Genomic DNA, 144,179 nt, shown 5'->3' on the forward strand with positions numbered 1-144,179 from the left:
TTTGTGTTAAAATGTCATTTTTTGCAGAAGGAAGTTCTATTTCTAGACCACCGTTGCTTAATGACTCTAACTATCCTTATTGGAAAGTTAGAATGAGGGCCTTCATCAAATCTCAAGATGAGAAAGCTTGGAGAATGGTTCTATCAGGTTGGTCTCTTCCAGTTGAGACAGATTCTTCAGGTAATACTACTATAAAATCTAAACTGGAATGGTCTATTGAAGATGATAAACTTTCTGCCTACAATAGCAAAGCCTTGCATGCTATCTTTAATGGTGTAGGTGAGGGTTACATTAAACTTATATCATCTTGTGTTTCTGCTAAGGAAGCTTAGGAGATCCTTCAAACTCAGTTTGAAGGAACTTCTGATGTGAAAAGATCTAGATTTATCATGCTTCAAACTAAATTTGATGAGCTTAGAATGTCTGATAATGAAACTTTAACTGAATTTTATGAAAAATTATCTGACATTGCTAATGAATATTTTGTTCTTGGTGAAAAGCTTGATGATTCTGTTCTTGTGAGAAAAATTGTTAGAGTACTTCCAGAAAGGTTTGATACTAAACTTTTGGCAATGGAGGAAGCTAAAGATTTTAGCACTATGAAGGTGGAAGAATTGATGGGTTCCTTACGAACTTTTGAATTAAATCAACAGATTAAACAAAAGGACAAACCCAAATCCATTGCTGATAAAGGTAAAAGTATTGCTTTAAAAGTTGCTGATAATGAAAATTCTGATAGTGAATGTGATGATGAGATTGCTTTATTAACAAAGAATTTTCAGAACTATATGAAAAAGATGGGAAATAAAAAGAATATTTCGAAAGTTTCAAAAGGTAATACTTTTATTAAACCATCTGTCTCTAACAAAAAGGGAATTCAGTGCAGGGAATGTGAAGGTTTTGGGCATATTCAATCTGAGTGTGCAAACACTCTGAAAAAGAATAAGAAAAGTTTCAATGTCACTTGGAGTGATGATGAAACCGAAAGTGATGAAGATAATTCTGAAAATGTTGCCCTAACTTCTGTTATGACTAATGTGTTGTGTGATTCACAGGTAAAAGCTAGATTGGTATGTTTGAATAATACCACCAAACAAGAGGGATCAGATTCAGATGAGTCTGAAATCTGTGAAGAGTCTCTTGCTGAATCATACAAAGTCATGTATGAAAAATGGATTCAGGTTGCTTCTGAAAATAGAGAGTTGAATAAATTGAATAAAAAATTGTCTCATCAAATTGAAATGTGTGAACTGAAAATAAAAGAGTATGAGACAAATGTTTGTGATAAAGATGAAAAAATCACTCTCTTAAAGAAGGAACTTGAAAATTTTAAGAAAAATATTCAAATGCTTAACCCTGGATCTTCTATTTTTGAAAAAGCACAGAATGCAGGTCAAAGAGGTTTCGCAGGCATTGGATCAAATGGAATGGAAAATTCTGGAGTCACGAAGTTTGTAAAATCTAGTGTTCCAACGAATCATTCTGAGGCTACAAAGTCTGTTGCAACAGTTTCACAGCCTGTTGTAGCAAGAGCTGTTTCTGATGTCGCAAAATCTCCAGGATTTTCGAAAAGAGTAAGATCTCAGGTAAAAAGATTTGTTCCTACTTGTCATTTTTGTGGTAGAAAAGGACATATCAGACCTAAATGTTTCACGTTGAAAAATTTGTTTAAAACAAATTATTTTGGTAATTTGAAATTTTTTCAAAAGAAACATAGTGCTTTGAAACAAAAATGGATTGAAAAAGAAAAATGTCTAGTTGGTTTTTCTGATAAAAGTGTTGCTTCTCAAATGTGGTATTTTGACAGTGGTTGTTCTAGACATATGACAGGTGACAAGGATTTTTTAATGAATATCAAACCAATGCAATGTGGTGAGGTCACGTTTGGTAATGGCTTAGCTGGTAAAGTTGTTGGTATGGGAACTCTAAATTTTGAAGGGTTACTGGGCGAAAAATGTGATGTTAGTTGAAGGACTAAGGGCTAATTTACTTAGCATTAGTCAAATTTGTGACGAAGGGTATACTGTTTCATTTGATAGTGATCATTGCTATGTTCTTAATGATGATAATGAATGTATCTTGCAAGGATTTCGATCCAATGATAACTGTTACACTCTAACCCCTGTGTTTACTTGTCATTCAGCTATCAACAACACCACAGATTTGTGGCATGCCAAGCTTAGGCATATTAATTATAAAAACCTGAAAAAATTGTCAAATGCAGGTATTGTTCGAGGACTTCCCAAGCTTGGTAAAGAAAGTGTTGGTAAGTGTGAACCGTGTCAACTTGGGAAGCAATTAAAAATCACTCACAAGCCTGTGTCTGATATCAATACCTCAAAAGTATTGGAATTGCTTCACATGGATCTTATGGGTCCAATCCAAGTTGAAAGTTTGAATGGTAAACGATATATCTTTGTTTGTGTTGATGATTTCTCACGTTTTACTTGGGTAGATTTCATAAGAGAAAAGTCTGACACTTTTGATGCCTTTAAAACTCTTTGTTTGAGATTAAGAGTTGAGAAAGGTTGTAATATTAAGAAAATTGTTCGAATCCGAAGTGATCATGGTAAGGAGTTTGAAAATTCTGTGTATGATGATTTTTGCAAGTCTACAGGTATAACTCATGAATTTTCAGCTCCCAAAACTCCTCAACAAAATGGAGTTGTTGAGAGGAAGAATCGAACACTGCAGGAAATGGCAAGAGTGATGTTAAATAGCAAGAAATTGACAAAGCGCCTATGGGCTGAAGCTATTAACACAGCTTGCTACATAATAAACAGAGTGTTTATTCGTCCAGGTACCTCAAAAACATCTTATGAAATCTGGAAAGGTAAGCGCCCCAATGTAAGTCATTTTCATGTTTTTGGATGTGTGTGTTATGTCTATAGAGATCGTGAGCATATTGGTAAATTTGATGCTAAAAGTGATGTTGGTGTGTTTATTGGATATTCCTTAAACAGTAGAGCTTATCATGTTTATAACATGAGAACTCAAACTGTTTTGGAATCAGCTAATGTGGTTGTTGATGATTTTAAAGATTTTTCAGAGTTTTCCACAGAAGCCAAGATAGATAGTCTCATGGATGCTCCTCAGGAAAGCGGCAAAAGCGGTCTACGATGCGGCGGAACCCATTTCTGATGCTGCAAATGACGAATCTGCTACTGCAACTGAGACTGGAGAACCAGAACCGTCTATCTTGACTCATCCAAACATCATCACTGATTCTATTCAGAAAGAACCAAGCACCAGAGTCAAATTGAATCATCCAAAAGATCTCATTCTTGGAAATCCTGAAGAAAGCATGGTAACTCGGAGAAGGTATGTTAATTTAATCAGCTTTCTTTGTTTTGTTTCTCAATATGAACCGAAAAATGTGAAGGAAGCCTTGACCTTTGAGGAATGGCTCAATGCAATGCAAGAGGAACTCAACCAATTTGTTCGCAACAAGGTATGGATTTTGGTCCGAAGACCAAAAGGTATAAATGTAATTGGAACAAAGTGGTTATTTAAAAATAAAAGTGATGAGTTCAGTACAATTGTGAGAAACAAGGCTCGTTTGGTGGCACAAGGATACACACAGGTAGAAGGTATTGATTTTGATGAAACTTTTGCTCCTGTTGTAAGATTAGAATCAATTCGTTTACTTTTGTGTATTGCTTGTATTTTTAATATTAAATTGTTTCAAATGGATGTAAAATCTTCCTTCCTAAATGGAATTTTGAATGAGGAAGTTTATGTTGAGCAACCAAAAGGATTCGAAGATCCTCAATTTCCAGACCATGTGTACAAGCTTGAAAAAGCTTTGTATGGTCTGAAACAAGCTCCTCGAGCTTGGTATGAAAGGTTAACTCAATTTTTACTTTCACATGATTATCAAAGAGGTAGTGTGAATAAAACTCTTTTCATCAAGCATATAAAATCCGATTTTATCATTGCTCAAATTTATGTTGATGATATAGTTTTTGGTTCTACATCTAACCATGAAGTGCAGGTTTTTGTTGATCAAATGAAAAGTGAATTTGAAATGAGCATGGTTGGTGAGCTTACTTTCTTTTTGGGTCTTCAAGTGAGACAAATGGAAGGAGGTACATTTGTATCTCAAAACCTTGTCAAGAAATTTGGTCTTGAATCGGCTAAGCAGGTAAGTACTCCAATGAGCACCACATTGAAATTGACAAAAGATGAGAATGGAGTAAAGGTAGACACTACACTTTATCGTAGCATGATTGGAAGTCTTTTATATTTAACTGCTAGTCGTCCTGATATTTGTTACAGTGTGGGAGTTTGTGCTAGATATCAAAGTAATCCTATGGAATCTCATGTATCAACTGTAAAAAGGATTATTCGATATGTTAATAGTACTCTTGATTATGGAATTTTGTACTCGAAAGATACTAATTCTAATCTTGCTTGTTTTAGTGATGCAGATTGGGCAGGCAATGCTGATGATCGAAAGAGTGTTGGAAATTATTTTACCAGGATCTTAGATCTACTCACAAGTATGTTTATTAACATCCTAAATAAGAACTTTCTAAAACGATAAATTAAACACATATAAAGTTCAAGAAACCTTACATTGGGTGCAGCGGAATTAAATGACTCCTTCCGTTCAGATCTCTAACCCTTGAATCCTTTCTGTAGCAGAGTATTATCAAGATCTGAACCTGGATCTCTTTCTCTGAATCCTTGATGCTGAATCTCCTTTGCTGATGATCTTTCTTCACGATCTTCCTCACTATGATTGAGGTATTGCTTGATGTGTGTGGGCACTACTCTAATCACTAAGGTAATTTCGAAATTCCAAGGAAGAAGAAAGAGAGAGAGTGGCGGCTAGAGAAGAGAGAGAGAGAAGGCTCAGGTTTTTCTAATTCAGAAAGTGTAATTTTCCTAAAGCCTTCACTATCTATTTATAGCATTCCACTAGGGTTAGATTTGAATTATATGACATTAAAATAATGAAAATATCAACTTAAAAAGCCTACAAAGGTGGTCGGCCATGGCTTAGTGGATTAGGCCTTGCTTTTTGCAATTTTGCAATTTTAACACCTTTTGTATCTGATTTTCTCAAAAATGTCAATTTCCTAATTCAATCATTTAAATGCCAATTCTAACTATTTAATAATTATAAATAATTATTAAATAATATTGTCATTTATCATATTTATTAATTGAACCATACAAAGTATCATAATTGACAAATATGCCCCTATTAACTCTTTCTTTACAATTTCGCCCTTACTTAGTGAAAATTTCACAAATAGACATAGTCTAATTTGTGAATTATAATTGATTAATAAAAACCAATTACATGAGTCTTACAAACAATATTATCTCAACTAGTGGGGGGACCATGGGTCTATATAACCGAGCTTCTAATAAGTAGATCAAGAATTTAACACTAAAATTCACTAACTTATTAATTCTTCGTTGAATCCACGCATAGAACTTAGAATTGCACTCTCAGTATATAGAATGCTCTATATGTTCCACCATATAGACACATCATTAGTTATCCATTGTTATAATCCTAATGTGATCAATGATCCTCTATATGAATGATCTACACAGTAAAGGGATTAGATTACCGTAACACCCTACTATGTATTTTATCCTTAAAACACTTGACCCCGTATAAATGATATTTCAGCTTATGTGAAATGAGATCTCCACCATTTATTTTCGTTTGGTCAAGCTCGAAGGAGATCATCCTTTGCTTACTATTCGCCAGATAGAAGCTATAGATTCCATGTTTATGCTAGCGCTCCCACTCAATCGCACTACCGTGTTCCCAAAATCTACGTATCACCCTGACCTAAAAGTAGGCTTAACTAACAAATCAAAGAACACGAATAGCCTTTCAAGATTGAGCCTAATCATAACAGGATTAAGATCATTTGATCTAGGATCAACTTGGCGATATTGACTTGAATAGATTCTACGGTAAGTTTAATTAAATCTAAGTCAAAGTTCAATATCGGTCCCTTCCGATGCATACTCCATGCATCCAACCTGAGCTTTACTTTAACCAATGTTCTGGAAAGAACATAGTATTTCTCCAAATACAAGTAAACTCTTGTTGTAGATTATCATATCAGTAAAACCCTGTGTCTGATAAATCTAGGAAACTTTATTCACATAGTCATGTTTACTTTCCAATGTGATGACAACACAATAAACATGATCAAGTATGTGAAAAGGGTTTAAGATGAATTTATAAATCAAATTGACAAGCAATTGATAAAGTGAACCAAAACATACACAAATGAATGAAAAATACTTCTGTTTCTTTATTGATGTTGAATAAAATAGATTACATTGAAATTGAGTTTTATTTAGGGCATAAAACCTAACAAAGAGCACAAGTGGAGGTTGTTTCTTTCTTGGGAATAATCTTGTATCTTGGCATAGCAAGAAACAAAATTCCATTTCTTTGTCCACTGCCGAAGCTGAGTACATAGCTGCTGGCAGTTGTTGTACTCAACTGTTATGGTTGAAACAAATGTTGATTGATTATGGATTTGAATTGGGTGTTTTGACTATTTTTTGTGATAACACTAGTGCCATAAATATTTCCAAAAATCTTGTTCAACATTCTAGAACAAAGCACATTGATATAAGGCATCACTTTATCAGGGAACTTGTTAAAAATAAATCTTTGCAATTAGAATATGTTGATACTGAAAAACAATTAGCTGATATTTTCACAAAGGCCCTAGATGCAAGTCGCTTTGACTCTCTCAGAAAGTCTTTGGGAGTCTGCATTGTTTAAATCTCTCTTGTTCATATTTTTGTACAATATTGTTATGTGATTCTTCTCTAGCTTTTAATCTTCTTTCATTGTATTTTGACAAATCATGTTTATTCTTTTGGATTATAATTAGTTAGGATCTCATTCTTATCATACTTTGTGATATTGTGTTAAAAGATTCATATTACTCTTTATTTGTGTCTAGGATTAAATAATGTACTTATACAGAGTTGAGCAATTTTTGTTTTAGTCTTGTCAGGCCCCTTGCTGGAATAGAGCTACCCATACTGAGGTGTGAAAGCCATCTTTTGAGTAAGCTGGAACATTGTAATTAGCAACTATGATGAGGATGCACTACCATAGAAAAGGGCTACCTTCAGTATGGTGTGATAGCATCCAGTTGCGGGATCAAATTGAAAAAGGCGAAAATAAAAAATCTTGCCAAGGACAATAATCCTATTTTCACTGCACACACTTATGTCTGACAAGTGTGTTCAAATTTGTAAGTCTCCTCTACTAAATTAAACTGATAATCCTGGTTCACAATCTTTAGTAACATGCATATCTTTTTCCTCAACATCAATTAAGTATGATTTGCTCCCGAGATACTAATTAGTTATTTTCTTTAGAAGCATAACATGTATTTTATTTTGTCAATTTCCAATAATGTTTGATTACATTGCTTGCTTAGAATCACATATCTTTATTGTACATATTGTTTTTTATTTCTGGTCTCTTAAAAATAAAAAAAAATTAAAAAATTAAAAAATTAAAAAAAAAATAATAAAAAGGAGAGGGAGGCGTGTGACTTGTTTCATGGGCTAAGAAAATTTTGTGCTTAAATGGTAAGTATCAACATTTATTCTTCCTTGATTTATTTTTGATATGTTTTCATTTAAAGATTGAGCTTTTATATGGTAATGTGTCTTTAATCTTGAAAGATTGACTTATTTTTGGAAATATCGTTGGTAATTCTAGTTTCCTTTTATTTTTTTTTTAAAAAAAAGGGAAAGAAGTTGCAAGGAGTGGGTAGTTTCCTTTTGTAATCGTGGGCTGGTGGTTTCTCAAATATATTTTGAAATTGGTTTCCTTTTTGCTCAACTCTCCCATGTTTATTTCAACCAATTTTTGTCATTTACTCTCACCACCTACCCGATTCTATTTCTTTGTCTCTCTTGCTTGTTTGTTGTTCATTGTCTCTTTCAGATCAAAAATGGTGAGAACAAAGAACCTAGGGCATCCCAAAAAGGAAAATGGTGGAATCCAAACAAGCCCCCTCAAATGCTCTTCTTGCTGCTCCAATCGTCTTGCTGCCATGGAGGAGGTTCAGCAAGAGATGTCCAAGCAGTTGTCCTCATTGATCAAGCTTTATGGGGCATAAGTTTTCTTTCTTTTTGTTTTTGTTGGACATATTTCTATATTTTCATTTCCTTTTGTCTTTGGCCCTTATAGATAAACAAAAAGGGGGAGTAATTGTATACTCAACTGTCTAGGGGGAGTTGAGGTTTGTGTTTGTGTTTGTGTTCATCTTTGGTCAAAGTTAGCTTTTTATTTTGGTTTATTGTTGTGCTTCTCAGGGGTAGTTTTTATGTTTGTTTCGCTAACTTTGTTTTGTAGGTGTTTGTTGATTAATAATATTTTGATTATCTAAAGTGCCAAAGGGGGAGATTTTTAGGTCATTTTTTGGCAATTTAGTTGTCAAAATATTTTTTAATTAATGTGCATTTTATTGAGCATTCAATTTGTTTTTATCAACTCTAGACCCTTTTCCAGGGGGAGTTGTGGTTGGTTAGTACTTGTGAACATATCTTTTAAAGTTAGCTTGTTTTTGGTTTCTTTGGGATATTCGATTGTGTTACTCAGGGGGAGTAGTATCTTTTGCTCTTGCTAACTTTGCCTTGCAGGTACTTTTCGTTAAAAATTATTTTGTTCATCTAAAGTGCCAAAGGGGGAGATTGTAAAGTCCTTTTTTGGCAAGTTAGTTGACAAAATAATTTTTCCATTTATGGTAAGATTGTTGTGCATTCATATTTGATTTCTTGCCTTATAAATTCGGATTGTAGTTGCTCTTTTCCTTGTTTGGAAAGTTGCACTTTCAGCTGAACTTTCCTTTGTTGAAAACTTCTCAAAAGAGAAGGAATTCTCTTTTGGAAAGTTGTCTTTTTTAGGGAAACTTTGATTATTGCCTTTTCCTTATTAATTTCGATTGTATCTTGATACAATCAGAATATCTAATCTGTTTTTGGCAGGAATCAAGCATTGATAGAGGATCGGACCCGATTTTAGTAAGTTTCCCGTTTCTGATCAGATCTGCTGCGTCAGCATCCGAATCTGATGTAGCAGGTCGTGTTTTCTTAGGAAAGTTTTTGTACAGCTGCCAATTCGAACTTGTGGTTGCCTCTTTGGTTTCTATGTTCTATAAATAGAGCCTAGAGAGCAACCATTCGAATTACCTCTTCCATTATTCATTTTCTACATTTATCTTTTGAGAGAAGAGAGTGTTTCTTTGTTTTGTGAGAGCCTAGTTGTTCATCTAGGTTCTAGTTGTTCTATTTCTGTTCTTACTCTATCCTAGAGGTTGTGAAGAACTACTTGACTGAACAAGAGATTGGTCTTCGGGAGAAGACTTGATAAAGCCTTACTTCGGGAGGAAGTAAGCACTTGGTCTTCGGGAGAAGACTTGTTGAAGCCTTACTTCGGGAGGAAGTAAGCACTCACACTTCAAAGACGAAGGGAGTTCGGGCTTGAAGGTGTTTCAAGAAGTCAGATTCATAAAGTGGATTACAAAGGATTGCGGCAATTCTTTAGAGGGAGTCTAAACTTGTTTAAGTCAATTGTCTTTGTAATTTTGATACTTTATTAATTGATTTCATTCTCTGGGCGTGACCCCGTGGACTAGGAGTGTTCGTGAGAACACTGATACCACGTATAAATCTCTAGTGTCAAGTTATTTATTTTTCTGCAAATATTTTATATTCTGCCTGTTCAGTTTTGCTGTAGCAGAATTACTTTCTGCTGCTACAAACACTTACAGTTTTTATATTTTTTTATATACAACTGACATTTGCAAAAACACGATTTTTCAGTAATTATTATACGTTTGTCTTTTGCCCCGTATGATATGTCTTTTTAATAAACATATATAGTATGCTCAAATAATAAATTATAACATTATATATTTTTTTAGAAAAAAAAATTGCAAAAGTAATCTAACTCAATCATTCAATTAACAAATTTTCAAATTTAGTGGTCTTATTTAAATACTTTCCATTCACATTTCTCTGATTTACATTAAAATAATAATAATAGAAATGAAAAATGAATTTTATAGATTAGACTTTAGAAATATAGGTTACAGAATAGAATGTGTCACAATTTTCTCTTTTCCCGTCAATGTCATGAAAAGTAGTCAAAAGATGGAAAATAAGGCCTTAAAAGCAACGACCACGTTGTTGATCTTAAAATGAAGCCTCTCGTGTACGTGTAAGTACCTTTTCTTAATTGTTTTTTCTTCAAAGGAAATAGAACTTTATTAAGTCCACAAATTATCTAACATTATATAAATTTACCAAAAATATAACTTTCACTGATAACTCTGGATTAAAACTATGTCGCGTTTTATTAAGTTTATTATGTTAGTTAAGTTTATTAATAAATTAGTTAGGATTAGTTGGTTTATTCTCTCCTTTGTTCTGGTTTATATTGTGCTTGTATAAGATCACATTTCCTCACCTGTACTGTAACAAGTCTTTTACAAACAATAAAACCGAATGCAAAATCTAAGATACAATCATTTAGTTACATCGAATTTAAGAGCTAAAAAGAGAATTATTTGGAGGGGCTTAAGGAAGAGTACTTTCAAGAAATGGAGTTTTGTTTCGGGCTCCAACTGAAATCTTGAAGTCCTGTCGCTATGGTTGGAAGTTGCAAACTTACATGGCTACACTCCATCATCAAAGACTTCCACATACAAATACATCTTCTATCAACTCTGTTATGTGACAATTCAGCAGCAATACACATTAATTGCAAAAAATTCAATTTATCGTGAAAGAACAAAACACGTGGAAATTGACTGTCACATTGTTCGAGAAAAAATCACAAACAGTTGTAACAAAATGAACCATGTATCTTCAAAAACTAACCTAGCAGATATCTTAACAAAACCTTTGTTCCCAATGATAGAAAATTAATAATAAACCCAAGATCTATTTGTATATAACATAGAACACAATAGTAATATATAATAATTAGGTATGTGTACCTGATTGATCCATAGCAATTATCTCTGTTTGATCCATAGCAATTATCTCTGTTTGATCCACAGCAGTTACTCCAATTTGATAGTGCAATACTATCAACTAAGTCTTCCTCCCTAGATCTCTAAATCAGAAGCAGTTTATTTTATCTGATTATCAAAAGGTATACAATTGTGATGAGACAATATGTATTTATAGAGTTAGGGAGGGGACTTAGCTACAAAACCCTAGTTGGGCTGGGCCTGCTCATCAAAGGCTTCAGTCAACTAGAAAAGCCCACACTTCTGCTTCAGCTAGACTTTACACACAGATGCTAAGCCCATTAACAATTGATCACCAACAACATGGGCTAACACAGCAAAGAACTATCCAATCAACCCAAGTTTTAATAAAACCAATAAAATTTAATGTAAGCCCAAATAAAAGTCTAACATTCTCCCACTTGGGCTACATTGATTTTAATACATATATATTATATTAAAATAATTTTGTTTGAAAACGACTCATGGGTTGAACAACAGGAAAACATTTGTGGCCACTTTAAAAAATGATAATTCTCTGATAGCATCTCAACATACCGGTCCAATTTAACATTTGATAATGAACTATGACAATCATATTGTTTTTAACTCAACAAAAGACATTCATAATCACAAATACCAAAGTATTAAATCGACATGGTCAATAAGTCTAGCAGTGTGGTAAGGAATTATGTTCAACATGTGATCAATTTAAAATAACATAATATCCTTATCAGTCCTCAATTTCACTGATACCGTGATGCTTAATAAATAAGCCAGTGAAATTCATCATACACCACTTAAAATAAGTTAGTGTCACTAAATATGCTTAAAGAATTAAGCCAACAACATATCATTGTCATTAAGCAAATATACTTAAAATACAATGATCACAACAAGATATGAACTACATGCTTTCAATTCAATTATTCTCGAGAATATAACAAAGCCTAACTGAAAGCATAAACATCCAATAATAAAAATAATTGGCCCACAAAGTAGTTCATAACATCAACAAGTAAACTACATATAAATGTAATCTCAAAAGATAAAACAAGAAACTCCCACTAACCCAAAGGAGCAAAAGATTATAAAATGCCTATATCAAAAACATGTTTATCAAACAATATGGCACTTAATCCTTTGGTTAGAGGATCTGCAAACATCAACTTGGTCTTTCAATATTCTATCACAATGTCTCATTTCTTAACCAAGTCTTTAATAGTGAGATACTTTATTTCCTTAATTTTGGAAGCACTACTAATCTCATTATTCTTTGAAAAGAAAACAACAATATTATTATCACAATAGATTAGTATAGGAGAGGAAATAGGATCAACCACTCGTATCTCCGAAATAAAATTCTTCAGCCACAAGGCTTGCAAAGATGCCCCATAACATGCAACAAATTTAACATACATAGTAGATGATACGATTAAAGTCTATTTAACACTTTTTCAAGAAATAGCAGCACCTGCCAAAGTAAAAATATAGCCAGAAGTTGACTTTAAATCATCTACTCAACCACCAAAATCTGAATCTGAATAACCAACAACTCGAAGATTGTCAACATGCTTATACACAAGCATAAAACTCTTCGTTCTTTGCAAATATCTCAAAACTTTCTTGACTGCAACCCAATGATCATGGCCAGGATCAGATAAATATCTCCCAAGAACATTGACTACGAAAGCTATGTCAGGTCGAGTGCAAACCTGAGCATACATCAAACTCCCTACTACACTTGCATAAGGGATGTTCTTCATTGATCCTCTTTCCAAGTCGTTCTTAGGACATTGTTGCTTAGTAAATTTGTCCCTTTCAGAATAGGAACGAAACCAGCTTTACACAAATCCATGATGAACCTTTTGAGCACACGAGTAACGTAAGCTTCTTGAGGTAAGCCAAGAAATTTTCAATTCTTATCATGATAAATCTCAATCTCCAAAACTAAAGATGCCTCTCCAAGATCTTTCATATCAAAATTGGTAGATAGAAAACTTTTGGTCTCATTTAGTAATGACAAATCATTACTGGCAAGTAAAATATCGTCTACATAAAGAACAAGAAAAAATATGATGACTCCCACTGATCTTCATATAAATACACTAGTCAAACTTGTTCTCGATGAAACCCAATAGTGTCACAACCTTATCAAACTTCAAGTACCACTGGTGAGATGCTTGCTTGAGACAATAAATAGATCATTTCAATTTGCAAACTAAATTGTCATTTCTATTTTCTTCGAAGCCTTTAAGTTGAGACATATAAACTTGCTCACTCAATTCTCCATTCAGAACAATAGTTTTAACAATCATTTGATGCAACTCTGAATCAGAGTGCACAACTAAATCCATAATAATTATGAATGAATCTTTAGTGGAAACAGGTGAGAAAATTTTGAGTGTAATCAATACCTTCTCTTTGAGTAAAGCCTTTAGCCACTAAACACGCTTTAAACCTTTCAATTTGACCCTTTTTATCCCTTTTAGTTCTTAAAAAATCCATTTGCAACCTATTGGTTTGAAACCATCAAGTATTAGAACTAACTTCCACACATACATTATTTTTGTCCATGAACTTAATCTCATCATCCATAGCTTCTATCCATTTTGAAGAATGTGGACAATTAGGTGCTTCACTGTAAGTGACAGGATCCACAAAATGATCAATATCATATTCTCCTTCTCCAAGATAAACAAAATTATCATGACACTTTGTTGACTTCTTTTTTCTCTGAGATCTCCATATAGGAGGTACTTCTGGAATAACCTCTATTTATTGACCATCATTTTGAATGACATATTCCACAATTAGATTTCTCTGATAACATGACCCTCATCAACAATAAAACCTTCTTCAATAATAGGTTCCTCATCAATAATAGGACCCTCGTCATCTTAGATATTAGGAGCAATATATTCATCAGTAATGGGAGTGTTATCAACTAGAGTAAGAATAAGACTACTATTATTATCATCTCTTAAAAAAGACATAGGAATAAAAATTCCTTTAGATGACTCCCCCATTTCAGAGATGGTGAATGAATATTTTCAGAAACATCAAAATTTAGCAGTCTGAGATTCAACAATTCGCGTACCACGAGTAGGACAGTAAAAGCGATAGCCTTTTGAGTGCATTGTATAACCAATGAAATAACAAAGATTTGTTCTCGGATCTAACTTTTTCAAATTAGGATCATAAATCTTTACTTCAGCTGGACAACCCCATACACGAAGATGATTCAGACTAGGCTTCCGCCCAATCCACAACTCAAAAGGATTTTGGGAACAGATTTACTGGGAACACGATTTAAAATATAAGTTGCAGTCATGAGTGCTTCACCTCATAAAAACTCTGGAAGATTTGATCTACTCATCATGCTTCTAACCATATCCATGAGAGTGCGATTTCTCCTTTCAGCAACGCCATTTTGCTCAGGTGAACCAGGCATAGTGTATTGAGCAACTATACTATTTTCTTGTAAGTACTCTGCAAAAAGCCCCATGTGTTGTACAGATTCTGTATAACGACCATAATATTCTCCTCCACGATCAGAATGAACAACTTTGATGACTCTTCCTAATTGTTTCTCAACCTCATTTCGAAAAATTTTGAATTTATCAAGGGCGTCAGATTTTTCTTTAATTAAATAGGTGAATCCATAACGAGAAAAATCATTGATAAAAGTGATAAATACTTGTTTCTGCACAACGTGGTGGAATAAGGACCACTGATGTCAGTGTGGATAATCTCTTATAAAGAGTGACTATAGTTAGCAGTCTGCTTTCTTATTTTAGTCAATTTTTCACAAGTACAATCAGCACAAGTATTCCAACTAGAAACATCAACAGGAGGAAGAATTTTAGCTAGAAGGAATCGATCAATTCTTTCTTTAGAAATATGACCCGATATATCGTGCCATAATAATAAGGATGTTATCTTAATATAAGATTTCTTACCCACAATATTCACAGCATTGAAAAAGGAAGTTAAGGAAGTCAATGATAATTTGAAAAGAATATCAGAGTAAAAACAATTTCCAATTATTCGTAGTCAAACTTAATGTTAACACTATAATTGGGAAAACGAAAAGAAAATCATTGTTTAACTAAAAGCGGAAGCGAAACTGAATTACTTTAAAAGTAGGAATCAAGAAAGTACTATTCAAAACAATCTGAACACTAAACGGTAATTCAAGAATTAATGTGTCAACATAAATAACGTCAACTCCAATATAAGTGCCCACTGTAAGCATTGACTCCATCTCACTTGGCTTTCTGAGATCCCTTAGCCCATGGCTGTGGTTGCTTATTTTCATATTTTCTTTATCCTTTGTTGGGCTTGAGTTGAGAAACATAGTGAGAAGATGTATGAAAAGCTTGATGAATGATGCAAGAGTCAGGAAGAGAAATATTATGATCTTTCAACTTGTACTGAACTTTAATGATTTTTAAAATGAAATCTCTCACTCCTTTGATTTATCATACTGAATGGTTGTCATAGCATCCGTAAGATGTCCAACTGCAGCGATTTCACTAGTGTTAAATAGTTATTTTCACTTCTTTGAAATATTTCATTAGCATTTGTGGTGTTTGGCAAACCACCAAAAGATGTTCAGGAATTAAACGTTTCATAGCAATGAGACTAAGATGATTTGAATTTTTCCAATGTGCATGAAGAATTTTTGGGCAACAATTCTGATATTAGAATACGATCAGCAGATTTTTCTTCTCGAAGGCATAAGTCCAAATCTATTATGCCTAAAGTAATTTTCACATCTCGTTTCCATGTCTTAAAGTTGGAAGCATTCAGAATTCAGATGAAAATGTTATTGTTGTTCGCAGAAAGGAGACCGAAAAATCCAAAAAAATAAAACTTGAATAAGCAATATGAGCGATGCATTAGAAAATATTGTAGAGTCAACTGGTCATTATAAACTCCCCTTTGGGGTGAGAATATAACACACACATGATCTACCTTCATGAAGTTAACAACAAAGAAAAAATACATATCATTTAAGAATTTTATTACCTTTGGGCAAATAAATTTCTTAAAAATATGTATTAATTCAAGCAAAAAATAATAATAAATTTATATATTTAAATTATTACCTTTGGGCAAATAATTAAAATATATACATTTAATATTAACTCACTTCATGGAATGTGAACTAATATATGTAAATACTACCTTTGGGCAAGTAATTACACATATAGTCAACCAAAAGATATAATATTTTCTTCAACATGTGAAATTTGGTGATAAAACAATCATTGAAAATTAATAATTTTCAACCAAATTTCCAAAAAAAAAAAATATATTAATTGCTTTTATTATATTGATAATAAAAAAATAAAGTGTCCACCATAACACATTATTTTTGTATCAAACAATCAAGTTTTATAATTTTAGAACAACAAATAATGGAAAGATGTGAAAGAAAGAATATTGGTGGAGATTACATAGTCAAGATAAATCAAATAAGAGAGTGACTATATCTTATGGAACGAGAAGAAACCCAAAAAAAATTTCTATGATTTACGGATTTTGAAAAATCATCAAAATTATTTTTAATAATTTTTTAACTGCATAATTATCATTAAAATAATAATAATTATTAAAAGAAGTCAAAAAATTAATTAAAAATCATAGAAAAATCAGAAATTTAATTTTAAGCACGCTGGAAAAAAAAAACGTCGAAAAACGACACCCGACGGTGCCGCACGCGCCCCCACGCGCGGGCTGTCTGAGTGGGCATCGCTGGCTGGGAGTCATCTTCTTCCTCCAGCATGGGTGAAACGGGTCGAGCCCGACCCGGTTGCAGGCGGTCGGGTCTGGACGTGAAATTCCTGCGAAAACCGACGGAAAACTTTGGGATTTTGAGGGGTTTCGATCGGTATTGGATTTCTAGTCCATCTAGACTACTAATTTCGAGTTTTTAAGGCTCAATGTCTAGATCTCATGGCAAAAACAATCCGAAAAATTAAGAACAAACAACAATCCGATTTTACAATGTGTGTTATCCAATTCGAAAAATTAAACGGGTAGAAACATTGTAAATTAGTTGGTAATGAGATTTGCACCACCAATTTTAGTGTATAAACTATAGAATCAAAAATCCCAAATTGAATTTCATAAAGAAATGTTAGGCTAAAATTAGTCTAAGATTCGGGTCGTATTTCGGTTAGTTTTCACTCTTTGTTTCTAGTTTTAGGGCTATATTACGCTTGATTCTTTTGTTTCAGGTCCTCGGGCATTTCAAGAAAGTATGTACAAGAATTGAGGAAAAACGGTGAAAGAATCGAGAAGAAAAACCAAAATTGGTGTTGCTGCCTATTCCCGTCGCGACGGGGGCTTTGCCAGTCGCGACGGGGACCCTTTTGACGGGATTTTTGGGCAATTTCGTAATTTCACGAATTTTGAAGATGAGAATTGGTTTAAATAGCAAGGGTTCGTGAAAAATAGAGAGGATTCAGAATTAGAACCCTAGAAACAAAGGAGGAGGCTAGAAGAGCGGCTTGTGGCGACCCGAATCGATTGCTTCAACTAGTTCTTTCTCTTCTCTTTAATTTTTCTATGTTCTTTTCTATTTCAATGTTAATTATGGATTTGATTATGGATGTTTTGAACTAAACTCCTATTTAGGGAGAATGATGAATGTTGTTTAAGTTTTCCTAGTTAATGATTAATTGCCATTCCTCCATCTTGATTGTGAATACTATTCATATTTGTGTTTAATTTCCATGTGCAAGATTGATCACCTTTTACATGTTTTATGATCTCAATTCAAAATCTGAAAAGTGAGAATTGAGAATGCTAAAATTGGATAGTCTAGGTTTTGATGTGAAACGAAAGTATTTACATAGCCTTTGTGACATATAGATTATTGCTTAATGCTGATTTCATGTTAGTTTAATTAAGAGATTAATTAGAGAGCATGAGATTTAGAACCTAGAAGATCTGAAAAGAGCTAGGTTAATTCATAATCTGTCATTCACTTCAAGAGAAGGATAGCATTTAAACATTAACTTTGGTAACTTAACAACAGGATTCGTCTCCCTATTTTCTTATCTTGATTAATCTTCCTTTTGTTGGTTTTAATTTTCTGCATTGTTTTATTTAATTCATAAAAAGTATTCTTTTACCAGATAGAATTAATAGTATAATTTAGTAGTAATTAGTCCAATTCCCTGTGGTTCGACCTCACCTGTGTGAGTTTACTACTTGATTGCGTATACTTGCGTAGTAATCATAAATTTAGCAACAAGTTTTTGGCGCCGTTGCCGGGGAATTGTTTAAAGATTGATATTACATAAAATTATACTAACTTCTACTTTGGTTAATTCTTTTTGCTTATTTCTAATCTGTTTCTTTTAGATTAAATTTTGTAATATTATTAAAAATTAAATTTTGTTCTAATTTGGTTTTTCTTTTTAGTTTTAGTATTAATTTTGTTGTTTCGAATTTTTATCTTCTAATTACTAATTTAGTTTTATTTTTTTTATTTTTTGTTTATTTTACTAATGTTGTACTTATGAGTTTGACCTGCAAGATAAATCCAAATGCTATATCTTGAGGATTTTGCCCAACAACACAATGAATCATTCTATTCTGCTTGGAGGAGATTTAAAGAGTTTGGAGACAGATGTTATCCCACTTTCTCAAGTGGATGTTTTACGTGGCTCTTTTATAATGGACTTGATGATGAAACAAAAAGTTGGGTGGATTATGGAGCAGAGGTTACTGGAGAGCCTTTGTTAAGGAGAGGCCATGAAGCAATAAATCTGTTGAATGATATGGCAGATTTTGATTATGATTGGCATTGGAATCCATCACTTCAAGGTTGGAGTCATCAATACCCTCCTTATTGTCCAAACTCACCCCAACCAATTGAAGAAGAGGAGGATCTACTATCACTTCCAAAAGAGATTAATCGCTTGGCGGACATGGTAAAAGCTCTATGTGATAATTTAATGGTGCAGGATTCAGAGAGTTTTAAGGATAATAACTCAAATAACGAAAGTTATGAGAGTAGTTTGAATATAGTAGAAGCACCATCAGATGAATACATAGAAGAGACTGAGCCTAGAATTGAAGAGAAAGAATCCTTTGAAGTGGTTGAAAATTTAGATACATTGGAAGCTTGCTCAACAAATGCTGAACTCAATTTGGTGAATGAAGAAACATCCATCCTCAATGATGAAATTATTGAAGATCAAATCACAGTCAAGGATGTGGATGGTCATGAGGAAACTGAACAACCAATTGAGAGGTTATTGGAGAAAAGCAAGAAAGAGGTGTCATTGGTGGTAGAAGAATCACTTGTAGTTGTTGATTTGAGGTTGTCAACACCACTATATTATGAACCACCAATGGACCCTTATTTTCCACTAATGTCGCATTCTCCATATTGTATTCTCTTCGAGTTACCAAAGGCTTCTCCCCAAGCACATCATCCAAAGTCTTATGTTGTTGGTGCTGACTTTTGTTCAAACTCATCGCTTGCCAAGCTTGAAGGCAAGTATAACAATAATTTTCAAGTTTTCTTGCATGACGCTTATTACGGGCGTCAACCGCTTGTTGATGTGGCGCGCAGGTAAGTATCTCTCAACCACAATTTTATCTTAACACATTGGGGACAATGTCATATTTAGTTTGGGGGGAGAGATTTAAAAATTTTATTTTCTGCACTTTAATTTTCTGTGTTAGTTTTTTTTTCTGTTTTAGTTAAGGAATGGCAATAAGCTTGACGATAGTTGTATACTACTGATTAGTGTGATGTGTTCTGAAATTGTAAAATAACTGTGTGCTTAATTCTGTTAACTCTTTGGATTAGTTTGGATGCTTAGGAACATGTGTTTATCTGCTAATATTCAAGTTGTGAAAATTGTTATAATTGTTTTACGATGGTTTGTGGTAAGATTGACAGGATAGCGTAGAACTTGCATGTTTATTCTTTTGAGACGAAATCCTTGATAGTATTCAATTGGAATATGATTTAGGCATTTGTTGGATAGTTTGAGCCCTTCAAGCCTACCGTAATAAGATGTATCCATAGTTAACCTTTTGAGCCTAAACCTATTATGTTTTTCACCCATCGATTTAAAAAAAAAAAAAAAAATTGTAACCACACTATTAATTTTTTTCTTCACCCTGTTATCCATGATATCATAAGCTACATAATTAGTTTGGGGGAGGAGAAACATTTAGTGTGAGGAAATAGTGAGAGAGAAAAAAAAACTTGTAAGATTGAGAAGAGGAAAATTGTGTAATTCAATGTCACTGAAAAAAAAATGAAATATGATGAAAAGAAAAACACAATAAAAAAGTAAAAATATGTGTGAAAGGAAAAAAAAAGAAAAAAATTTCAGTGATGTTGAAAAATAATAAAGATGTCTTCTATCAATCTTGGTAAATTCGAGAATATTATGGGATCTTAGAAAAAAAGAAAAGTAAGAAGCTTGTGGGTTCTGTTTGTGTGCTTATGATATCTTGAGCCAAAATTGTCTTTTGCCTATCCCTGAATATCTGAGCCATATTACCCAAAGCCTTGAAAAGACCTAATGATTCCAAAGAATGTTGTCAACATTAGTGGAGAAAGGTAAGCATGCAAGCTTATGAGTTATCGGGCTGTGGAACTGTTGGAAAGAGTAAAGCTTTTATAACAATGTTTCACATTTGAATAAATTTTTGCAGTTGTACATAGTGTTATAAACTGAGCATCTAAATTAATTGTTAGAGTTGGTAGAATTGAAATTCTAGTTTGCGCAATAGAAGAGAACTACGCATGAGGCAGTAGTATTATGATTATCTGATAGCGTAGTTAGTAGTTAGTAGATTAGTAGTTAGTAGTATTTATCTTACTCGAGGGCGAGTAAGAATCTAGTTTGGGGGAATTTGTTAGGCTAAAATTAGTCTAAGATTCGGGTCGTATTTCGGTTAGTTTTCACTCTTTGTTTCTAGTTTTAGGGCTATATTACGCTTGATTCTTTTGTTTCAGGTCCTCGGGCATTTCAAGAAAGTATGTACAAGAATTGAGGAAAAACGGTGAAAGAATCGAGAAGAAAAACCAAAATTGGTGTTGCTGCCTATTCCCGTCGCGACGGGGGCTTTGCCAGTCGCGACGGGGACCCTTTTGACGGGATTTTTGGGCAATTTCGTAATTTCACGAATTTTGAAGATGAGAATTGGTTTAAATAGCAAGGGTTCGTGAAAAATAGAGAGGATTCAGAATTAGAACCCTAGAAACAAAGGAGGAGGCTAGAAGAGCGGCTTGTGGCGACCCGAATCGATTGCTTCAACTAGTTCTTTCTCTTCTCTTTAATTTTTCTATGTTCTTTTCTATTTCAATGTTAATTATGGATTTGATTATGGATGTTTTGAACTAAACTCCTATTTAGGGAGAATGATGAATGTTGTTTAAGTTTTCCTAGTTAATGATTAATTGCCATTCCTCCATCTTGATTGTGAATACTATTCATATTTGTGTTTAATTTCCATGTGCAAGATTGATCACCTTTTACATGTTTTATGATCTCAATTCAAAATCTGAAAAGTGAGAATTGAGAATGCTAAAATTGGATAGTCTAGGTTTTGATGTGAAACGAAAGTATTTACATAGCCTTTGTGACATATAGATTATTGCTTAATGCTGATTTCATGTTAGTTTAATTAAGAGATTAATTAGAGAGCATGAGATTTAGAACCTAGAAGATCTGAAAAGAGCTAGGTTAATTCATAATCTGTCATTCACTTCAAGAGAAGGATAGCATTTAAACATTAACTTTGGTAACTTAACAACAGGATTCGTCTCCCTATTTTCTTATCTTGATTAATCTTCCTTTTGTTGGTTTTAATTTTCTGCATTGTTTTATTTAATTCATAAAAAGTATTCTTTTACCAGATAGAATTAATAGTATAATTTAGTAGTAATTAGTCCAATTCCCTGTGGTTCGACCTCACCTGTGTGAGTTTACTACTTGATTGCGTATACTTGCGTAGTAATCATAAATTTAGCAACAAGAAAAAATACATGAACCTTAAAAAATTAATCTTAAAATTCTCCTAATTTACTCAATGATTTTATGCAAGTAATATATCAAAAGAAAGAGAATTTAATGAGGAATAAAACCCCTAAACTTTTAAGATCGAAAAATAAAAAATTCAACATAAAATAATAACGAAATTAATATGTAATTGGAAAAAAATAACATATACATATTAATTGTTATAAAATTATAGGTTCTAAATCATATACAATAGGCAATCTGATACCACATGATAGAAAATTAATAATAAACCCAAGATCTATTTGTATATAACATAGAACACAATAGTAATATATAATAATTAGGTATGTGTACCTGATTGATCCATAGCAATTATCTCTGTTTGATCCACAGCAGTTACTCCAATTTGATAGTGCAATACTATCAACTAAGTCTTCCTCCCTAGATCTCTAAATCAGAAGCAGTTTATTTTATCTGATTATCAAAAGGTATACAATTGTGATGAGACAATATGTATTTATAGAGTTAGGGAGGGGACTTAGCTACAAAACCCTAGTTGGCCGGGCTCGCTCATCAAAGGCTTCAGTCAACTAGAAAAGCCCACACTTCTGCTTCAGCTAGACTTTACACACAGATGCTAAGCCCATTAACAATTGATCACCAACAACATGGGCTAACACAGCAAAGAACTATCCAATCAACCCAAGTTTTAATAAAACCAATAAAATTTAATGTAAGCCCAAATAAAAGTCTAACACCCAAATTAATTCAAAGATATTGTATCCAAAATGGGTGTCAAAAATTTTTACACTCATCTTCAAGGGGCCTATTAAGTTTGTTATGTTAGTTAAGTTTGTTAAGATAAATTAGTTAGTTTATCCTCTCCTCTGTTCTTGTTTATATTGTGCCTATACAAGGCACCTTTCCTCACTTGAACAGTAACAAGTCTTTTGCAAATAATTAAATAATTAAATCTTTTCTCTCTTTTAATAGGTTTAATCTTTTCTTTTTTAGTTAGTCGGTTACTAACTAAAGTTAACTCAGCTAGTTTACGTGGTTTATTTATCATGTATATAAGAGATCTCTCCTCCCTCTCTTTCTCTAAATCAAGATCTCATGTTAAAAATTATTAGTGTTTCATACTAGGGCTGTACATAATTTTTCGTAAACTGCCCAACCCGAATAACCCGCCCAAACCAAACCGAAAAAACCGACAAAAAATTCAAACCGAAAAAACCGACGAAAATATAACCCGCCCAATCTGTATATTGGACGGGTTAAAAAAAAAAGCAACCCGCCCATCAAAATCGAAATAACCCGAACAAACCCGTATAAGAATTTTTTTCTTAAAAAAAAAGTGAGTGTTTTAATATTTATACTCGCAAGTGCACGAATCGTTTCGGAATATAGTGTTCATGTAAGTGCAAGGTCGAACCCATGGGAGTTGACTAACATCAAAAGAAACTATTTCAAACAAAATAAGAATATTCTAACCTAGCTCCAAATATTTGATAGGATTTTGGTTTTGCAAAATAAAATAAAAGACAAGTAACTAAAATACTTAAGATTAAAGATGAGTGAGTATGAAAATGATTTTCAAATAAGATGTGTAAAATAAGATTATTAAGATATTAGAATCCACAAAATGCAAGTTCAATAATATTTATAAGTATATTGATTCCCAAGTTTTAGATATAGTTGAAATAAATCTCACCATATTTTCCAAAATATATTTTTCATTTAAGTACAAGTTATTTTCAAAAAGGTAGGATTTTTCTTCACTTATAAAATGTATAATTTCTAAGCATTAAATGTGTTACAATTTAATGAAACTACACAAAATCAAAGAAACTATGTCTAGGCAAAATATAACACTTATATTCTAAGAATTAGATGTAAACAATTTAATGAAAGACATTTAATCAAAGAGTATTATATTTTTGCATAATGAAGAACTAAGTAGAAATATGCTTTAACAATCAAAAATACATGATATTGAAGATGAAAAAGACATATTTTTGATAGAAAAATCCATGAACTTTATAGCACAAATGGGAAATCAACATACAAACATAAACACTATCTAGTTACATTTTGCTTCATCATTATCTTAATAATCTTGAAAAAAGATTAGAAGCTCATAACTAGATAAAAATTACAAAAGATAAACATACTTGACATGCTCTTCAAAGTGTAAAAATGGTAGAAAGTAAATGGTAAAAATGAAGAGTGTGGAATGGAGAAGTGTTTTTGGGTTGAAGAGGTGTTTAGGGGGTGAAGAGATGTCCTTTGAAATGGTCTTCCAACACCATATTTATAGGCAAAATTTGAGGATTAAATTAATCAAAATAAAATAAATAAAATGATTAATTTAATTAGTGTTGGGAAGAGAATGGATAAATAGAGTATGTGTAAGAGTATTGGAAAAAATAAATGTTTGTTTGGATGGAGAAGTAGTGAAAAGATAGGGTAAAAATAAATTAGGAATATTTATTTAGGTGAAATAAATTGGGAAGAGTAAAATTGATATTTAGGTGTAAGTTGTGGGAGAAAATGAGAATTTTGGCTTTTTGTATGGTAATGTATTTGGCTGAGATGTAACAAATTTAAACAACCATTTTTTTCCTTTTTGTTTTTCTTCTGCAGGTACACTTGGCGCGAGCTGGTTCGTTGGTTGGAGCTGACGTGCGTGAGGTGGCGTGCGCTGGTTGGCTGGGAAAGCTGACGGGGCGGACCAGCTGGGAAGGGAGACTACTGGCGGGCCCCACGCGTGCAGAAGGCTGGCAGGCGGTCTGGCGCACCACTTGCGCCTGTCTGGAGGTGAGGTGCACTCGCCCATCTAGGCCGTTAGATCTTCACACGGACGGCTTCGATTGGAGCTTGCAGTTGACCGAGAGTGGGTCTCTTCTTGGTCAAATCTGATATTCTTTTACAATTTGTATTTTTGACCCCACTTCTTCAAACTTTCTTCAATTTAATCCTAATTTTCACCACCAATTACACCTAAAAATACATAAAAAAAATTAGAAACTAAAATAAAATAAAAAATAATTACCACATAACATATTATCACAAATTAATTATAAAAACACACAAAAACATATAAAATTACAATAAAGCTAATAAATTCAAAAATAGTTCAAAACTTAATAAATTAATTAAAAACTTAAGAACTAAACCAATTTTTAGTAAAAAAATGTGAAAAATAACTCTAATTTCTAGAGTTATCACAACCCCAAACTTAAAATTTTGCTAGTCCTCAAGCAAAAGAAAAATTAACAACACACATTTTTTTTTTATTTTGGTGATATCAAAAATGTCCTCAAAAATTGCACATTGAAAATAGCTTATATAAAATATGAATAAAAATGAAGCTCATGTAATTAATTCAATAGTCAATCTTGCTTTGAAAATATATTTTAAATTCTAAATCTAAAATCTATTCATCAAATTATTATGTGAATTTTGGAAAAATTATTGTAACAAAATATTTATTTCACATAACAAGATAAATAATTTTTTTTCAAAATTTGATTTTTTTAGCAAAATTGACCCAAGAATTAAAAATAAAGCTTAAAAGAGATTCATATTTGTATAAACTAAAATCAAACTCAATCAAGGGTATTATCATAGGAAAAGGGGATATCACCAAATGATTTTTTTTTTAAGGTATAAGGATATATAGAAAATAAATATATATTTTTGGTTTTTTTTTTTACTAGAAAAATTATAATAAACATTTTGTTTTTTTTTTTTAAATTATATAATATAACTACTTTAGCATCCAAACAACAATTTTTAAAAGTGAAAAATAATACTCTACCATTTTTAAGCACATGAAAGAAATAACCATAAGAACTCACCACGCCAAACTTAATTTATGCATTGTCCTCAATGTACCAAAATACAAATATAAATTGAAAGTAAAAGAGTTGAGAGTTTAGAATGGTCATACCTCATCTTGGAGCAATGTCAAGAGTGCAACAAAAGGGAAACAAAATCAAAAGAAAAAGTTAATCTAAAACATAAAAAAAAAAAAACACATATTACCAAGAATTGATGAGAGCAATTAAGGATCATGGTAAATTGGATCCTCAAGGAGGATTTCATCCACTTCCACATTTTTCAATTCTAAAAATGGTTTCAATTTTTGTCCATTAACTTTGAATACATTACCATTATTAGGATTTTCAATTTCAATGGCTCCATGTGGAAAAACAGTGCGGATAATGTATGGACCTACCCACCTAGAGCGTAACTTTCCCGGAAAGAGATGCAAACGAGAATTGTATAAAAGGACTTTTTGACCGGGAGAAAAATCTTTTCTCAAAATATTTTTGTCATGGTAAAATTTCATTCGGTCCTTATACTTTTTCGAATAGTCATATGCATCATGCCTAAGCTCTTCTAACTCATTCAGTTGAAGCTTTCTTTTCTCACCCGCTTTGTCTAAGGAAAAATTAAGTTGCTTGATAGCCCAATAGGCTCTATGTTCTAACTCAACGGGTAAGTGGCATGCCTTCCCATAAACAAGTCTATAGGGAGACATTCCAATGGGCGTTTTGTATGCAGTACGATATGCCCATAATGCATCAATGAGTCTTAGGGACCAATCTTTCCTAGTGGGGTTGACAGTTTTCTCTAAGATGTGCTTAATCTCCCTATTTGATATTTCAACTTGACCACTAGTTTGTGGGTGATAAGGTGTAGTGACTTTATGTGTAATGCCATATTGTTTCATTAATTGTTCAAAAGGCCTATTACAAAAGTGTGTACCATTATCACTAATGATAGCACGTGGTGAACCAAATCGTGAGAAAATATTTTCTTTCAAAAACTTAAGCACAACTTTGTGGTCATTAGTGTGACATGCAATAGCTTCTACCCATTTAGACACATAATCAACACCAACAAGAATGTATAAATTACCAAAAGAATTAGGAAATGGACCCATGAAATCAATGCCCCAAACATCAAATATTTCAACAATAAGAATAGGATTCAAAGGCATCATGTTTCTCCTAGTTACACTTCCTAATTTTTGGCAACGCTCACAAGATTTACAATGCATATAAGTGTCATGAAAAATAGTAGGCCAATAAAATCCACATTGTAAAATTTTCAAAGCAGTTTTCTTACCACTAAAATGTCCACCACATGCATGATCATGACAAAAAGATATGATTTTAGATTGATCACAATTTGGAATGCATCTTCTTATTATTTGATCGGGGCAATATTTAAACAAATAAGGATCATCCCACATGAAATTTTTCACTTCAGCATAAAATTTAGATTTATCTTGTTTAGACCAATGAGAAGGAATTTCACCAGTGACCAAATAATTGACAATATCAAGAGATACCAAGGAAAAGAAGATACATGCATGAGTTGTTCATCAGGAAAAGTTTCAATGATAGTGGTGGAATCATGATTAGTTTCAACAACAATTCTAGACAAATGATCAGCTACAACATTTTCAGAACCTTTTTTATCACGTATCTCTAAATCAAATTCTTGTAAAAGCAAGATCCAACGAATTAAACGAGATTTAGCATCTTTTTTCGACAAGAGATATTTCAATGCAGCATGATCAGAATAGACAATTATTTTAGATCCTAACAAATAAGACCTAAACTTCTCTAATGCAAACACAACATCAAGCAATTCTTTTTCAGTTGTAGTGTAATTCAATTGAGCTTCATTTAAAGTTTTGCTAGCATAGTATATTACATGAGGTAACTTGTTAATTCTTTGTCCTAAAACAGCACCAATTGCATAATCAGAAGCATCACACATTATTTCAAAAGGAACATTCCAATCGGGACGGCGAATAATAGGTGGTCAAAAGGAATTTCAATTTTTCAAAGGCAGCATGGCATTCATTATCAAAGACAAAAGCATTTTCTTTTCCAAGTAAATGACATAAAGGGCGTGAAATTTTGCTAAAGTCTTTTATGAATCTTCTATAAAAACCGGCATGGCCTAAGAATGATCTAATTTCTTTTACTGTCTTAGGTGGAGGAAGTTTTGAAATAAGATCTACTTTTGCTTTATCAACTTCTATTCCTTGAGATGAAATCACATGACCTAAGACAATTCCCTTTTTAACCATGAAATGACATTTTTCCCAATTAAGAACTAAATTCATTTCTTTGCAACGAATTAAAACAAGAGAAAGATGGTGCAAACAATCATCAAAAGAATTTCCAAACACAGAAAAATCATCCATAAACACTTCAAGATTTCTTTCAACCATATCAGAAAATATTGCAATCATACATCTTTGAAATGTTGCAGGAGCATTACAAAGACCAAAAGGCATGCGACGATATGCAAAGGTTCCAAAAGGGCAAGTAAAGGTAGTCTTTTCTTGATCTTCGGGGGCAATGGGGATTTGGTTATATCCCGAGTACCCATCAAGAAAGCAATAATAAGCATGGCCAGCTAATCGTTCAAACATTTGGTCAATGAAGGGTAATGGGAAGTGGTCTTTCCTAGTGACACTATTCAACTTTCTATAGTCTATACACACTCTCCACCCAGTTTGGACTCTAGTAGGGATTAACTCATTTTGTTCATTTTTAACAACAGTGATCCCGTACTTTTTGGAACAACTTGAACAGACTAACCCATGGACTCGTCGTAAATAGGGTAAATGATCCCTACATCTAACATTTTAATTACATCATCTCTTACTACCTCTTTCATGTTTGGATTTAATCTTCTTTGACTTTCTCGGGAGGGCTTAGCATTTTCTTCTAAATGAATTCTATGCATGCACACAGCTGGGCTAATTCCCTTAATGTCTCCCATGGTCCAACCTATGGCCTTTTTATGTTTTCTAAGGATATCTAACAATTTTGTTTCTTGTTTTTCATCTAAATCAGATGCAATGATAACAGGATAGGTGTTAGACTCTCCTAGAAATGCATATTTCAAAGTGTCGGGCAAAGGTTTGAGATCTAACTTTGGTGGTTCAGGAGTTGACTCAACATGCTCTAATGGAATACATGGTTCAATTTTGGCTTTCCATTTTTCAGTATCCATTAGTGGGGTAGACTCAAGCAAAGAATTGACATCATGAATAAAATCATCAACATTTAAGCACATTCCAAATATTTTTGCATAAGTTTCAAAAGATTCATTCATGTCCATTTCAAACATATTTTCCGTGTTAATCATGTTTACTTCATGTATTTCATCACACTCAACAGATTTAGCAACATTAAAAACATTCAATTCAACAGTCATGTTTCCAAAAGATAATTTCAATACACCATTACGACAGTTGATAATTGCATTAGATGTAGCTAAAAATGGTCTACCTAAAATGATGGGTATTTGAGCATGAGCATTTTCAACAGGTTGAGTATCAAGAACAATGAAATCAACAGGAAAATAGAACTTATCCACTTTAATTAAAACATCTTCTATAATACCTCTAGGAATTTTCACAGAACGATCAGCTAATTGAAGTGTTATAGAAGTTGGTTTTAATTCTCCTAGACCAAGTTGCTTATAAACAGAATAAGGCAATAAATTCACACTAGCTCCTAAATCAAGTAAAGCTTTGTTAATAAAATGATCACCAATGATGCATGAAATTGTTGGACAACCAGGATCCTTATATTTCACAAGGCTTTTATATTGAATTATGGAGCTAACTTGTTCAGTTAAAAATGCCTTTTTGGAACATTAGTGTTTCTTTTAACAGTGCAAAGGTCTTTCAAGAATTTGGAGTAGGCAGGAATTTGTTTAATGGCATCTAAGAATGGGATGTTGATACTTACTTGTTTGAACACTTCTAAGATGTCACTATATTGGTTGCCTTTTTTAAGTGGGAGTAATCTTTGTGGAAAAGGAGCTTTTGGAATGGAAGGAAGAATTTGATCATTATCTTTTGACAAGTCATTTGTGTTGGAACTTTGGCTTTGGTCTTTTTCAACTTGAGGTGTGTAATCGGGTTTGGCAATTTGTTTTCCGGACCTAAGTGTTGAAATAGACTTGGCTTCTTCTTTATGACTAGGAACTCCTACTTCATATTGGCCTTTAGGATTTGGGATGGGTTGGCTAGGAAATCTCCCTTTTTCTCTCTCAGTTACGGCATTGGCAAGTTGACCCAATTGTGTCTCAAGTTTGGCAATGGATTGAGACTGATTTTGCATGATTTGTTGGGTGGATTGCATGAATTGTTGTAAAGTGTCTTCTAAGGAAGGCTTTCTTTGTGGAGGGTAAGGTTGACTTGGTTGGGCATGATTCGGATTTGACATGTTGAATTGGTTTCCTTGGTTCATTTGTGGTTGGTTTTGTCTCCATGAAAAATTGGGATGGTTTCTCCAATTAGGATTGTATGTGTTTGAAAATGGGCTATCATTTGGTTTACCATATGAATGTAATGCATTAGCCTCTTCGGAAAATGTTTCAAGAAAAGAAAGACATGATTGATCATTATGACAAGTACTAGCAAAAACATCTTTTTTAGGTTGAACATGAGAATTCATATTTTGACTTATGACTAAGGCTTCTACTTTTCTTGCTAATTTTTCAAAAGATGTTCTCAAATCAGTTTCTTCTTTAATTTCATATTTTCCTCCTCTTTTGGGTGAATTATTTGCTCTAGATCTAGGCTCAGAATAATTCCATTGTTGTGAATTAACAGACAATTCTTCAAGAGCTTCCCAAGCCTCTTGCCCTTGTAATTTCAAAAATTTTCCGGTGTGCATAGATTGAATCATTTGTCGGTTTGAAGGGGTTAAACCATCATAAAAATATTTTACAAGTCTCCATTTTTCAAAACCATGGTGGGGACATTTTAATAATAAATCTTTAAATCTTTCCCAACATTCATAAAATTCTTCATTATCTTTTTGATAAAATTCGGAGATTTCTCTTCTTAAATTATCAGTTTTGGACATGGGGAAAAATTTGGCAAGAAATTTATTAAAAAGTTGATCCCAAGTTGTTATGGTTCCGGTTTGGAAGTGAGTTTAACCAAGCTTTGGCTCTATCTTTTAAAGAAAAAGGAAACAACCTAAGCTTAACCGATTCATCTGAAAAATTTTGAAAACGAAAAGTTGAGCAAATATCTAAGAAATCTTTTACATGCATGTAAGGGTCTTCTCTTTCTAAACCATAAAAAGAAGGCAACAATTGAATGATGGATGGTTTAAGTTCAAAATGAGTGGCATTAGTAGTAGGCAAAACAATGCATGATGGAGCATTAGATGAAATAGGTGAAAAATATTCGAGTAGTGTTTTTTCTTGCGCAATATTAGGTTCTTGTTCCATTATGCTTAATTTTTCAAAAACACTTTCAATTTCACCTAAAGTTACTACTCTTTTTACCAAACGATTTTTAGAATCACGTTGCCAATGATGCATGCAATGTCACAAATTTCACAAAGAAACACAAATAACACACAATAATCTCAAGAAGACAAATTTCTGATGTGGAAGATCAGTTATAAACCGCAACCACAGAGCATACTTATAGCACAAAGAGATTATGATTTTTTTGTAAATTTTTAATTTTTCAATTTTTTTTGGTTTGACTTGTTCCCAGGCCTATTTGATTCCACTTACTCACGACTTAATAACAACTCCCCGGGGTTAATTATTAAGTGTGGATGGGAACTTTGCCAAATTTCCTTTAAGCAAAAATTGCTTATGTTGAAAGAACAAGCTTTGTTTTTAATTTTTTTTTTTTCAAGTATTTTCTTAAGCAAAGTAGATAAAATTACAACTAAATAAATAAAATAATAATGATAGATAGTTATATTAAAGTTAGGAGGCACAAAATGCCATCAACTAACTATAATAATAATAGTAGTAGTAATAATAATAATAAGATTTTAGGAGGCACAAGATGACATCAACTAAAATGATAAACAAAAATAAAAGCTAGGAGGCACTAATGCCATCACTAGAGAAGGGATAATAGGAGGCAAAAATGCACTCAACTATCAAGTATGTAGGAGGCACAAAATGCACTCAACTACTAAAAGGAAAAAAAAAAGGTTAGGAGGCAAAAATGCACTCAACTAACAAATAGGTAGGAGGCACAAAATGCCATCAACTACCAATAAATATGTATATATATAATATATAATATATAACAATATATATGTATAACTTCCTTTTTTTTCAACTTTTTTTCGATATTTTTTTTTTAACTTTTTTTTTGACGAAAATGAGAAAATAAAAAAAATAACTAGTAGAAGAGTATTACTTACCTTGTAGAAAGATCGTTTCTTTCTAGCAACTCCCAACAACGGCGCCAAAAACTTGTTGTCCTCAAAAGTGAGTGTTTTAATATTTATACTCGCAAGTGCACGAATCGTTTCGGAATATAGTGTTCATGTAAGTGCAAGGTCGAACCCATGGGAGTTGACTAACATCAAAAGAAACTATTTCAAACAAAATAAGAATATTCTAACCTAGCTCCAAATATTTGATAGGATTTTGGTTTTGCAAAATAAAATAAAAGACAAGTAACTAAAATACTTAAGATTAAAGATGAGTGAGTATGAAAATGATTTTCAAATAAGATGTGTAAAATAAGATTATTAAGATATTAGAATCCACAAAATGCAAGTTCAATAATATTTATAAGTATATTGATTCCCAAGTTTTAGATATAGTTGAAATAAATCTCACCATATTTTCCAAAATATATTTTTCATTTAAGTACAAGTTATTTTCAAAAAGGTAGGATTTTTCTTCACTTATAAAATGTATAATTTCTAAGCATTAAATGTGTTACAATTTAATGAAACTACACAAAATCAAAGAAACTATGTCTAGGCAAAATATAACACTTATATTCTAAGAATTAGATGTAAACAATTTAATGAAAGACATTTAATCAAAGAGTATTATATTTTTGCATAATGAAGAACTAAGTAAAAATATGCTTTAACAATCAAAAATACATGATATTGAAGATGAAAAAGACATATTTTTGATAGAAAAATCCATGAACTTTATAGCACAAATGGGAAATCAACATACAAACATAAACACTATCTAGTTACATTTTGCTTCATCATTATCTTAATAATCTTGAAAAAAGATTAGAAGCTCATAACTAGATAAAAATTACAAAAGATAAACATACTTGACATGCTCTTCAAAGTGTAAAAATGGTAGAAAGTAAATGGTAAAAATGAAGAGTGTGGAATGGAGAAGTGTTTTTGGGTTGAAGAGGTGTTTAGGGGGTGAAGAGATGTCCTTTGAAATGGTCTTCCAACACCATATTTATAGGCAAAATTTGAGGATTAAATTAATCAAAATAAAATAAATAAAATGATTAATTTAATTAGTGTTGGGAAGAGAATGGATAAATAGAGTATGTGTAAGAGTATTGGAAAAAATAAATGTTTGTTTGGATGGAGAAGTAGTGAAAAGATAGGGTAAAAATAAATTAGGAATATTTATTTAGGTGAAATAAATTGGGAAGAGTAAAATTGATATTTAGGTGTAAGTTGTGGGAGAAAATGAGAATTTTGGCTTTTTGTATGGTAATGTATTTGGCTGAGATGTAACAAATTTAAACAACCATTTTTTTCCTTTTTGTTTTTCTTCTGCAGGTACACTTGGCGCGAGCTGGTTCGTTGGCTGGAGCTGACGTGCGTGAGGTGGCGTGCGCTGGTTGGCTGGGAAAGCTGACGAGGCGGACCAGCTGGGAAGGGAGACTACTGGCGGGCCCCACGCGTGCAGAAGGCTGGCAGGCGGTCTGGCGCACCACTTGCGCCTGTCTGGAGGTGAGGTGCACTCGCCCATCTAGGCCGTTAGATCTTCACACGGACGGCTTCGATTGGAGCTTGCAGTTGACCGAGAGTGGGTCTCTTCTTGGTCAAATCTGATATTCTTTTACAATTTGTATTTTTGACCCCACTTCTTCAAACTTTCTTCAATTTAATCCTAATTTTCACCACCAATTACACCTAAAAATACATAAAAAAAAAATTAGAAACTAAAATAAAATAAAAAATAATTACCACATAACATATTATCACAAATTAATTATAAAAACACACAAAAACATATAAAATTACAATAAAGCTAATAAATTCAAAAATAGTTCAAAACTTAATAAATTAATTAAAAACTTAAGAACTAAACCAATTTTTAGTAAAAAAATGTGAAAAATAACTCTAATTTCTAGAGTTATCACTTACTAAGACCCTAAAACCTAAAAATTTTGATATATGTAATCTAGTAATAACAAAAATCCTGCAATGCTCCAATCCATAGGATATCACAAGTTTACTTTGAAAATTATCGCAATAATAAAGTAAGCAACGAATAATGTACTTCAATAACCTTGATTATCAATGATTAGTGAAATTCAATACAATGAAACAAAATAACCTTGATTATTAAGCATTAATGACCCATTAATTCCATAATTCTTCCCAAAATAGACAAAATCAACCATATTAATTCATTATTAATGTCCACATTTCTAAAATATTATAAATTCATTTATTGTACTTATCCCAAAAAAACAATTTTTATACATATTTATTTATGGTAAAACTTTATTATAATCAAATCAATCTATATTGAATTGAAATTACTTAAAATAATCCAATTTAGTTATTATGACATAATTATTCCTATTTTAATTTCCAAAAGACAAGTTGTAAAACTTCCAAAAATTGTATCCTTTTAAGTTACCATAACAACATTTATAATGATACATTCCTATACCACATAGATTACAAACCAAATTCCATAAAATTTGACTTTCCAAATATATCTGAACACAATAAATTCACATTTGACAAGATACCTCCTTTTATTACAATATCTTCGTATTTATTATTCTTTAAATTACTTGATTAATTTTAAATAATAATATTAGAATCTGACTATTAAATTCCACCACTTTCCCTTTTTGCTAATAATTCTTAAAAATATGAACCAACCATAGCTAAAAGCTATTATCGTTTAAATTTAATCCTCCTTAAACCTTATTTTACTTGAAAATATTTTTAAAATATCATTTTAAAATTTTCTTTACATCATACCTTAACTTAAATAACCCTTATATTCCAACTAGTAAAATTTGTCTAGTGCATAACTTGTTTATTTTGCAATTTTATTGTGCCATTATTTTTATTATATTTTCAATACAAGAAGCCGTGAAAATTTTAAACAAACTACCCTAAATAATTAGGGGCCAACCATATAATAGGCGATATAGCCTTGTAAGGCGCCAAAGCCATAAAAATGGCACAAATATAGAACAAACCAATAACAAAAATATTACAATATATCCCATTATAACAATTCAACTTTACAGAAACAAGAAATTTTCGAACAACAAATTCTTTGAAGAAAACTTCATAGTTTCATTCGTACTCTTTCCTCTTACAACTATCAAAACAAGATTATACAAGAAAAATAATAAAAATAAAAACAAAATATACAAATTTAAAATAAAAAAAAAAATTGATGGTATATCTTATAAGAAAACAACACCATATAAAACTTTAAAGATTTTCTTCATATATTTTGACATTGATTAGAACAGAACAAACCTATACCAATGAAAGAATGACAAAAAGACTAAAGAGAACTTAACTCTAATCTTATTAAAGAAAGAACAAGATAAAAGAATACCAGAATGAACCTTACCTCCGGTGCTGAAAAGAAGATATCTGTCACCAATTTTTATCTAAGGTAACGTGTAAAAATTCTTCAAGACTGATTAGAAAATGTTTTGATTTCTGATGATTATAGATACTTTTGGATCAGACATGTGATAACGCATATAGAGAGAAGACCAAGAATTTAAAAACCATAATTATCACCATCACCATGTGGCAATGCTTTGTGGAGTAGTAGCTGATACCCAATTTAGATCCATGTTTAGTTTATTACGAATTCTAAAAAAGGAAGCCCTAAATAAAACCCTGATCTTATTTTCACATAAAGAAAAGAATCAACCATTGCATGTATTATAAAAGCAACCAAACTAATTTTTGATCCTCAATACCTCATCATCATTATCATCACGTGGATGATTCAAGATCAAGGAGAAAAAGAATAAACAAATTCAAAAAAAGAAGAAAGTGAACCGAAGCGAAAGAGATCCGTCGCCGAAGAATTAAGGGAAGCTGTTGAATTGGTCTGACCCGATTTTCTCAAGCCGGACCGCTTCATCGTCGACCCAGAACAAGCGCAGCAAACCGACCCAGAGAGGTAGAGAGAGAAAAGCACACAACTGACGTTAGATTGGAAAGAATATTTGATTGTTTGGGACACGAATATTGATTATGTTTATTTTTATGTTTACAATTATAATAAAAAATATACCAATAATATAAAACATTTTATATATGTGTTTATTTTAAATTTTCTATTAATTAAACATACTAATTTAATACACAAAATAATAATATTCACATAAGTTTATTATATCACTCTATGTGTGTTATGTTTATTTTTTAGTAATTTTTTAGAAAATAAATAATATATATAATTGTTTATCTTTATCTTTTTCTTTGTTTATTGTGTCATGTTTATTTTTTCTAATTAAATAATTTTTGGAGTTAATAAAGTTATGTTTGTTTATTTATTTTTTGATGTAAGAATTATACTTCAATAGAAAATTCGTTCACTAATTCATTAGAAAATAATCAATATATAGAAACAATAGAAAAAAAAATATACTTATTTTAGTATAGTATAAATTGTCTATGTCTATTTTTATGTTTACAATTATAATAAACATGCTAATAATATAAAATACTTTGTATATATATGTTTATTTTATTTTCTATTTATTAAACATACTAATTTAATAAACAAAATAAATATTATTCAGGTATGTTTTTATATCATTCTATGTGTCATGTTTATTTTTAGTAATTTTAAGTATTGATTTATATTTATATACATTAATGTTTATAATTTTGATATTGTATTTTATTGAAAAAAATCTTATTAAATTATAATAATTCATACTAAAATAGATAATAAACATTTATCTTTTAATAAAAAAAAATTAACTTGTTTATTTTTATAAAACTGTTTAATTAATTTTACGAAATTGTTTATTTTGAGTTTTAATAAACATAGTTTATTATTTAATGATTAAAATGTATGGTTTCATGTAATAAGTTTTCAAAATATATAAGTTTTTAAAATAATTTTTTTTTTTTGCACATTTTTTGTAATTATGTTATTTTTGTTGTACATTTATGAAAAAGCCCTAAATTAAAGCATCACATAATTTGTATTTTAAAAAGGGTATTTATTGACGGTGAGAATTTGTCATCTAACTTCGTGATTGAAAAATTTAAGCAAATTAAACTCAGATTTAAAATGATAATGAAGATGAAGATGAAGGGAAATACAAGCTAGTTTTTATGGATAAGAGATTTCTTTCTATTGCATTTAACATCTGAGTTACACCATTAATTTTCCAACATTTTCTCACACTTGAGAATAGGGTATTTATAAGCTTTAATGGCATGAGTTACATAGTGGTCCTAAATAGATAAGTTGTTGCTTTTGGGCTGCAAACTGCATGTGTAAGAGGTGGTCTTGCACCTCGTACCTTTGTCTGGTGTCAAGTGGTCCCAAGTCGCAGAAGTGGTAGCTGTAGCGTACCCTAGGTCGGGTCCTCAGACCTTGCAGGTGCGGTGCCTCTACGTCTCGTACCTCCTTGCATGCACGCTTGCAGGAGGCGTGATTGTACGCTTTTCTCTTGCACACCTTGTCCTTTGATTCCTCCTCCAACTGTATTCTCATAAATGTGCATTCAAATCTCACCTTACACTCACAACCCACGAAACACACACACACGCATATGGGCTCGCACGCGAGGCCCCATGCATCACAGGCTCACATGCGAGCCCTTGCACACACACACACACACCCGTTACACAATACACACACACACACACTCCACGACTCACATGCGAGCCCCCGCATGGGCTCCCACACGAGCCCCCAACTCACGCGCGCGCACACGCCCATTACACAACACACAGACACACTCCACGGCTCGCATGTGAGCCCCCCGCATGGGCTCACACGCGAGCCCCAACTCATGCACACACCTGTCATTTACCAAAACAAATTTACAAATATTTATTTTAATACTTCCAATTATTTCAGTATAAAAGTAAGTTAGGATCGATCCGACAAAGACTATGCTTATTAAATTATTCAATAATTAATGACAATAATTAGAAAGAGGAATTTTAATATGAGAATTAAATAAAATACAATAGAAGAACAATTAAATGTGATAATACTATTATTTTAATTCTAATACTTTTAATTATTTCAGTATAAAAGTAAGTAAGAGCTGATCCCACGAGAACTATGATTAATTTATTTTTCACTATCAAACAAAAATTCAAGTTGCAATTAAATAACATAAAAGAAAATAAAAAATAAATGATAATTACAATTTTAAAAGCAGTTAAGAATTATTCTCCACCTCCAACAATTAATCAAGAACAACAATAATAAATATTATATTTTATTTCAAAATTAGACTATTAACCCCGCAGATAATTACTTATCTCAGTCTCCTTAATACAATCAATTATGGAGAAGTGCTCAATAATTAAATCTTTTTATTAAACAGTAGACTTACGAAGCATGCAATCTATTTAACTTAGGAAAAGTATTAAATTCTGTGAAGACAAGTTAATTTAAGCAAAAAATTAATTTAGCATTTAATTCATTTAACTTAGGTTATATTATATTTTTCATCACAGATAATGATACTCGTCACAATACCATTAAAAACAAATTATCACTTAAACCTAGAATCTTAGACTATTAGGTGAATAGAATTTTAAGAATGATAGTAGAATAATATAAAACCTAATTTAGCGGTCGTTTAAACAAGATCAAAATATTAATCATAAAATTAAGCATAGAAGAATATAAACAATTCAATGTGAAGGAATAAAATAATAATATTTATCAAAGCATTCAAAAAGTTATGGCTCAAGTTTTGAAATAACCCTTAACCTAAAAGAGGACTACTCCATAATTTCAAACATAATCACAAGCATAATATAAATGAAAATAAGAAGAGATAATAAGCAAAACTAGATGTAGATGTAGATTTTTCTCTTCTCTTGAGTTCTCCCTGGTATTTGATGTGTGTCGTGTACCACAACGAATTTACTAATCTTTATTTCTATATTGCCAATTACTTCAATATAACAGTAAATACAGGTCGATTCCACGAGGACTGATATCAATTTATTATTCAAAAATTAGTAACAAGAATTAAAAAGAGGGATTGTAATGATGAAGATTAAATAACATAAATTAAAAAATAAATAGAACGTGATACTACGATATTCAAGAAATAGTTAAAAGGTTAATCTCCACACTTGACAATCATCCTTAATTCCTAATAGTGAATGTTATTTTAGATTTCTAATCAAACTATTAATCCCACAGATAACGCATCCACGAAGCATGTAATTTATTTAACTTAGATAAAGCTTTAAGTTCAATAGAGATAGATAAGTCTAGGCAATAATAATGAAATATATAATTCATTTAACTTAGGTTCTATTCTTCGTCACATTAAAAATACCTTTGATAATATTATAAATTGTAATTTATCACAAACATTTAGTATCCTAGACTATTAGGTGAATAGTAATCCTAAGATGACAATAGATTAAAGTAAAACTTAATTTAGTGATCATCTAAATAAGATTGAAATAATAATCATAACATTGAATATAAAAGAATAAAAGCAATTCGATATAATGAAAACTAAAAATTAACATTCATCATAGAAATTAAAGATTCATGTCTTGAGTTTTGAAATAACCCTTAAAGAAACTACTATGAACTAGACATTATAATAAAAATCATAATATAAAGTATGAGTTTAGGGAGAAGAAAAAGAATAATGATGTAGAACAATTGGTGCTGCAATCTCCGTATTGTTCTCTCTCTCTCTCTCTCTCATTTGTGGTTCAAAAATTCCCAAAAACGAACCCTAAAAGTCCTATAAAACACCGAAAAATCCTATGATTTAATAAAAGATAAAATTTGGAAAAATCTAGAGTCGTGCTCTCGCCGCGGCGAAGATTGAGGCTCGCCGCAGCCATGACTTGCTGTCGAAATTTTTTTGTAGCGTGTTTAGATTAATATTTTGGCCATAACTTCTTTAACACAATTCAGAATTAGGCGATTCAAGATGTTCAAAAAAACTGAGAACAAGATTTAAAACTTTTATTTTCAGCTTTAAGTCTAGTTCTACTTCTAAGGTCATCAAACTTTACAATTAAGTTTTGCCTTATTAAACTGAGCTCGTCGGCTTCCACTATTTTCTACCAAAATGTGCTAAAATCTCTCTAAATGACTCCAAATGCATGATTAGTCTTTAAGATAATCTAACAAATTATAAACACGCTAATCAATAATTTAAAGAACCAATTTAAAAATATTAATACATAAATTGGTCATATTTATAGACAAAATATCGACTTATCAAATTTCCCCACACTTAACTCATGCTTGTCATCGAGTAAGTTAATGATAAAATGAATGATGTTTAAATAAATTGGTCTTTATGAAAAATAATTTTAATTTCAAAAATTATATATCTACTTATAATTTTGAGAAAAATTCAAACTCTTCAATCATTAGAATTTTAACTCAAGATAATTACTTTTCAAATTTAATTTTTTATGTGTGTGTTCAATCAACCTATCATATTATTAACATTCAAATCAATTCATGCATGCCAACAATCAATGTTTATCTCAAAATAAATGTGTATTTCAACAAAAATCTACTCCATAAGCTTAATTATCATCGAACTATTCTCAACTAATATAATTACACGCAATCTAAAGATCAATAGGACTTTATAGACTTATAATGTAAGACTTGGGTGAAAGATAGATAAGAAAGTTGATTTAAGCTCAAATCATACCATAACATATATATATTCAACGTTATCTCAAATAATTCATATTTGTACTCCTCAATCACTTCTCTCTACAGTTCAATCTTGTATCTTTTTTTTTCATAAAATTTACGATTACCCCACACTTTTGCAAGTATTCATATATTTCTCATTGAATTTTTTATTCATTTTTTGTAAATACTTACAACTTACAAACATTCATTCATTCTAAGAGAATAGTAACCATAACTTATACATAATCATCAATATTTCCCATCAACATAGCTCTTGCACCTTTACAAACATAATACATCAATATACTATAGTGTGAAAAAAAATGAAGAACATATTTAAGGCTCAAAAAGTTCATGTATAAAGTTAGAAAAAAAACAAAACTTAAACATTTAAGCTCAAATTGGAGAACTAGGGGATTTACAATATAAGGTAGGCTTGAAAAGCTCAATCGATCTTAAAAAATTGTCTATATCATATCTCAAAATCATGTGTAATTTATCAATTTTGCCTCAAATAATTATCAAAAAAGTTCTAGAGTGGTTGAGATCAAATATCAACAATCAAACATGCATTCATCTCTCAAAACATTAGCAATTATGATGATTCAACTTTTGTGCAAAAAATTTAAAAATCAAGCTTGAGCAATAAATTAGTCATGCGTTAAACACACAAATCATGTAGACTCCATCATTTTTCTAAAATCATCATATCCATCACACAATCAAGAATATTATCATCAACCCAATTATATTTCACAAGACCATGCATAAGACATCAAAGTCAAAGCACACATCGAACATGAGCAATCATCGTCAACAAAATTTCACTTAAACCATGCTCATTAATTTATTTTTTTAAAAAAACTAATATAATTAAAAAAAATAATAATAAAATAAATAACTAAACAACTGAGGAAAAAAATAGATAGACACGATAATTTTTCCCCCTACACTTAATATAAGTATTGTCCTAAAGACTCAATCAAGAATATCAATACAAAATAAAAAGAAAAAGGTAAAGAAAAACTCTCGTAAGTTTACTTTGTTTAACGTTGTTAGCTCGACTGCATGTTGCGCTCATGTGGTCTTCACGTTGGGTCTTCTAACAAAGACTCATTCTTTATGTACTTATCAATGGAATCTAAAATGTTGAATTTGAGTGTTGCACCATCAAATTCCATTCTAAGTATCCATGCTTTCAACTTACCAAAAAAAAAAGTATCCATGCTTTCATATCCAACTTCTTACTCGCAGTAAGTAAGAAGGGTCTCCCAAATAGAGTTGATGTAGGATTGGGAATCACTTGGAGTGACAAGTCCATTAGCCAACACAAAAACATCTTCAACTATCCTTTTGGGATAAACATTAGTAAGTTCATCAATTGAATAGTAACACAAATTTTCTTTAATAGCCCGAGATTTAGAGAAGCAAAAACAACAAAATACATAAAATTAGAATACAATATGCTCCTAAGTCTATCATGCAATGATTAAACATGGTTTTACTAATTGTGCATGGAATCGTAAATGTCCCAGGATCCTTACACTCATATATCAAATTTTTTCAAAAAATAATGGAAACATCTTCCCCCACACTTATTTTTGTTAGACTTTTTATTTGGGCTTACATTAACTTTTATTGGTTTTATTAAAACTTGGATTGATTGGATAGTTCTTTGCTGTGTTAGCCCATATTGTTGGTGATCAATAGTTAATGGGCTTAGCATCTGTGTGTAAAGTCTAGGTGAAACAAAAGTGTGGACTTTTCTAGTTGACTGAAGCCTTTGATGAGTAGGCCCAGTCCGACTAGGGTTATGTAGCTAAGTCCCCTCTCTAACTATATAAATACATATTGTCTCATCACAATTGTATACTTTTTGATAATGAGATAAATAAACTGCTTCTGATAGAGAGATCTAGGGAGGAAGACTTAGTTGGTAGTATTGCACTATCGAATTAAGGTAATTGCTATGAATATATCAGGTACGCATACCTAATTATTATTGTGTTCTATGTTATATACAAATTGATCCTGGATTTATTATTAATTTTTCTAAAAAAAATTTCATCACCTTTCAATTTTTTCTTACTCGGACATAAGTCCTTAAGAAATTTAGCAAAATGAGGCTCTTTTTTAATTACCTCAAGATATGAATTTTTTACCTCAATTTTAGGAAGAGTTTTAGGGATCTCTTTGATGGGCTCCTCTTTCTCAATTATTTTCAATCTACTTGGAAAAGGTGGATAAGTGACATAAGTTGGTACAACTAATTTGTATGTTTTTTTTTTTTCAGTGATGGTGGATCAACTAAAGTAGGAGATTCAACATTTGGTAGAGATGATTCTTAAAGGGATGAATTGTTGACTTCTCCAGTTGAAATCAAATCATTAACTTCTTGGCGTGGTGGTAATTTAAGTTGTGTACCACTTCGGATAGTGATGTCACTGACATTCTTTATTGGGCTACTCTCCACTTGTGAAAGCATAGTGTTTGAACATTTAATTTTATATTCACACATAGATGTTTCTTTTACTTCGCAAGATTCTTAATATTTTGTAATGTTGGGTGCTCTGTATAATATCCTAAAATTTTTGCTAAATGTGCAAGGTATTTTGTTCAATCTTCAAGTTATTAGTTGCTATAATCTCAATTAGCTCATCAGTAGTTGGTTTTTCACTATATGGTGCAACATGAGTAGGTTGTTGAAAATGTGCATTATTTTGTTGCCTCTAAATAGTAGAAGCCACTAAAGTATTGAGCAGACTAGTAAAGAATGATCTTGATCTTGTGGTGCTACAGAGGATAGTGAGATGTTGGTTGAACATAATCAAAATTATTATTTTTGTGACGTAAATACTTAAGCTTACATTCTATTTACAGATAAATAGCTAAGTTAATTGTTAACATAATACGTAAGTTATATTTTTTAAACTTTTGTAGGTATTGACCGTTAAGTATCAAGTCATTGACAGCATGACAGTTCTTGATTGGTCTAAGTCATTGTTAATATTATTACTGGAGCCACTGAGTTTTGAGATTGGTTGGAAGAAGATGAATGAGATTAATGGGAACGAGTTTGGGTTGACGAAGCTTTTGGCAAAGACAAGAGAAATTGTGGCAGAGAGGTTGAGAGAGGAGGCGAAGATGCTTAAAGAAAAAGGAGAAGTCGAAGAAAGGTATTAAGTTAGAGCATTACTGAGATCGATCAGTGATGTACTCGCCGAACATAGTAGCAACACCATTGGGTTGTCTAGTACTACTACCACGTCTAGAGACGAAGATGATACATGCGAAAAAACAATAAACACATTTATTTTGTTATTTTCTTTCTCATTTTCTTTTGTTTAGATATGAAGAAATCAATTTCAGTTCTGTTCTTGAGCTTCTATAGCTTCAGATCTAGATGGTTGTAATCCAAATCCAAACACGAAACTATATCAGGGAAGGATTGATAAGTGATCAAGTCGGTATTATTTTGCTTTAACTGAGTTGGGAATGAGGAGGGTTTCATGCAGATGTGAGAGATTGATGGAGGTAGAAGAGAGATGGTCAAAAGGGATGTGTATTAAGGGAATTAGGGGTTTTCTTTTTTTTCCTATTTATTCTTTTATTTATTAGTTAAAAAGAAAAAGAAGTGTTTTTTTAACTTACAATTTTTTATTTTAAATTAGTTTTTTTTTTTAATTTTTTTTTAATGCAGGTTAATAATATTGTGCTAACAGAACACACATTTCAGGGGTTTTGAGATTTTTTTTTTGATTGAAAAGTTTTTCGTATATTTTAATTTTCAAATATGCTAACAAAATAGTATGAAGATCATTTGGGACAAACTCTCCACTGAATCGACGACCTGAAAAAGAATAAGTAGCACGAGCTAAACAATTAGCTGCCTTAATCGTAAATTATTTAACAAAGACAATAAAAATATTGTTTAAAAAAGAAACCAGACACTTACAGTAAAAAATAATCAACCCAAATGGAGAATTCATTTAGAGTGTATGACGAATTGTATGAACAACTACTTGACCGTTTCAATTATAATTTGAGAAAAATTCTGATGTTTGATCTAGCTAAACACCTCTTGAACTCCCATAATCTTTGCCATTGTCGGTTGTATACAATCTGGCAATAATTTTGAATCAGTTTCAATGATATTTCCTCCATGGTCACGCGCCATCTAATCAATCACAAAGCTATCATTCCCACTAACAATAGAAACATCTACATTGATTTTAATCATCTTTTCAACAAGTAACATCCAATGCTCGCTACTTCTAGTAGAGGAAGAGGTAGAATCCCCTACACTGGTGTCAATTTTTTGAGCATTTTCTATTGATTAAGATAAGCAATTGTAGATGAAACAACTCTATTAGCAACAAAAGTTTTACTTTGTTAAATTAACCCACTACGAGCACGCCACAAAGCCCAATCATTGTCACTTGACTAGCTTTGGCCTTCAAAAAAACAATCAAAACATTAGAAAATCAGGATACATTGTCCTTAGAATCGAAGCATCGGAGTTTTGAGATTAATTGTTAGTTGGGGTGTTCATCAAACCGCTCGCACCGTATAAAAATTACGGTTTGAAATCTTTTGCGGTACGGTTGCGATTTGTATTTTTTTCAAATTGCGCGGTGCAGTGCAGTTTGTGGTTTTGAATTTAATAATTGTGATTCAAACCGCACTGTGCTATATATTGGAAAGTTACTAATTTTTACAATATAATTTTTATTCTTTTTTCATATTAGAGAAAATATATGTATACATTAGAGACAATTTAATATAATAACTACATAATGATTAGTATGTTAAAATTTTAATAAGATTTTTTTTTTGTATTGTTAAAATTTTATAGGTTGATTTTTAAATTTTTATTATAATGTTCGATAATGATGATAGTGTAAACCGCTCAAACTGTACCGCACCACACTATATTTTTGCAATGTCGTTTTTGCGATTTAAAAATCTCGTAGTGCAGTTGCAGTTTGAGAAATGAGAAAAACTACATATATTGTTTGATTTGAAAAAAAAGTTACAAACCGCACCACCTGCACTGAGAACACTCCTAATAGAATTTAAAATTTTATTAGTTTTTATTTTTATTTTTTTGTTTATATATTTTTTTGATGTGCACGTTTATTATTTAGCTCATCTTCTCCAATCTCCACTCTCCGACGAGGACTGATCATACCGCCAAAACCATAATGGCGGACACAAACTCGGTTCCTTCTGCTTCCACAATCGACCCGATCCAACACCTCCCTCTTTCTCTTTTCAGATCAGACACCATCCCTCCGGCTCCCTCTCGTTCCGACCCACCTGGATCCACAATCGATTGGCTCCCCAACTTCGCTGACTTCTCCTGGCTCGCCTACGGAGCTTCCAATCTATTAGTAATCTCCCACTTTCCCTCTCCATTATCCCCGAATGAAACCGTTATTGGACCCATTTTCCGGCAGTTCTTCGAGCTATCCGGTGACCCTTCCTTGGCTGTCAACGCGGTATCCTGGTCTCCGGCTACTCCCTCGGTCGGCGAGCTCGCTGCCGCTGCCGAAAACTGTGTTTGGGTTTTCTGTCATGACTCGGCGAGTTTGAAAGGTACTCTCTACGAATTGAACTAAATTGTTAAGGATTTTTGAATGGGTGATAGTACTTGAAGATGATCGTGTTATTTCCTGCTAGCTTTGGATTTTCATATTAGTAAATGTGGTGGCGTGTTTGTTTGCACATTGCGATCGTAATTTGGAGAATGAAATATATTTAACTATTTAAAACGTTGGTTTAATTTTCTTCCCAACTTAAATTTCAAACCCTTTCACTCATATTCAGGTTCTTTTTGTTGGAGCCAGAATGCAATACTTGTTCAATCTAGTAAGGTGGATGCTGTCAGGTGGAGTGGTTCAGGAGATGGTATAATTGTCGGTGGAGTTGAGGTTGTTCTATGGAAAAGAAGTAACAAGTTTTGGGAAATTGCTTGGAAGTTTAAAGCAGATGGACCTCAAAGTCTGGTTTCAGCGACATGGTCTATCAAGGGACCTTCTGCAACGGCAGAATACTCAAGTAAGCTGCAAACTGAAGGATCATGTAATGATTACACTAGCAGATGTGTATCCGTATGTCAAAGTGATACAAAATTGGGATATGTCAAAGTTGAGCTACATCATCCTTTGCCTGTGTCTTTGATTGAATGGAGGCCAGCAACTGGTAGAAACTCAAATGGAAATTCTAGGAATTCTAAAAGAAATGTGCTGCTGACTTATTGCTTAGATGGAACTGTGAGGTTGTGGAGTGAGATTGATAATGGACGGGTCAGAAAAAGTGGCAAGGATGATCATAAATCCACTAGGCGATCTTTTTGTGTTGCTGCTGTAGTTGAGATTAATCAGTCAGTAAATGGGACTTTAGGCATGGATTTTTTTGTAACATGGGCAACGGAAATTGAGGGTATATACGAAGATGTTGAAGGAACTAAAAATTTGATCTCTTCAAATGATTATGATCGTAACAAGGCTGGCAGTTGTGAGTGGATCATTGGGTGTGGTCCAGGAAGGTTGGTTAGTCTTTGGGCAGTCCATTGTTTAGATGATGTCTCCCCATTGAGATTTCCCCGTGTTACATTGTGGAAAACACTTGAATTACAAGATCTCGAAGTTGGGCATCTTCATAGGACTGATCTACCGAATTCTAAAGAGAAAATATTTCTCGGTAAAGCCACAGTTTTGAGGAAAAGTTTGTCTGGTCCACCAACAATGTGCTCATTTATTCAGTTGTTACCTAGTAATTCATTGGTCTGGTCACTTCTATATACACAAACACCCAATAATTTAGAAGATTCATCACTTAATAATCATCAAATAGAAAACAGATCTTCTAGGACTGATGGATACTTAAATTTAGATGGTCATTCTGGAAAAATCTTACAAGTAGTTGTGCATCCTTATAGTGCTGAAGTTGAACTGGCTGTTTCCTTGGATTCTAATGGATTACTTTTGTTTTGGTCACTATCTTCGATCTCTAATTGCATTTCGGGTCCAACATTAGTTCCTACATGGGAGCTCTATGGGAAACTTGGAACTCATAATTCATGTTCTAAGTACACAAGCGTGAGTTGGGCTCCTCCCATATTGGATCAAGAGCTGGTGCTTCTTTTGGGACATGCTGGTGGAATTGATTGCTTTGTTGTTAAGATATGCCAAAGTGAAGGCAAGAATATAGAATGTCACTACTTATGTACTATACCTTTTAGAGGTCATGGTCCGTATGAGGAAGGTCCAACCAATATATTTGCAATTCATTTGCCTTCTGTTAGACATGACATCTTACAGTCACATAAATTTCTGCTTTTGGGTGTATGGATGAATGGGTTTCAAGCTCTATCATGGGAAGTTACTATGCATTCCTATGATTTATCAGGTAGCAGCTGCGAATGTGATTTTGAGACTACAAATGCTGCTGAATGCAACATGTGGGGTTTCGGAATTACTTTTTCTGATAAAAGATATTGTGTTAGTTTACGTCCTTCCTCATCACACTTACCAGAACCTCATAGTCGCGATCATGTTACAAGTTTTGCTGTGGTGTGTCCAGATGGTTTGGTTTCACAAATATCTGCTTCTCTTAGTGATAATTTATCTAGTCATCCTGCATATACCATGGCTACAGGCTGTGCTAATGGTTATTTGAAATTTTGGAGAAGTAAACTTGGTGAAGTACCAACTTCTGCTACACCATGGGAGCTTGTTGGCATGGTTATGGCACATGAGGGGCCTATTACTGCTATATGCTTAAGTAAATGTGGACGGAAGATTGCAACCATTTGCGAGGAATCTCATTCAAATATTGTCAGCAATCTTTCTTTATGGGAATCTGTGCACATTGCAGGATCAGGGGCTTTCATTTTAGAAGATAAAATTAACCTTGATAAACAAGTTATTGCTTTAAAATGGTTAGCCTTAGGTAATGGTCAGTTCTTACTTGGACTTTGCCTTCAGAATCAGCTGTGTATATATGCTCAGGGATGGTCTGGTGGTCAGACTTTGCTAAACACTGGAAAATCAATGAAAGGGGAAATTTGGTGCTGCATTGCACGTACTCATACTTTATCTCCTATTAGTGACTTCCTTTGGGGGCCAAGGGCAACACCTGTGGTGGTGTATGATAGTTACTTGTCTATAATCAGTCAATGGTTGTTCATAAATAAAGAGCATCAGGCTGGTGTTGATTCAAATAATCTTAAGACACGTTGCCTAGATTTTGCAAGTAAAACGCAGGACATTCATTCTGCAATATTCACAGATTGTGACATTGCTGCGGTGGCAGTATTATCACCTGAGGATGATAGCAAGGACAACTTTGTCACTCCTAGAAAGGTTAATACAAAAATGGGTTGTGGATCCAGCAGTTTGTTGTCAGCAAGGACCCAATTGGAGCATGTTTGGGATAAAAAACTTGGTTTATGGAACATGCTAGAAATAGTGGAGAGGTTTGGTGGATCTAAACAATTTTATCATCCTGAGGCACTCTTTATGAACATCTTTGCAGGTATTAGAATAAACTTCTTCTTAACAATTTTGTTTACTTTTATCTAGTTCAGAAGTGGGACTAAGCTACCTAATACTAGTTCCAATTTTCTTTGGTGTAGTGGAAGTAGATAGAAGTATATTATATGTTTCTTTTTACAATATTACTTTTTATTGGATTTCTTGCTTACTGATAAGACCTGGACTCTAAACTCAAGAACACAATAAAACAATAGCCAAAACAGTAGGAAATTATAGAAGATTGATATTGATTGTATGATAAAAGCTAGTTACAAAACATGGGAGCTCTTAGACCCCTTTGATGCAAAGAGTTTTACTCAATACATTTCATACCCCAATTCTTCCCTTACCTATATATAGAACCTATTTTCACTCACAAACCCGCCCTCAATACAATGACTCAAATACCCTCTTTATTTAATCTCTTATATCTTATTCTACTAACTTGAGGTCTAACACTTACTTTGTTCCTTTTTGCTTGGAAGTGAATGTTTATGCTAACAACTACTTGCTTAAATATATTCCAAATAGTTCGAGGGTAGACCCAGTGGTGACGCCCGATAAATTTTCCTTATCTGTATCACCATGACTTTCCTAACTAATTAATTTGATGCCTTGCTATGAAGCTAGGGAATATTATTAGCCTGTCCTGTTCTACAATTCACTGTCATGTTGTATCTTGCATTTGAGTTCTTTTCTTTAAGAATGATTGATCTTTTCTTGGTGATAACATAGTTCCTGATTCAACCATCAGTTTCAACAAAATGCAGACCTATTGTTGCTATATTACAATTGTTTTTTCTTGAGAGAAAGGAATGAAATGGTATTCAGGCTGACTTTTTTGCCATTTTTGTGGATTGGTTATTTCTCGAAAAGGTAGGAGGAAAGATCATTTTATTGCACAATAAAAAATAATAATTTGTTTTTACTTATATTTCATGATATTCACATCCCTCTATTTCATTACTCCTAACCAAACATGGAGATTTCATTTAGAAAATATTCTTGGAATTGTTTCTTGTTAAACTTGCATATAATGTTTTTTTTTTGAGCAATATGTAACTTTGGTGATGTTGTAAGCTTTTATTGTATTTAGGCAATTGGAAGCGTGCATTTTCAGCTGTGAGGCATCTTGGTGAATCCCTTGGTTGTGCTTCTGAGAGGAGATGCAGCACAGAGGATTGTAGCAGTATTATTCCACTAATTCCTCTGTCAAATTATTTTGAAGGACTTCTCCAAAAAAGTTCATCTGACAAAGGATTCAACTGGGGTGGAAATGGAGGTTTAACCACACCATCTTATCAGTTTCTGATAGGGTCGTCCGAGTTTGCTTATAATTTGGAGTCTGATTCCTCTAATAAAATTTTAATGTCCTCATCAACAAAATCTGAACTAAATGCCTTCATTGAGCCACTTGAGAATTTCTACAAGCTAGCTGCAATAACCACTGAAGAAAAAACACAAATTCTTGCTATAATAGATCTTCTTAGTGAAATGACTAAACCAAACTCCGCTTATGAAAGTCTTGATGAACCTGGACAAAGGTAATCATTCTTTAATTTTTATAAGATATCCCAACACTTTTTTATCAAATGTTTTTATGGTCTGTTTTAGAATGAGATTGCATTTTGTTGAAAACAATTCCCTAAAGTTGCAGTTCAGTTGCTTCTGGATTTTATTATTAATTTATGATTTATGTGCAGGTTCTGGGTTGTGTTAAAGTTTCAGCAACTACATTTTTTCAGAAGGTTTGGTAGATCAGCAACTATGGAAGAATTGAATATTGATTCTTCCCTGATTGTGTGGGCCTATCACTCTGATTGTGAGGAAAATTTGTTTGGGTCTGTTCTTCCAAATGAACCATCTTGGCCAGAAATGCGTAACCTGGGCATTGGGTTTTGGTTTACAAATTCAGCACAATTGCGTACAAAAGTAATTTTTTTCACATTTTCTCCGTATTTGAATCATTGAGAAAGGAAAAGGAACAAAATCTCTTCTTGAGTTTGTAAGAGAAGTATTGTCTTTTCTTTTCTAAGTACTTTAATGCATTGTGTAAGTATTTTGGATGAAAACATATAATTTTACTCTCCAAGTGATTTATGTTATTATATTTTCTTACATTATGGTACATTTTACTATTCTTTGGTCTCTCTTCTTCTCATTTAACTATAAACTTTGATGAAAGTTATGCTAACTAATTTTATGCTGTGGCAAAGCTAATTTGAGAAGTTCTGACCCAATTATTGTTTGTAGATGGAGAAACTGGCAAGAATACAGTATCTGAAGAAGAAAGATCCCAAGGATTGTGCCTTGTTGTACATAGCACTGAATAGAATTCAAGTTCTAGCTGGCCTTTTCAAAATCAGCAAGAATGAGAAGGATAAGCCCCTAATTGGATTTCTTTCTCGCAACTTTAAGGTACTATATAATTTAGGGATTGGTGAATTTGGGGGATCCCAAAATATGTGACTGAAAGGAGGCATTGAAAACCTTTTTTGGCAAAGTTTTGCCCCTTCTACTGCCATCTGGTGTCAGTCTGTCATCCCTCTCTGCCTCTCTCTCTCTGTCTGTGTGCTTGTGTTCCTGTTACACGCTACTTATCAAAATACACTGTTTTCACACTATATATAAAATACATTGCTTAAAAGATTTGACCAAGTGACTGCATGATTTTCTAAGGTGTATCAAGTTTATTAATTATTGGTGTTAATGATTTTAGGAAGAGAAAAATAAGGCAGCTGCTTTGAAGAATGCATATGTCTTGATGGGGAAGCATCAGCTGGAGTTGGCTATTGCTTTCTTTCTGCTTGGAGGTGATATTGCTTCTGCTATCAATGTTTGTGCAAAGAACCTTGGGGATGAACAACTGGCACTAGTAATTTGTCGGCTGATTGAGGGGCACGGTGGACAAGCAGAGCATCACCTAATAACAAAGTTTATACTTCCATCTGCAATTGAGAAGGGCGACCATTGGCTAGCAAGCCTTCTGGAGGTGCTTTAACATGGATCTATTTTAGATAATTATGATATATCTGCATGTATGAATTTGCATGTGGTTTGTCAATATATATTGATTGTGGACCTCTTCGATATGCAGTGGGAAATGGGGAATTACTATCAATCTTTTATGAGAATGTTCAATCCCCTAATTGATTCTGCGGAGAAGTTTGCATTTTTGTCCAACAATATTTCTTTCTTAGAGCCAACTATTGGTCTTTATTGCTTTACACTAGCTAGCAAAAATAGTATGAGGAATGCTGTTGGGGACCAAAACACTGCAATCCTCGGTAGATGGGCAATTCTTATGACAGCCACTGCCCTAGACAAACGTGGTCTTTCTGTAAGTTTCCTTTGCTGATCATTTTGTTGCTCTTAATTTGAGTGTTAGATAATAGTATGGTGCACTGTAATTTGTTACGTTGGAAGTAAGTTTGCTAACATAATAGTTTGTCGTATAGATATTTGAAAATACTGGATGACATTAACTTGTCCTTTATGTTTTGAGGAAACATTCAGATAGGAAATTATGCACACTTATCCTTCATTAATTGTTTTGTGCCCCCTTTTTAGAAAGTTTTTTTTTTCTTTTTGAAACTAGGCTACCCACATAATTCTACAATATTTGAAAGATAAGAAATTGTAGTAATTGATATATATGTACCTGGGAGAGACTCAAATCTCTGACTTTGTGGGAGCGAAGCATCATTTGAGCTAGCCCTCTTGGGTTATTAGGAAATTGATTTGGAGAAAAGACATTTTATGTTTTAAATCTATATATATATATGAACCCATGGTGTAATCACTGTACTGTTTTTTAGCTTAACACGATACATTTATCTTATTCTCTTATAAGGTTGAAGCTTTGGAGTGCCTTTCAACTTCATTGAGTGTCCTTGGGAATATGACTAAAGGAAACACCTCCAGCTCTAGTCATTCTGATATTCTGCATGGAATTTTAAAGCCTTCAAGACATTCTTCCAATTGGCTTGCAGATGATGTGGCATTTAGTCTTGAGAATTGTGCTAAACTAGATTTGGCACTTAAACACTTATCGAAATTGATAAGAGAGCACCCAAGCAGGGAAGACATTGTTGTTCAATCAGCTGGTGCTCGTACGGGCTCAGAAAAATATGATAACCATCAATTTCTAGAACTTGTTGAAAGCTTTAGGCATAAATTTTACACAGAGCTTGGATTGTTTGAACAGAAGTTTTCGCTACTTCCACTCAGTCTAATTAGAAATGTAAGTATATTATTCCTGTTGTTGTTGTTATAACAGTTATCGGCAACTGGGACTTAAGTTTGTTCCCTTTTTTTCTGCAGATTTTAATCTTACTATCCAATCAAGGGTTATTGGTTGTCGGATATGATCTATTTCATAGATATGTAAATCAAGAGCATGCACAAGATAAAAGCCATGCAGTTGATAGAATATGCTTGTATTCCCTTATGAGTAAGGCTATCTTAAAGGCTACTAAAGAAACCTCTCTGTTATTTTCTCGGTTTGTTGTTACTTGCAGTATAACTTGTTCAAAACTGAAATCAGATATGGAAAATGATGTTTCTTGTGAAAATAGATCTTCCTTGTCAAATGCTTTGGCTTACTATCTTCAATGTCTTTTGTTGTCATCACGGATTTTAAGAGCTTCTTTGAGGATGAAATGCGGATCGCTCAGTGAAGATCTCAGTACGAAATTCCTTACAGCTCTTGATTTAATCGAGTATTCTGTGCATTTTTCTTATGTTTGGCTTCTAAGAAACTATAAATATCTATTTTTGATGCTTGAATCTCTCCTGATCAAACATAATGATGAGCATATACTGTATGAAGTCGACATTGCCATCCTGAAGAAGCTTCTCCCTCAAATAGCAGACTTTGCATCTCAAAGGTTATTGGACACTGATGTGGGAAAAGGTCATCATATTTCTAGAGGTTTGTTGGAAGATCAAGGTTTTGAAACAAAACATTCAATTCCAGAAGATGAACGATGGAAAATTGTTGGGGCCTGTTTGTGGCGACATATGTCCAAATTTATGAAGCACCAAATAAAGATGTCCTATAAACTTGAAGACAGTTATTTTTCTGACTTTTCACACGGACTTTCTTCAGAATCATGCAGTGTGACAAATTCGGATTTTAGTGACAGGAGTATAGAAGAACAGATTGGATTGGTCTCATTGACCTTGGTTGAGCAACTGAAAGCAACAGTGGAACATGTGTCATCTTATTATACAAAACAGCTGGCATCGTATTTGTATTTGAAAATAGAACACGGGCAGCATGTAAAGACTCTTGTTTGGTTAGAAGATTCTAGGTCTCATACTAGAGCTCCCCCTCAGAATCTTGGTGAAGATAGATTCACTTTGGACATGATGAATGACAAAGAAGGATTCGATATACTGTGGGATATCTGTGCTGATCCTAAAATGATATCCGAAAGTTTTACTGAGGAAAAAATATGTAGTCTGGAATGTTTCGATCATAAACCTTTGAAAGGGTGGAGTGAAATGTCTGAAGGTGGCAGAGGGGTAGATGAAGCTGAGGAAATCCTTAGTCAAGAAACTACTTCTGGAAGTGGCACGGTAAATACTGAAACTGGATCATCTGCTAAACAGCCATTACGGAATGATGTTAGTATTCTGAATTCATGGCAGAAAGACACGACCAATAAACAGGGTATTGCACCCTTCCGAAGCCCCAGAGAAGTGCTCAAGAGAAACGGGGAGCTTTTGGAGGTATTTCAGTCCAATTCCAACTTTGTGTCTTTTTCTCCTCTGATAGCATGTATGGGCTTCTGATATGGAAATTCTGTCATATTTTGCTGATTGTGAGGTCATTTTTGCTAGTGATTTTTTTTAGGATTTCTATCATAATTAGCTTAATTAAGTCCCTTTCCATTTTGTGTAGGCAATGTGTATCAACTCCATTCATCAAGGACAAGCTGCCGTTTCTAGCAACCGAAAAGTAAGTTGTACAACTTTCCTCAAAATTATCTATCATGTTTGTTTGTGGTGATAGTCTGCTGTCATTTGTAAATTTGCTTCACTACCTTCTCTGCCTTACTGACTTTCAAGCTCTGTTACCATGTGGTTTATGCTCCTAGATTTATCTTTTATGTATTCAGATCAATGGAAAAAAAAAATAATAATAAGCTGAATACAGGGCAATAGGTACCATCACTTGGTTTAAGGCAGGGTGAATCTTCTAGTTCTGTTGTTCTTTCACAAACTTAATATACATTTCACTTACATAGAAAGGGCGCGTGTTTATAGCTGTGGTTGTATGTAATATGAACAAATGTGATTTCAAAAACTTGTGGAATATGACCCAATTTTCAAAAGATGCATCCTCTACATAGATGATTTTAATGTCAGTTTCTATATGATTCAGGGTATAGTATTTCTTAATTGGAGAGAAGAAGTATCATTAAGAGATCACTCAGACTATGTGTGGTCAGAGGCTGATTGGCCTTTAAATGGGTGGGCTGGTTCTGAATCAACCCCAGCTCCTACATGTGTATCTCCTGGTATTGGTCTCGGAAGCAAGAAAGGGACCCACCTTGGACTGGGTGGAGCAACTGTTGGTGCGGGCCCTTTTGCAAGGCCTGGGCGAGACTTGACTGGTGGTGGAGCATTTGGGATTCCTGGTTATGCTGGTATTGGTGCCTCTGGCTTAGGTTGGGAGACTCAAGAGGAATTTGAGGAGTTTGTGGATCCTCCTCCACGTGCGGGGAGCATATTGACTAGGGCTTTCTCCAGTCACCCCTCTAGGCCTCTCTTTTTGGTTGGCTCTATCAATACACACATTTACTTGTGGGAGGTATGACATTTGAAAGTGACAATTATGTTATTTAATGACTCTTGAACACTACATTTGCATTCTGTTATTTTGAATTGCAGCCCTCTCCTTTGCGAGGTTGATTTCCCTGAATAATGTAGGACTTGAAATAAACACGACGAATCTAATATTTCATGCCAACCTAATATGTTATTAAGACTACTGTGAGCATCACTTTGAAAGTGATTTATAAACCACTTGTGAGGAAAGGTCTTTCTCTCATGGGGTTCGGGGTTCCATTCCTCATGGGGACCTACAAATGTGTTAGTTAACTAACTTCCAAGAAGGAGGTATATGTATTTATATAAGAACTTTATTTAATTAATTGTTCAACTTTTGTACCTTCCTCATGGGGACCTACTAATGTGTTAGTGTACTACCTTCCAAGAAGGAGGTATATATGTATATATGTAAGAACTGCCAGTTAATTACTTGTTCAACTTTTGTTGCCTGATCTAAAATATGATGACTGCAGTTTGGGAAGGATAAAGCTACTGCAACTTATGGAGTTCTTCCTGCTGCAAATGTACCTCCACCTTATGCCCTTGCCTCAATTTCTGCTGTCCATTTTGATCATTGTGGACATAGATTTGCTACTGCTGCATTAGATGGCACTGTTTGTACATGGCAGTTGGAGGTGGGAGGAAGGAGCAATATACATCCAACAGAATCGTCAGTCTGCTTTGACCACCATGCTTCGTATGTGCACTTTTTTATTCCTCATAAATTTCTAGAATATATTTCAATTATCTTCTGTGTTTTTGGTTGGAAAGGGTATTGTTAATTCCTAAATATTTCGTGGCAATCATTAATATATAATTTATTTTGCAGGGATGTTACTTATTTTCCTTCGAGTGGATCAGTAATTGCTGTGGCTGGATATAACTCCAAGGGTGATAATTTGGTTATATGGGATACATTGGCTCCACCCGCAAGCTCAAAAGTTTCCGCTATATGCCATGAAGGTAGATTCTTTTAACTTTAAATTGAGTGCATAATTCAATGTGATCTTGCTACCTATGGTTAATTAGGTGCATCCCATGTGATCTTTTATACTTCTCATGCTCTGAAGAGATTTTGATACATTTGCATAAGGACAAAGTAACCAAATTTTACTCATAACTAAGGCAGCTAACTTAGGCAAGGCTGTCAGGTTATTTATGATCTTAGCTTCTTCTCTCTTCCCCAGAATGTGTCTTCCTTTTCTTTTTCCCTGAAAGCATCAGTATGCGTACAAGTAGCATAATTTGAGGCAGCTGACAATTTATATTTTCAGCAGTTATTAACATCATATGTCAGATTTCATGTTAGTTTCTTTTTTTCTTTTTTTTTTCGAAAGCTCATGTTAGGTTTATTACTTGATAAATTATACCGTTCAAATTTTCTCTTTTTGTTTAAAAGGTGGTGCACACTCTCTTTCGGTCTTTGATAATGACATTGGAAGTGGTTCAATTTCTCCACTTATTGTCACTGGTGGTAGAGATGGTGATGTTTGCATTCATGATTTTCGATACATTGCTACTGGAAAGACTAAGAAGCACAAACATTTAAGTAATGGCGGACAAACGATTAACACATCATCAAGTAGTGACACACAGGCAGGGATTGGTGCCAAAGTTGGGGAACAAAACCTAAATGGGATGCTTTGGTACATACCAAAGGCTCATTCAGGTACAATCAATTTATCTTTAAGAAATAATATGTATGGATTTTTATCCGTTGTTGAGTGTATGCATAATTTATTTTTTGAATTGATTTGATTGTAGGGAATATCACCAAGATAAGAACAATCCCAAATACTAGTTTATTCTTAACAGGAAGCAAAGATGGGGATGTTAAGCTTTGGGATGCCAAAAAAGCTAGGATGGTATTTCATTGGTCAAAATTGCATGATAAACATACATTCTTCCAACCAACCTCTCGGGGTTCTAGTGGGGTAGTTCGGGTAAACTGTTATAATCCGCAATACTTTTGTTTGTCTCAACTTGCATTGCATTTATGGTTTTTTTTTTCTTTTCTTGCTTTTCATTACTTGCATGTACTGAAATATTCCTGAAATATTCCATGATCTTCGCCACAGGCTGCTGTCATGGATATACAAGTTGTATCACATGGTTTTCTTACATGTGGTGGTGATGGTAGTGTAAAGCTGATTGAGCTCAAAGACCAATACTTGTAACAAAGATAGCATGAAACATAAGTAAATCCAACTTGCACCTGTACTCATGGTAATTTTCCTCTCAGGAAAGATAGTTAAACAGGGAAAGAGTTGCACCATAATGCCATTGCCATTCTTTATATTCCCACCATTGTCCATACACTCGAGTGAAAGTTGTTTTGAGCCTTGGAGCTAGCCTGTTGATAAAGCATACAATGTCATTCACCTTAAGTCTTTTTTTGTCTCTGCATAGCCAATTATCCACCAAGGTTTCTTCCCATGGCCATAACCAGCTAATCAACGAGAAACATTCCCTGTGCTGTGAACCTCTGCAACTTAGTACATTGAACAACTGTTTTTGAGTCCATCTTATCAAGAAGAGGCATAGCAGCATGATTGTTGCACTCCTTTGTAGGAGCAATAAGCCCTTGCCCTTTTTGCAGTTATGAAGTTTGAAGCCAGGAGTAGCAGCATCAGCAACAGAACCTAATTGGTCAGATATCATTTTTGTTTACATTATACTAGTTCTTATACTCAGCAGCGTGCTTTTGTGTATACACCCGAAACATAAATTTATTTCTTTTGTTGGCTGAATATTGTGCAGTGTATATTTGTATTATTTTTTTCTCCTAAATTTTTTCCAGCAGGGAGCTGAATTGTGTACTTGTTTTTTCATATCAAGGTAAAATAAAAGAAAGAAAGTTCAGAGTCTTCTCCTTTCCATCAAGGCCCTAAAATGACTTGTTTGTAGCTCACTACTGTCATTTCTTTCTACTCTCCGAGTTTCAAGATCAAAGTAGTAGAATATAGAGTTTACTCTTGATTGATTAAATGACGATTGTATAAAGTAGTGACTTGGGGATGTTTTTTGAATTTAAGTGTTTTTTTTTCAAAGAGAGTTGGTGTTTCAATATCATTGTTCTTCGAAGTTACCTTATACATCCCATTTAAAAGCAGTTTAATTGCTTATGTTTTTCCATGTGATTGTTAATATGATCATTGTTTTTATTTTATTTAGATGACTCCTAAATAATTTGCAATCTTTTTAGTTATATAACTATATCGAATAACTCGTTTCTTATGCTAATATGAGATTTTTTTTTGGTGAGCGCTTGTTTTAATTGCTGTGAGAAGGTAGATGTGACTCGAGGGAATTCTGTTTGGCAGAATTTATACCTTTCACAGAGTACAAATTTGGCAGCCTAACTTTGTCCTTAGATTTCTTAATCCATTGTAGCCCACAGAGAGGAAATGACATTACCAAAGGCTTCTTCACTCTAACACTTTACGTAGCAGTGTACATTGGTCTTTTGATTAGGTTTATTTTGACCTGAGTATAAAGTATTGGGTGATTCTACAATGAATCTTCTTAAAAGGGATGTACTGATGTACTTTTGATTTGTTTCGGCATCTAGAAGAATTCTTTAGTCTAATTTTTTTTTTTATAATGTTCAAACAGTCTATTTTACACGCGTATAAAATAAAATAGTTACGCGTGTAACATACTGTTTGAACTCAATTTTCGGCATATTAAACTTTTCTAAATTTTTTAAAATTTTACAGGTTGTCTTAAATAACTGTAATTTACATGACCATGAGAAAAAATTTGACTAAAAAATTATTTCAGATACTAAAATAGATAAAGATGTATTGATGCATCCCTTTTAAAGGGTACATTATAGAATTTCCCTAAATTATTATTGTTAGTTTGCAGTGCTTAAATAATTATATTTTATATAAATTAGAAGATAATATTTATATTAAGCTTAAAATTATTATAGTGTAAATGAATATTAAAAATTAAAAATTAGTATAAAAATTAATTGAAAAATTAAAAAATCAGATAAAAAGTAATTGAATGAACATTAAAGTATTCAAGAAAATAGTAATATAATTTAAATTGTAAAGTTCACAAATTTCAAATGAAACACTATAAACTCTAAAATTTAAATAAAGAATTTTATATATTATATTAATCTATAATTAATGAAAAATCAATTTATTCAGATTATATTGAGTGGCTTAGAGCATAGTAAAAGAAATTGAGCACTACTTTTAATTGCTGTGAGAACTAAGGAGGAGCTAGATGTGATTTTCAATTACTTTACTCTCTGTTTCAAATACTTGGGGGAAACAATTCTGTGGGCATTTAACAGAAAAGGAAAATAGATTTGTCACAAACAACTTCTTAATGTGTTGCTTTAACTATAAGAAAACGACACCCACATATTCAGTCATGCTTCATAGCCCACAATTGTCTCATTAATCCCAAAGGATTAGCATATGGCACATAGTTTTATTTTGATCCATCTTTTTCAAAACAAGTACAATTAAGGTGAATAAAAAAGATCCTCCTTTAACCATTAACTTTTTACCACCATTTTAAGACCTCCTCAAAATTTAGCTTAAATAGTTCTTTCGATACAAACAAAATGAGTTCCATTCTTTGTGGGGTCTACTACTTATTCCAAATTTTGTCTACATTTATACGTATTTATCTACCCACATTATTACTAGAGTGGAGAAAAAGGAGTAGTTAGTCATACTTAGACACCTATATAAGAGTTTATTATTTTTATTTATTTATAGCTTGTTTTGCTTCAATCTTGAGATACTCTCATGGAGGTGTCTTATCCAATAAGTATGAGGGGTGGAGCCCATAATCAACTCGACACGCCACCAAATGCCACGTGTCATGACCCAACAACTTACTGAAAAGGCTCTAACTTTACCGTCGTATTTCGAAACGACAAAAGGAAAACCACTGTGACAAGTGTCGTTGGCTGTGTTGAGTGAAGCCATAGAAAAAGAAATGCAAGTAGTGATTAGTGTGAAGAAACCGACAACAGAGAATGATAACTGAAACTATTAAAAAAGCAACCTCCTCTCTCTCTCTCTCTCTCTCTCTCTCTCATGGCCATCTCTGACATGGGTCATCTTCTTTTGTGGTCTTAGATTCTTTGGTTTCGGATCTCTCAAGTCAGACCATTTTACTTTTTTCTTTCCTTTCCTTCAATTTATGAATATCATATGTTACTACTTCATTTAAATCCTTAATCAGATCTAACGTCGAATAAGGATAAGGATCACCCAATTGACCATCTTCACTTAACTTCATTCAATTCACTCTCTGGTTTGTTCTCTTTCTTTGTTTCTCTCTCTACTCTCTTTTTGTTTCTATATTAGAAGATGGCTTTGAATTATAGTTCTCCTTTTGGTTGCAAATGGTGCTTGAATTGACTTGTACTTGAATTTTAATTTGTAGCTCTAAGTTTTGGTTTTCCCAATTCCTTGATGTGGATGTGCTGTTGATTTTGCTTTCTGGGTTTCTATCAGTTCCAATGATTGTTATTACCAAATTTGTTAAAATTAGAGAAACCTTACACTGATGCAGTTTATCTAGTTGCCCATTTTGTCCTTATCCTTTCTTTATACTGTTTTATTGACATTACATGTTTATCTAGTTGCCCATTTGTTTTGGTTGTTGATTCTCAAATTTTCTGTTGTTCGTTTCTTTTTTGTTTAGTCTATTTCTAAAATGATAGCCCTCCGATGTTGTTAGTATGTTTTTAGTGAAAATTCAGGTTTCACAATAAATAAACATGGTGGTACTGGTAGATGAGGACTTAGATTATATTTATCACATACTAATAGTTCACCTGCGATGTTGTGTTATTTCAAAGGATAGAGTTGGGATGTTTTAGTATTTTGGAGAATTATTGAATTGTTTACAATGGTATCTCGATCATTTTAGAAGAAGTAAACTAAATTATCCAAGGTTAGAACTTAAAACCAGCAATCCCATAAACTGAAAATATGCATTTTAATAAACTCAGTGAACATTTTGAAAAAATCTGATTGTTATAAACTATTGAAATAACTGTAATGTGCATTTCATTGTATTTCAGAATTGTGATTCATTTCTTTGTTTCACATTATGAGTGTTTTCTTCTCCTCTTTTAATCTTTCCATTAATGGGAAAGAAATATTGAAGGAGAGTTTTTTTTACCTGAAACCAAAAGGTTTCTGGTCTAGTTTTTCTTTATAATTGTGTAGCATTGACAATTAATTTTTACCTGATGGAAGTTTTATTTTCTAACTTCTTAAAAGATTAGAATGCTTGACAAATAAGGAGAAAAATGGCAGCAGCAGAAGCGAGAGCTGTGTGGCAAAGAACAGCTAATCGTTGCTTTGTGCAGGAAGATGCCAAAAGAGCTCCCAAGTTAGCTTGCTGCCAATCATCTTCAACATCTAAACAAGTTGAAGCAGGACCTACTGCAGCAGCAACAGCGGATGCCCCAGATCATCCTGCTGTTGGCTTCATGCCTCCAAACAGGAATCCTTCGTATTCTAGTCTATCCCGCGACACAAGATGGTGGCTCCAAATGCAACCTAATTATGGACATCATAAGGGTTTTACATATGAACAAGTAAATGATTTGGTGGATGAAAAAGAAACCTTAGAAGGTGGTGTTGTAAAGTCAGCTCCTAAGATTGGCGAGGCCCAAAAAGGTGACACACTTCTTGATAGTCAAACGACTAGTGATTGTTTTCATGATGAGCATAACATTGTTGCTAAAAACAAGGCTTTGGAAATAGGAAAACAGAATGTAGAAACTGTAGGTTATGACATTAAAAAACTCGTCGACTCAACAGCTAGCTGGGAGATTATGCAGATGGATTCTACTGACTACTCAGATGCCAAACCAGCCAATGACCCGTGTTTAGATCCAGAATATAGTTGGATTGGGAGTGAGAAGAGTGAGCCGTGGTGGCGTATGACAGATAGAGATGAATTAGTCTCTTTAGTTGCTAGAAAATCACTTGACCATATTGAGAACTGTGATCTTCCCCCACCTCAGAAGATTTGCCATAGAAGTCATCCATTTGCCCACATTGGGTGTTTTGACAATAAGGAAAGTTCTGCATCGTTAGATAGAAAAACTCACACTTGTGGTCTCTCCACTGGGACTGTTCGTCCTCAGGGATTTGCTAACACTGGAAAATCACAAGAGAGACAGAAATATTTATATGATGAAAAGTCAAGGTAGTTATTGAATACTTAAATTTCCTTCTCTAATTCATTTATGTTGAGTTGTTTCATGTGCATTGTCTTCTAATAGCTAGGCTAGTTTAGACCTCTAGAGAAGAATTACTATTTCACGATTTTCATCACCCTCCATGAGAACTACCCTAGTATAGTGTTTGACACCATGTTGATTTGCATTAGAGAAATGGTTTGTTTTTACACATGGGTAAGCTTACATTTCCTGATTTCTTCTTACCTGAAAAACAGTTACTGCAAAACTCTCGAGACTATGACAGAGGGGGTCGAAGATTCCGGCAGTGAATTTAGTAAAGAACAGCTGATAGAAGCACTCTGCCATTCTCAAACAAGAGCAAGGGAAGCCGAGAAGGCAGCAAAGGAAGCATACGCCGAGAAAGAGCACATTGTTACACTCTTCTTCAGACAGGCCTCTCTACTTTTTGCCTATAAACAGTGGTTCCAATTGCTGCAGCTGGAAACACTTTGTATTCAGTTTAGGAAGAATGACCAGCAAATGTCCACCCTTTTCCCACTAGTCCTTCCATGGAAGACTTCTAACAACATTAAAAAACCAAGGAAGAGCTTTGGCTGTGATGGTGCCAAAGGTAAAGGAGAAAAAAGAGGGCAGCCTGATCAGGACATCACCAAATACGCAGTTGCTTTCGCATTGGGGTTGAGCCTTGTTGGTGCTGGTTTGCTCCTTGGATGGACTGTGGGCTGGATGTTACCTCATTTCTAGCCTAATTAGCCAACTTCTTATGCTTCTGGTACCATTGGTTCTAAAATAGAACAACAGAATATGAGTATGAGTAAATTGTTTTCTTTAGATTTTCTCTTCTTTCTTTTTGCAATTAGGCTTTTTGTACGTAAATTTTTTAGTCTACTTCTATGTACAGAATGATTTTCATGAGATGTTGTATATATGTTTTGAGTAGATATTTCTGTAAGCTGTATGCAAGTCATCTTTAGTTTCCCTTAATATTCCAAACTAGTTTCTGTTTCATATCATTGATCTGGGTTGCAGAAAATTTCTGTTATATATGCTGTTTTTTTTTCCCTAAATCATGGTTTCACCTAATAAAAATGAAAAATGAAAAATGAGTATAAATGCAAATATCTAAAAATAATTTCCAACATAAGAATAAAAAGATTAACAATTTAGGAGTGTTCATAAAATACTCGATCTAATACAATCGGTACAATCCAATCTAATTTAATCTACAAAGTGTAGATATCTGCACTTAAGCGAAGTGCGAATTTACTTTTGTTTCACATGCAAATGAGTGTTCATTAGACTACATCTAATATTTTTAGGTTTATTCAGATCCGAATTAATTATGTATTGGATGTTAGATTTTACCATCCGATATGATTTAATTAATTTTAGTCATTTAATCAATCCAACATCCAAGTAGATCGGGTCTATCCATTAGATGTATTTCATTCATGTGTCTGTATTGGCTTAATTTGAGTTTATTCAATATTTTAGATCTAATATTTTTTGAATGAGCTCGGCTCCATCTAATATTTTGATTCGGTATGTATTGGATTGAATTAAATCCATCAAATCTAAAAAGGAAAAAAATATATAGCAAATTTTTAATGTTAATCTTTATATATTACTTATAAAAATATAAAATTTAATTACTATTAATTAAAAATACTAATTAGTTCGATTGAATGCTAGATGATTTGGATATTTAAATACTCTATTCAACATCTGATCTGATTTAATTAGATATTTAAAAATGACATCTAATCTGATCCGATCACAATTAAATATCTAATATTTAACAGATCGATTTATGCACAGAAAGTAACCCACATAATTCAATTTACACTTATTTTATTTATTTTAAAATTTATAAATATATTATTAATATTTTAAAATAATTAAACAAAACTCACACAAATATTTTTCAAAACTTTATCTATCAAATGTATATATTTATTTGAAAATTGAAAATATATATATATATTTATATATATAAAAAAGGATAATCTAAAGTTATTAACCAATTTTTCCTTTCTACATACAATTTTTTATTTTGTTATTTTTTGTTTATTTAAATTAATTTCTTGTTAAATACATAGAACAACAACTTATTTAATTTGTTGTTGGAAAATTTAAGAGAAATATTTTATGTTTTATATTTAAGTGATCTTAGTAATGTGAAAAAAATAATAATTAATATTAAAAAATAATCAATCCAAAATAACTAATTCAATTCGTACTATTACAGATTAAATTGGATTTGAAGTATCCTAATGAATGGATTGAATCCTGTTGATTCAAAAGATGGTCAATTGACGTGGAGTCAAGTAAACGATAATAAAAACAATAAATTAAACAACAGCAAAGACGATAATAATAACAACACTAAATTTTTATAGAGGTTCAACCATAATTTCTACGGTAATAATTTACTCATCTTTTAGTTGTATTATCTTTAGTTCTACACTCAAGATTACAAGAATAGTTTAAGAAACTCATGAGGGCAAAGAGAATTACAAATAATTTCTGCAGAATTTTCTACCTACAAATGAAACTGTGAACCCCTTCCAAGGAGATGGAAGGCTCATACTTGTAATGAAAAAGGAATCAATCACCATTTTATCGTCTCAATCTGCACCCTAATCTGTATCCTTAATCGGTGAGATTTAATTGATTTAGATTCTCTAGTGATCTTTAGCATGAAATGAAGATCTCGACTTGGACTTCACAATCCCAGAGGGGAGCTCAGGTGTATGTCGCTCAGGGTATACTTGTACTCCTAAATCAATGTTTTGTTGTCTTATTTCCTTCTTTCAAGGCATCTCTTGTCTTTCGAGTAAACCCTATGCACAAGAGTTGTTCTACTGGGTTACGAGTGTATTAAGATAATTCTTCCTCTATAACCTGATGGTATACTGCCTAGGTGTAAACCTGGAAAGGGAATCTTGATGTTATTAAAATACTTAGTTAAATTCCCATGCTTAATCTTCTTTCAAAGGTCTTGAATCGTTGAGTGCGGAAGATAACTCGATATCAAAAAATTGCACCCTAAAATCTACTCTGGAAGCATGAGCATGCCACCCAAGTTATAAAGCCACATACTTGTGTGGAATAGTGCATGCTGCTCAGGTGTGTGCTTTCCACCTGGGCACCTCGAACTTCACTTTTCTTCCTGCGGAGCGTATCATACCACTTTTTTGCATAAGGTGAATTGGAATTGACGAATTGCACCCCAAAAACTAGTTGGGAGGGAAAGGCATGTCGCTCAGATTTTGGAATACTACCTGGGCGGCATAGTGTATGCTGCCCACGGTTTGAAGCTCCAACTTAAGCACCAGAGACTTCACTTTTTCTTCCCACGGAGCATATTAGACCACTTTTCTGCGAAAGGTGACTTGGAATTAACAAATTGCATCTTGAAAACGACTTGAGAGGCAAAGGCTTGTCACCCAGGGTTTGAATTACCACCTAGGCGTCGTAGTTTATGTTGCTCACGGTTTGAAGCTCCTACCTGGGCAACATAGCCCAGACTGTGCAGGTTATTCGTCCTGAGCTTCTCAGATTTTGCTTCTTGTCTTTTGCGGGGTGCACTTCGTAGTCCTCCTTCATGATGATGTGTCCTCTCTTTAGTTACGTGTCACACCACTTAGATAAAATATTGAGTAACATATTCAAAATATGAAATCTGCACTTAGTACGAATTAAATGTGTTATAAGCAAAATAATGTGAATTGGATCACATAAACACCCTTAAGTAACATTATAAATCACCAAATCCCTATACTTTGTAAACTAGTATTTTTATATGATAATATCGATAATTATGAATAATTTTATAAAGGCTAATTAAGATTGTTTTCCATGAATTTTTTAAGCCGTTAAAATTTTTCGTCGAATTATTGAGATTGTTAAATTTAAGAATTTTTGTCTAACTCTGTTCAATTTTACTAATGGGAAGCCTAGCATGAATGGAAGTTCAAATAACACGATTTGACTCATATTAAAGTTCGGAGGAACAATTTAGTAGATATCAAAATTTGAGAGTACGATTTAGTACATAAAAAAATTATTAGTAAATAATTGAAGCTTATAAAAATACACGATTTAATACACAATTTTTATGGTTTTAAATAATTCAAAAGTAAATTTTACATAATGCATCCAGAGTGTTTCCAAAACAATTTTTTTTTGTTTCTTTGACAAAATAAAAAAGTGTACAGAGTTTCTGAATGTCGTGTTCTTTCTGTAGATAGTGTTCATAGTAGATACTGAGGTGTAGTTCGGCCCATTATAGCTTTATTGGGCCAAAACCTGCCAAATATTGGGCCGTACATGTGTGAGATATTACAAGTCCAAGTCCAAAGATCATATTCCAATCACAACCTTGCTCAGAATCGACCAGTAACCGAAGAAGATTCACGAAAAAGTCGTTCAGAGCATCGAAGGGAAAATGGCGGTGATGGAGAGGTTGAAGATGTTCGTAGTTCAAGAGCCTGTGGTCGCTGCTTCTTGCCTAATTGCTGGTTTTGGTACTCGCTTCTGAAATACTTCTTCTTTTTTGTCTCCATTGCGTTTCTATTTGTTTTAATTTCTTGGTAATAGAGAACTAAAATTTTGGAAACCTAATATTTATTTTGTGTATGAAATAATGTATTTTTGTTTCTGTAGATTTTTGTGCAATAGTTTATTAGGAAGAAGGCGAATTTTGAGGTTTTCTCAAGTTTGATTCAATAATTGGAATAACCCCGTTTGTGTTCATAAATCGTTTTTGCTTGAACTGGTGATAATCTTAGTTTTGAGTCTGACCTGATTGCTTGCAAGTAGACTTTATCGTGAATGGTTTGATTGCTGAGTAAACATTACTTCAGTACCCCTTGGGATCGAACTTAACTGGGAATTTATTATTTTTTCCATTGACGCATGTGGTTTGCTTGAACTTGAGGTTAATAATTTGCCTTATGGTGTGGATAATGGCGATCGAAATTCGTTACATTTGGAAATCTATTGATCATTTTAATATTTATGTTGTTCTTGAAACTTATAAGTGCTTTATTAATATACATTAATACGGGATGCATTATTTAATCTGGTTCATCACAGAAATAAATTTATCGATAACCTGACATGATGAGAAAGGAAAGGTAAGAACGGATTGTCAGTTGTGAGGATTGAGTTTGTTGAGGTTGAAGAGATCAGACTTTTTTAGTATACGAGGTCTCACGCTATTATCAAGGAAGCATGAAAATATTAGAATCGTTGGATCTTAACACCTAATTTATGAAACATTGGATAAAATATTATCTCGACAGATGAATATTTTATATTCATAGTTATTTTTTCAATGTATCCTCGATATTTTACTTTTAACATATCAGGAGTACAGTGTTAATTCAGCCAAAATTTTGTAAGTAGTGATGATTAGGCCTCGGTTTTTAATGCTTTGTTGTAAATGACTCTATTCATGTAGCGGTACTAGTTCTGGACGATCACTTGGGATTACAGATTATAGTAACTTAAGTAGGTTAATTTTTCATCAATGATCTTTAGAATTGCTTCTCTTGTTAGTGCAAATGTTACTCTATTGTCTGATGAAGCATTGATCTCACTTAGCTTGTATCATTTAAAGAAGACAGTTCGGATGACAGGTCTATATACATGTTTATTGTTTCTGCTCTGCACCAGATTTCCATTTTAAGTGTTTCCTCTGATGATATTGTTTATTGGGTTTTTTAAGATATGTACTATATTGTAGATTAGAATACAGTTAAAGAACTGATTATCTTGTTGTTGAAATTTCAGGTCTCTTCCTTCCAGCAGTGGTGAGACCAATCCTGGATTCTTATAAAGCTGCTGATCCAGTCCCCCCACCTGGTTTAAATAATGTTAGTATACAGTGAACTTTATTGTCTTTATTTACCATTACTTTTCATCTAATTATGCTGTGTTACTTCCTTTTCTTACTGCATCATTTGACGATAATTGCCATGTTTGACCAATATCTTGTTGTGTTAAATTTAAATGTCATTCTTGCATAAATTTGAAATGAAATTCCTTGATGCCATCATGGTACTTAACTGAGTTTGTGTCCTGGTCTCTTTAGTTTGAATTTTTTAGTTAACTTTCTTTCTTTACTGGTCTACCCTTTTTGTGATACTGTCATACTGATATTTATAATTTGGCGAATTAGCAGGTTATTGCAGGTATGACCGGAAAGAAATAGAAGGTGATGCAGATGTCCGAAATGGTGTATTGAGGAAAGAATAGTCCATTTTTCAACCCATTATGATTCTCATCATTGAAATAATCCTAACTCTACCAATGAATTCTTGGAGATTTAGTAGTACTTTGAATTTCTTCCTGTTTTGTATAAGCACACGCACGGTGTTCGCTTCGCTCGTGTTATTGCTTATCCTTTTTTATGAGCTTAACTGATTTGTCTTTCGGATTCCACACTCCAATGAATTGTGATTGCACCATATGATCCTCTATATTTTGCTGTTATTTCGCTTTTGTTAGGCCTATTTCTTTTTTTTTTATTTTTCATTTCTTAAAGTAAATTTTGAATACTAAATAATATAAAGCCTGTCATCCAAATTTACCCATTTAGGTTTTCTTGAGTTAGAAGAGAAATTTATTTTGAATAGTAGTTTTCTACATTATAAATTGTTATTGGTCAGTTTTGAAGATTAGTGAACTCCAAACAAGAGGTATATTGTTCTTGCCTACCTGTTTGTCAATCAATTTGAATAGCCCAATATTGAATGGGATTTAAGATTTGGACTCGAAGCCATCACTGAATTCATCACATACACAACACAGGTCGATACAGTATATAACAAAGCCTTCTAATAAAGAATGGAGGTAATAATAATGACTGTGAGGTGTCCAACCAAATTCAACTGCACCATATTTACTTGTGTATATAAGGCTCAACCACCTTATTAAATTGTAAAATGAAGTTTGAGATTAAGATTGGTATTCCTTTGACTAAAAGACCCGTCTTCAAAATTATTTAGTGAACCATCCTTGGAAGACTAAAGAGGGAGAGGCTATATCATAATAATAATTCTTTATAACACAAAATTATGAAATAGCATAATCAACTTAAAAATCAAGTATGATTTTTGTACCACTTCGGCATTTTGGTATACTCAAACGAAAGGGCCAGGGCCACATCCACAGTGCAACAATATAAAACTCCAGGCTAACTTACCTACCCTCACAATTGAATATTCAATGAGAAAGCAACATACAATATTACTTCCATGAAATATATCATATAATGATTAAATCAAAGATCCTTATTTTAACCATATATAATACATAAACATAATCATAAAATTTATTAAGAGTAATTATTGTTTCTTTTATTTTATATTACACCAAAATGGGGTGGGTATGAGATGGGACCTATGGGAGGGACTAGGTAGGGAGGCCTTTTGCGCCTTTTTTCCCCCGCGGGTTAGGGGCCGTGTCCCATGTCCCTCGCCTTCTCTCCTCTGCTTTTCAAATCATCAATAATAAATCAAACTCTGTACATCGGCCAAAACCAAAATCAACGCCAAGGAACAAATAAAAAGAACAGAAAAACTAAAAGTCGTGGTAAAAAAGTATTGGGTTTAGAGCACTATAAATTTGGACCATTTAGGAGAAACTCACAAAATAAGTCACTCATTCATTTTGCTATATCTAGACATAGACAATTGAATTAGCAAATACACAAAATATAGTGGACTTAGTCCAATAATTTACATTATCAAATAAATAGCCAAGCCTACAAGGCATAGACCCAATGATAAAAACTTCACAATGTTGGTACACCATAAGAACAGGGAAGAGGACAAGCATTACAGCTTTTTATGTTACGTATAATGTAGTACTAATATTTGTCATCTTCACATCGCATGATTAAAATATAGGACCATTTTGGTTCCAAGCTTCATATTCAGACTAACTCACAGTCAGAAAAGTTATCTTCATTTTTTCTTGGTCTTCCATGGAACCGCTTGCTTAAACCCTTCATATACAGATGCCTGCAAATAATCAAACATAGTCACTTACAAAATCCCTTTTTTTTATTATTATTAAAAAATGAACAAACATTCTTTTGGTCAGTCAAAAATAATAAAAAATATAAAAAAAAAAAATGAGAAGAGATGAAAACTCACCCAGAAGCGAGACCTGGGATACACAAGGCTTGAAAAGCTTCCACCCCTTCTAACCCTAGTCATCTTCACCTCTGTTCTCTCTCCAACATACTCACTCTCCCTATCCACAGAAGAAGATGGAAAGACATAACTGCCCTTGGAATTGGAAACCTCTCTACTCTTCAAAAAAACTCTCTTTCGCCATGAACCAAGCCAACCTCTGACCTTAAACCCTCTCCTACTACTAAGGATCATTGCCCCAAGTGACCCTTTCTCTGTACCAAACGAACCTCCATAACTACTCTCACCGCTCAACCTAAACGACGACGACTGAAACCTTGGCCGACCATAAGGACCATCCAGGACTGTAGTGGGTGAAGCCAGTTTGGTCTCCAACAACAGCCTTGGTGGGAGTTCTAAGCACTTTGGCGCTAACTCACTCAGATTTGAGAGCGTAGCTAAGGCCATACAAGGCCTTGGCTTACCGGGCTCCTCTTCCCACCTGAAAGGAACAGAAAGTGGTGTCTGGTGTGGCGGTGTTAGCATTCCCGGGTGCTCCGGTGACGGCGCTGGAGGAACTGAAAAAAGGGGTAGCTTTGGTATTGAGTTTAACTCTTGCTCTGACTCAGATCCCATGATTTTTTTTTGGTGGGGACTTTGAAAAATAACAGAGTTTATGTTTGAGGGGGGTTTTGTATAGTAATGATAGTTTGGGGTTAATGAGGAATGTAAGAGAGAAAATGGGAAGAAGAAAAGAAAAGTCTTTAAAAGAAAAAGTGATCACTTTTAGTCATCATCTCTATCTTCACTGAAGAGCAAAGTCATTAAAAGGAGTACACAAATATTTTTAGATACCATAAGCTTCAAAGCATTTCTCTCTCCCATTATTGTGGTTGAAACTTGCAAGTGAGATTGAGATTTGTAAGGTTAAATGTTATATTTTAATTTGATGAGTTTAACCGTGAACTTACTATTACTATCTTTTAATTAATTTGTATGATTGAAAATATATGTCGGAATTTTTTTAAAATTTTTTTAATGGCGATGTTCGTCATGCTTATAATATCATCCTTGTAAATTTTTAAAAAACTTTAAATAGTTTACAACACAGAAAATACGTTTGAAGTTTTTTGAACACTCTTGGTAAATTAAAATATCAAGAACTCTGTTTTCAATCAATAAAGTGTAAATTATTCAGAATGTTTCAAAAATTTACAGGGATGCTATTGTAATTATAACGAATACAACTATGAAAAAAAATTTGAAAAAAATATTCCCGCATATAATTTTGAGCTTGAAGTTGATTAAAAGATTATAATACGAGGTTGTAATTAACAATCCTCTTTTACTTTTTAAAAGTTAACAATTAGGATTTATGTGTGATTTGTTAAACGACAACTTAAACAATTTTTTTTTTTGTTTTAATGGTACAAAATAGATTATGAAAGTAATTTTTATCATTTTTTTAGGCTAATTAGAATTTTTATCCTCCGAACTTTGACATGTATTAAATTATGCTCCATAAACTTTTAAAATTGTTAAAAAATTCCCCTAAATTATTAATATTGTTAGATTTAAAGACTTTTGTTCAATTTTAATAAGGAAAGTCTAACATGGGGCATGATTTGGTATATATTAAAATTTGATGGGCATGATTTGGGAGATATAAAAGTCTGGGAGCATATAATTTAGTACATGGACAAGTACCGAATTAGTAAAATTAAATGAAATTGGACAAAAATGCTTAAATTTAACAATCTCAATAGTTTAGAGGAGACTTTTAATGGCCAAAAAAGTTCAGGAGACATGATTTAATACATGACAAAAATCAATGAGCAAAAATCCTAATTAGTCTTCTTTTTAATATAACTAAGCAAAAGTCAATTTGTGACGCAGACATATACAAATAAATATATAACTTGTTTGGTTATATAATACATTCACGTCAAGTTATTATTATATTTTAATTTGTACGAAAATTAAATTTAAGATCTATCTTTTTATTATTTTAAAAAATATAGAGTTCAGAATAGTATTTACTCATTTATAAAACTTATATGAACTTTACTAACTATATTATTAATTGTGCTAATAACACTTAATATCTCAAATTATTATTATAAATTTTATATAATTTAATATAATAATTTTTATAAAATATCGCTAAATTTAGCACTAAAAATTTGTTTAATTATTTACAAAGTTCATTTTGACAAAGGTCATGTGTTGATTTTGAGTAGCACGTGTTTACACGCTATAATTCATTATTCCTTATTGTAATCATTATTTTTGCTTAATTAGTTTGTTCCTTTGTGCAAGTAGTGACAACTCTATCAAATATATGTATGTAGTTACAAATACAATTGACGATTAAGAGTGTTTTTTTCTCGTTTCTTTTATCACTTTGTTTATTTTTTTAGTAGAAAGAATAGGAAGGAGGAAGATTTGAGGGTTAAATTAAATCAATGCTTTGTTGTGTTGTTATATAATAAGATTAAAAAAGATGATCTAATTAAGACCCGTATATAGTAATGTATCAACTGCACAAGAGATACCAGTGAGGTCACTTTCAACACCTACTCTTGCAATTCTATTTGGAAAAATATACAACTTGGATGCTGGTGAATAACCAAAGCAACCATATCTTCACTCCTGATCTTAGGAAAAATAACATCACAAACAAAATCTTTTAAAAGAAAAAACAACAAACCTATGTATGAGCAGTGTTATCAGTAATGTTGTCGTGATAGTCTGATCTATATTTATTTATGTTTTTTAAAATATGGTTCGTATCGTGTCTTGCCACAGAAAAATATAAGTCGTGTCATGTCAATATTTTTAAAAATTAGGCCCAGCACAATCTGTAGGCCCAGTATTTTCGTGCCGTGCTTACTTGTCCCAGACTATATTTCTTATACAAGCCAACTTATTTTTATATGCGAACTCGAATTGTACTTTACTTTTTCATATATATATTTACATTTATTAAACTATTTGTATATTTTATAACTATTGTTATATTTATATAGCTTCATAATAATATTTTACCATAAACATATACAAAAATTATTAATAATTTTAGAACTCATAAATACTCAAATTTTTATATTACACTTTATAAATAAATTCACATATAATTTTAGTATTTCATGTTTAAATAGATATCTATTATTATTAATAATAAATATTAGGATTTCTAATCTGTCATCTTACGTTTTTTGAGTGTGGCTCGTGTCATGTTTTTCGAGCTAATTTATTTGTGATTACATGTCGTATTTTTCGTGTTTCTCATTCTGCATTATGCTTAAACACATATTTTTTATGTCGTGTCGTACTAATTTATAGCATCTTGCCTTATCGTGTCTAAACTTATATATTTTTTTTTTTTTTTGTGTCTAGTCGTGTTTGTGATTTTCAGGCTGGTATTTACAAATTACAGTAGTAGTTATGAGGTGTCTTAGTGATTTTTCTATTAATAATTAATTAATTTAAAATATGTTATTTTTAATATTAAATTATAAAAAAAATATATAAGCTGTCCAAAAAGCATTTAACTAACAAACCAAGGTCTGTCTTTCTCTTGGTTTTTGGTAATGAAATGAAGACAGGTGGGAAAAACCACAGTATTCTCAGACCTTGTTGTAGACATATTGGCAAAGGGAAAACCTTAATACCCTGCAACACAGTACTGAGGAGTACAGAGCAGAGTCTTATCCAATGCATCGGATGCCAATGTGTGATTGATAATAAGAAGCCTTTTCAGTATTCACAACTGTACATTTCTTGGAATTTACTTGATCCACACCCATATTCTATTCTAATTTATGCCTCTTCCCTCAAGTAATTCTTCACTCCCACCAAACCACTCTTTACTCTTTGGATACAAAATAGTAGCCTACTATTACTATTACTAGACACTCCCAATCCCAACTAGGCAACTATTCATACATGTGACATCAGCCTCACAACATTTCTGGTTTATTCAAGGTTGTGCAACATTGAAAATGATGAAGGCCTACATTTCCAAATTGAGACGCTCATTTTGAAGCAATATTTTGATTAGAGAATTTTAGTTCTGTGTTGCTGGAAAACTTTATAGGATATTGATGTGTGTTGTTTACTGTAATAAGTTTAACAATTTTAATTTTAAACTAACTATTTGTGGTGAATGATCACCCTCAAATTTTGATAAGTAAAAATATTTAAGAAAATACAATTTAAATTAGAACCAATCACAAAATCAAAATCTAAATTTAATTGAATTAGACAAGAATAAACTTAGTTTAAAAATGAATCAATTATGAATCTTTATTGATTGAAAAGTCAGTAGTACACGATTGGATATGTCCAAGAATATAACTCAACACAATGAATAATTATAAAAAAAAATGACTCACATTGAGATTGAGTGAAATCACTTCAAGAGTGATACTCTTATTACATCCCTCCACACACACTTAGTGTAATCTTGGACTTACTCTCTCTAAACTGGATTGTGAATCTGAGCATTGGAAATATCTTGAGAGAGTAGAGGCACTTCTATTTATAAGCGTTGGTGTAGTTCTATTTAAATTGGTGTCAGAGCTAATTATTATAACTAATATCAATTTTCTTCAGATGTATCTTATGAGTGATAAGATAGAATTACAATTGATAGGAGTTAAGCGAGTTTAATCCCAACACTAATATCTTGAGTGTATGAATCGAACCTGTGAGTACTATAACCCAGATCGTTATTCAAACTAATTGCAAAGTGAAGACAAGGAGGATTATTGAACGAATAATTAAAATCAATCATAAGCAATAGTTAAAGACAGTTGAGAGAATTAATATGGTAAAAGCAGTTAAGAGGTTATTCTCTACCACTAAACACTCATCTAAACAATTAAAATAGTATTAATTCTAATTTCCTACCAAATTACTAACAGTAAATAACACGAACTCATTATTATCCTAAATATATATTCAAGTTAATTAATTAAAGCGACTGCTCTTAATTAATTATATCCCCTAAACAACTTAAAGAAAATCTCATATAGATTTAATTTAGTACAACATATATTAAGCACAATGAAGATAGATTAATTTAAGCTACTGTTGCGAATTTTATAATGTATATGCTTGTAAGTGACAAGTAATAATAGTAGTCAAAAGACTGATATCATTCTACAGAGATTAAAAATAATTAAAAAAAAATTAATCATATCGTCTAATATTTTCAAGAACCTAGAGCAATATTGTATCTCTATACCCTAGTGTCATATAAAAAAATGTGTAAGTGAATAATAATCTATATCTCTATATTATCATTATACCTTCCCTTCATTAAATCTCACTCTAAAAATAATCCTAAATATTACACCTCTCGATTTCACAATTTAAAACCATTCGGTTACCTAGTTCAATGCTTATCTCTCGATCTCACACCACTTAAGTTGATCTACCTGATGCCTGATTGTTTAAAAGTTTCTCTCTCGAGTAATAAATCTCACAATCTATATAATAGCCTTAATTATGATCACATAAAGTAAAACTATACATAAATCATAATCATGACAATAATTAAACAATGTAGAATCACATAAAGCATATTGGACTAAACTAAACTTTACATAAAATTAAAGTCATAATTAGAGATCTATCTAGCCCTAACAACTAAGAAAACTAGCCACACATAGTGTGGTTTATCATCTCAAAATATTGTTTAGAATCTGAATAATAATTGACAAATAAAGAAGAAAGAAGAAGAATAAACGAAAACTCTTGAATGCAGCTTCAAATTGCTTACTTGATCTCTTAGACTTGTTTCTCTCTTCAAAGTTGCGCTTTCTGTCTCTCCAGTCGTCCTCTCCTTCTGGAGTCGAAGTTATAATGTTCTTTTTACATACTAAGAAAAATGAAAAAATAACTTTTGAAAATCAGGTTTAAATTTAAATTCCATACAGTCAGTAGTATGGCACCTAAGATACATCGAGATGCCACCAAGTGAGATTCCCCAAGGTTTTATTTTTGTCCAAAAAAAAAGTAATTTCTCAGTTCTGGCCCTGTAGCACCACGCCAAAAGCTATTTTTTTGTCATTTTTAACTGTTTCGATCTTGCTTAGTAAAATATGCATAATTTTCGCGTCTGGGTTCAAAATGAGATGATATAACATATTTTGGAAAACTGAGAAAGAGGTCTATCATTTTGTATTTCACAAACTCTTTAAAAAAATGAAGGAAACATGGTCAAAATTATCTTAAAGATCTCAGTCCATCACAAAATCGTCTTTTAAGCACAATCCTACACACTTAGAGAAAACACATTAAATTTAGGGAATATGTGTTACAAATTTTATGTTTATTACGCAAGTATACGCAATCAAGTAGTATCTCACGCAAGTGAGGTCGAACCACAGGGAATTGGATTAAGTACTACTAAACTATACTTATGATTCTATTTGGTAAAATAATAATTTTGCAATTTAAAAGTAAATAACTCAGAAAATTAACAAGAAAATAAACGGTGATTAATCAAGATGAGAGGTTAGGGAGGTAAATCCTGTTGATAAGCTACCAATGTTAATACCTAATTGCTATCCTTATCTCAATGTGAATGACAGATTATAAATTAACCTAACTCTTTTCAGATCTTTTAGGTTCTAAATAATATGTTCTCTAATTAACTTCTTAATTAAATCAACACAAAATTAGCATTAAGCAATAATCTATTCGTCACTGAGGCTATGTAAATACTTTCGTTTCACATCAAAACCTAGACTATCCAATTTTAGCATTCTCAATTCTCACTTTTCAGATTTCGAATTGAGATCATTAAACATGTAAAAGGTGATCAAGCTTGCACATGGAATTAAATACAAATATACATAGTATTCACACATAAGATGAAGGAATGACAATTATTTGTTAACTAGGCATAAACTTAAACAACATTCATCATCCTCCCTTATTGGGAAATTTAGTTCAACATAACTCTAAAAACATCCATGATTAATTCAGAAACAAAACTAAACATAAAGAAGAAATTAAGGGTAAAAGAAAGAAACTAGAAGGTGATATCGCTCCGGGTCTTCAAGATAGCTTCCTCTCCACTTGCATCCACTATTTAGGTCTATTTCTGCTTACTTTGACCTTCAGTGTCGTATTCCTTATATAGGGATGAGAGGTGTGCCTCCAATTTGAGAAAAAAAATCAAAATTAGGTCAAATCTGCGATTTCCGTACCTAGTCGCGACTAGCATTTAAGTTGGTCGCGACTACAGGCAAACCTCGAAAATTAGAGGTTCTGCGAAATCTCGAAGTCGCGACCAGAGTCGCGACCAGGAAAAAGGGTCGGGACCTGGCTCTCTGGAGGTCGCGACTATTGACGCGTCTGGAGCTGAATTTTCCAATTTTTTTCCAGTTTGTCCCAGTTTTTCGCCATTTGACTGAATTTGAACTTTAACGCCCCGGGAACCTGAAATAATGAAAATCAAGCGTAAAACTGCTCCAAAAGACACCAATAGATGAGAAAATGCTAACTTTAATGACCCGAAACATAGGCTAAATATAACCTAACAAAATCTCCCAAACTAGATTCTTACTCGCCCCCGAGTAAGGTAAAAAAAACTAACTACGCTATCAGATAATCACTACGTTGCTGACTCATGCTCTGTTTTCTTCCTTGCATAAACTAGAATTTCGATCCTACTAACTCTAACAATTAACTCAGATGCTCAATTCATAACACTATGTACAACTGCAAAAATTTATTCAAATGTGAAACATTGTTATAAAAGTTTTACTCTTTCCAACAGTTCCACAGCCCGATAACTCATAAGCTTGCATGCTTACCTTTCTCCGCTAATGTTGACAGTATTCTCTGGAATTATTAGGTCTTTTCAAGGCTTAGGTAGTATGGCTCAGATATTCAGGGATAGGCAAACGACAATTTTGGCTCAAGATATCATAAGCACACAAACATAACCCACAAGCTTTTTGCTCTTCTTTTTCTAAAACCCCATAATGTTCCCAAATTTACCAAGATTGATAGAAGACATCTCTATTATTTTCCAACATCACTGAAATCATATTTTTTGAACACATATTTTTACTTTTTATTGTGTTTTTTTTTCATCATATTTCATTTTTTTTCAGTGACATTGAATTACACAATTTTTTTTCTTCTCAATCTTACAAGTTTTCCTCCCTCTCACTATTTCCTCACACTAAATGTTTCTCCTCTCCCCATACTAATCATGTAGCTTATGATATCATGGATAACATGGTGAAGAAAATTTAATAGTGTGGTTACAATTTTTTCAAATCAATGGGTGAAAAACATAACAGGTTTAGGCTCAAAAGGTTAACTATGGATACACATTATTATGGTAGGCTTAAAGGCTCAAACTATCCAACAAATGCCTAAGTCATATTCCAATTGAACACTATCAAAGATTTCGTCTCAAAAGAATAAACATGCAAGTTCTAAGCTATCCTGTCAATCTTACCACAAACCATAGTAAAACAATTATAACAATTTTCACAGATTGAGTATTTGCAGATAAACACAGGTTTCTGAGCATCCAAACTAATCCAAAGAGTTAACAGAATCAAGCACACAGTCATTTTACAATTTCAGATCACATCACACTAATCAGCAGTATACAACTATCGTCAAGCTTATTGCCATTCCTTAACTAAAACAAAAAAAAAACTAAAACAGAAAATTAAAATGCAGAAATTAAAGTGCAGAATTTAAAATTTTTAAGTCTCTCCCCCCAAACTAAATATGACATTGTCCCCAATGTATACAGTTTTATGCAGAGAGAAGAAACTTACCTGAGACCCTTTCAGAAAGGGTTGGGTGGTGGCGGCTGGTCATATGGGTAGAACCGAGGAGGTTGCGCCAAATAATTCGGGTCATCAATCCCGATGATCATCCTGTTGATGAGAGAGTTAAGTTGCTGAACTTGTCCCTCATCATAGACACTCCTCTGCACCATGTATTGTTGCATGTGGTTGTTCTGCTGAATTATATAACTCAGCTGTGCATGAGTGTATTGCGTTGTGGGATCGATAGGCCCAGGCAATTGTAGGGGCTGCTCCTCTTCTTCTTCAACGCTAGGCTCTCGTTGCCGCCTACGCCCTTGCGGTGCATCAGGTGGAGGTTGGCCATAGGGATGTGGCTCTTTCAGCCTGTTGACAAAGGCGATGTCCATCTTGCGAAGTGGCAACACCGTGTTGTCATACTCCAATTGGGGAACTTCATATGCCCCGCAGAGTTTTGTGATAACTCCCGCCAAACCAAAACCACCTCCCGTGGCTCCTTGTACGATCTGATCAATACTATGACTGATGACTTGTCCAATGTTTATGTTGTACCCCTTCATTATGGCATACACATATTTCAGGCGATCCATTTGGACATCGGAGAAGTGCTATTGGGCACTAACCGAGCACTTACAAAGTACAGCCATGTTTTCGCCACCGGGTTCAATTCACACCGGTATAGGATGTTTGGCGACCCCTCTGTGCCATCATTGTCATGGAACCTCAACCCAGGAAATCCCACTGTCTCCGCCACATCCACCATATCAAACTGCTCTTCCTCCTCAATAATTCGGAGGCGTTGTTCTTCCCCCACTTCATCCTCTCTATTTGAGCTCGAATTGTTTCAAACTGAGGTTGACGCCTCAAAGGATTCTCGGGGAATTCAATACCCCGATCTTCAATATAAGCCCTATTCTTAATTCTCATGAAGCGATTTTGGGCCTCAATGTTACCAAATCGGGTCCTATCAAAACCCGTTGGTGGTGGGTTTGAATACTAACCCTCCTCCACATTCCTAGTCCTCTTAGGTGCCATTGTTTTTTTTTTTAGCAAAAATAGATAGAATCTCTTTTTTTTTTCTTTTTCTTTCTTTTTTTTTCTGATTCTTTCTGATTTTTTTTTTTCTAAATAATGCTAAAAATTTGAGCAGCACCTCCCCTTAATTTTCTATATCCCAAAAATTGAAAACTCATCAATTAATCCACACAATTACATCCACAATCCCAAATCACACTATAAACCTAACAATTCCTATATCAATCAAGAATTCCAACAATAATCACCAAAATACTCAAAATCCTCATGCAACTTTTCAAATTGAATAGAGAATAATACTTACAAACCCGAAGACGCCTTACTCCACCTCCATTGTTGAATATCTTTGAATGTTTGAGGTTGAAGATGAAGAACCAATGTATTTTCAGATTTGGGTGAAATTGATGAGTATTTGGGTTGTTTTTGATGGAAAGTGTAGATTGATGAGAGAAATTAGGTTTTAGGATGGATTGGGATTGAGAAATTATGGAAAAGATGAAAAGATTTAAGATTGGTGATGAAAAATTGAATTTTTTGAGAGAAAAGGGGTAGGGTTCGGATGAGAGGTGTTTGAAATTTGAATTTTTGGTGTAGGGTTGAATGAGGGGGAAAAGTTTGAATTTATAGAAAATTCGCGAGCAAGTCGCGACTTGGCCTAGGGCTAGTCGCGACTAGCTTACGATTGAATTTCAGCCCTCTCTGGAAAATAGGGAAGTCGCGACTGGAGTCGCGACTTGGAAAATAGGTCGCGACTTGGCCAAAGGCTAGTCGCGACTTTTGGAACCAAAAAAATTACACGAGTTTTTGTTAAAATCCAGGTCGCGACTGGGGTCACGACTTGAAAAATAGGTCGCGACCCATGAACTACCAAGTCGCGACCACTGGGCTTCAGTCCGAAAATAATTTTTTTTTTTCACGATTTTCACGATTCAACTAAAAAGAATAATGTCTGGTACTAATCTAAAAATTAAAAATACTAAAAATACTAAAGCATAGACTAAAAACATAATCAAAAAGTCTGAAAAATTAAAGAAAACACTTGGGTTGCCTCCCAAGAGCGCTGTCTTTATCGTCATATAGCCGGACGCTGAGCCTTGTTCTTCAAAGTGGCGCTAGAATCATGGCGGACTTGGCTTGGTCAAATTGACCTCCCAAGTAGAGCTTTAAACGTTGTCCACTGACTTTGAAAGTTGCTGGACCATCACCTTTTAACTCCACCGCACCATAAGGAAACACCTTGACTACTGTGAATGGTCCTGACCACCTTGACTTCAACTTTCCAGGGAACAACTTCAACCTTGAATTGAATAGCAACACTTGCTGCCCAGGTTGAAACTCCTTCCTTACTAGACCTTGGTCATGCCACTTCTTAGTTCTCTCCTTGTAGATTTTTGCGTTCTCATAGGCTTCATTTCGAAACTCCTCTAGCTCATTCAACTGTAGCAGTCTTTTCTCCCCTGCAGCTTTTAGTTCCATGTTAAGAGTCTTCATGGCCCAGAAAGCTTTATGCTCTAATTCCACCGGCAGATGACAAGCCTTTCCAAATACCAACCGATATGGAGACATGCCAATTGGTGTTTTGAAAGCAGTTCTGTATGCCCACATTGCATCATCTAATTTTCTTGACCAATCTTTCCTTGATCTTTGTACTGTTTTCTCTAGAATCATCTTGATCTCCCGATTAGAAATTTCAACTTGGCCATTACTTTGGGGATGGTATGGTAAGGCAGTTCGATGTCGGACACCATATCTTGAAAGGAGTGCTTCAAACTGTTTATTGCAGAAGTGACTCCCTTCATCGCTTACTATTGCTCGAGGAGTACCAAACTGAGTAAAGATGTTCTTTTGTAGAAAGCGGAGAACTGTCTTACCATCATTCTGTGGTGTAGCTGCAGCTTCAACCCATTTAGACACATAGTCGACAGCCAATAGAATGTATTAATTGCTAAAAGATGAAGGAAAAGGACCCATGAAGTCTATCCCCCACACATCAAACAATTCCACTTCTAAAATCCCTGTTAAAGGCATCTCATTTCTTCTTGAGATATTACCTGTCCGTTGACAACGATCACATGCCTTAACAAAGGTAGTAGCATCCTTGAATAGCGTTGGCCAAAAGAATCCACTTTGCAACACCTTAGCAGCCGTTCTGGTTCCACAGAAATGTCCTCTACATGGTAAAGCATGGCAATGATTTAAGATAGAATACATCTCCTCTTCAGGCACACATCTTCTAATTATCTGATCGGCACAGTGCTTGTAGAGGATTGGCTCTTCCCAATAATAATGTTTCACCTCAGAAAAGAACTTCTTCAATTGTTGACGCGAAAGCTCAGGAGGGGTTATTTTTGCAGCCAAGAAATTGACATAGTCAGCATACCATGGTACCATCAGGTTTTCCCTCACACTAAAGAGTTGTTCATCAGGAAATTGCTCATTTATCTGTACCTCTTTTGTATTTTGACTTTCTTCCAGCTCTAGTCTTGACAAGTGATCTGCTACCAGATTTTCGGTGCCCTTCTTATCTTTTATCTCTAAGTCAAACTCTTGAAGTAGAAGTACCCACCGAATCAGTCTCGGCTTTGCATCTTTCTTGGTCATAAGGTATTTGATCGCTGAATGATCTGTGTAGATAATTACCTTATTCCCAATCAGGTAGGGTCGGAATTTGTCACAAGCAAACACAATTGCCAGCATTTCTTTTTTTTGTGGTGGCATAATTTAATTGAGCATAATTTAGAGTTCTACTAGCATAGTAGATTGTGTGAAACACCCTGTCAAGTCTTTGACCCAAAACCGCTCCAATTGCATAATCACTTGCGTCGCACATCAACTCAAAAGGCAACTCCCAAACTCAAATGGAACACCATTGACAAGTAAGCTGGACAAAGGTTTTGAGATCTTGGAGAAGTCCTTGATAAATCTTCGGTAGAAGCCAGCATGTCCTAGGAAACTCCTCACTCCTTTTACAGAAACTGGAGGTGGCGAATTCTCTATTGTTGAAACTTTAGCCTTATCCACCTCAATTCCTGCCTTTGAAATTTTGTGCCCAAGAACAATTCCTTCTGTTACCATAAAGTGGCACTTCTCCCAGTTTAGCACCAAGTTAGACTTCTCGCACCTAGTTAGCACTTTTTCCAAATTTTCCAAACAATGATCGAAGGAGGAACCAAAAATCGAGAAATCATCCATAAAGATTTCAATACAAGATTCAATCAAGTCTGAAAAGATAGACATCATACACCTTTGAAAAGTAGCAGGGGCGTTACACAAACCGAATGGCATTCTTCTGAAAGCAAAGGTACCGTAGGGACATGTGAAAGTAGTCTTCTCCTGATCTTTAGGTGCTATAGCTATCTGGTGGTATCCAGAGTAGCCATCAAAAAAGCAGTAATATTCTTGCCCCGCCAATCTTTCTAGCATTTGATCAATGAAGCACAAAGGAAAGTGATCTTTTCGTGTTGCTTTGTTGAGTTTCCTGTAATCGATGCAAATCTTCCAACCAGTGACTGTTCTTGTAGGAATCAACTCATTCTTTTCATTCTTAATCACAGTCATTCCACCTTTCTTTGGAACCACTTGCACCGGGCTAACCCACTTACTATCTGAAATGGGATAAGCAACTCCAGCATCCAACCACTTGACTACTTCTTTTCTGACAACTTCCTTCATGGGTGGATTGAGTCTTCGTTGAGCGTCGATTTTCGGTTTGGCATTGTCTTCCATTAGAATTTGGTGCATCCGTTGAAGGACTGATTCCTTTGACATCACCTAGTGTCCAAGCGATAGCCTTGTTGTGAGCTCGGAGTACCCTCAGTAGTCTATCAGTTTCCACATCAGAAAGAGAAGCTGACACAATAATGTTGGGTTTTATGCCCTAAATAAAACTCATTTCATATAATCAGATTTACTTATTAATAAAGATCAGAAATAACATTTTATGTTGCATGGTCCACATGATTTATTTCATGATTATATGTATATAATGTATGAATTCTTTTTAAGTCAAGAACATATGAGTTGGTTAAAGATTGTAGTGTTGTCAGCACAGTGGAATATAATCTTAATCATATGTTCAAAAGTTTATTCCCTGATTTGTCAGAACACTGGATTTAGACTGACATGGTATAATCAGCGATAGGTATTCTTACACCTTGGAAAAGTGTTATGTCATTTCCAAGACATTGGCAAAGTTTACCAGTATCGGATGTATGGAGTATACATCGGAAGGGACCGATATTGAACTTTGATTAGATATGTTAAAATTTACCGTAATATCTATTCAATTCAATATCACCTGTTGATCCTAGATCAAATGATCGAAATCCTGATATGGTTAGGCTCAATCTCAAGAGTGTTATTCGTATTCTTTGATTTGTTAAGTTAAGCCTACTTTTGGGTTAGGGTGATACTTACATTTTGGGAACACGGTAGTGCAATTGAGTGGGAGCGCTAACATAAATATGGAATCTATAGCTTCTATTTGGCAAATAGAAGTAAAGGATGATTTCCTTCGAGCTTAACCAAACGAAGATAAATGGTGGAGATCTCATTTCACTTAGGTGAAATATCATTTATACAGGGTTAAGTGTTTTAAGGATAAAATACATTGTAGGGTGTTACGGTAATTTAATCCCTTTACAGTGTAAATCATCTATATAGAGGATCATTGATCACATTAGGGTTATAACAATGGATAACTAATGACGTGTTTATATCGTAGAACATATAGAGCGTTTCTATATGACTGAGAGTGCAATTTCAAGTTCTAAGTGTGGATTCAATGAGGAATTAATAAGTTAGGGAATTTACTTGGTAAATTCGGTTCGACTTATTGGAAGCTCGGTTATATAGACCCATGGTCCCCATACTAGTTGAGACCATACTGCTTGTAAGACTCAGTTAATTGATTTTAATTAATCAATTAAAATTCTAAAAGTTAGACTATGTCTACTTTATGAATTTTCACTAAGCAAGGGTAAAACAGTAAATAGAGAGTTTAAAGGGTATATTTATTAATTGGGAAACTTTGATTAGTTTTTATTAATAAATAAAATAAATGACAATATATTATTTAATAATTAATTATAGTTATTAAATAATTAGATTTTACATTTATGAAGTTGAAAGAGAGGATTGAAAATTTTGAGAAAATAGGAAATTAGAAATGATGAAATAGGAAAGTTTGAAAAGTGGAAGGATTTATTTTCCTCAATGAATGGCCGGCCACTTAATGCTTTTATTTCTCATTTTATTTTTCATTTTTAAATGCCAAATAATTCAACTTTAACCTTATGTGGTATTCTATAAATAGAAGGTAAAGGCTTCAGGTTTGAGACACACACTTTACAGTTTATTCTCTCAAACACTATGAAACCGCCACTCTCTCTCTTTCTTTCTTCTCTGTTTTTCGAATTCCCTTGAGTGAATGAGTAGTGCCCACACACATCAAGTGGTATCTCAATCATAGTATGGAAGACTATGGAAATTCTACATCAAAGAAGGAGAAAAGAAGATCCAGGTTCAGATCTTGGTGATGCTCTGCTACAGAAAGGAATCAAGGGCTAGAGATCTGAACGGAAGGAGTCATATTATTCCGATGCACCCACTGTAAGGTTTTCTAACTTTATATGTGTTTATTTTCATTGTTTTAGAATTCATATTAGGTTGTTAATCCAACATACTTGTTAGTAAATCTAGATCCTGGTAAAATAATTTCCAACAAATAACTGGCAGCTTTTTATCTTTACCCAAAAACTCATACCTCAAGTGACTAGGAAGCACCTTCAATTCAAGTTCTGAATGCTTTTCAGTAGATGGCATCAGCTCTTTTGGAACTGCTCCCAATTCCTCATAATACCTTCTGTTCAAGGGCCCATAGGAATCAAGCCACTTCACATAACCCATGACCTCTTGTCCCTCTTGCTCCGTCAATTCATCTTCAGTTAAAATCAGTTCGAGAGGATCATCTAGCAGCTTTTTCTCACCCACAATTTCATCAATCAAATCAATGAAGAAACAGTTATCACTTGCCTTTGGGTATGTCATAGCCTTTAGCACATTAAAGACCACTTCTTCTCCTTGGACTCTCAGCTTTAATTCACCCTTCTGAACATCGATCAAGGCTTGGCCAATTGCCAAGAATGGTCTCCCAAGAATGATTGGGACATTGCTATCTTCTTCCATATCCAGAACAATGAAATAAGCTGGAAAGATGAACTTGTCAACTTTAACTAACACATCCTCAATGACTCCTCTAGGATGAGCTAGTGATCGATCCGCAATTAGAGATTTACCATGGTTGGCTTTGCTTCACCCAACTGCAATCTTTTAAACACTGATAGAGGCATCAAGTTAATGTTGGCTCCCAAGTCACATAGTGCATTTATTCCTTCAATCCTCCCAATAGTACAAGGAATAGTGAAACTCCCTGGATCTCAGAGTTTGGGAGGGAGTTTCTTCTGTAGAATGGCGCTGCACTCTTCAGTTAGAGCCACTGTCTCATAATCCTCCATCTTTCTCTTCTTTGACAAAATCTCCTTCATGAACTTCACATAACTTGGCATCTGCTCTAAAGATTCAGCAAAGGGAATGTTAATGTGAAGTCTTTTGAAGACTTCTAGGAATTTGGTGAACTGCTTGTCTAGACTTGACTTTCTGAGCCTCTGAGGATAGGGTATTTTCACATGGTGATCAATGCTAATTGGTGGAGACTGTTGTGGTTGTGTTGGGCTATCAGTAGCCTTCTCTGCTGTTGGTGTTGGGGTTGGCATTGGTTGAGCTTTATTCTCCTTATCTTCATCAGCTGGTTGTGGCAATTCAGGACTATCATAATTTTTACCGCTTCTCAGGGTAATTGCTTTGCAGTTTTCTTTGGGGTTTACTTCAGTTGTGCTAGGCAAATTCCCTTGAGGACGGGTTGCTACCTGAGTTGCTAGTTGGCCCATCTGAGTCTGCAGGTCTTTGATTGAAGATCTAGTTTCAGTCATGAATTGTAGCAGTAAATCTGTTTGCAAACTAGAATTTCCACCAGAGGCTTGTTGCTGATTAAACTGTTGGTTCTGTGTCTGGTTCTGATTTCGTTGCTGATAGAACCCACTGTTTCTTCGGTTACCACCCTGGTTGAACCCATAATTGTTGTTGTTATTTTGCGAAAAATTTCCAATGGCTTTAGCTTCATCCATTGGTGAATCATCCACATCTGCTTGACACTCTGAAAAGTGATGACTTCCTCCACATAACTCACAAACAACTTGGGCTTGTTTAGCTTGCCCTGCAATTAGCTTTGTCAATGCCTCAACATGAGCTGTCAACTTTGTGATGGCATCAACCTCTAACACACCAGCTACCTTCTTAGATTGACTCCTTTCAGTTGGCCACTGCTGATTGTTTAGAGCCATCTCCTCCAATAGATCATAAGCCTCATTAGCACTCTTTCTCATAAAGGCTCCACCAGCTGCTGCATCTATTAGAGTTCTAGTGTTACCAACCAACCTGTTGTAGAAATTGTGGACCAGCATCCACTTCTCTATACCATGATGAGGGCACTTTCTGATCAGATCTTTAAACCTCTCCCAAGACTCATGGAGAGATTCATTATCTTGTTGGCAGAAGTTGTTGATTTCTCCTCTCAGCTTTGCAGACTTTGCTGGAGGAAAGAACTTTGACAAGAATTTCGTTGCCAGATCATTCCAGGTGGCAATAGAGTTAGGTGACAAGGAGTTTAACCAACTCTTGGCTCGTTCTCTGAGCGAGAATGGGAACAGTCTCAGTCGAATGGCATCATCACTAACTCCATTAACTTTAAAAGTTTCACAAAGTTCCATGAAGTTAGAGAGATGCAGATTAGGATCTTCAGAAGGGAGGCCACCAAAGTGAGCGAAGGATCGCACCATTTGAAGTATGGCAGGTTTGATCTCAAAGTTATTCGCATCCACTGCCGGTGGCCTGATACATGACTGCACTCCCGTCAGAGTAGGGAGAATGTAATCTCTCAAGCTACGACCATTAGCTTGATCTTCCACGGCGCCACCATTATTACCGTTATTACCTCCATTGTTTGCAGCATTAGCATTCACATTAGCAGCCATGATTTCTGAAGTTTCAGCAGTTGCTGAAACTCCTTCTTGCCTCTTGTTCTTTTGGTTTCTCCTACAAGTTTTCTCGATTTCAGGATCAACTGGTAATATGACTGCTTGTCCTTGACGACGCATACACTTAGGATTCCTGAAATAGATCAAGAAAATATTGCAAGAAAAAGGTTAGAAAATCAGCAAGAGAAAATATACCAAAGTAGAAGTTAGTATAATTTTGTGTAATATTAATCTTTAAACGATTCTCCGGCAACGGCAGCAAAAACTTGTTACGAATTTTATGTTTATTACGCAAATATACGCAACTAAGTAGTATATCACGCAAGTGAGGTCGAACCACATGGAATTGGATTAAGTACTACTAAACTATATTTATGATTCTATTTGGTAAAATAATAATTTTGCAATTTAAAAGTAAATAACTCAGAAAATTAACAAGAAAATAAACGGTGATTAATCAAGATGAGAGGTTAGGGAGGTGAATCCTGTTGATAAGCTACCAATGTTAATACCTAATTGCTATCCTTATCTCAATGTGAATGACAGATTATAAATTAACCTAACTCTTTTCAGATCTTTTAGGTTCTAAATAATATGTTCTCTAATTAACTTCTTAATTAAATCAACACAAAATCAGCATTAAGCAATAATCTATTCGTAACTGAGGCTATGTAAATACTTTCGTTTCACTTCAAAACCTAGACTATCCAATTTTAGCATTCTCGATTCTCACTTTTCAGATTTCGAATTGAGATCATTAAACATGTAAAAGGTGATCAAGCTTGCACATGGAATTAAAGATAAATATAGATAGTATTCACACATAAGATGAAGGAATGACAATTATTTATTAACTAGGCATAAACTTAAACAACATTCATCATCCTCCCTTATTGGGAAATTTAGTTCAACATAACTCTAAAAACATCCATGATTAATTCAGAACAAAACTAAACATAAAGAAGAAATTAAGGGTAAAAGAAAGAAACGAGAAGGTGATATCGCTTCGGGTCTTCAAGATAGCTTCCTCTCCACTTGCATCCACTATTTAGGTCTATTTCTGCTTACTTTGACCTTCAGTGTCGTATTCCTTATATAGGGATGAGAGGTGTGCCTCCAATTTGAGAAAAAAATCAAAATTAGGTCAAATCTGCGATTTCCGTACCTAGTCGCGACTAGCGTTTAAGCTGGTCGCGACTACAGGAAAACCTCGAAAATCAGAGGTTCTGCCAAATCTCGAAGTCGCGACCAGAGTCGCGACCAGGAAAAAGGGTCGGGACCTGGCTCTCTGGAGGTCGCGACTACTGACGTGTCTGGAGCCGAATTTTCCAATTTTTTTCCAGTTTGTCCTGAAATAATGAAAATCAAGCGTAAAACTGCTCTAAAAGACACCAATAGACGAGAAAATGCTAACTTTAACGACCCGAAACATAGGCTAAATATAACCTAACAATATACTCATTTAGTACCTTGTGTTTTTATGAAAAACATATTTGGTATCCTATGTTTTCAATAATACTTAATTGGTACCTCATATTTTTAAATTGTACATATTTGGTACCCTAAAATAAAATTTAATCAATACAGTTTTATTAATTTAACCAAACCGTTCTCAGTTATATATAATCAAATAAATAAATTTGAATTCAGAATTCATAAAATTTTAGACTATTGATTAAATTTTATCAAAAAAATTTAAATTTAGGGTACCAAATAGGTTTGATTTTAAAATACAGGATACCAAAATAAGCATTATTAAAAATACAAGATACTAAATTTGTATTTAGATAAAATACAGGATACCAAATGTGTAAACACCCTTAAATCTAACTAAAAACTCAAGATACAACCCGAAAAAACAAGAACAAATAAGAGTAAAAGAATGCATAAAATAAGCATTCATCAGCTACAAATTCACAATCGTGCAATCTAGTTAATCTAGGTCATATTCTCTATGATAATTAAAAGTGACCTTGACATGACTTTTAATTATAAAAATTCTAAGATGACAATCAATTAAAGCATGAACCTATTTAAAAGCTCAAACAATTATTAAGAATTAAAAAAAAATTGAAATCGACTTTGAAATTGCCCTTAACATAAATTGCATATGCATAAAGTTGAGCAGCTTCAACAATATTGGCACTTCCTGCAAAAGATTGCAGAGTTTCTGGTCCTTGGAATGATTTGTCAAATCTATAGAAGCATTTGGCAACTGTGTGTCCGAGTCTATGGCTTAGCTGACACTGAACCTTTTGGCCCCAAGGTGAGTATTGATTCTTGCAATGAGAAAAAGCACCTCTCTTGGATTGTTGAGTGCCACGAGATTGACCTCCTCGAGTCGCAGTAGCAGGAGCTTGTGGACCAAATCCAGGGAGAAGGTAATGAGCAGAGTATTGCATACTGCTATTCTGCATCTGGTTTCCTCGAGACATAGAATTGAAGCCAGTCTTAGTCGAATTTGAAAGATAAGGTGAAGAAAAGGTACATCTACCACCAGTGAATGGTTTAGTATGTGCAAGATTTGCCTCAGGTTTAGAGATATCCAGTTTTTGAGCTGATTTTTCCAGGCGAACCTCTTGTGTCATAAGTAAGGCTTCAATTTCAACAACACTGTAGTTATCAGTTCTTGTGTTGAGTGATGTAATGAACACATTGTAGTCACTAGTAAGACCATTAAAGATCGCCTCAATGTGTTCAGAGGGAGAGATCATGTGGCCAATGGATGCTAAAAGATTGACTAATCTTTTGATTTTGAGAAGATAATCACCCAGGGAACCTTGCATTTTGGCATTTCGAAGCAGAGTACGTTACTGTCCAATATTAGCTCTGTTTAGAGCTGTGTAATACTCTTTTAAGGTGATACAGATCTAAGATGTCGTGTCGCACCCTACCATTCGAGTGAGAATTTTCTTAGACATGGACGATAATAGCCAGGAGACGAGTATATTGTCCTGCTGCTCCTAGTCTTCGTACTCAGGGCTAACTGTACCGGAGTGCCGATCTGCTTCAGAGAGAAATTTTAGAGGAGTAAGCAGAGGATCGAGGAATCCCTGTAGTCGACTTCCTTTGATTGCTGCAAATACTTGATGCTTCCATGGAAGATAGTTGTGTTCGTCAAGTAGAACAGAGAGAGAGTGAGAAACAGTAACAGGAGTGGATCAAGGAAGATTAGGAGCAAGAGCGCCGGTTTGAGACGAACCTCCATTGCCGCCGGTGAAGAAGGTATTCATTGTAGCTGTGTTGAAGACGATATGAACGAAAATGCTCTGATACCATGATAAGGTGAAATAACAGAAACGAAGAGAGAAAGAAACTCAAGAAAGAAACTCTGTTATTCAACTATGAAAATGAACTGATTACAAGAGATGAGTTATATACACAGTTATAACAGCAAAAGCAAAGAGAAGAGTTTGTTATGACAGTTCAGATAACTAACATAAAATAACCCATTCTAACAACCATAACTAACTATATTCCTTAACAGTTACAGTACAATCTCTGTAAATTTTTGAAACATTCCAAATAATTTACAGTATCGAAAACAGAGTTCCTGATATTCCAGTTTACCACGCGCGTTCAAAAAACTTCAAATGTATTTTCAATACTGTAAACCATTTGAAATTTTTTAAAAATTTACAGGAATGATGTTGTAAGTATAACAAACACTCTTGTGAAAAAAAATTGAAAAAAAAAATATTCTAACCTATGTTTTCGAGCGTGAAGGTTGACTGAAAGGTTGTAACATGATGTTGAGGTATATGCCATGACTTTTTATATTAAATGAGTAAAAAATAATATTTACAATTTACACAAGTTTGAAAAAGTATTTATGTTATAACCATATTAGTGGTGACTGGTGACAATGACAATATATAGAGTGTAGCAGAAAGAAAAAAGAATAAGAGAAAGAATGAATGTGCATGTGAGAAATATACAGCCTGAAAGCTAACAGCATATTTACTCATTTCACTACTTACTATTATAGTTGAAAGGCAAAACAACAAATAAAAAAAAACAACCTGTCACATTGCGGTAATAGGAAGATTTTAGGTAAAGTGTTTTTTCTTTTTTTCTTTTTTCCAAATTGCAAATCTGTTCAATCGATCCTATTCCTAAACAACTTCTGATGCAAAATTAGTAAAAGACAAGACAATTATGACAATGAAATATGCATGGTAGACAGTGCGTTGAGAGAGTAAAACGCTGCAAAAAGTCAAAAAGAGGAAAGAAGCTTAACCATTTCATTCTTTTCTTCTTTCTTTGTAATACAAATGAGATTTGGTAGAGGCAAAGACGATAGAGTACGTACCTTATAATAACCATTCTTTTTTACTTAATTAATAAGACACAACACAAGAACACATTACTACTAATGTTTTCTATGTCTTTTCTCAAATCACAACAAAACCCAACCCAATTGCCTCAACAGAAATTAAATTATATATAAATTTGATTTGATTTTGAGCTCATCAAATCAGATTTGCTGAGTTGATTAAGATTGAACTTGTTGTACAGCATTACATACAATGTATTTCTCACCAAATAACAGATTTTCAAATTTTAGCTTTGGTTTTGGCTTATTTGAGTGTTTAAGATCACTTTTTTTTTCTCTTATTTTCTTTTCTGAATTTGAATGAAGACACACACTCAAAAGCTTTTGTTTTAAAAAACTATTTCAAAATTATTTGAACCATAAACAACGAAACTCTGCCAACATGCTTTTTGTCCAACCATTTTTTACCAAAAGTAAGTAAAGGGAAAAGGCCTGTAGAAAGAAAGGTCAAGAGATTAGTAAATTTTTGATCTTAGAGAATCATTTTAAAGATGAAAGTACTTTGTCTAGATAGATAGAAATTAGAAAAGTTGTGAGAAGCCTCTTTGAGTTTGACCCATCTAATTTTGAATTGTGATAAATATCAAACACGCCAAAAATGAAAATGAAAAGAAAAAAAACCCATGACAAGGAAAACAAGCATGTACATCATCAGCTCATGTCAAGTCATTACCATGCAATTTTTATATTTAAATTATATTAAAATGAGAGTTGAGTTATTCTAAATCAAAAGAGAAAATAAAACCAAAGAATAGAAAGGTTATATAATGATGTGATCAGCCCAGCCCAAATATGCCTAATCAAATATTTAATTGTTATACTTGTTTTTATTTGCTCGTCATTACAATAAAATTTAAGAATAGAGTAATGGAATTAATCCATTATTAATTAATGGAGATTAGATATAGTGAAGTAGAGAGAAAATATGTATAGTAAATTGGCATAATTCAATATTCAATTATTAGTGGAGAGAACAATGGTTAAAGCAAATGGACATGAACAAGTATATATGAACAATGCATAACAACCAAACAAACAACACGTGTGTTTTACAATCAAAGCTTTATATGGCTATGCACATATTGTCGGTCGATCACACTTAAGTATCCCAGTTTTGTTTAATTAACATAAGAAAAAAAAAACAAAATTTAAAGTATATAAATGTATGTAATTTTTAAAATACATGAGTTCTTACACTATTTTTCTTTTTTTTTTTTTGCTAGAATTATTTACACCATTTTTCCACTTTGATATGCTCAGCTATACAAATGATATAGCTTCAGTTTTTGAATCAACTAAAAAAAATCTATCAAAAAATAAAAACAATTAATGAGGTGTTGCAAAAACACATACACATATTTACTTAAAAAGCACATACGCATTGATGTCCATTTTTAGACTCTTTACATATTATTTTTCTATATATATATTATGCAACTTTTATTTATAAAATATATGACATTTATTGCTTAATTGAAAATATTGAAAAAAAAAAAACATTCATATCTTACATGTGTTTTGAAAAAAAAAATTAAAAACATAATGAAAAAATATATTATTTTGTTGAATTGAATTTCTAAGCATTGGAGTTGAAGAAAAGCGGCACACCACAGAGTTTTGGACCAAACCATTCTTACAGAGTACAGACACACATTCTTACGTGGTGTGATCTAAATAGAATATCCGAACACAAAGTCTAATTTTTAGTCTTCATCTAAAAAAAAAAAAAGTCCAACTTTTAGCTGAAAAAAAAAAGTCGGTAAACAATATATGGCACTTAAAACCGCACCATAAAGAAGGTGTTCGCGGTACGGAATGTGGATCGTGTGTGTTTAGCTTATTTTTTAAAATTAAATTGTATATGTGATTTTTATAATTTTTCAAGTGTCCTGAAACATTTTGGAATTGCAAAAATTACATTATAAAAATGCAGTATAGTGCTGTACAGTTTACACTTATTATTACTATCATATATTAAGGTTAATCTATTAATAAACTTTAACAATTAAAAAAAATATATATCTTATCAAAATTTTAACAACATAACATATATACTAATTAAATTATTGTATGAGTTGTCTTTTAAAAAATTGTTTAATTTAGATATATATATTGTATTAAATATATATCAATAATAACAATATGTTAATAATAAAAAGTTAACAAAAAATAAAATAAAATTTGAGAATAATTTATATGTATATTTCTTAAATTTAATCGTATAGCTTGAGTTTTGTAAACATATGAGTTGTTCATGTATAAAAAAGAGAAATTTGTAAAATTAATATTTTTGTAAGTGATTTTAAATTTTAAACTGCAAACTGTATCACACCGTGGGATTTGGCAAAAATGTAAACTGCAACCACACTGTAAAAAAAAAGTTAAAACTATTTTTTTCTATGCAATGTGATATAATATAGGCAGTTTGTACGATGTGAACAGTTTGATAAAGACTCGCTAGGTATGAAGCTTTTGATTCATAAATTTTATATTTTCTTAAAGACTTTTTTTGTGATACATAAAGTAGTCTTAGTTTAGACTTAAAAAGCCCAATGGCCTGATTGTCAAAACTCAAAATCACCTATTGTCAAAACAAAGAAAACGAACCCGTGCCTTTGGATAATTACATAAAGTACTATATTTGTAAAAAATTACATTTTTACGTTAATTTTTTTTTTTTATATATTTTTACGGTTTTGCATAGAAACAATACAAAAATAACAAGAAAATTACAGAAAAGTAATATAAAAGTAACAATAAAAAATAATATACAGATAACAAAAAATCAATAAGAGTATAACATAAAAAGACCGTATTTTCTGTAAATAAAATCGTAAAAAATTTTAAAATTCCGTAAAACAGTATTTTGTAAATTTTGTTGTTGTTTTTGTATATTTGTGAAATAAACCCAAACAACAATGTGTTCTTGATAGCATTTTATTTTCAGTTCTATAGATCTGTAAAAAGCCCATTGCAGTGACAAAGGCCCGTTAAAATGGAAACTTGAGAGCCCAAACTAGTGGAATTTGAGATAGCTCGGCCCATATACCCATGTTGACACCCCACTCAATATTAATGAAAACGATACATTGGAAAGAGGAAATATAAAAGTGGCAACTTTCAATTATATACAAGTAAATGAATTATGGTGCTGTTTGGTAACATTTTTGTTTTTTAATTTCTTAATCACAAAATAAAAGTAAAACTTTTATTTTTAAAAATTTTGCTTTTAAAAAACAAAAATGCGTTCTGTAACCACTTTTGTTTTTCAATTTTAAAAACTGAAAATACAAGTGTGTTCTGTAAAGTTTATTTTTATTTTTTTATTTTATTTACGTCGGGTCTAGATTCGGTGTCAAATTTGAGTTCAAGTCAGAGGACGGGTTCAGCGCCAGGACCGTGGGGGGATTTGGGTCCGGGTCATGATCGAAGTCCAAGATATTGATTAAGAAAAAAAAAAGTGTTATATTGAAAGTGATTTTTTTTTTTGTTTTTAAAATTTTGATTCTTAATTAAAAAATTGAAAAGTAAAAACAGTTTTATAGAACATGTTTTTGAAAAATATTTTCAGTTTTTCAATTTTAAAAATAGAAAATTGATTAAAAAAGTGTTACCAAACGGTACCTATATTACAAAAAAGGTACCGAAAAATATACACAATTCTATATAATTTTATAAATATTTACAAATAATCTCATAATCACATTATATAATAAAAATAAACATAAATGTTTACGATTTTAACATGTTGATTATTTCAATTCATTTTTTTAAAAAAAAAAAATACATAAAGCTAAATATAAAAATATATAAGTCAATATTTATATTTTGATGTATTACTAAAATAATATATTTACTAAAATTTAATACAAAGTTATATATACAAATATATTTAAAAATTTTGTTTATGTTTTATAAACAACGTATGTGCATGTTTATTAAATATTTGATTATTATTAATATTTATAATGCTATTATTAATTTAATATGTTTATTATGATAATGTTTCAATAGAATAGAATCAATATTATTTATGCATTAAAAGTTTATAAATAAGTTTAAAAATAGAATATTTATGTTTATTTTGTTTTAAGAAACAAAACTATAACCAAATGTGAAATTATATATAAATATTATGTTTATATTTTATATTGATAATGTTTATATATTATTAATCTAATATATTTTATATATAGCTTTATAAACAAAATGTGTATGTTTATTTTATTTTACTTTTTTTATTGTAAGAAAAAATATATATGTTTATTGTTTATTTATATAGATTGTATAGAAAATTAAAATTATGTTTATTTATCTAATATAAAATGTATAATTAAATGTAAATAAATTATTTTGTATTATATAGTGTAATAAAATTATATAATGTATAAAAAATTATAAATTTCTCAATATAGGGCAGGTTGGGATAATGAAGAATTTAAGGTTTTATTTATTTTTTACTAAAATATGATTTAAGTTTGGTCATTTTTTATATTTCTTTTATTTTTAATATAAATTATTTTATGATATTTGTTATGTCGTGTATAATTTAATTTCTAAAACTCATATTTAATTTTTAGATAAATTGTTTACTAAAATTTTTTTATCAAGAAATTGACTTTTTCATCGAGAAATCGATTTTTTCACTAAGAAACTAATTTTTTCATTAGAAAACTAGTTTTTATTTTATAGAAGTAAAATTTATATATGAGTTTTTAAAGTTTACTCATTCAGTGATGATCGGTCAAAGCGAAATTCACCCAAAATTCTTCATTAAGAAACTAATTTTTTAATCAAGAAACTGGTTTCTTCATCAATAAATTAATTTTTTCATCAATAAACTAGTTTTTTCGTCAATAAACTAATTTTGATCATATAGAATTGAAATTTATATACGATTTTTAAAGTTTTTTATGCTATTTTTTTGTATTTATGAGATTTATTTCATATTTTTTTTTAGAAAAAATATCATATTTTTTTATGCAATTAAATTTGCATGTGATATTGACTCACAAAAAAAAAAAAAAATTGGCATGTGATATAGATATCAAAACGTTTTTTTCCTCTAAATAGCCTTAGGATATTTGCACCAAAATATTAGATAGGTCCTTTATAGCTAAAAAAAATAATAAAAACGTCAAAAAAAATTGTTCAAAAATAAATAGATAAATAAATAATTTTTTTTTCTTAGAACAAGAATCCATTAAACAAATTACCGATTACAAAGAAAATGGCAAGTCACATTCAATAACATGACGAGCACAAGGGGATGACACCCTAATCCACATAGCACTAACTTTGTTTTTCAAAACGTAATTAGTTAATACATAAGCCACCATATTGGCTTCCCTAAAAAATAAACCTCAAACCACTAATAGAAGGACATAACAACAACCTCTGAATCTCAACCATGATACCATCCACCTCCCTACAACCCCGCTCTTCGCCATTAATGAGTTTTACTGCAAACAATCCGATTGTACATCAAACCTTGGCAGCCCCCATTGCATTCCAACTTTAATGTCATCCCGAATCCCATAAAGTTCAGCCACCAACGGAGACATGGCCCGGTGCAAAACAGTGGCATCAGCAAAATTAACCGCCCCCTCTCCATCCCTAATCACCACACCCGTAGAAGCACCAAGAACTGAAGAAGAAATCCAGCATCATTGCATCAACATTAAGGACTGCATTATTTAATGTGGAGACTTGTTTTATAAAAACAATAAAAAAAGAAATTAGAAACATAACTTTAGGTACATATTGTACACATTAATTTTTTTTTTAAAAATAAACAAAGAATAAATAGTATTTCTTTCTTTTTCTTAAAATTTTATTAAATGATAACAAAGCATCTTTAACATCAGAAGGAACATTATTCCCTTGAAACACACAGTTAGAAATAATGAACAATCTCATTAACAAACCGTCATAAAACAAGACATATTAGGCAGAGTTTGTAACAAAATATTACAATCACCAACTAACCCACCAAAATAACCGGTGCCGAAGTGCTTGCACTACCTAAAGACAATCCTTCTCGACAACCATTCTTTGTGGCGACTTCCTCTTAATTCAGCTAAAAGGTTCTTTAAGCCCAATGATTCTTCACAATTTCAAGTTGAACAATCCCATGCTTATCTTTGTGAGCCTCAACCAACTGCCACAAAGAATCTTTGATAACGAAAGCAAAATTATACCTCTCCAACATTTTAAATCACTTTCTCTCAATGTGTTTTTATGAACTTTCTTAATTTTTTTTTACTTTCCCATCAGTATATCTATTATTATTATGTTCAGCCTTACAAAAAATAAAGTAATGAATTTTTGAATCAGATTGAGTGAGAAAAAAAAATGGAGATCAAAATAATATGAAAAATATATTATAGCCATTATATCTGAAATTACCATTATGGTAACTAGCTAATAAAACAAAGGAATTTTCTAATATCTTTAAAAATATAGAACATCTATAAGTGAAAATACATACATACAGATACATATATATTTAGCAGAACAATTGATCTTGAGTATAAGTAGAACACAGCATTTAACCATTAGCCTTATTCGGCATATTCTTAATTGATTCATTCGAGTAGATATATTGAGTTTTGATTTTCAGTTTTTTTTTTAAGCAACGCTATAGTTTTTGGAATAGAATTTTTTTTAGAAAGTTTGATAAATCACGTTAATAAAAATTTTTAATTATATTTTTCTAAAATAAAATAAAATATTAGTGTGCAAATATTTTTTGGTCATTTATTAAGGACCAGTGATGTCTCAGAATTCCAAGATCACTTTGGTAATCCATCCAACCGAGTCTAATAAAGTGCATCTCAATCAACTATGTTTCATTCATTCTGTGTTAGCTTGTTTTTTCTATTTCTTCTTTTTTTATCATATAATAGAATCATACAAATCATTTGAAATTGATTAGAAAGTACTTAGAAAGTCCCTTTACTCGGGCTTTTATTTTATTTCCAATATGATAAAACAAATTATGTCAAGTGTTTGCTTTCTAAATATGTTTATCAACTATTAAAATGAGAATTATTGAAAGAATATATGTAAAAGTTCACTATGACTTGCATATATATCACTTTCCTCAGGTATTAACAGAATCAGCAGCACACTATATTTGACTGCTAAATTTAATAACATCAAAATTAATTATTTATTTTTCTTTTCCCACATAAAAATAAAATAAATAAAAGGTAGTTGGATGCTGAGAATTTCAAACCGACAGACAGACAGACAATATCTTCTACGTCACTATCAATTGAATTGCAAATTCATTGGCTTTATTATCTTTACTATTATTATTTTTAGGGAAATTCTCTTCAATAGTTAGTCCATCTAAGTGAGACAGAACACTCTACAAAACCTATATATTTATAAAAATTAAATAAATATACATGTTTCTCTTAAATCCACTTGATGAAAATGAACATAGAAACAAAATAATACTGAATAAAAAATTGACAGAATGATACCTTATATGCAAACATGATATCTATTAATTATAATTATAAATATGTAAACTGATTTATGTAAACAAAACAAAACACACTTCACAAAAGAGTATTCACAGAACCCCGGATTTCAAGTAGTTGCTCTACTTTTCAACGAAAGGACTTAAACAGCTAAGCTAACCTTCACACTAGAACCCCACCTTCAACAACCATTTTCATTCTTCTGCCTAGTCAAGGCTCTAAGAAAGCAAAACTAACCCTCAAAAAAAAAAAAAAAAAGAAGAGAAATAAAGGACTATAAAACCCAAACTAACTTCTATCATTAGGCCTCAGCTCTATGTTCCGAATCCAAGCTAATAGTGTTCCCTTCACACTCAACCGACGATCCACGCAGCTTAAAGTTACTCATCTTCTTTACTTCCTCGCTTGAATATATGAAGATCTTTTTCACCATCTTACAGAAGTCTCTGCAATTGGAAAATGATGATGGAAAAGTTAGATTGCAATGCCATTAGTTTTAAAATATTGGAATACAGACAGATTAGTTCAAGTTACTCACGTCCATAAATCGTCGCCCACAAGCATCATGTCATTCTCGTCATCAGTAAACACAACTGCCCATTTGCTTGGAGGGCGCAGCTCTCCATTAATTTCAAACATTTTCTCCAGTTCATCGATAAGATCATCGTAGCCATTCAACGTGGTTAAGTCAATGGCACGACCAACAGCAACACCTTGCATTTGCACCTTCTAAACAGACAATGAAATGTGTTGTTGATACAATTAGACAAGACCTGCTTGGAAAAGCTGTATGTGAACAAATCAAAGAAGTTTTTACCTTAGTACGAGATCTCGAGGAAAGAAAACTATGTTTGCATTGTGTGTCCTTTTGGGGGGACTCGGACATAACTTTCTGATCCTTTGTGAGATTTGTTATCACTTGATTGTGAAACTTATCAACTTCAGATACGGCAGCTGGCATAACCAAGCTTGGTGATTCTCTCTCAAGATGAGATGGAAAAGGAGGAGAATTGCAAGTCAAATTAATACCAAACAATCTGCAACCTACAGAAGCATCGAGCTTTGCGACATTTTCATACTGGTCATTTACCCTTGATGAGATAGAGGAGTCACAACCAGAAAGAAGAGACCTTGCAGAAACAGTCTTGGCATCTCCTGTAGATTCTGAGAATAGATTCAAAGAAATACCAACATGAGGAGAAGGCCAGATACCTTCAGAGCGAAACATTGAGCCATAATAGTTCCCGTTACTTATATCTTTATTCTTCAAAGGCCACACAGCCTGACTATCAGAGCTTTGGACATCAGCAGAGCTACCTAATTGTGTCAATTCCGACTGTGTTGTTGATCCTTGATACCAAAAAGACGAGGCAGCCGAATTGAGAGTAATTTCTATAATTCAATTAACACGTACATTTTAGCAATCGTAAATTGCATCCACTCATTGAAAAGAAAATTACAATATAGTTCTTCATACCAGATTGAGGAATGTCAACAGGTCGGGGCCTCTTGTTCTTTGTTACTGGTTGAGTTAGGTTTAGAGGGGCAGATGAAGCTACAAAAGGCTCTATTTCCCAGGGTGAAACCCTCTCTGGTCTTGGAATGGAAGCATGTTCATCCCATTGAATCTAAAACAGAACACACAAAATTAATGAGAGGCAATCAATACATACACTGAAATTTGGGCCAAAATAATTGTTTCATACCTTCAAAGACCGCCACTTTGAATTAGCCCATTGTGAAGATAGATCTCCAACCCCAACAATAGTGCCCGTGAACCTAGAAAATTAGTTTAGAACTCATTATTCACTGGAAAACAATTAACATCATCAATAGCCAATATATAACTGTAAATACCTTCTTTCAGGTGAGTCTTCACCCTCGAATCTCATCTTAAAGCGCATCCCAACAGTAAGTTTATTGTTCATAGCATCAAGATATTTGTTCAAGCCAATAATGAATTGACTAGTCCTGGAAAACTTACAAAGTTAACTGCTTACAATGCAATGTTCACCTAGGAACATCTACAGAAAAAAAGAAAAGAAGATATTCTCCAACCTCGGCTTATAGTAAACAACAAAGAGAGTTCGGGTATTGAAAGCATGAGAAGCAGTAGCAAGCACACCAAGATGCATGCTGTGACTTGAAATCACAGATGAAGGCATGAGACTCTGTTGACAAGCAAGACGCCTAACACCAACTCGCAGTTCACCATTATCACCCCTTCAAAAATTTTGTTACATAACAAAGCTAATCAGCTAACAATAATTCCACCAAATTTAAACTAAGAAAAACACAAGAATAAACAAGTGCACATACCTTAAAAACACAAAAGCATCGCCTGCAACCAATCTCTTGGAAGTAACAAATGTACTCCATCCTGTGGTAAGCAAATGCCTTCTCGGTTGGCCTATTCAGCAACCAAACAAGAACAACTATCATTTACAAGCAATTCAACATGCCTACTAGCTATTCTTCGTTGGGGGTAATTTTTTTCAAATGATATATAATTTAAACCTGTAAATTAATTAGTGAATACATGTTTGATCTCACTACCTCTAAATATATGTTTGAATTTCCACTCATAGCCATGAAGATCTTTAGCAGCCAACTCTTGAGTTGGGGTTGTTTGTGTCATGTCCTAAAAACATTAAAGAGGTATATAAGCAAACAAAAAAGCCAAACAAAGTCCAGCATGCTCATGCCAGAGAATAGTATCCAATCCATGGGAAGTTTAATACCAGAGGAGGCAAGCATTCAGTGGCATGTTTTCGAAGAACTGAGAAGCCGCCATGGGTACTTGTATCAGACGCCGTCAAAATCTTGCAGAACGAATGAACATTCGGCCGTGCAGGTTCATCAACGCATGGATCAGGACTTGTTGGTTCTGTTTGCTGTAAAATTCACCAAAGCCACTCAAAATCAAAATCTACAAGTAAATTACTCGAAACTCTGTGCTCGGTGTTGGAAAAAACAAAACCATAAAAATTGTTTTTTCTATTTTACATGTTCTAAATGAAAAGTTTCAACAACAAAGATTATAAAAAGAAAAGACTCACATTGGTTTCTGGCACCAAAGTGATCCGAGCATAAACTTCATCAGTTTCTTGTTCTGCCTAATGGTTTCATAAAAAGAAAACAAAATTACCACATCAAATTACGAAACAAAAGCAAACGTACATACACAAATATATATATACACATATATATAAGTATAATCAAATAGAAACTAGAAGAAGAAATAGAATACCAGATATTCTATATTAAGCACGCTACAAAGGATCTTGGAGGGAAGATTAAAAAGAGGGAGTTGCTGATTCACTTCCTGATTTGTGGATGCTTCCAACTACAAAACCCAGAAGTTTTCAACCGAAAAAAACGATTTTTAGAAAATGCCCAAGAACAAAGGCAGAATTTTGATCCATATAGGAATAATGAAAAAGTGTGATGGGATAGGATTGAAAACGGAGTTTACCTGTTCCATGTGACCTTGAGGAAAATAGAAGACTCTCTCTCCTGGCCGAGGAACCTCCACCAGAGGACCGGCACAGGCGTTCCATAGTTCCTTGAAAATACTGTCCTCCGGACCTATTCAACACAAACGTACGAACCAACAAATCTTCAATAAGGAAAAGTAAATGAGTCTAAAAACTTCATGTTCAGACTCAGCTTGGTTTCTGAGACTAGGAATTTGGGAAATATACAAATAAAACACTACGAACTCCAAAATTGAAATCTTAAACTAGAAATGAAAAATGCTTAACCAAGTTCAGCTCAAAAGCCAACAAGGGGACCCAAATTTTGATAAATTTGTTTCCAACAAAGTTTCCTCTGTTTTTCTATCCATGTATTTTTCATAAACAAAAATCTATGGCATTTCCATTCCATATCCTCAACTGGTCTTTGTAAATAATCTATTTAGTTTTGTTCGTTAACGAAGCTGATCAAAACCCAGAAACAACACCCCCACCTGTTTCGGAACGAGAAATCGACGAGCCACCTTCAAGATGAGCCATTCAAAGCCCAGACACCCCCGAAAAACGACGTGTCGTACCAGAGCCCAGAAAAGGATACGAAAATAGAAAAAACACCAAGAAAGCAAAAGGCGCGAGCGGATAAAAAAGACCTCTTCTTTACGCACTATAACGCATAATAGGCTACCCCATTTGAGAACAAGGAAGACCCAGATGAAGAGAAGAAGAAGACGAAGAGTCCAAAGAAATAATAAAGAGCTAAACAGACAGGACGGTTATGCCAAGCACACTCATAATTATCAGAAGTCGTACAATTATCTCTCCTTTTTTCCTTTTTCTTTGGCTCTCTGTAACGACTGTGATATTTTTAATGGCTTGTGGTGCAGTTCTGCTATCTGAGTCTGTCCCTATTCACCGCTTCAGTTACGAAAAACCAAAACCGCCATTTCTTAAGCTACACCTACCAATGGTCTTTATTTGTATTTTCAGAGCCAAAGTAATTTCCTTTTTCTTTTTTTCCGGGTATCCTCTGCTGCTGCCGTTGTGGTCTGTTCTATCTTGTTAAGTACCTTGAATCGACGTTACCAAATCCCCAAAAATGGCTTTCTGTGAGTCATTTACATAATACTAAATATATATAATCTATTTCTTTTGTTCTTTCTCTTTCTCTCTCTAGGTTTCTTTGGACATTAGAAAGAAACACTAATTCAGTGGCTTATTATGCGTAGAGTGACTTAGCTCACATCCTATACTGTGCTGTGACAATCTCTGCAGTGACCCCAAAAAAAAAACTGCACTCATATTTGGGCCACTTCATCTGAATCAATATCAACATTTGGACCCACCAAGTCAAGTACTACAACTCTGTCAAAATAATAAATTATTACTATACATTGTATACAATAATACATACATCAATATTATGATGTTATTTTATCAGAGTTATCTTTTTTTATTTCTTTTGATCTTTCGAAGTAATTATAAAGTAATTTAAGGTTAATGGACTCGAATTATTGTAACATATGTATGTATTGGAAATTTAATGGGTGATGAATGATAATAACGTTTTGATGGTTGAAAATAGAGTTTGTTCGATCATAGTTACAATAAATTAGCACTACTTAGAAAGTCAATGATAGTGATAAAATAAGAAATGTTTATGCATTAGTTACTTCTAGCTAGTTGTGTATGTAGTGTAGTGTGCCTTGTGAGATCTATTAATAATGTAAGGTTTTTCTTATTTGTTTATTATAATAAAAATATGTAATTTATGTGAGAATTTATAAACAAAATATAAATTAAGTGAATGACAATTATTGGTAAATTCATATATATAGAAAGAAAAAAAAAATAACATTTTGAAACTTCAATCAATATAAATAAATAAATATGATCTAATGGTGGGAATCGTATTATATCTCCAATATAGGTTTGTAAGTTTTTGTTTGAATATTATAATGCTATTTTTTTTATAAAGTGTGAGCACTCACAATAAATAAATTATAATAGCTAAAAGTTAAAAAAAAAAAAAAAATCTCATACGAGCTTAATATTAGAGAATTGCTAAAGGGTAGGTGTGAGGTGACTAGCACTCTTTTTAGTGTCATACCGCTATTGATATAATTAAATAGCGCGTCTCATATAATTTAAAAAAATAAGTTTTAGAGAACATCTCTAACCAATCATAAGGTCGGACCTATAGAAGGTGCTGGGCACTGGTGCCTAATAACAATACTCTTAAAATTAATCCCATCAAATATTTTAAAACTTCATCCCAAATTCCAAGAAATTTTTCATGTAGCTCAATAAATATAAGAGAGTTAAATGTATTTTATATATTTTTTTCTCTTTAATTCCTTTAATTTTTGTTTTTTTTTTTAAGAAATCTTTTAATTATTTTTTATTAGTTTACTCATTGTTGTATTTTTTTTTTCTAAATTACAAAATATATGTAAATAAAAAAAAAAGTTAATATATAGTATAATGTAAATGTAAGAGGTAAAATAAATATGTGGCATAATAATAAAAATAAAAATTTATGGGGACAAAATTAAGAATATAAATAAACATATTAATTTATTGGGAGAAAAACTAAAATTTTCAAAATTTTATGTATAAGAAAATTAATTTTTATATATTCAAGGGGCAAATGAGCACATAAAGCATCTCTAATGGTAACATCTTTTAAGAATGTTAAAAATTTACACATTATCTAAAAATATAATATTTTACTTTATTTCTCTTCCACATTATTTTGGCACTCTTACTTCTAATAAAAACACTCCAATGTATAAGACTCTTTAAAAATAATATAATTATGATTTCACACATTATTATTTAATATATATCTTAATTTTTAGCTACATTAACTTTTTAGCTTCAATTTTTTATTAAAAAAAGAATAGCATCAATGCTACAACATAGCATCCATGCAAATTTCTAAAATCATATTTTTTTATCTACAATGGTATAACATCTTAATATTTTGCCACATAATATGTTCACCTCACTAAGCATTCTTTAAAATTTTAAAATTGGAGATGCTCTAAGCCACATTTCCTCCATCGTGCTTATTGTCAAAAGTAAGAAAACAATTAATTATTTTAATTTTAAATATATTTTCTCAAAAAATAAAATTCTTACTTTTTATCAAAACACTTATAAAAGATTTTTTTTTTAATCTAATATTAAAAGCCAAAAGAAAGTTAGAGAAATTAAATCAAACAATATTAATGTTGTCACTTTTATGTTGAAATGGAGATAATTTTACTACTTTTTTTTTATTATTTATTTAGTTTAAGAAAGAGACAATTGCTTCAATAAATTTAAATAAAATGTCAAAAAATAAATAAATTTATGTTTTGTAGATTTTGTGTTATTATTTTAATTTTGAATATAATAATATAAAAAAATTTGTAATTTGTTCAATAATCATGTGATATTAATGTCATGGAAGGTATATAATTTAAGTTAAATTTGACTTAATAAATAAATCAATATTATATTTAACTAAATTTTATATTTTTTTCTAATTAATATATTAATAGTAAAATTTAGCATTTCTTAATCAAATGATGTAAAAAAAATAAACAAAAATATTTTAAATACATTTTAGAAATATATATAAATAAATATATATTTATTAAATTGATTAGAGTTTATTTTTATAAATATATTGTAATATATAAATGTTTAAATAAAAAAATTATTACGGATAGGGGTGTTCATCAAATTGCTTAAACTGCTCAAACCGCCCGCACCGCAAAAAAAAATGCGGTTTGAAATTCTTTGCGGTGCGGTCGTGGTTTGAATTTTTCCTAAATCGCGCAGTGCGGTGCAGTTTACGGTTTTGAATTGTTAATATGTGGTTCAAACCGCACCGCACATTATAAAAATACCAATTTTTATATTTATTTAGATCCAATATAACTCAAAGTCTACTAATTATTGAATCGTTGACACTTAATTTTTTTTTCATATTTATTTTCAAGCCTTATGATGTTTTGACAAGTTTTATTCAAAGTTTATTATATTTGTGATAGTTTAATTATTTAGTGATAGTCTAAACTGTATAAAGCACAAAAATCGCACCATTTCATACTATTTTTTGCAGTGCGGTTTTTAAGAATTTTTAGTTTCGCGACCAGTTGCACATCGAACACCCTAGCGATACGACACTTTTAAGTACTCTGCATTCTTGGAATAGAAAAACAAATTGCACATTTTAAATACAATTTTTTTAAAAATAAATAATAATGGTAAGAGCAAATTTAATTTGTTAATAGTATTAATATAGGTAAGGACTAGGGAGTAGGGAGGCATCACGGGAATAAAGAAATGCATGTTTGGAATTGAGCCGTCTGATAACGGCGGCGGAGCATTTAATGTTGTTGTCTATATACAATTATCAACGTCACTGACTCTCTGCGCCGAAGCCCAACGGCCTTTGACGGCGTTATGGGGAACCATAATGGACTACTGGACTGCTACTCTACTCTTTAGTCTTCTTCTGTGCGACTCTGCCTCGCACGTCATGTAACGGCGTCCGTTATCTGTGTGAAACCAAAGGAATCCGTTATGACGTTTGAATTCCCGTCTCTTTCTCTGTCTTCGTCGTGGCACGCATTCGTATTGGCTCGTCTTAACCCGGCAACGGAATTTCGGTTTTTTTTTTATTTTTTATTTTCTTATTTATATTTTGGATTGCTAAATTTGGATTTCCCTTAGTTGGTATAGTTCATATGAATTGTATTGTCGTGGGGCCCATCCTGGCTTCTGTATTCAAGGTTATTGCTCAGAACTTCTTCATTATGTTTTTACCATATTATTATTGTAATTTACACATCACATTACTTATAGGCGCGTGTCATCTACTTCAACTCTTGAACTTGAATTTTTTCACTAACGAAAATGTGTATATTATTCAAAGAGAAAGTGTTACATATTTCTCATTACACTTGGTTCTTCTCGTGATGATCTATATTTTTTGGCGTGGTACCTTTCTACACCCTGGAAAAAAGGGGGCGCGTGGGATGCGTGTGTGTCTGTATGAAGCTTTGCAAATATGTAGAATGGCCATTCTGTGCAGTGTTTGGTTTGGTGGTCCTTATTAATGGTGGTCGAAAAGGAAAATAATAAAAGAAAAGAAATGAAAATGAGGAGTGTGTGGTCCCATGGTACACGTCATTATAGAAGCTCATTAAGCTTAGCCACGTGGTTTGGTCACTTCCGTACCGACGTGTCATGAGCCCACTGCTTTCTTTTCTATTCTCCTCATTTTTTTTGCAGGATATTCTGTTCCCAAACTCCTTGAACAAAGCAAAATAGATAAGTTTTTATTATTATTATTATTAAAGATTTAAGAACGATGTAATGATCATATTAATTACTCTTCTTCTTCTTCATTTCTGTCCTCAATTACTTATAAGATGATTGAAAGTGTAGTGTAACAGATTATGGATCAATCAAAAGCTCAAAACATACTATATTAATTTTTGTGGAATAATCAAAGATAGCGAAGTACATTGTTATACTTATACACCTTATATATGTAATATATAAAATAATAATAATAATAATAAAGATTGCAATTATTGACGTGTCTCAACACATTAACGTATAAAGTAAAATCCTCTTTCCTTTTATTATTAGTAAAGAAAATAGATAATAACAATGACATATATACTATATAGTGTGTTAATTGATAAAGGAGCAAAATTTACCCTACTCAAATGGAGAATAATTGCATAATTAAGGAAACCTAGTATACATGCTTACCCATGCGAGAGGAAGCTATCATTTCCTTTTTCGGTAGAATTTTTAAACTTTTCATGATGCTCTTATCTTTTTCTCTTCTTAATTTTCTTATATATTTTCTTAGAAATTTGATGTATAGAGGTGTTTTTATTCCTCTCTCTCATCTATATATCAATATATTGGTTGCGCTATATTTATGTTTTGCATAGTTTTTGCTTTTTATTCTTCACTCATTTTGGCTTCTCTACAACAATAACCTTTTTTTACCTTGTGGTTTACCATGATCAACAAGGGTTGAGACAGGTTTGTTATTCATCACTCATTATTAATTATTTAATTATCCACCAATGAAAAATGCTAGAAGTCATCATCTAGTACCGTTCAAAATATCTTATTGTTACAATCAAATATTAAATATTACCTAATTTGATATAATGATTTGTATAAAATATGGCTAACTATTTTTAAAATTAGCTCTAATGAGATTATCTATTATAGTAGTATTATTTGGTGGTCAGAAAATTTTAATTCAGAGTTTGTCGATACTATTTTTTAATAAATCCTCCCTCCAACTTTAGTCGAGTGCTTATTGTTTTCGGCCTTGGTCCAACACAATTTTGTATCGTGCTTTAATCGAATCCCACCATTTTTCTTCTGTAATATTTTTATACGGGCTCTGTTTTCTCACATTTATTTCAACCATGAATGAGATAATTAACCGTATATTTTATGTGTTTCTTATTATTAAAAAAATTATTTTAATTCTTTAAGTTAAAATTAATTTAATTGTTTTTTCAGCATACAACTAAATTACGTTAAAACAACAATGAACAGTAACAAATGCAATTATCGTGCCAAAAAAAAGGTTAATTATGTTGGTGAAGACAGTTCAATATTTCATTTCATTACCTTATATGTGTGACCAAAGACAGAAAAGAAAGCCTATATCATCATCATGTATATAAGTTGATCATTGTCGATTTATCCAATAGTACTGAAACTTCAATCGTATGTTGGACCACATTATGATTATGATAGCGTTTTCATTTTGTTTATATTCTATAATTTTGTGTGTGTATTAATATATACATACAAATATATATACGGAGGAGGCCAAGGGTTACTGGGATTGTTTGGGGAAATTCTGTTCTTGGTCGGGACAAAAAGTGAATAAAATGAAGACCTCAATTTTCTTTAGTAAGAATACTCCCAATAATATGAAGCAGAGGATAAGGGAGATGTTGGGTTTAGGATCGCCAGAAGGTAATGTTAATTATTTGGGGCTTCCTCTATTCAGATCAAAACAAAAGGATGCAGATTTTAACTTTATTCTGGATAACCTGACGACTAAATTGCACGGTTGGAAAGCAAAAACTCTATCTAAAGCGGGGCGTGCAACTCTTATCAAGTCTGTGGGTTTAGCTCTTCCTCTGTATGCTATGCAAACTACCAAACTTTCTAATAGACTTGCCAGGAAGATTGATGGATTGGTGCGCGATTTCTGGTGGGGTTCTGAGAAGGGTAACAAAGGAATTCACCTAAAAGCCTGGGACAAACTCTGCCTCCCCAAATCCCTAGGGGGTTTGGGCTTCCGAAAATCCAAAGAAATGAACCAAGCTTTCCTCGCTAAGTGGGGGTGGAATCTTCTGACAGGGAACCAGTCTTTATGCTGCCGTATCCTTGAGGCCAAATACCTTAAAGGAAAGTCCTTTCTAGATTGTGTTCCGAAAGCCTCGGACTCGTGGTTTTGGAAGAATGTAACTAAATCAAGAGACGTCATCCGTAAAGGGGCTTGTAAGCGAGTGGCCGATGGCCAGGATACCAACATTTGGTTGGACCCTTGGATTGCGCATCTAAAGGGCTTCACTCCCCATTCTAGTGGGCGGGTAGTGAGTAGGGAGACCAAGGTAGCCGAGCTCCTGTTTCAGAATGGTGGATGGAATATCCAAAAGCTCCACCATTTGTTTAATCAAGAAACAATCTCTGCTATCCTGAGTGAGGGTGTTCCTGCTGGTCGAGGCAAGGATAGCTGGTTTTGGACCTTGGAAAGTAATGGTCGGTTCTCCTGCAAATCGGCGTACTTGGCCCGGACCGTGGATAGTTCGAGCCTAGAGAGGTTGCTCCCTCTATGTGGAACAAGCTTTGGAATAGTAAAATTCCAGAGAGACTCAAGGTCCTTTGGTGGTGTATTCTGTCCAAGGCTCTCCCAGTTCGATCGGTGTTAGGTAGAAGGTTTCCTATTGAGGATGAGAGTTGCCCCCTGTGCGGAACAGAAAGTGAAACTATGGAGCATTTATTTCTCTCTTGTAATGTTGCCTTTCACCTATGGCGGTCCTCTCCTTGGGGTATCTTCCCTATCTGTGATGCTGGTATAAGAATGTGGGATTGGGTTAAGTTCTTATGGGATCTCAAAAACAAAGGAATTAATGAGCAGGAGACCTTTTTATATGCTTCGCTCATCATTGACACAATCTGGCGGACCCGGAATGAAAAGGTACACAATAGTAGTCCGGTGGATATCTTTAAATGTATAGACTCTGTTCGTTTTTCTTTTGCAGATCATCATGCTTACTTGCTCCCTTGTCCAACCCGCTGCCTGACGGAATCTTGGAGTCCACCCCCACAGGATTGGTTGAAGCTCAACTGCGACGTTAGAGTGGGGATGGATAGCATGTGCGCTGCTGTGGTTGCAAGGGATCACGTCGGCAAGGTGATCTGGGTTTCTACAAAAAGACTGGATTTTTCTAATGCTCTCTGTGGGGAAGCGGCGGCTTGCTGTTTGGCTATAGAGGAGGCTAAAACTCGTGGTATTGAGTTCCTTATTGTGGAGAGTGACTCGAGGGTGGTGATCAACGCTCTTAATGGGAAGGAGTCCTGTTGGGAGCTTGATAACTATGTCTCTTTTTGTAAAAATACCTCCACCTCTTTTATTGGCTGTACTTTTCAATTTGTTCGTAGACAGTGTAATTTTATAGCCCATAATGTGGCTAACTGGGCATTTTCCCATCAGAGGTTTGGCTCTTTGCCAATTTCCTCTATGCCTGATATTATATTTTGTAATGACCGCGAGGTCTAACAGTTTCTCATCTAATACAAGTACGCTTTTCTTCAAAAAAAAGTAGTTGCCTTGCTACTTTTAAATATCTAAACGTATTAATTAATGCCCAAATGGAATCTTTAAGGGGTTGAAGTTTGGAGATAAGGGGTTAGTGTTAAATGATATAATGCAGCACAGAATATCTTAGATATGAAAGCTAAAGTAAAGTGAAGTAAAAGAAAATAGTACACTGTGCAAAGGCTAAGAAAAAATGGAGAAAATTGGCAGAGGAAAAATTGAATTGGTAATGATACTAATTACTTCCTATTTGTAAGAACCTTTTTATCTTGTGGAATATAGTCAAGTTATTGGTTATTTTAGGCAAGGAATAGAAAGACTACTTTATTACAACTACATTATTTTTTGCTATCCAGAGAAATATTACTTATCATACTATAATCAATTCCACACTCAAAAATTAGGGGTTTTCTTTTTGTTCTTCCTCAATCAAATATATATATATATATATATATAATAAGAATATACATATATATATATATAAACATATGGAAGAGGTTTCAATGGTTACATTTTTATTGTAACCATCATGGTTACATTTTTTTAAGCCATTGGATTACTATTTAATGGTTGTGATTAATTTAAAAATTAAATAAAAATAAATAAAAAATAACTTGTAACTTGAAAGTAACCTAATCATTTATTTCCTTATAAAACTTTAATTAAGATTAATTATATTTTAAAATTAAATTAATTATAATTATTAATTAATTTTTTGCAATTTATTACTATATAAGGATCTTTTAGCAATTTATTTTTTTATACTTAAATTATTTAAAATTTTATAGCAAAGTTTTTTATAATTTAAAATTATACACATATAATTTCATAATTTAAATTTTATTATACTTGTAATCTTAATTTTAAATTATTACGCATAATTATTTAATTTTTTTATTTAGATATTTAAAAAGTAAAAAATGAAATAAGTTGAAGGATTTTTTTTTAAAAAAAAAATGGCTATACTTGTTATCGATTGATTAGCTTGAGGCCTCATACTTAGTTCATATAATTGTAACAAAATAATTAAATATCATTTAAAAATAATTAATTATTTAAAAATTTATTATAAGAAGAGAATTTTAATTTGTGTCAAAAGAAGTTTAATTTTTGTAAAAAAAATAAATTTTTTTGTAAATATTATAATTAAATGGCTTAATTATTAAAATAATTCAAGTAAGGATTTAAATATAAATATTAATTACTAAAAGAGATTTTGTTAAATATTTAATTAATTATTTTAAGAAAATAGTTAATTATAATTAAATAATTCTAAAAAAGGAATGTCTATTTAATTAATTATTTTAAAAAAATAGTTAATTATAATTAATTAAATCTAAAAAAGGAAAGTCTACCTATTAGTAACCTGTTATTACAGGTTAATGAAAAATGTAACCATATGGTTACAATAAAAATGTAACCAATAGTCACCCATAAACATATACCTCTATTTTTTATTATAAAAAAATAGGAAAAATATAAATTTTGTATTTTACAAAAATTATTAATTAGATGTCCTATTTTATAAAATGACAAAATTAATAATGTATTTTTTTTAAAATAGTACTAAATAGTTATGATAAAATTGGTAATATTTTTTTTATCTATTTGTGTTAGAAATTATCTTTTAACTTAGTTATATTAAAAAAAAATATCAAGAATTTATCTTAAAGTTCTATTTGTATTATTTTTAAAAATACGTGTCATTTTTATCCTTTAACAAAAAATCAGTAGCTTTTGCAAAAATATAAAATTCAAAATATTATTAACCCAAAAAATATCTCACATATAATTCAGTATACAAAGCTGACATTCTCCAAAAATCGATTTGATAATTTAGATTAAACCGATATAAGTTTTTTTTTTTTTTGTTATTATTATTATGGTTATTGGTGGAATATACCTACTATATATTTAGTGCTGTTCTTTGTTGATAATGCACCGAGTAAAAAAAGAATAAAACTTGTTTAAGCAGGTATCGAATATAATTTCAAATGGCGTAATACGAAAGATGGTAATTGTAATATTTATTAAACATCAAGTTACAAGTATATTTTGTTCCAAATCGGATCACGACTAATCGAGCATATAAAGATATAAATAATACATAATAAAACAATGACTAAACATTTAAAGTAAAAGTAAATAATAATAATATTAATATAATAATTAATGGAAGAAAAAGATGGGCATTGGTCTCTCTCATTTTTTTGATAACACAAGAATAAAAATCAAATAATCAAATAATGATATCATTAGGTGCTTCAGTTAAACGTTAATATATATTCTTTCCGTACACACGTGCCATATATGCCTTGCCTTGACTGGAACCAACGAAGTGCCAAACAGAAGAGAAGAGGGTGGGAGAGAATCACTATGTATATTAATTTATATATATATTAAATTTCAAAGTTTAATTATTCTTTATTTTAATTAATGAAGTGTAAATTTGAAGTCTAATGTGGACCTTTTCTTTCGAAGCAAACCATTGATATTTACATAAAAAAATAGATAAATAACTACTACCACAACTACAAATAATAATACAAAAAATAAAAAATGCACGGATGAGAATGTAAGTTTTTTCTAATACTTAATTTTTATTTTTCAATGGTTTCTACAATTTAATTATTATTATTTTGCACTAATTAATAAAAAGAGCTAAAGTGGTGAAGTGGGATCCAAATGAAATGAACATATGTTCTTATGATTAGTTATAATATCAAATATAGGAATAATAACAATTTTACTCGAAAAATTGTTTACGGGTACCAGTAGGGTATTACCTATTTATTGTTAGGGTTTAGAGTTGGAGGAGAGTACAAAAATATATCAAATTGGCTCCATTATTCTACTCAGACAATAATATATATATAGGGTAAATACTATTTTGGACCCTGTATTTTGCAAAAGTTACAGATTGGATTCTGTGTTTTGTTAAATTACAAAATGGACCATGTATTTTCTAAAATAGTAAAAATAGGATCTTGAGCTTAATTTTTGACAACTTTTTTTTAATACAACCAACTTGAAGACAATACTTAATACGAACGAATATAAAAAAATGTAAACAGTTTTGTCATAGCACTTTTAGATCGGATTATAATTAAACTTTATTTTGACAAAAAATCAATTCAAGGTCCTATTTGTACTATTTTAAAAAATACAGGGTTCATTTTGCCATTTAACAAAATACATGGTCTAATTGGTAACTTTTGTAAAAAAGAGGGTCCAAAATAGTATTTACCCATATTTATATATGTTCTTTTTTAGCAAAAATTTTTATTATTATTTATTATGTATTACACAATAATATAACTCGAAAAACTATATAAAATAAAAAAAAAATTGGTGACTCAATAACTTCCATGTTAGATTTAGGTCCATACATTTGAGATGAACACGTTTTAATTTACAATGACACGATTATAACACATCTATGCAAAATATATAAATATATATATATATGTTTTTTTTATATCATGTAAAATAAAATAAAAACTCTATTAAAAAACTTTATAAATACATTTTTTTTCTATTTTTTTTTTCAAAAAAATAAAATAAAATAGATTTAAACTATGAATTTTATAAGTAATGTGTGTTTATATACATAATTATTTTTATCAGGTCATAACATGTATAATCACACATGTTGAACTTGTCAATTTTGAATTTGTGTCAAGACATGTTTATTACAAGTACTTACCATATTATGTTGTGTGACATGCTAAGAAATCACGTCGTGTTCGTATTTGTAAGCCAAAAATAGAGTACAGGTGGACACTATAAAAAACAGTTACTTTTAATGACAATTTTTTAATAACAACATAATTTTTTTTATAATTAAATGTGACTTTTGGTTACAACAAAAAACTACTTGTGACTAAAACATAGTATTTAAACACAAGTTGTCACTAATTTATTTTTAATCACAACAAGTTATATTGTGACTAAAACCACATTTAGTCACAACAAATTGTAATTTTTGTGACTAATACATGTTAAACTTCACATAGATTATGAACTATCTAAATATACATTAAACATCATTGTTCATAATCATTAAAACCAAAATCAATACTTTATTTAGAGCATCACAAATGTAAAACACATACCTCCCATATTGCTATTCTCCATTTTGTTGCTAAGACACCAAAACCTTCAATGAGAATGAACACCAAATTGGTAGAAGAGAACCTATGAGAGCAACCCTTTTCTTTTCACCACACACCCTCTCTATTTTCATACTAAACACATATTACCCTTTTTATATACAATACATAACCCTAAGGGGTTATATTAGGCTTATTGGGGTAATGAGTATAATTAGTAGTGGACTATAATTTAATGGGCCAATTATAGTTTTAGGGTGCTCCCATGTGCCTCTAATACATTTATTAATTATTAACCATCCCATTATGGTAGTGAATAAATATTGGGCACATAGTTAATGATTGTGATTATGGTATTATATTAGTCCACAAATAAATGATTCTAACAATACATTTAGCCACGGACTTTTTAGTCACAATATAGGAATAATAATTAACAATTAGTCACAACTTTTTTACTTTTAGTAAGTAAAATTTTTTGTAGTGGGAGTACAATCCCGCCAATAGCAGAACAGTTCATACAAGATATAGCAAAACCGTCAAGCAGCAACCGAAGGGAGTGAAGCGAGCCCTCAAGGAGTTGTACCAACATTCTTGGCCGACCAAGAGGAGCCTATATGTTGGCCAGCCAAGAAGTGACTTTCGGACCTAAGGAGACTTTGATCGGCCAAAGGAACCTAACCTGACCTCTTCATGGAAATGATGTACAAAGCCCTACTATGTGTATTACTTATAAAACTTGGTAAATTTCTACAATATTAGACACTCTAAAATAGTGCACACTAATGGAACTTCTTTTTTTATATATAAATTTGATTGGTCATCAAAAAAGGCTCACTTTATTTCTATGTGGGCTGGCACACTTGATGCTATCCCTTAATAATGACTGTAAAATTAATATCTCTCTAACCTGTCTCTCTCTACACACTCAAAACCCAATTTGCTTTCCGACAACTCATCTTATCTCGGAAAATTTAGACACCAAAATCACCTAATTAGTTGATTTTGTTAACTATTTCTAGAGTTGGGGATTTTGCAGTCTCAGTTTCCCAAAATGAGATGAGTCATAGGTAAAGCAAACGAGGTTTGAGTTTGAGAGACTGAATTTTTAAAGAAATATTATTAGTTTTAAATAGATAGTATTAAGAGAGAAAATCAAGTATGCCAGCCCACATGAAAATAAAGTGAGCCTCTTTAACAACCATTCAAATTTATTTGAACAAAAAATGAGGTTACATCTGTATAACCCTTTTTAGAGTGTCTATGGTGGAAGTTTATTACATTTTATTTAACTTTTATATATAACCTCACTCTAATAAGAAAAGGGAAATTTCATTTTTTGTCCTTAATAAAACTTCTAATATTAAAATTTAGACCCTCCACTAATTTGTACAAATTAATTTCATTGATTACATGAACTTCCCATTTTACCCTTTTATTAAAAAAAATAAAAAAAAAATTATTCAAAACTAAAAAAACTTCCCTCTCTCTTCCTCTCTCTCTTCCCTCTCTCTTGCCTCTTGTGCACCCCTCTCTCTCTCTAGAAAAAATTGAAAAAACTTCCCTCTGTCTCTTCCCTGTCGAATGTTTATTTCTCGGTGGGCGGTGGTAGAAAACCGGAGCACACCCCAATCACTCAAGAATCTTACACCATTATAATGGATAAATTGTGTTTTAAGCATTTTGTTAGATTTTATGTAGTTTGCTTTCGTTATATGTGTCGTATTTATTGGAACTGGTATTTTTTGGTCTGAAATGGTAGAGATCTTGCAGATCTAGTTTTCTGTCGAAATCTGGGTTTTCCAGATGTTATCGACAGTTTATCGATAGAATATCGATGCTATGTCGATATCCTGCTAAGAAAGGTCAGGGATGACCATTATCGACATGTTGTCGACAGTTTGTCGATATCATGTCGATTAAAAAGCAAATTAACCCTAAAATTGAAAGTAGTTTGACCAATAAAATTGTCTGTGTTGTTAATGTATATCGATAGGATGTCGTAGGTGTATCGATAGGATGTCGACACAATGAGAATAAAAAAAATTTGACCTAAAATGTCGATAATTTGTCGATGGTATGTCGATATTTTGTCGACAATGTGATTTTAATTGCTTTCTGTGTGATAATATCGACCTCATGTCGACATGATGTCGACATTGTGTCGACAATTTTGTTTGCTAAATAGGCGTGATCATACTTGGAATATCGACAGCATGTCGACAATATGTCGATATGTTGGCGACAATGTGATGTAATTGCTTTCTGTGATTGCTAAGTGTGATATCGATTGAATGTCGACATCATATCGATAGTGTGTCAACAATTTTGTGTCGACAAATTCTCAAATAACTTATGTATGTTAATTTGCTTTTTAATCGACATGATATCGACAAACTGTCGACAACATGTCGATAATGGTCATCCCTGACCTTTCTTAGCAGGATATCGACATAGCATCGATATTCTATCGATAAACTGTCGATAACATCTGAAAAACCCAGATTTCGACAGAAAACTAGATCTGCAAGATCTCTACCATTTCAAACCAAAAAATACCAGTTTCAACAAATACGACACATATAACGAACGCAAACTACATAAAGTCTAACAAAATGCTTAAAACACAACTTATCCATTATAATGGTGTAAGATTCTTGAGTGATTGGGGTGTGCTCCGGTTTTCTATCACCGCCCACCGAGAAATAAACATTCGACAGGGAAGAGAGAGAGGGAAGCTTTTTCAGTTTTTTCTAGAGAGAGAGAGGTGCACGAGAGGGAAGAGAGAGAGAGGAAGAGAGAGGGAAGAGAGAGAGGGAAGTTTTTTAGTTTTTAGCAATTTTTTTTTATTTTTTTAAAAAAAAGGTAAAATGGGAAGTTCATGTAATCAATGGAATTAATATGTACAAATTAGTGAAAGGTCTAAATTTTGATATTAGGTGTTTTATTACAGACAAAAAGTGAAGTTTTCCTAAGAAAATAGACTATAAGTAGAACTTTTTTCTTAAAAGAAGGGTTATGAAATAAACATATCCTAAGTCCTACTATACCTAGTTGCCATCAATTGACACTCAATTAAGAGTTAAGACAATATTGTTAGAAATACTGTAAAACTTAATTTAGCCCTAATTAATTCAAGAGAATCAAACAATAAGATTAAGGAATAGCGGAAGCGTACCGGAGTCCATAGAATCGATTTTGTAATGACCTTTAATTGGTATGATCTTCCAATTTGCATCAAAACCTTTGTCTGTAGTTTTTCTCTTGGTGATGGGGATACAAGAGTGAAAAGATATGATGCAAATGGGGACCATTACCCGTTATATTACCAACAGACAAACCTGTTGGCAATATTTTTGACTATTTCTATTTGGCCCCTCATCAATATAGAAATTGTCCTTATGGTATCCACATATTAAAATCATAACAATCATGCCCTTAAGTCATAAACTTTATTCCAAAATAGACCACATAAATTTGACTTATTTATTTGATGACCCAACACACATTTTATATATACAATTGTGACCCCAATAAATTCTAACAATCTCCCACTGGGTCACATATGTATACATATAAATGTGTTAACCTTATTGAGCTCATAACTTTGTCATCATAACCATAGGCATGTGCAATCTCGTCCATTAACTATATCAACATAGGATCAAAGCGATTTTCGTTGTATCAATCACAACTAAACCCATCAATGGTCACATACATCAATATAGCCAAATGACATAGATCAATCATGATAATGTGGTATGAAAATTACATGCATGGTGATCTATTCATGTCAATTTTCAATTGGTCCTACTTTACTTTATGGAGATCAAAACTTTAGCTTAAATGTACAAAGTGAAATAAACTGAATAACATAATTTCTGATCAGAAAAATATCCAAATACACATGTTTCATAAAATAAATAAAACACACTAAAGACAAACTCCCACTGAATCTAGATATCTTCATAATCTAAAACACCCATACGAGCAGTGTGTTCATGAAAGACCTTGGGTGGCAAACCCTTAGTAAGAGGGTCTGCAATCATGGAGTTTGTACCTAAGTGTTCTATACAAATCTGTCCACTTTGTACCCTTTCTTTTACAACAAGGAACTTGATGTCAATGTGTTTTGACTTCGTCGAACTCCTATTGTTGTTGGAATACAATACAGCTGATTTATTGTCACAATACAACTTAAGTGGTCTTTCAATTCCATCCACAATGCGCAGCCCAGTGACAAAGTTTTTCAGCCATATACCATGGTTGGATGCCTCATAACACGCAACAAATTCTGCTGCCATGGTGGATGAAGCTATGAGTGTTTGTTTTGCACTCCTCCATGATATAGCTCCACCACCTAACAGATATATGTAGCCCGAAGTAGATCTCCTACTATCTTGGCATCCCGCAAAGTCAGAGTCAGAGTATCCAATGATCTCAAAGTGATCTGACCTCCTATATGTGAGCATGTACTCTCTTGTTCTCTTCAAATATCTCATAACCTTTTTGGCTGCTTTCCAGTGATCAATTCCTGGATTGCTTAAGTATCTGCCTAACACTCCAACAATGTACGCTATATCCGGACGCGTACAAACTTGAGCATACATTAGACTCCCAACAGCCGAAGCGTAGGGAATCTTTTGCATTTCTTGAATTTCAAGGCTTCCTTTAGGGCATTGTTTAAGACAAAATTTGTCTCCTTTAACGACAGGGGTATCACCTGGTCTACAATCTTGCATGCCAAACCGTTTGAGTACTTTATCGATATAGCTCTTTTGTGATAATCCAAGAATACCCCGAGAACGGTCTCGATGTATTTGAATTCCTAAAACAAAAGAGGCGTCACCAAGATCTTTCATCTCAAAATGCTTCGATAGAAATCTCTTGGTTTCGTGCAATAAGCCTATATCATTAGTGGCAAGCAATATGTCATCGACATATAGAACCAGAAATATACACTTACTCCCACTAAACTTATGATACACACAATCATCAACAGCATTCATCTCAAAACCAAATAAGAGAACCACTTGATGAAATTTGTGGTACCATTGACGGGAAGCTTGCTTGAGTCCATAGATGGATTTTTTTAATTTGCAAACCATTTTCTTTGGGTCACCAACCACAAAGTTTTCTGGTTGCTCCATATAAATTGTCTCATCAATGTCGCCATTGAGAAACGCTGTTTTAACATCCATCTGATGTAACTCAAGATCAAAGTGAGCAACAAGTGCCATTATTATCCTGAAAGAGTCTTTCGATGAAACTGGAGAGAAAGTCTCTTTATAATCAATGCCTTCTTTCTGAGTATAGCCTTTTGCTACAAGACGTGCCTTAAACCTCACCACATTACCATTTTCATCCCTCTTGGTTTTAAATATCCATTTACAACCAATTGGTTTTACACCTTCTGGTAATGGGACAACTTCCCAAACTTTATTGTCTTGCATAGACTTATTCTCTTCATTCATGGCATCATTCCACTTTTGAGAGTTAGAACTTTTCATGGCCTGATGAAAGTTGATTGGATCATCTTCCATCATTCCAATGCCATCCTCATGTTCTTGAAGATACACTATGTATTCATCTGGATTAATAGCATTTCTTCTTTCTCTAGTGGACCGTCGCAAAGGCACTTGTTCTTGAGGTTGTTGAGTTTGTACCTCTGGGGTTTGATTGACTATGTTTGGTTGCTCTTGATCTAAAACTTGATCAATATTAGGAATGGAATCCTGAATATTGTCAAAAGCAACTATTGGAATAGGAATCAACTCATCTTCAAGAGAAGTGGGTGATTCTAAATCCTCCTCAAAAACAAAGTCTTTAACCGTATTTCTCCCCCAAACTCAATATCCTCAAAGAACTTTGCAGTTCCCGTTTCAAATATATTTTTTACTTTGGGATCATAAAACTTGAAACCCCTGGATCGTTCAGAATATCCAATAAAGTAGCTGCTCACAGTTTTGGGTTCCAGCTTCTTTTCATTTGGCCTATAAGGCCTAGCCTCAGCTGGACATCCCCAAACATGAAAGTGCTTAAGACTGGGCTTTCGCCCTGTCCAAAGCTCATAAGGTGTTTTTGCGGCTGCTTTGGTTGGTACCCTATTCAAAATGTAGGCTGCCGTCTTAAGTGCCTCTCCCGAGTGATTCGGTAAGGTTGAATGATTCGATCATACTCCTTACCATATCTTTAAGAGTACGGTTTCGTCTTTCAGCAACACCATTCATGCTAGGAGATCCTGGCATAGTGTACTGTGGGACAATTCCACACTCCTCTAGATATCTGGCAAAAGGTCCTGGACGTTGTTCACCTGAGCCGTCATATCTACCATAGTACTCACCACCACGGTCAGACCTGACTTGCTTTATTCTTTTGCTAAGTTGATTCTCAACTTCAGCCTTAAAAGATTTGAACACGTCCAACACTTGAGACTTTTCATGAAGTAGAAATAGGTACGCATATCTTGAGTAATCATCTATGAATGATACAAAATATCGTTGACCATTCCAAGAAGGTGTAGGAAATGGCCCACAAATATCTGTATGTATCAACTCTAAGACATCTATAGCTCTTTTCGCACCTAATTTCTTTGTTTTGGTCTGTTTGCCTTTGATGCATTCAATACAAACATCAAAGTCTGAAAAATCAATTGAATCTAAAATTCCATCAGACACAAGTCGCTCAACTCTATTTCTAGAGATGTGACCTAACCGTTTGTGCCATAAGGAACTTGATTTTTCATTATCCATTTTACGCTTAGTACCACGTGATTCAACATTCAAGGTTTCATTATAAGAAGCAACAGTGTCAAGCAAATATAAGTTGTCATAAACCATAAGTGAACCAGTTCCAACATTATTTGAATTAATAGATAAACTAAAGCAATTGTTTCCAAATGAACAACAATAACCCAATTTGTCCAAACAAGAAACAGAAACTAAATTCCGTCTAAAAGACGGTACAACAAAAGTATCTATTAAGTCCAAATAGTAACCAGTACTTAACAACAACCTAAAATGCCCTATTGCTTCCACATCTACCGACTTGCCATCTCCCACATAAATGCTTCTTTCAGCATCATTTGGCTTTCGGTAACTCAGGCAACCCTGCATAGAAACACTGATGTTAGTAGTAGCACCAGAATCTAACCACCAAGTGTTTCTTGGTACTGAAGCTAAATTTACCTCAGAACAGACCAAAGTAAGAAATGTACCTTTCTTTGCTCGCCATGCAATATACTTAGCACATTCCTTCTTCATGTGTCCTTTCATGTTGCAAAAGAAACAACCATCATCACTGTTGGTTTGAGTTTGTTTCTTATGTGCAAGACCTTTATCCTTAGCAGCCTCATTCTTTCTTTTCTTGCCCTTATCCTTAGAGGTGCTTGCCAAATGAGCACTTTCAGTCTTCTCTTGCTTCAATCTTTCTTCCTCTTGAACACAAAATGAAATGAGCTCATTAAGAGTCCACTTCTCCCTTTGGCAGTTGTAACTGACCTTAAATTGACTGAATTGTGGAGGAAGAGAGATAAGCACTAAATGCACAAGCAAGTCATCCGAAAGCTCAAGCTTTAGTGCCTTCAACTTTGAAGCAAGGTGAGACATTTCCATAATGTACTCCCTTATATTTTCCTTGCCCTTAAACTTCATGGAAATAAGTTTCTTTAAAAGAGTACTTGTTTCCGCCTTATCGCTTTTTGCAAAGCGCTTCTCAATTTCAGCAAGGAAAGTTGTGGCATCGGTGACCTCCTCGGACACCGCACCCCTAAAAGCCTCAGGTATGCCGCGCTTAATGATCATAAGACTCATGCGGTTTGAACGGTCCCACTTCTCATAAATTCTCCTTTGCTCGGAGGTACTAGTATCCGTAAGAGAAGCAGGACGATCCATCCTTAATGCAAGGTCAAGATCCATGCAGCCAAGAACAATAAAAATGTTCTCCTTCCAGTCCTTAAAGTTATTACCATTAAGGACCGGTACCGAATTAAGGTTAGCAGATACACTAGCAACAGCTGAAAAGAACAATACAATTACATAAATAACATGCTCATATAAGAATCCAAATAAAACAATAAATTCAAATAATGGTTAATCCCATCTCAAGATACCAAACACAACATTAATATTAAGTCTTTGGACAGTAATATTAATTGTAAGCGGTACTCTTGTTGTAGTGATCAAACATTGACAATAAATTATGTCAAATAATATGCAATCTTTGGACTAACATATTATTCACACAAAATACCTTATAATTGTCACACATTTATCACCACAAACATGCATGCAATTCAACTAAATATTAACTCACCTTTGGGTTAGTTAATAAATTTATGAATCACATACACACAATTATCATAATATTTTTATTAAATTAATTTACACAAAAGAAATCACTTTGGTGATATTTTGTTTCAATTAATTTAACTAAATATTAGATATCTTTAATGAATTTTAAACCAAAATTTGAATTTAATTGTTACTGAATTATTATTATTATTATTATTATTTAAAACTAATAGTAATAATAATAAATGAAATCAGAATAGAATGCTAATCGCATTCTTCCATAATAGAACCAAAAAAAAAAAAACAGAACAAATATATATATAAATGGCATATGCATCAAATCAAATACTGTAACATGACAGTATATATAAATCTAAAAGCAAAACAATATTCACTCTCATAATTATTGTGAATATATTAAATGCATTTATACTTTATACTGTAGTGACTAAATGCCTATGATATAATTCCTCATCAATCCTTCGGCGGAGACAAGTGTTCAAATAAAATATCAAGCAAAAGTAAGTGTTGTATATATAAAGCAACAACTTATTTGCTTTATATGAATTCAAATTAAAAAAAACAACCAAAGAACCGTATGTATATATCACTTCAATAGCAGAATGATATATCATTTCAAAATAGAAGAAATATACAAATGTGCGACTGGTTTAATCGCAGAATGATATATTACTTCAATCGTGTATATATATAAACGATTATAATTAATGAAGCATGAAGTCATCAAATACAAAAAAATAATTTAATGGAAGACCAACACTACTATATATTCTCAAGAACTAATTTAGGGATGCTCTTGATACCACATGTTAGAAATACTGTAAAACTTAATTTAGCCCTAATTAATTCAAGAGAATCAAACAATAAGATTAAGGAATAGCGGAAGCGTACCGGAGTCCATAGAATCGATTTTGTAATGACCTTTAATTGGTATGATCTTCCAATTTGCATCAAAACCTTTGTCTGTAGTTTTTCTCTTGGTGATGGGGATACAAGAGTGAAAAGATATGATGCAAATGGGGACCATTACCCGTTATATTACCAACAGACAAACCTGTTGGCAATATTTTTGACTATTTCTATTTGGCCCCTCATCAATATAGAAATTGTCCTTATGGTATCCACATATTAAAATCATAACAATCATGCCCTTAAGTCATAAACTTTATTCCAAAATAGACCACATAAATTTGACTTATTTATTTGATGACCCAACACACATTTTATATACAATTGTGACCCAACACACATTTTAGTTTTTAGCAATTTTTTTTTTATTTTTTTAAAAAAAAGGTAAAATGGGAAGTTCATGTAATCAATGGAATTAATATGTACAAATTAGTGAAAGGTCTAAATTTTGATATTAGGTGTTTTATTACAGACAAAAAGTGAAGTTTTCCTAAGAAAATAGACTATAAGTAGAACTTTTTTCTTAAAAGAAGGGTTATGAAATAAACATATCCTAAGTCCTACTATACTTAGTTGCCATCAATTGACACTCAATTAAGAGTTAAGACAAAATTTCTTTCTAGACAGACAGACCTTTATAATGATATTTATTCTCTTTAATTTTGTTATGTTTATCATAAAAAAAGATACAAATAATAAATATTTTAAAAATTTATTAATGATAATAATATGGACGGAATTTGGTTATGTTTATAGCTTGTAATTTATTTTAACTAAAGTTGTGCATTAATTAAAGATTATTTTTTACAAAAGTACATAAGAATCAAGAACAAATATTTGTAGAAATTTAAATCCCTAAATGACTTAGTAATAATTTTTACTAGTGTGTGGACTACATTATTATGAGGAACACAAAATGACATAACAAGAACCACCATTAACTGTAGCTAGCTATTAATATAATTACATTATTAATAAATGATCGAAAAATAATATTAGAATTTAGATTATTAACCCAATTACACACAATTGAGGAATCAACTTTAGCTCTAAAAATAATAAAGCTCAATTGATTAGCTCTGAAACCCACCTTCAAGCCTGATCGATCAACATGCTCAGATCACACCATCACCGTCTTGGATCACCCTTCCCGTCTGACAAATCTACTCCTCGGCACCACAACTACATTTGAGCTGACCATAAAACATCTCATTGCCGGAGGAACCCATCTCAAAATTAATCTCTCACTCTCCCCGCCCCGGAGTACCTCGACCCCATTCATACCCTGCTGATTCAGCTCTTAGAAAGCATTCCCAGTCAACACCTCAAGCGACTCTAACCTTGAAACCTTCTGAACAAACAACATAGAGTTTCGATCAAACCAAATGCACCACCAAACCATCATCATTAACTTAAAAAACTCCCTCGTCAACTCCTCCATTAACACCACGAACAACTTGGTGGAATGGAATTTTGAATCTTGGGAAACCACTAAAAGCAAAACTTTTCTTATGGAGGCTCTTTCATTCAGCTCTACCAATTGCTACGCAGCTCTGGCATCGAAATATTTTGGTATCGCTATGTTGTTTGAAGTGTGGTGAAGATTCTGAAACTATAACACATTCTCTATTCTTTTGTTCAGCGTTGGTCCCGATGTGGTCTCAGGTGGGTGTCTGGTTAGTGACGAGGCATTGGTTGTTTGGGCCAGTACCAGACTTGATGGCGACTCTTTTTGAAGAGGTTACACGTGAGAATTTTGAGCTATTTGTGACGATAGTATGGTGGACGTGGTTCAACAGAAATTCAATCCTTTTTGGTGAGTGTCATTCCATATTGGAGGTGATTCCGAAGCTTGCTTAGGGTGGTCTTGAGGAGTTTACAGCTTCTGGTCAGACTGGTTCATCTTCCACAGGTGGGGCAGGGATGCCAAGAGTTGTTTGTTGGGTTGGCTCGACTGTTGGGGAAGACCTCTCGCTGTGTATCGATGCTTTAGTGGTACCAAGCTGAGGCTTTATTGGTGTTAAAGGGGGTTCTCCAAGATGCTAATGGGGTGGTTTGGGCGTCTTGGGAGATTGGGTTGGTGGGAGATTTCTGATGTGTGTCGTATGTCGTATCAAATTTACTAATTAAGTTAATTCTAATATTTCTAATTATTTTAGTATAAAAGCAAGTACAAATCGAACCCACAATAATTATGTTTACTCTATTATTCAAAATTAAACATCAATTAAAAAGGGGATTGTTTTGCTTTTTTTTAGAACAAACCTAACAACTCAAATTAAGAAAATAAATAAAATGTGATACTACGAAATTTAATAAATAGTTAAAGGTTAATCACCACCCTAACGAATGTTATTTTAATTTTCCAATCAAATTATTAATCCTGCAAATAACGCTAAAGCAGATAATTATCTTAATCTTTCTATTGCAAATAATCAAGGCGAAGTACTCAATAATTAACTCTTTTAACTAAGCAATAAATATATGAACCATACAATTTATTTAGGGGTCTTTTCAATATTATACCTAAAATTGATTTTATTTATAAAAATACCTTTAAGAAAATTATTTGCACAAATACCGATTGCCACGTCAGCATAAATACCGAAATATAAAATAATTACCGAAAATTGAAAAAAATAAAAAAATCTCGCTTCCAGAAATTTTAGTGTTTTGCAAATTTTAAAAAAAGCAACCTTTTGGTTGCTTTTGATGTAAATAATATATCAATTAGTTACTTTTTATTAGAAAAAAATTAATTCAAGATAATTTTTTTCTCATACACATTTGGTTGCTTATTTTGATCAGACAACTTTAAAATTAATATATATAATAATTTTCATATTGTAACTAATTCTATTATGTTTTAGATACTATTTGGTAACTTTATAAGTTTTTTTATTAACATATTAAATTCTTTTTATTAAATAAATTTATTATTAGTATACTATATTTTAACTTTTAAATACAAAATAATAAAAGACTTTAAGTTAAGTTATGATGTTACTTGATATGTTAAAGTTTATTAAATTTTAAATTTTATTACTTTTTGTTACAAAATATAAAAAAGGAACAAAAAAGTTTCTTTAAACACATACTAAAATGTAAGAGAGATATCTAAATGTTAGAGGAAAAATAAAAAAAACTAAGAGAAATAATAAATTTAGAGAAAAAGAATAATAAAAAAAATAATAATAAATGAAGAAGATTTTTTCAAAAAAACAAATTAATAAATAAATGAAGAAGATAATAATGTCAGAAAAAGAAGAAGTAAACAAAAAGGAAAAAAAAAAGTAAAAAGATAAATATTGGAGGAGACTTATAATTTCTTGTTTAGATTTTAAATTATAGTGTGTTATTTTGTTGTTTAAGAAACCTTAGTCTAACTTTTAATTTTAGTCATTTTTTTTTTGTAGCAGAAAAATATATGCTTCTAACATGTTAAAATGATCACTTTAAAAAATAGATTATAATAGTGTAATTTTTGTGTCCAAATAATAAATTGCGTGGCTGAAAAAACTTTTGAAATAAAAAAAAATAAAGAAAGTGAGAATAATAACAATTTGTGTCGTTTATTCACATAATTTTTTTTTTTTAAAAAAAATCTGATTATATATCAACTAGGAGAGTCAATAAAATGTAAAAGAAAAACATATGGTTAATTTTTAATTTTAGTAGGCGTGTAGCGGTATTGAAAACAATAAAATGGTCTAAGAAAATTTCATAAATACAATTCACGTTGATACATATAATTATTTTTTTCTAAAACTATTAATTAGATTAAAAAACAAAAAAGAATGTAAAATAATAATAAAAAAAATAGAATGTAAAAAAAAAAGTATTTGATCAACCTAGTGTACTGTTATTTTGAAAAAATAAGATTTTTATTAAAAAAAAAAAAGCTACTGTCTAGAAAAAGAAAAAAAAAAAGCTAGCATGTAGGCAGAGTTTAAGAGAGAGAAGCAATAAATATACATTGGTATACCTATAAAAAAGAAATGCCTAAATTGTGAGTATTAAAATAGGTAAGGGTAAATTCTTAAATAATTTAATAATAATAGTTATTGGTGCAAATATTTCATTTATTTAACCTAGGCAATAACTTAATGAAGTATATAATTCTTTTAACATAGGTTCTATTTTTCATCACAATTAAAATACCTTTGACAATATTAAAAATTGTAATTTATCGCAAACACTTAAAACCTTAGACTATCGAGTGAATAGTAATCCTAAGATGACAATAGATAAAAGAAAAACTTAATTTAGTAATTATCTAAACAATATAAAAAAATATAATCATATCATTGAAAATAGAAAAATAAAAATAATTCAATATAATGGAAACTGAGAAAATAGCATCCATCATAGAAATTAAAAATTCATGTCTTGGGTTTTGAGATCACCCCTAACTATAAAGAAACTACTCCAAACTAGTCATTATAATGAAAATTATAATAAAAAATAAAAGATTAAGTTGGAAAAAAGAAACTATAATGATGAACAATTGATAACACGATCTCTCTCTCTCTCTCTCTCTCTCTCTCTCTCTCTCTCTCTCTCTCTCTCTCTCTCTCTCTCTCTCTCTCTCTCTCTCTCTCTCTCTCTCTCTCTCTCTCAAAAATGCAGTCTTAAAGTCTTAGAAACGAACCATGAATTCCTATTTATATCCCATAAAAATCCATTTGATTTAAATTAAAAATAAAATTTTGAATTTCAAAAATCACGCTCTCACCACGACGAAGGCTTAGGCACTACAGCAAGAGTGTCTAAAGAAAACTGTTAGGCTATTTTTAGCCTAAGTTCTGGGTCGATTTCATAGGTGTTTTCTCTGTTAATGTTACCTTTTAGAATGGTTTTACGCTTGATTTTCTTTGTTTCAGGTCCTCGAGGCATTAGAGTTCAAACTGTATCAATTATTGAAAAGACGAGGCATTTTGGAGAAAAATCTGCTGAAGCTGTCAAGAATGCGTCAGTAGTCACGACCAGTTATGCCCATGGTCGCGACCTGGGCCGCGACTAGGAGGCCAGACAGAGAGCATGTATTTTTCATTTTTGCCTATGGTCGTGACTAGGCTTTATAGTCGCGACCATGGGCGAAACACGAGATTTTTGGTTAGTTTTGAATTGTTACCATTCAGAGATAGCAACCATATTTTCTATTTAAGAGACTCGCATTTCATGACAAAAATTATCAGAGATTAGCCCCAAAAAGTGAAAGAAGAAGGAGAGGAAATTATTGTGACGATCTGGAGCACAATCACCAACTAGTTCTTTCTTAACTCTTGATTTTTTTATGTTGATTTCTGTTCTAGATTCAATTATGGATGTTATTATGGGTTTTATGAACTAAACTCCCGATTGGGGAAGATGATGAATGTTGATTGACATTTTGCTTAGTTAATGATAATTGTTATTCCTTCCTTCTTGTTTGTGAAATTATCCATCGTTGTGTGTATTTCCATATTTAAGATTGATCACCTTCTACATGTTCTATGTAACGTCCCCACTTCAAGCCTCCATTGGGTCCTTACACCCACGGAATGAATGGCTCTTATACACGAGTACGTCACTCTGGCTGCTTCATGGACTGACGACTGACCCTACAGACCAACACGAGTGTTTCCAGCGTGCTTTGTCCTCACTCGCACGCTTCCTGGGAAAACTTCCCAAGAGGTCACCCATCCTTAAATTACTCCAGGTTAAGCACGCTTAACTGTGGAGTTCTTTCGAGATGGGCTACCGAAAAACAAGATGCACCCTGTTGACATAGGTTGTACCAATCAATCCACTTAAGCTCTCTTTAACTATGCAGTCCCATACCTGCACAGTCTCAGAATCATCTCACTTGACCTTCCCCAGGCGATGAGGGATTGCACAGCTTACCCGGTATTTCCCCTTACGGATCACGGGACTACTGACTGTCACAATCACCCCCCCTTACGGGGTCCGACGTCCTCGTCGACCACATTTCCGGCTGGGTTAAGGCTCTGATACCATTTGTAATGTCCCCACTTCAATCCTCCATTGGGTCCTTACACCCACGGAATGAATGGCTCTTATACACGAGTACGTCACTCTGGCTACTTCATGGACTGACGACTTACCCTACAGACCAACACGAGTGTTTCCAGCGTGCTTTGTCCTCACTCGCACGCTTCCTAGGAAAATTTCCCTGGAGGTCACCCATCCTTAATTACTCCAAGTTACGCACGCTTAACTATGGAGTTCTTTCGAGATGGGCTACCGAAAAACAAGATGCACCTTGTTGACATAGGTTGTACCAATCAATCCACTTAAGCTCTCTTTAACTATGCAGTCCCATACCTGCACAGTCTCAGAATCATCTCACTTGACCTTCCCCAGGCGATGTGGGATTACACAACTTACCTGGTATTTCTCCTTACCGATCACGGGACTACTGACTGTCACATTCTATGATCTCAATTCAAAATCTGAAAAGTGAGAATTGAGAATGCTAAAATTGGATAATCTTAGTTTTATGTGAAACGAAAGTATTTGCATAACCTGTGTGATATTTAGATTATTGCTTAAAGCGGATTACATGTTATTCTAAATCAGAGATTAATTAGAGAACATGTGATTTAGGGCCTAAAAGATCTGAAAGAGTTAGGTTAATTTGTTTAATATGTCATTCACATCAAGAAAAAGGGTAGTAATTAGCATTAACAATTGGGTAAATAAATCAACAGGATTCTCTTCCCTAATTTATCATCTTGATTAAATCTTTTACTGTTAATTTTAGTTTCTTGATACTCTTTGTTTTGTTTTCAATCATAAAATTATTGGTTTGCCAAATAGAATCATAAATTTAATCTAGTGGCATTCAGCCCAATTTCCTGTGGTTCGACCTCACTCGTGTGCGTTTGTTATTTGAACAACGATACGTGCACTTGCGTATTAAATTTTACAACAAAAACCCAAAGTTTGCTAGTCATACGCTTGTCGCAGCGAAGAAAATGCTCGTCGTGGAAACAACCGATCTTGCCGCTGTGAGGCTTAATGCTCGCCGCGGCCACAAGCTTCTTCAGCAAAATTTCTCCATTGTTCGCTGCTACGAATCTCTAACCTTCACTGCAACACCAACTCACAGGTTTTGGGCTCCATAAATTTTTAAAACTCTAGAAAAATATTATTTTGACGAGTCTTTCATCCTCCAAAACATCTCCTAAACATATAAACATTGAATCCATTAATTTTTCTTCATAAAACTCAGTTTAATTTTAAATCTCTAAAAATTCATAAATGAACCGAGAACACTAAAGATATTAAGAAATAACAAAATAAACACGAGGAAATTAAAAATAATTTACAGTCCAAAGTACTCTTATGAGTAGTTAGCTCTTCACTTGGCTCTCTTTATGTCACAAAGGCAATTTGAATGTAATTCGTTTGTGGTTGTGAGGTGGGTGTGTCATCCCATTTCAATATTTTTCTGTCTATTTTTTTTTTTTGGTGATGTAATTTCATTAAAAGCAGATGTTAATGATGGTTCCTGGAATGTTAATTTATATTTTGTGAATGGATTCACTGGCTACTTTTGTTACTAGTTCGGTAGGAGAGTCTATTTGGGTAGATGCTTGTTTATAATTTTTAAACTTTTCTGTAACAACTAATTTAATTTAATTTAATAGTTTAGATAATCTACTTTGTTCTTGTTAGTGTATTTAGTGCCTCATGTGATAAAAGTTGAATTTGAATTCCTTTATGTGGTTAAAATTGCACCTTATGCAATATTGAGAATACTAAATTTATATATATAACCAAAGTTAATGATACTATTTTAGAATAAATTGAAAGTGATAAGTTATTTAAAATTTTGAAAAAAAAAACATTTACTTTATACTGTACTTCTCATTTGTTAAATGAAGTTGGTACTTTTATTATTTATGTAATGTAAATGGAGAAGATAATTTTTCTTAATAAGTTTCAATATTTAAAAAATTGAGATTAGAGTTTTGTAATCAATCTGCTCCAAGTTCTGAATAATAACATTAATTAAATAAGAGATGAAGTTGACAATAATTAAATGAACCGTACACTTAATATATTAATATTTAATATTAAATAGTAGTAGCTAGGCATGTAGAAGAAAAGTTTGTAAGAAATATGAAAGGAAGAAATGAAAAACTGTACTTACTATCACACTTCACATGGGACATTTTCATGGGTGGACAACAGACCAATCATATAAGAATGTGATGTGTGGAGTTATACATTTTAAAGCATAATTACACACATTATTGTATAAAGTAATCTTAATTATTTATAGAACAAAGCTAAGCCCCTAATTATTAGGCATCTAAGGGTTATATAATATTAATTCTACATGAATGGATGTAAATAATTTATGTTTTTTTTCAAAGGGGAAAATAATTTATGTTTAAAAAGTGACTTTGTGCAGTGACACCTCTTAAGGGCAATTTGTTATGATGAATCAATCATTAAAATAATAATAAAAAGATAATGTAAAAAGTTGAATTTACCTTATCGCATAAACTTATTCTAATTTGTAGATTCCATTTGGATTAAAGATGGAAAGATTAGATCCCTAAAACTGTCATTTTTCTTTTCACATGTATAAATCATTTGATGAAAAAAATTGTTACAAAATATGTATTTTTTAGCTGATTATATTATTTGGTTTAATTTATTATTTTGTGTAAAAGAATCTAGTATCTTAACAGAATCCTCTAATTGTCCCATTATTTGGGCTTGATAAAACTTATCAACTTAATATAAAATAAGGCTATCTTTTTTTTTTCCATGTGGGTCGTATTAAAAGTTGAAATGAGAGACAGAGAAAGGCCTTCTTTGGTGAGTTAAAATATTAGTTATTTATTTTAACAGTGACTTTGAAAGGGTACCCCATGTGGAGATCAATTTCATTTTGTGCTTATAGGTTACTGATGTACAGTCCATAAGAATTACAATTTTAAACTAAAACTGAATAAAAGTAAGGAATTTATCTTGATTTCAATGACAGCAAAATGATTTATTTTTATTGATCATTAGCACATTATAATTAGAGTTCTTGAAACTATTACACTCAACAATAGTAGTAAGAAATTTAGTTCTGATACATAAGAATTAACTTCTATATATAATTATAACTTTAAGATCATACATAAATAAATAAATGTTTAATCAAAACAAACAAATTAAGAATCAAAATCAGCAAATACATAGTAAACCAAAAAGATAAACACAGATGAATCTAGATAGCTTCCAGATAAACACACGAGAATTATACTGGTTTCGATCCTATGTTCAAGATGAACTTGGACATACTCTAGTTTGAAAGCACTGCCACCAATCTTTATTGATAATGAGAATTAGAGATATTAATCTCAGGAGCTACAATAAAATAATCACAGTTAAGTCATCCATGGTGTAATCTCTCAACACTCCTCACTAACACGAGCCAACATAATCGACAATGTTGCTCAATATATAATTTCTCAATCCCAGCTCACTCTTTCTCAAATATCTCTATCGATTTCTCACTCTAATTTCTCTCTCTACTATGTTGTGTCTCTCCCCTTTTTTCTGGTTGAGTCTTCTTCTTATTGCTCTTTTAAAATGAGAGGAGTAGTCCTCTTTATATATACCAAAGAACCCAAAATACTTGCTATCATATTTAACATTTAAGTTAGTTAATGAACAACTAACTAACTCTAACCGAATCTTGGTTGGGGGTTTAAGGAATAATACCACAATGTTGTATCACACTACAATAGCCTCACCTAGGAAACCCTTGATCATATACACAAGGGATCTGTACAACCCTCCTTCACTCACACTAGTTCTAAGACATAAATTACAATTGGGAGAGAAAAGAAAGGGAGAGAAAAATTTAGAGAGAGAGAGAGACTAATATGGGTGCTAAGATGACTGTGGTGTAGAGTTGTTATGTCTATTTATAACTTTTACAGTTATGATAGTTGAGTGGAAATTGGGGGCCAACTAACTTGACTATCATTTAAATACAGGAATAGATAGAATGCTAAAAAAAGGATGTTGTAGCATTTTGCCCTTAACTGGTTTTGTGAGCTAATTCTCAACATATCAACCTGAATTAGTTTAGGAAACCAATGAAGAGTGAAAGACTAAAGACTCAACAGTCTTGAATGCTCAGTAGGTTCAGACAATGATGAAACTTGTCTCTGAAAGTACACTTTGTGAACATATCTACAAGGTTGTCATGAGTGCATATCTTCTTCACTTGAGCCTGTTTTGAGAGCATTTTATCTCTGATGAAGTATAGTTTGATATCAATGTGCTTTGACCTTTCATGAAACATAAGATTTTACATGAGTTGCAAAGCACTTTGATTATCACAATGAACTGTTATGTCTTCTAAATTGAACCCTAACTCACTGGTCAAATCCTTTAGTCATAGTGCTTTATTGATGATTTTGGTTACAACCATATACTCAACCTTGTAGAGGAAAGGACCATGACTTTTTGTAGGTTAGATTTCTAACTGATACACCTTCTTAAAACTGTAAAAAAATACCCTATACAGCTCCTTCTTGTGTCAATGTTGGCTGCAAAATCTGAGTCAACAAAGTCAGTAACTTCTTCTCTATGTTGGCTTTCATTGTTGGATATCATACCAGTGTTAAAAGTTCATTTGATCCTCTTATTCTAGTTTGACTCCCAAATTGTTTAACTCCAATATGATCTGATTGAAGTTATCAAGATGCTTCCAGAGGTCTTTGTTCTCATCCATCCGAAGTGTGTAAAGCTTTTTCTTCAAATAAAGGCTTTTAGCCAAAGATTTCATCAAATATATATATTGATGTCGATTTCTTCCACAAACTGAATGTAATCTCTTCATTTGATACTTCTCTTAATATCTCATCACCAATCAACAATATGGCACTATGTGCCTTCATCTCAGTTTCCCTTTTTATCTTCTCATCCTTCAGTTCTCTCATTCGATCATCATCAATGGCGCATTTGAAATTTCTTGATGAACTAATATTGCTTTCATTTTTATTCTCCAATAACTAAAGTTATTTTCACCAGTAAATTTGTCAACCTCAAATCTTAATGTAGCCATTTTCTTGTCACGGTTCTTGGAACTCAATAGATAAAAAAAAAAAAGTTCTTAGTCCTTTCAATTACAACCTTACTCTCATACTATTTGTTATGAAAATAACAAACAGATTTAACACCAAGATTTTTACTTGGTTCGGAAGACTAACAATGAGCTTAGCAACCTACTCCAAGGATCTGAACAACCATAACATTTGGCTAGAAACTTTATTGATCAACTTGATTTGATTACAATGGTGTATGAGTACACAAATAGAGGAGACTAGCTCCTTTACAACACAATCTCATGATAGAAGTCTTCTCTAAAATGAACAATCAATTTTACAACCCTCAATCCTCTGACACCTTACATAATCACTCTCTATGAGTTTTTAATTTGAGCTGATAATAATTAATGAATACAAAGTTTCTTTTTGTAGCCTTAAACCAATAACTAACATAACAATCAAATTAGCCACCTCAACTACCATGTCATCAATTGGTTTGCAATCCTAATTAGTTGAATAACAATCAAAAGACACATCTATGAAAAATATTTTTATTCGTATTTCCCATAAAATAAAATAAAATAATATTTTACAGTAAAATTACCTTGAAAATATATATTCTCGTCGGCAAATAGATTAAGTATTTTATTTCTAAATCACATAATAAAACTTAATCAAATCTAATCTAATAGTATCTTACTTTCTAAACATGAGTGAGAAGTTATTACTAAATATTTAAAATATTTAAGTAGCGAATCTAGTACTATTCAAATAAATAGTAAACTACAATAGTGGAGTAAAATCTTTCTCTCAATTATTCAAGATTGGCTGCGGAAACTTTTGTGGTTAGTGCTATACTAAGGCCACAAAGGAGGGTTCTCCTAATCTCAATAGACAATGGTATTTTTATAATGTTAAAAAACTACTGTAGTAATAAAGAGAGGGGCTGAGTGGGGATTGTTGGTGCACTTTGTCCGTACAAATAATGACTTGCTTTTGACTTAGTTTTACACTTTCTTAAGCCGTTGCATCCACTTCTTAGCCTTAGAATATATAAGAGCCACTCGTATTAGCTCTTCAATGTTGTTTGGTCTCTTAAATCTTCCCTCCAAATTTTTCTCCATCTTCTTCTTCAACTTTTTTTTCTATTCTTTTTAGCAAGAGTGGCCCAATTTTGATGTTCCCTTTACACTAGTACAAAAGATAAGTGTTTTTTTGGACATGCCCAATTTGCCCATAGAAAAAGGGAAGGTTTTTTAAGTTTTGAGCTCTTTTTTTAATTTATGCAGACCAAAATGGTTACAAGTAGAAACAAGGAAGTCAATTAAGTAATTTCATCTGTTAGGCCCTTGGATGATATTTATTAGGGAACCAAGTTTGATACCTAACATTTCTAGTTTCTCACATTATCCCCCACCAAAAAAAAGAACAACAAAATGATACCTACCATCTAACATTCTAGTATACTTGACAAAACACAAGTTATGACTTGTTTATAGCTAGGGATTGATCAAATTAGGTAAAGTTCCCCACTAGGATTTTCTTTTAAAAAAAATCACATATGTAACCTTCTAATTGTAATTTTTTAGTCTTGGGAATAGAATTTGGTGTAGCAGGTAGGTGATAAAAATAGATGGGGGACCATACCATATGTGGACCTTAAGGCCCTTGCCAAAAACTATGTGGTGGGGTCCAAAGGGGCAAAAGAATCATGAGTTTTTAGTACCAATGCTATGGATTGGAGAAGGCTTGTTGGTATGGGAACATCGTACACATTTTAAAATTTGCATTAACACCAAAGCTTAATTTATTAATCACCCAAAGGCCAAAGAGACTATCTAAACAAAATTTCAGTGGAAGGCAGTTAGGCAGTCCATCAAAATTCTATACTTTTCTTTTTTTTAAAAAAAAAATGAGAATTGGGATTGGAAGTGCAATGGATCAATATTATTAACATAAGATATGAAGTTTCCTCATTTGTTCATCTTCTTCTTCATAAAACATCAATTAGAAATATAATCACTATAAATTAATGCTTTTGATAAAAATAATCAGTTCAACCTTTTCAATTGGTTTGTTCTTTTGCCCAATGAAATTATGGTTGATTTGCATAACACCACATCATTCCATATGCTATATAATGGGATGTGGGGTATTTTGATCTTCTCAGTTAGTGTTTTTAAGAGTTTTATACATATACATTTGTGTAATTGATTAACTTGTTTGGACCTGTTTTTGGATGCATTCAAAAAGCCAGTATTCATGATGAAGTCTCCCTTGAATTTAATACATAAAGTTATGTGTGGGTGATAAGCAATTAGCTTAACAAGTATTGAACATTCACAGAAGGGTGTAATAGGCATGATGCTTTCGATAAGGGAAAAAGGTCCATATATTTGATGTATAATCTTAAACTACTTTTGTACATTTGGCTATGCAGTAAGCACCTACTCTTTTTTTGTCGTTATAATATTATAGGCATTTTGTCTTGTGCATCCACCAGGATCTGATTTCGTCGTATATAATGTTCTCAGACACCGATTGAGAAAATATAATTTGACTTAATCAGCTCTGCAATTCAATTCAATGCTAGCAATCTGGCCCATAGTCAATTGCAAGTACATGGACCATTGCCAACTACGTGCTAATAATTAATGTCATTGGATAAAAGAAAACTTTGTCCAAGAAAATATATGCCATTTATTGAAGTGGTGTTGTTTTCTCATTTTCACTCTACTCTATAAGGTGTCACAAATGTTTTAAGATAAAAGATATGATCTCAAAGAATAATACACGCAGTGTAATTTAGTGGCATCAAGACATCGCTCATTATCGTTATTACATAACAAAGGTCATTTATGTGTAGGAGAGACTCGAAAAAACTGTCAGAGCAAACACATGACAATCATTTGAGCTAACAGTATTGGACAAGACATTGTTCATTTATGTAATGAGAGTGAAACTTTAATTGAATCAGGAGAACCTGCAGTTGCTACCCACACAAACATAATACATACTAGTTCTCAATTCTGTTTATCCACGAAAAGAAAGGAGAATCAAAACAAAACAAACTGCAAACCTTGTCACAAATCACATATTATTTTAAAAAAGGATATACAAAAATTTATACATTACATATAAAAAAAATGTTCAGAGCGTTATAAAAATCACATATTAAAGCATCATAAGCTTCACAAGTTTCGCCCTTTATGGTTATGTAAACGTGAAGAAAAAGCATACAATAAACTTGCTTGAGTTATCGTGACTCGTCAATAACAAAGATTTAGATTGCAATTTAATTTCAAATTTTGTTATAGAAACTACTGTGAAATAGATGGCAAAAAAAGAATTGTGGCACAACTAATAAAGAGGTTCTTAATGAAACTGTGTCGTATACTCACAAAGACCCAAGAAGTTCTTAACAAGACTTTTTTTTCTACTGGTAAAAAATTCATACAAAGATGCTAATGCTATAGCCGATAACTCATAACGGAAAAATTTAGTTAAGACTGAAAATTTGACAACAGTGCTTACATGCAGAAACTTGGAGGGGAGAAAAAAAAAAGGAACAGCCAAAGAAAACCAACCGAAACAAATCTACATTTGTTGACAGACAGATGCCGAGAAAGGAGAAAAACAAGAGCTCAAAATACCCTGCCAAAACTTGAGAAACCTTTGTCAAACCACCAAACCAGCCGCTTGGCTAGATTAAGTTGGAGAACTTGTGGCCAACAATCTCACATCAACACAAAATAAGATATTGGAAATGGAATACATGTATGATAACCTGGTAACCCAGCTGTGTTGGCAGGTTTTTGCAAAACTACTGCTAGTTCATAATCACTTTCAGATGGGAGACTAGTTCAAACTTTGATTGTAGAAGAAGCCACATCTTCAAATACAAAATCAGATTCTGGAAAGAATCAGAAAATCAATGATTAGATGTCTTGTTCTGAAATAATAGCACTATTACTAATACTTAATAGCATAAAGCATATATATGAGAAGTTCAAGTAGTCGGCAGTTTAAACTTAAAATAACATAATATCCTAGGAGAGCTGTAAAATGATGAAACCAACAATAATGACAATAATTTGAACGACATTATAGGAATAACTTCAAGTTCATGATTGCATGAGGTAAAATTCAACAATGAAATTTAAATTTTGGGCCAAGATTGCATTGCAGAAGGCTAAGCTCCATCCTCCAGCAATAAAACTCAATTCAAGAACTCAATATTATCCACGAAAAAATTAAACTTGCACATATATAATATATATCGTTGAAACTTCTAATAAGATGCTATTATACCCAAAATAACACATAGGTAAACCTCACAACAATACAACATGCACGAAAACTGAAGTACATCAAAATAATACATACAAGACAATATGATAATGAGATATCAATACATTCTGGTGTTTGACATCCTCTGCGTATGTATTCCAGGTAGTTATCTCTATATAAATAATAAATAGCAACAAGAATCTCTATTTCATGAAGAAAAAAATTGTAACGGTAACTTACTCATTCAAGCAATTGGGCAGTTATAAGTACTGCAGAGATGAAGCAATGCAGTCTGATTGGCTGGATCAAGATACTGGCTGATGACTTGAGGGAACCTCCCAGGATTAGAGGCAGAAAGCGTTGCCAAAGAAGCAACCAAAAATTCCTTTGGATCCTTTATTTCTTTCAGAGGGTCCTCCTCTTTCTTTCCAGCATTGAAAAGACGGACAAAAGAAGCAGTATATCCGACATTCTCTGCAAGATCAGGCATTTCTGGTTCTTCCTCAACCCTATCCTCCTCAGGCCGTGAGACAAGGGTAACTACACTATCCAGCATCTTTCCCCACAGCTCAGTAGCCATAGCATCCAAAAGGATTGGTGATTCACATAAAAGCCTGGTTGATGCAACAGCAGTCAATTTGGTCTCAATAGGCCCTGTTATATGTTTAAGATTAGGTACCCAGAACTGAGCCAAAATTTCTTTGAATATGTTGGGTTGAACAGCATTCATTGTCTCCACAAGGTTTGTGGAACCATGCTTGACCAGAAAGAGCGACATAAAGATCAACAAGGACTTGATAAGCTTTATGGTTCTCCTACTCAAGAGCTCAGTGAAAAGGGCAGCCCAAATGTGTGTCACATAGGGTGCAATAACACCATATTCAAGATTCTCAATTACAGTATTTAGCACAAAGAAACCCTGCTCATATGAGCTTGGTGATGACAAAAGCTTCTTGAATATCCCAAGAACCTGGCTTAATCTACCTTCTTGATTGAGCTCATGAGGAGCCTTCTGAAGAAAGGCCTGAAGCAAACGCACAAGTGCTGGGACATTGGAAGCTCTCTTCCATGAATCAGGTGACAAAAGAATCTCAAAAATGGCCCTGTAGCTTGGAGGAATGGGTGGTCTATTCAACTCCAAAAGCTGAGCAAGCAACTGAAATGCATAAGGAAAGAACTCACTTACATCATTGGACAATATAATTTCGATACTAGGGAAAAGATTTGCTTCAAAAGCTGATGTAAGAGAAGGATCTTTCTCACAGGCTCGCTTTACAAGAATAGCCACTGCCTCAAATAGATAGTGGTTAAATACAGGATTTCTTGGGTTTTTGCAAACCTCACCAAGTACAGATGTCAACCCAGTTATGCAAGGTCCAGCAATGTCAGGAGTTATTTCGGCAACACCAAGAACACGCATGATACATTTCATTATGTATTGATTTTCCTCGGATTCTGGAAGCTTTAAGGCATTAAATAGGTTAGTCATCAAAGCTCCTAAAATCGGAGAAATATCAGCTGAGTTGTATCTTGCCTGCCCCGCATCCTTTACCAGCAAAAGTTTTTCAATACAACTTGCTGCATAAGAATGAACCACATTTGACTCCGCACCAAGGAATCGAATCAAATCTGGAAAGCATTGCAAAGCATATTGCTTTGATATATGATATCGAAA

General features: G+C 32.7%; 7 protein-coding genes, 2 non-coding genes and 1 pseudogene across 14 annotated transcripts in view; 6 read left to right on the forward strand and 4 right to left on the reverse strand.

Annotated features, from left to right (window-relative positions):
• Positions 1 to 28,669: 28,669 nt before the first annotated feature.
• On the reverse strand, positions 28,670 to 30,780 carry LOC133033506 (uncharacterized; annotated as a pseudogene).
• A 58-nt stretch (positions 30,781 to 30,838) lies between these two features.
• On the forward strand, positions 30,839 to 30,945 carry LOC115708395 (small nucleolar RNA R71). The gene has a single exon (XR_004009896.1). It is a non-coding gene; the product is annotated as a small nucleolar RNA R71 (small nucleolar RNA).
• Positions 30,946 to 46,085: 15,140 nt separating this feature from the next.
• On the forward strand, positions 46,086 to 59,219 carry LOC115706064 (uncharacterized). Of its 3 annotated transcripts, XR_009685155.1 has the most exons (17): positions 46,089 to 46,570; positions 46,802 to 49,513; positions 50,609 to 51,056; positions 51,216 to 51,444; positions 51,766 to 51,930; positions 52,232 to 52,504; positions 52,610 to 52,852; positions 53,366 to 53,755; positions 53,836 to 55,248; positions 55,421 to 55,477; positions 55,904 to 56,332; positions 56,826 to 57,049; positions 57,182 to 57,315; positions 57,752 to 58,021; positions 58,117 to 58,295; positions 58,431 to 59,001; positions 59,191 to 59,219. XR_009685155.1 is itself a non-coding variant. In XM_030633580.2 (16 exons), the coding sequence occupies exons 1-16, from the start codon at positions 46,177 to 46,179 to the stop codon at positions 58,527 to 58,529; spliced, it is 7,659 nt and encodes a 2,552-aa protein (XP_030489440.2). In that variant the 5' UTR covers positions 46,089 to 46,176; the 3' UTR covers positions 58,530 to 59,219. The 3 variants fall into 3 exon arrangements, 1 of the variants encoding a protein (XP_030489440.2); XM_030633580.2 differs by having other exon boundaries at positions 58,431 to 59,219; XR_009685157.1 differs by lacking the exons at positions 57,182 to 57,315; positions 57,752 to 58,021; positions 58,117 to 58,295; positions 58,431 to 59,001; positions 59,191 to 59,219 and adding an exon at positions 56,413 to 56,640 and having other exon boundaries at positions 46,086 to 46,570; positions 56,826 to 56,960.
• Positions 59,220 to 61,097: 1,878 nt separating this feature from the next.
• LOC115705827 (uncharacterized) lies at positions 61,098 to 64,534 on the forward strand. 3 transcript variants are annotated; one of them, XM_030633271.2, is made up of 3 exons: positions 61,098 to 61,641; positions 62,619 to 63,555; positions 63,805 to 64,534. In XM_030633271.2, the coding sequence occupies exons 2-3, from the start codon at positions 62,648 to 62,650 to the stop codon at positions 64,292 to 64,294; spliced, it is 1,398 nt and encodes a 465-aa protein (XP_030489131.2). In that variant the 5' UTR covers positions 61,098 to 61,641; positions 62,619 to 62,647; the 3' UTR covers positions 64,295 to 64,534. The 3 variants fall into 3 exon arrangements, with proteins under 3 accessions (XP_030489131.2, XP_030489132.2, XP_060962499.1); XM_030633272.2 differs by having other exon boundaries at positions 61,341 to 61,641; positions 62,624 to 63,555; XM_061106516.1 differs by having other exon boundaries at positions 61,346 to 61,641; positions 62,708 to 63,555.
• Positions 64,535 to 67,916: 3,382 nt separating this feature from the next.
• Positions 67,917 to 70,026, forward strand: LOC115708128 (uncharacterized). Its single transcript, XM_030636326.2, has 3 exons — positions 67,917 to 68,079; positions 69,350 to 69,432; positions 69,741 to 70,026. The coding sequence occupies exons 1-3, from the start codon at positions 68,001 to 68,003 to the stop codon at positions 69,768 to 69,770; spliced, it is 192 nt and encodes a 63-aa protein (XP_030492186.1). The 5' UTR covers positions 67,917 to 68,000; the 3' UTR covers positions 69,771 to 70,026.
• Positions 70,027 to 71,193: 1,167 nt separating this feature from the next.
• Positions 71,194 to 72,660, reverse strand: LOC115708065 (uncharacterized protein At4g00950). The gene is made up of 2 exons (XM_030636238.2): positions 71,719 to 72,660; positions 71,194 to 71,583 (listed from the first exon to the last, which is right to left on the reverse strand). Exons 1-2 carry the CDS (start codon positions 72,331 to 72,333, stop codon positions 71,527 to 71,529), a joined length of 672 nt encoding a protein of 223 aa, XP_030492098.1. The 5' UTR covers positions 72,334 to 72,660; the 3' UTR covers positions 71,194 to 71,526.
• Positions 72,661 to 89,072: 16,412 nt separating this feature from the next.
• On the forward strand, positions 89,073 to 89,179 carry LOC115708548 (small nucleolar RNA R71). The gene has a single exon (XR_004010039.2). It is a non-coding gene; the product is annotated as a small nucleolar RNA R71 (small nucleolar RNA).
• Positions 89,180 to 101,464: 12,285 nt separating this feature from the next.
• On the reverse strand, positions 101,465 to 106,245 carry LOC115706103 (auxin response factor 18). 2 transcript variants are annotated; one of them, XM_030633628.2, is made up of 14 exons: positions 105,435 to 106,245; positions 104,940 to 105,052; positions 104,715 to 104,810; positions 104,524 to 104,580; positions 104,206 to 104,358; positions 104,021 to 104,105; positions 103,784 to 103,874; positions 103,523 to 103,687; positions 103,322 to 103,435; positions 103,171 to 103,243; positions 102,942 to 103,092; positions 102,282 to 102,856; positions 102,003 to 102,190; positions 101,465 to 101,910 (listed from the first exon to the last, which is right to left on the reverse strand). In XM_030633628.2, exons 1-14 carry the CDS (start codon positions 105,478 to 105,480, stop codon positions 101,766 to 101,768), a joined length of 2,052 nt encoding a protein of 683 aa, XP_030489488.2. In that variant the 5' UTR covers positions 105,481 to 106,245; the 3' UTR covers positions 101,465 to 101,765. The 2 variants fall into 2 exon arrangements, with proteins under 2 accessions (XP_030489488.2, XP_060962505.1); XM_061106522.1 differs by having other exon boundaries at positions 102,003 to 102,193; positions 105,435 to 106,237.
• Positions 106,246 to 112,978: 6,733 nt separating this feature from the next.
• Positions 112,979 to 113,770, forward strand: LOC133033507 (uncharacterized). Its single transcript, XM_061108312.1, has one exon. The coding sequence runs from the start codon at positions 112,979 to 112,981 to the stop codon at positions 113,768 to 113,770; it is 792 nt and encodes a 263-aa protein (XP_060964295.1).
• Positions 113,771 to 141,563: 27,793 nt separating this feature from the next.
• The window catches only part of LOC115705641 (exportin-2), a 4,285-nt gene continuing 1,669 nt past the window's right edge, over positions 141,564 to 144,179 (reverse strand). Inside the window, exons 1-2 of the mRNA XM_030633042.2 lie at positions 142,745 to 144,179; positions 141,564 to 142,127 (exon numbers count right to left, since the gene is read on the reverse strand). The exon at positions 142,745 to 144,179 is cut by the window's right edge and continues 1,669 nt beyond it. Coding sequence (XP_030488902.2) covers positions 142,749 to 144,179 — 1,431 coding nt within the window. The 3' untranslated portion in view covers positions 141,564 to 142,127; positions 142,745 to 142,748. The remainder of the gene's footprint in view (positions 142,128 to 142,744) is intronic.

Source organism: Cannabis sativa, chromosome 1, assembly GCF_029168945.1.
Source record: "Cannabis sativa cultivar Pink pepper isolate KNU-18-1 chromosome 1, ASM2916894v1, whole genome shotgun sequence".
Classification (NCBI taxonomy): Eukaryota; Viridiplantae; Streptophyta; class Magnoliopsida; order Rosales; family Cannabaceae; genus Cannabis; species Cannabis sativa.

Bases quoted from the DNA above. Each gene is read 5' to 3' on its own strand.
- LOC115706064 (XM_030633580.2), top strand. From the start codon at position 46,177: ATGGCGGACACAAACTCGGTTCCTTCTGCTTCCACAATCGACCCGATC. The intron at 52,853-53,365 runs GTAAGTTTCCTT...TTCTCTTATAAG, and splicing joins TAGACAAACGTGGTCTTTCT to GTTGAAGCTTTGGAGTGCCT. The intron at 58,296-58,430 runs GTAAACTGTTAT...TCTTCGCCACAG, and splicing joins GTTCTAGTGGGGTAGTTCGG to GCTGCTGTCATGGATATACA.
- LOC115706103 (XM_061106522.1), bottom strand. From the start codon at position 105,480: ATGGCTCATCTTGAAGGTGGCTCGTCGATTTCTCGTTCCGAAACAG. The intron at 103,875-104,020 runs GTAGTGAGATCA...GTTGCTGAATAG, and splicing joins ATTCAAACATATATTTAGAG to GCCAACCGAGAAGGCATTTG. The intron at 103,436-103,522 runs GTTGGAGAATAT...TAAGTTTTCCAG, and splicing joins GTTGTTTACTATAAGCCGAG to GACTAGTCAATTCATTATTG.
- LOC115705827 (XM_030633271.2), top strand. From the start codon at position 62,648: ATGGCAGCAGCAGAAGCGAGAGCTGTGTGGCAAAGAACAGCTAATCGT. The intron at 63,556-63,804 runs GTAGTTATTGAA...CCTGAAAAACAG, and splicing joins TTATATGATGAAAAGTCAAG to TTACTGCAAAACTCTCGAGA.
- LOC115708128 (XM_030636326.2), top strand. From the start codon at position 68,001: ATGGCGGTGATGGAGAGGTTGAAGATGTTCGTAGTTCAAGAGCCTGTG. The intron at 68,080-69,349 runs GTACTCGCTTCT...TTGAAATTTCAG, and splicing joins TTGCCTAATTGCTGGTTTTG to GTCTCTTCCTTCCAGCAGTG. The intron at 69,433-69,740 runs GTTAGTATACAG...GCGAATTAGCAG, and splicing joins CCCCACCTGGTTTAAATAAT to GTTATTGCAGGTATGACCGG.
- LOC115708065 (XM_030636238.2), bottom strand. From the start codon at position 72,333: ATGGGATCTGAGTCAGAGCAAGAGTTAAACTCAATACCAAAGCTACCC. The intron at 71,584-71,718 runs GTGAGTTTTCAT...GATTATTTGCAG, and splicing joins ATCCCAGGTCTCGCTTCTGG to GCATCTGTATATGAAGGGTT.
- LOC133033507 (XM_061108312.1), top strand. From the start codon at position 112,979: ATGGAGCATTTATTTCTCTCTTGTAATGTTGCCTTTCACCTATGGCGG.